At 43.2% G+C, this 107,488-nt stretch overlaps 1 protein-coding gene across 2 annotated transcripts; it reads right to left on the bottom strand.

Annotated features, from left to right (window-relative positions):
* Positions 1-17,603: 17,603 nt before the first annotated feature.
* CSPG4B (chondroitin sulfate proteoglycan family member 4B) lies at positions 17,604-90,533 on the bottom strand. 2 transcript variants are annotated; one of them, XM_002696335.7, is made up of 10 exons: positions 90,406-90,533; positions 79,353-79,516; positions 75,456-79,025; positions 73,375-73,845; positions 68,484-68,660; positions 55,027-55,225; positions 51,307-51,438; positions 38,910-39,082; positions 22,492-22,675; positions 17,604-21,853 (listed from the first exon to the last, which is right to left on the bottom strand). In XM_002696335.7, the coding sequence occupies exons 1-10, from the start codon at positions 90,482-90,484 to the stop codon at positions 19,806-19,808; spliced, it is 7,197 nt and encodes a 2,398-aa protein (XP_002696381.3). In that variant the 5' UTR covers positions 90,485-90,533; the 3' UTR covers positions 17,604-19,805. The 2 variants fall into 2 exon arrangements, with proteins under 2 accessions (XP_002696381.3, XP_024837232.1); XM_024981464.2 differs by having other exon boundaries at positions 75,456-76,844.
* Between the last annotated feature and the right edge of the window lie 16,955 nt (positions 90,534-107,488).

Below are 107,488 nucleotides of genomic sequence, written 5' to 3'. Positions count from 1 at the left end.
GGTCATGTATGGATGTGAGAGTTGGACTGTGAAGAAGGCTGAGTGCCAAAGAATTGATGCTTTTGAACTGCGGTTTTGGAGAAGCCTCTTGGGAGTCCCTTGGACTGCAAGGAGATCCAATCAGTCCATTCTGAAGGAGATCAGTCCTGGGATTTCTTTGGAAGGAATGATGCTAAAACTGAAACTCCAGTACTTTGGCCACCTCATGTGAAGAGTTGACTCATTGGAAAAGACTCTGATGCTGGGAGCGAATGAGGGCAGGATGAAAAGGGGAGGACAGAAGATGAGATGGCTGGATGGCATCACTGACTCGATGGACGTGAGTCTCAGTGAACTCCAGGAGTTGGTGATGGACAGGGAGACCTGGCGTGCTGCGATTCATGGGGTCACAAAGAGTCGGACACGACCTAGCGACTGAACTGAACTGAGTCCTATCAATGGAGAGTTAAGTATGTCATTGTCCACCCACATTTATACACTGCAATTTTTTTTTTAATGATGTAGATCCCACTGACATGGAAAAATGTCCCAATACCTTAAAATGAAATAAAAATTAAAGTTACAGAGTAATATATATGTATAGTATGATCCCATTTGGGCTTCCCAGATGGCACTAGTTGTAAAGAACCCTCCTGCCAATGCAGGAGACATAAGAGACAAAGGTTTGATCCCTGGGTCAGGAAGATCCCCTAGAGGGGGGCATGGCAACCCACTCCAGTATTCTTGCCAGAATTCCATGGACAGAGGAGCCCTGCAGGTGGGCTACAGTGCATAGGGTTGCAAAGAATCAGACACAACTGAAGCAACTTAGCATGTGTGCATGCATGATCCCATTTACATTTTCTTAAATATGTGGATTTGTGTGCATGCATGCATGCTAAGTCATTTCAGTCCTGTATCTGATTCTCTGTGATCCTATGAACTGCAGCCCGCCAGGCTCCTCAGTCCATGGGTTTCTCTAGGCAAGAATATTGGAATGGATTGCCATGCCCTGTGGATATGTTAGCATAAAAACATGGAAGAATATATGTCAAATTGTTCACTTACCTGTTAGAGATTTAGGACTAGAAAATGACCATTTCTTTCTGTTGTATTACTTTAATCTTTACAGTTGAAACAGATTTTTCAAAAAGATAAACGTCAGGAAAATAAAGTATTTGTGACAATAACTCCTTGGTTTTATGCATAAAATGTTGGGCATTTGCTGGATCTTCTAATTCTTTATTTGCTAATTATTATATCTACTAGAACCTAGTGAAGACTGTCATTATTAATGAAAATGGAAGAGGTCAACCCAGTTACAGGGATTTCTCACTTAATCTGTATGATCAACAACCACACAATCACCGTCCAGCTGTATCACATCCTGTTCTCTGAGAAGAGTCTGCATGCAATGAAACCACTAACTGTGACTTTAAATAGTAAATCTTATCAAAAGCTACATGAGGTGAGGATATGAAAGTCTGGTCTTGCACCTGCTGACACTGGAATGTGTGACTGTGATCATCTATGGGGGAGTCACTCTGAAATAAAATGCCATCTCTGGAGGGAGAAAGGCACAGGCAACGCAGCTCTCCATCAGTGAACTTCACCACCGTGGGTGTACGGGCTCAGTGGCAGGACACCCAAAACCACCAAGGCCAGCTGGCCAGAATTCAACACTGGGGCCAGCAATCCATGTTTCAATTTGAGGTCCTAGAGCCAATGGCCACCCAGTTATTGCTGCAGAACCAACTGCCTGGCAGAGAGGGGTTTGTTTGGAATCACAGTTGTGCCCACCAAGGGAAAGGGATGTGAATTCTCAGTTCAGAGCTGGGTCCTGAGAGGCCCACTGCAGGTGGGGCATGAACTGGGGTCTGAAGAAGAGGTTTCATAGGGAAGTCTCATTGGCTCAGTTCCTCCTCCTAGTTCCGAGGTCACTTGTGAGAGGGGATGCAGCTGGGCTCAGGCTTGAAAAGGCAATGTGGCCACAACCCCACCCTGGTTGTAGAAAGAGAATCAAGAAAGAACACACCAGAGCTACCTAACAGCCTTCGCTATATCCTTGGAAACTTGATTTCCTAGAGTAGGAAGGTACACTCAAGTAGCAACTGGTCTTCTTTCCTCAACTTTGAAATTCCTGCCTTCTCTCAAGCCTCTGCCTCTGAGTTAAGAAAGAGGTGTCCAAGTGATGAGTATCGCATTCCTATTGACTTCTCCCACATGGAGGCCTGCTGTTTCCAAATCTTGCTCCTTATGTCTTGTTCCAGCAAGCTGGTCCAGAAATAGAAGCCTGTTGAGTTGGTAGTGGATACTTGCATCTCAAAGGCAAACTTTTGAAATCTCAGTGGCTTCAGAGAGCTGTGGCTTATTTCATGCTCAGATGAAGTCTCATGTAAGTTGGAAGGCCGTCCTCTGCCTTGCAGCTTTGCCATATGTTCCAGCTGATCTCTGAGTTCTCCTTTGTGAGCACATGAAGAATGGAAAAGGGACACTGACCTGAACTCACTAGCTTGGATGAGGCTCCTCCTCCACTTCTACTCACAGTTCAAGCCAAATGGTCTCGTGATTCCAACCTAACTACAGAGGAAGCTGGAAAGTGTTAGAGGGACACAGGGAATACGCACTGTGCATCAACTGTCTCTGCCACATTCATCATGTTGGAAATGCTTTACGAAATCTCAAAGTGGAAGAGCAGAGCGGTAGAAAGAGCCCTTGAGTGACACTCCAGGCGCAGTGTTCCAGAGCCATTTCTGCCACTGGTTAGCGGAGGGAACCCTCTGCTCTTCTACACTTCAGCATCCTCATCTATAGAAGATGAAGTGGGGTTGCATGTCCAGAGCTATGCCTACATCCAAAGACACAATTCCACAAAGCTTGTGAGGATGGTACATGGATGATCACTGAGATTTTCACCAAAGATTCCACACAGAGAAAGCCCTGAGGGAGAAAGCTGTGGTGGCTTCTAACCTTCTTCCAGGGCCTGCCCTGCTTGCTGTCATTTACAAGGCTCAGTTCTCAAGGGCCCAAGAGTCATTGAACTCAAACTTTTAGAAGCTCATTGAAAAACAGTAGAGGCCCTTATTTCTAACAAGGTGGGCAACAGATCTCTATTCATATCATTAAAACATGTGCAGGGATGGGGGAATGCATTAGCTAAGAACATGGCCAATGGAGCTAGATGGCCCAAGTTCAAATTGTGGCTCTCATACTGTCATGGTGTGGGTTCTCCAGGAAGCAGACTCTGAGTCAAGGGTTTTAGAATGCTAGAGAGTTATTAGGGAGTGTTCCTGGAATCAACCACTATGGAAGGAAAAGGAAATAAGTAGGACTGGGTTAAGGGAGAAGTTAAGCTGCAGTGTAATCTCAGTGAAGGCCTGAGTCAACCTTTCAGGCTTCTGAAACTGAGATGGACCTTCAGCATTATCCTGAGATGAACTGGGGGTGGGGATTACCTTTGTCTTCCTCTGTTAATCAATCACTGGATACAGGCTGCCCGAAGAAGCAAGTATGGCCCCAGGCTTGATGGTTCTCTTCAGCAAAGGCCTTTCCCAAAAAGGGCTGACAGCTAAGGGCTGTCTGCAGCCACACTCTCAGCAGCTGGAGGTGCGAGTCCTTCACCTCTGAAGAGGGAGCTGAGCAGTACATCTCAACATCCTTATAAGTACTCATTAGTTACATGACCTTGAGCAAATTAGTCTCTTTATACTTTACAAAGGAGAAAAATGAGATACTATTGGAATATGTAGTCCATTATGCTAGTGCTCGGTCATGTCTGACTGTTTGTGACTCTATGGACCGTAGCCTGCCAGGCTCCTCTGTTCACGGGATTTTCCAGGCAAGAATACTAGAGTGGGTTGCCAATTCCTTCTCCAGGGGACCTTCCTGATCTGGGGATCGAACCCATGTCTCCTGAGTCTCCTGCATTGGCAGGCAGATTCTTTACCACTGAGCCTCCTGGGAAGCACAAACTTCATAGAGTATGATAATTAAACAAGTTAAGACATGTAAGACATTCATGAAGTACTTGCTATGTGCCCAGCACTGTTGCAAATGTTAGTTATCACATGCCTGTCATAAAACTGCACAATAACAAGAATGTTAACATTTGGGGATTAATTGGAACTGTGGAATCTTATGGGAGATGAGAAAAAGGGGAGACGTCCCCACAAAAATCTATCTGTGACCCAGCCCATTGTTGATTCCTCAGAGGCCCAGACTCTCAGCCAAAATGGTTAGCATGAAAGACTTCAGATCAGTTCTCATTCATTCCTAGGCTTACAAACATCAAAGCTCAAGGAAGTAACTTCACCTCAAAGGTCCTTTTTAATGCTTCTGAATGTGAACAACTCTCACCTCACTCAGTACCACAGAGAAAATGTTCTCTCTCTCCTAAGGAAGGCATGTAAGAGCTCTGCCTTTTGAGCTTAGCCCCCAGATTCTCTGGATTCTTCAAGTAATGGAAGAATGTGTCAGATCTCCTGAAGGAATCCCAGCCTCCACTCTTTCAGGGCTGGAGGAGACACTGCTCAGGGAGGAACTGTCCATGTGGGGACCTAGCCGGCAAAGATTCCGCCCTCATCTGCATTTGGTATGGGCCATTTGTTTAGGAATAAAATTCTGACTTGTGGGGAAAAAAAAGCTAAGGCCAGAGAATATGGAGTCTGCAGGAAACAAAAGGCAAAGGGCATGATGGGATGAGTGTTCAACCTTCCTCGTTGAAGTCAGACAGATACCTGGAAAGGTAATGGGAATTTTCCTTCTAAGGCTGGGAGGGTCTCTCCTTATCTTCTATAAACTATTAATATCCCCATGGCAGTGTGAACTAGCCTCCACTTCTCTTTTTTTAAAATGTGGATGGAAATAAAGAAAGGAAGGTTTCTGTGCTGGATTCGCTTTCTTACTGCCTGCCTCTGAGACTGTTAGTCTAAAAAGTTCAACCAGCTTCTCTCATCCATAGCCTACTTTGCCATCAGGGCGGGTCAGACGGAAATTTGTTCTACATGGAAACCTCCAATTATTTTCCCTTCTTTTCACCAATAAAAAAAATTTTTTTTTCCCTACCCCAACCCAACCACTATTTTCCCTTCCCCTCCTCCAAACCATTCTTCCCCCACCCACTCCTGGACTAGCTGCCAGTGTTGGTTCCAACTCCCTACACATTTCAGTAGAAACAGAACAGTTGTTTTCAATTACATTCCAAAGCACAGGCGAAGGTTTCTGCAAGCAGCTTCCTAGTTCTCAATTGACCGTGGCAATAGCAGCCTCAGAGAAGAAAACTCTTTCCAGGAAGAATGCAGACCTCACTTACTCAGAAAGCAATTTGAGGCTTGTTTTTCCATTGCGCACACACACACACACACACACACAATTATTGGGGGCTTTCCGGTGTTCTCATAAGGAAGGGTTTCTCAGCAAAGCACTTCATCTAGAAGCAAGTCCATCAGAGAACAGGATGGAGGGGCCATAAGATAGTTTTCTGGCCTCTGGAGCTGGAGGAAATGCAAGAAAAGCAGGCATGAAGGCCAAGGTCTTTCATGACTGGACTGTAAAATGCAGGCCAAAGTGGGGCCCTCACAGTTTGCAAAGCTAAGCTGCTCCTTCATCTGTAACATGAAACAAACCTTGGAGCAGCCAACCTAGGGTAACAGGAGAAAATGAGAAATCAGAGTGTTTTAAGAGCTTGATGATACAAGTCTGGTACTGGGGTTCTAGGCCTGGTTGGGCTACATGCCATCTGTCTTGTACCTTCCTTGTGTTTCTGTAGAGCCATTTCCCCACCCTCTCCACCCTGCTGTCTGTCCGGGAAGGTTGCTGTCTATGGACTAAATCAAAGGCAACCTGGCCCTCTGGTTTCCCATTGGGTTCAGTGGATGGCAGTCAACTGGCAGGAGGTCAGAAGGGAGGAGGCAGGGATAAGTGTGTGTCCGCACCGCCCCCTCCACCACCCCCCAGGTTTCTCCCTTCCATTCTCTGAGGTTGGCTGCTTCTCACAGCCAGGGAACCTCTCTCTCCAACTCTAGGAACCACTCTTTCCTTTGTCCTTCCGGCCTGAGGGGTTGCGATGGCTACCTGTGGTGGCAGGTCCTGGGCGTACGGAGCCATACTTCTTTTTTCAGAACCCTGTCCACATCTCTGTAGAGTCCGTTGTTAACTGCTTCTCAGTGACCCAGTTTGGGTGTGCCTTCTGGGACCTTGAAGGTTTTATTACTAAATTCATCGTTATGATGTTTTTCAAGGCAGGAACTCTGAATTTCCCAGGGCCCCTCAGTATAGTTTCATAGAGGAGAATGATATATGAAAGCAGTGACTTTTCATTCTTCAACATGAAAACTGAGTCCCAGAGAAGTAAGTCATTTATCTGGTCTACATCCCTTAAGCCATATTCTGAAGGGGATCTTGGCAGCTACTGGGGAGAGGATGGAGAGGCTGAGAAGGTGACATGAAAGCCCCCACCAAGGCTTCCAGAGCAGCTAAATGTTATCTGTTCAAGAAAATTTTAGGTGGATATTCCAAAATATTCGAGAATAAATATTATCATTGAAGAGCACTGTTTGGTAAGCAGAAGAGCCCACATGTAGACTTTGAAATGAATGCAACTCTGGATGTTATTTTAGTTGTTGTTGTTCAGTCACTAAGTCGTGCCTGACTCTTTGCTACACCACGGACTGCAGCACGCCAGGCTTCCCTGTCCTTTACTATCTCCTGGAGTTTGCTCAAAACTCATGTCCATTGAGTTGATGATGCCATCCAACCATCTCTTCCTCTATCACCCCCTCCTTCTTTTGTCTTCAGTCTTTCCCAGCATCAGGGTCTTTTCCATTGAAAAGACCTTCAGCTCTTCACATCATGTGGCCAAAGTACTGGAGCTTCAGCTTCAGCATCAGTCCTTCCAATGAATATTCAGGGTTGAATTCTGTTAGGATTGATTGGTTTGATCTCCTTGCTGTCCAAGAGGCTCTCAAACGTCTTCTTCAGCACTACAATTTGAAAGCATCAATTCTTCAGTGCTCAGCCTTCTTTATGATCCAACTCTCGCATCCATACATGACTATTGGAAAAACCATAACTTTGTCTATACGGACCTTTGTTGGCAAAGTAATGTCTCTGCTTTTTAATATGTTATTTTAGTAGTAGAATGCTTACTCCAATAAGAGCCAAAGAAAGTGCAGTAGGAGTATTTTGCAATGCCAGCTCATCATACTGGCATTTTTTTTTTGCCAAGTAATTCTCAGTTCAGTTCAGTTCAGTCACTCAGTCGTGTCTGACTCTTTGCAAGTAATTCTACCCTACTGCTAGTCACAGCTAACTGAATTCTAGTGGATACCTGACTTAGGAAGAATGACTGTATAAGTTAGACTGAGAAAGCTCCTTTCTCTTGAGAATTTGAGCCAGGTGGCCCTGGATTGTAGTCAGATGACATTATGACCTGATGCAACAGTCATGTAGTCTGGGGATACAGGAGAGGCTCAGGCTATATGGAGGCTCTGGCTAGTTGAAGCCATGAGGAAATGAAAACTAAGACCCTTGTAGCAGGCACCAGTCCACTGCCAAGGAAATAGAGCAGGTTCATAGAGATCATCTCTCTTGTTTCCTCCATGTGGTCTCTTGTCTCAGTTTATATTTCTCTAGACCTTTGATGCTGGTTATTTTTCCTGCCATTGGGTTCTAAACTTTCTCTCTGAATTTTTACTAACAAATGCCCTTTTCTTGTGCTAGAATGAGAATTGGATAGATAGATAAATGTCTATAGGCATATATACATACATACATAGAGGAGAAAGGACAAACCTTTCTTACAGAAGAATTGCAAATAATATATGAACACGAGCCTTCTCTAGCAGATGGAACTCAACTTCCCTATCTCTAAGTGTGAGCTGGACTTAGGGACTCCCTTCTAAAAAAAAGTATGAAAAAGGAAAAATAGTAGCTTCACAGTGGAGAAATCTATCAGCACTTTAACTAGCTGATCAAAGTTAATATACCAGTGGTAAGTCATGTGGATATCAAGTACGCCCTAATATTCAACACTTGAAGGGAAGAGACACTTTACCTCCATGCAGTTCTTCCCCCAAATCCATAATTCCAATCAAATAGCGAGAAAACATCAGATAAATTCAACTTGAGAAACATTTTACAAAACAACTGACAGGTTCTCTTAGAAAACAAGGAAAGACTATTAAGAAATTGTCACAGATGAAAGGAGACCCAGGAGACATGACAACCAAAAGGAAAGTGGTCTCCTGAACTGGATCCTGTAAGAAAAAAGGAACCTTAGTGGGAAAGCTGGTGAAATAAAGTCTGTCATTTGGATAATAGTGTTATACCAATGGTAGTTCCTTAGTTTTGACAGAAGTATCGTAGTTATATAAAGATATTAACCTTAGGAGAAGCTGGGTGAGAGTACCTGAGGACACTCTCTACTATGTCTGGAGCTTTTTGTAAATCTATAATTACTTCCAAAAAAATAGAAAAGAAAAAAGATGACTGAGAAGCTCAGTGGATGTCCAGGAGCACCAGAGAACCAGGCATAGCTACAGAGCCAGGATCTGCTGCCAAGCCCACATAGCAGAACTGGCCAACAGACTGCACGGCCCCCTCAGGGCACAGGCTCTGCAGGCTCTACCACCCACACTATAACACCAGGCCCTTTCCTCGCTCACTGCCGCCTCTAGAAACAGATGTGGCTTCCGCTACCACCATCTGTCACCACAATGAAGTCCAGGCAACCCAACTCCTCCCATTGCTGGGCTACACTTGCACAACCACCACAGGGGGGGACTTCAGCACCTGACATTTTGGCTTCTATCCCTCGGTGGGGTTCTACTTCCTAACATCAGAGGTTTCCCAGACATAGGAAGGAGGTTCCAATGCCCAGTGGCCAGAAAGAAGGACATAGGTCCACTGTGGTGACTGAGTCCATAAAAATGGAGTGGTCAGACAAGGCCCCTGGGAAGAAATAGTATATAGATAGGGCATTATTAGAGTGAAACTGAATTTGAAATAAAACTCAGCAGCTTCTGGCACTCAGCCCTGTGGTCAAGGCGTGATTCTAACAAATAAAAATGCATGCTTCTCAGGCAAACACTGTATTGAACAAGCAGTACACAGAGTGTCAGCAGAAAACAATTTCATTTTTGTCTTTCACTGTCCCCTTCAATCAGCTCTGTGGGGCCATGTCTGCTGATTTTTATGCCAGAGCATGGAAAGTCCTTAAGAATTCTCTGGTCACTCTTGAGTAATACACACAATTCTAGGGTCACTTCAAGTCATAAATCATAATTTCAGATTTGCTTCCAAATGTGTCTAGTCTTACATAATAGTTGAAATTTCAAATTTGCCTTTAAATTGTGGCTTCTCCCCCTCTGATGCTGTGGGTCTGAAGTCAAGGAAGTAAAGGGTCTGTCTGCTCTCTTATCTGTGCTTCCTCTGGCTTTTATGGTTTCAATCCCTGCAGAGCTGAAGTACACTCAGAGTGAATAGGTCAGGGGAGAAGAAAAGTTTCTACTTACCTGGTACTGTCAAATTTATCTACAGATTCAATGAGACATGTATCAAAATCTTTTCTGCCTTCTTTGAAGAAATTAAAAAACTGATTTTAAAGTTCATATGAAAATTAAGGAGCTCAAAATAGGCAAACCAGTCTTGAAAAAGAATAAAGTTTGAGACCTCACTTCCTAATTTCAAAACTTACTATAAAGCTATAGTAATCAAGACAGGGTGGAACTGGCATAATGGTAGATATAAAAATCAATAGAATAGTATTGAAAAGACAGAAATAATCTCTTACAATCAACTCACTTTTGAAAATGGAGTATAGACAATTAAATGGGGAGCTAAAAGTCTCTTCAACACGTGGTGCTAAGTATACATTCAGTGTAGAATGAAGTTGGACCTACACTTCACACCATATATACTATGTATAAAAACGAACTCAAAATGAGTCAAAGATCTAATTTTAAGACCTAAAACTATAAAACTCTTACAAGAAAGCACAAGCATAAATCCTCATGACTTTGAACTAGGAAATGTCTACTTAGATTCTGCACCATAAGTACAAGCAACAGAAGAAATAATAAATTTTTTAGATATCATCAAAATTAAAACATTTTGTTTCATAGGACACCACCAAAAAAGTGAAAAGACAGTCCACAGAAAGGGAGAAAAATTTTGTATATCACATGTCTGATAAGGATTACTACCATAATATATAAATATCTCTTACAACACAAGAATAAAAATAAAATGCCATTAACAAAGGATCTGAGTAGATATTTCTCTAAAGAAGACAGACAAATGGCCAATGAGTAAATGAAAAGATGTTCAGTATCATTAGTCATTAGGGAAATGCAAATCAAAACGACAATGAGATAACCACTTCGCACCCAGTGTGATGGCTAAAATCATAAAGGGAAATAATAAGTATTGGTGAGGATGTAGAAAAATTTGAACTCTCACACATTGCTAGCAGGAATGTAAAATGTAGTAGCCACTTTGGAAAAGTATAGCAGTTTCTCAGAAGATTAAACATCGAATTACCATGTTACCTAGCAATTCTACTTTCATTTCAAGAGAAATGAAAACATATCAACACAAACAGATTCATAAATATTCAAAGCATTATTTTTTACAATAGCCAAAAAAGAGGTGGGAACAACCCAAATGTCCATTAACTGATGCATGGATAAATAGCTCAAATGGTGAAGAATTTGCCTGCAATACAGACCAGGGTTTGATCCCTGGGTGGGGAAGATCCTCTGGAGAAGGGAAACAGCAAACCACTCCAGTATTCTTGCTGGAGAATCCCATGAACAGAGAAGCCTGGCAGGCTACAGTCAGTAGAGTCAGACACGACTGAGCAACTACCACACACACACATTCATACACTGAAACATAGACAGCCATAGAAAGGAACTGATACGTGCTACAACATGATGCACCTTGAAAATATTATGCTAAGTGAAAGATGCCAATCTCAAAGGCTCAAATACTGTATGATTCTATTTAAATGAAATGTCTAGAACAGGCAAATCTATATAGACAGAAAATATATTAGGGCTGGGGGATTTGGGGATAAGTGAAAAGTGATTGCTAATGGGCACAGGGTTTCTTTTTCAAGTGATGAAAATATTCTAAAGTTGATTGTACTAATGGCTGCATAGCTCTGTGAATATACTAGGAACTACTGAATTGTATAATTTGAGTGAATTGTATGGTATGTAAATAATATCTCAATAAAGCTGTAATTTTTAAAAAAGTGCCAGTGTAGTCTGTGCTATGTGAAGACCTGCAATACTGAAATGAAATGCAGAGGAGTTTTTTTCAAATATTAAAAAATGCACTAAATCTTGGTCTTGCTACAAGTTGTGGTGGATAATTTATTGTTTCTGAGATCTAATACAACCAGCAGAGAAACTGTAGTCTAGAGTGAGGGGATTTTCAACTAGAAGGTGGTTTGGGGAAAGCCTAGCTTCTCAGCATGAGGCCAAAACAGCCAAGTCTCCCAACAGCACAAGGCCTCCTGGCTCCCGCTTGCAGGCACACAGCAGTGTCCCAGCAGACCCGGGTCCTTTGGGAAACAGATCCTGGAGGCAAGTAACCCAGAGCATAACTGTGTGCCTAAGGGTTGTGCAAGAGCCAAGACCCTGAGAGTCCATGGTCCTGGGGCACACAATACAAGGACAATGTGAACTATCATCTTAGCCTAGGATTCCTCCAAAGCAAAGGGTCCTCTGTGAGACGGACAGGGCTAATAAACAGGACCAGAAGTATCCATGTCAGTGTAAAACCTTCAGGACATTCTGAGAAGCCTCACAATGCATTTTATAGCTGTTTACCCCTGAGATGAATGCAGGAAGTGCTTTTTTGTCAGCTCCACTTGGCCAATGGCCAAGGGCCATTCTGTGGAGAAGTAACTCTCCCTCCTTCTGGGTTGTGCAAGCCTAAGTTCCCACAGGCATGCTGTGGAGACCGAGGGTAGAAGGTACCAGGCACACCATACACTCATTTTTAGCTGTAAACAAGTTGAGAACAGTGCTTACGAGATGTCTGATGCAACCATCAACTAAGTTCTGTGACGTCTCAGAATCAGCTACAGAACTTTTAAGGTCCAGTGAAACATGAAAATGTGGAGTCTTTATTCAAAAATTATTAGAATTTCCAGATGGTGACAGCAGAGCATTAAGCCAAACCCAGGGTTCTTCTGAGAGTGGACCTTGTGTGACTGCACTGGCTGCCCATGGCCAGGAAGCTGGCCTTGTCTGGACTCTAAAGTAGCAAACTACCCTCACCCCAACTCCCACCCTGGCAATACACACACACACACAGACACACACACACACACACACACACAACCAGGTACTCCTGACATCCCCATAATAAACACCGACATCAAGGAACTGAATTTCCCTGTCCCTGCCTCTCCCTCAGCTCTGACCACACACCCATAAGCAAGGCCTCTGCAAGGGGGTTCCTGACCCTGGTGTATGCTAAGATGTTTCCAGGCCCAGGTCAAATCTGGACAAAGGAGAGAATTTTTCATGAAGCTGTTTATTTTTTTTCCATAAGATTCTTTAATATAAGATTTCTTCCTTACTTGAGAAATGAAATTATGGTGATAGTAAACAGCACTTTTTTTTTTTGGCTATAAAAGGATATTAGTTTTTTTGAGTGTCAGTCCTTTGCAGTTTTGGACTTAAGAAAATTACTGGCTCATGAATACCTGGAAATACTGGGTTGGGAGGAAGAAGAGAAGATAGGTGTTCAAAATCAAGAGGTTGGTTGATGTAAGGATTTGATGCTACTTGGATAGACAGAGAACAGTGCAGGGTATTTTATCAGCAACCCAGCATCCCTTACAAGAGAGGGAAACATCAATACCTCCAAACTCAAGTCTTCCCCTTGTGAGTGTTCTTGATGTGCTTTTCCTTCATCCATTTTTCTTGCCAAGGCTCTGTGTAAGGATGAAGGAAAAAGCCCTGTCTGTCAGTCCCTTGGACTGCAAGGAGATCCACCCAGTCCATCCTAAAGGAAATCAATCCTGAATATTCATTGGAAGGACTGATGCTGAAACTGAAAGTCCAATACTTTGGCCACCTGATGCAAAGAACTGACTCATTTGAAAAGACCCTGATGCTGGGAAAGATTGAAGGTTGAGAGGAGAAGGGGATGACAGAGGATGAGATGGTTGGATGACATCACCGACTCAATGGACATGAGTTTGAGTAAACTCCAGGAGTTAGTGATGGACAGGGAGGCCTGGCGTGCTGCAGTCCATGGAGTCGCAAAGAGTTGGACATGACTGAACCACTGAACTGAACTGAACTGTCAGGTAGAGTATGAGCATTTGGAAGCTCTTAAAAACACCTCATCTATCCTTAGATCACCCACTTGGAATTCCACTGCCAGTACTGCACTGCTTTGAGTAGAATATGAGCCTCTGGTTTACTCAAGTGGCTTAATGTGTTAATTCTTTAAATATGCATTAAAACCCTAGGCAAGAAGATTCAGTAGCACTTAGTATAGTGCCTGATGCATTGAAGATACTGCTCACATATGATGATGAGGATATTAACATCAGGTGATTATATCATTAAATCCTAACAAAACCCAGAGAAATAGGTGCTAATATCATCCCCATTTTTTGGCTGAGGAAACTGAAGTTCAGAGAGACTGAATAAGTTACTCAAAGCCACACTGCTTGGGAGCAGAGGGCCAGGATCCAAAACAAATCCAAAGTCTATTGTTAAACCCCCTTGCTATGTCACTAGTCCTGTGAGAACATGAGTGGGGCACCCTGAGGGGCAGTGATGCAAGGTTGGAGGCTGATGCCAACCACACTGAGAAGTGTGGAGGTTGGTGCCAGCAAGCTCCATAATTCTTGCTGCCCCACTGGGTGTGCAGCACTTACCTAGTTCAGTTCAGTTCAGCTGCTCAGTCATGTCCGAGTCTTTGCAACCCCATGAATTGCCTAAGAGGGCTTCAAATGAAAGCATAAGGTCCTGTCCTCACCTCTTGTTTCTCTTTGCCCTTCTTTTCTGTACCCTTTTTTCTCCTAGCATTCCTTGTGTGATTCTGGCAGAGCCAATACAGGAAACAGACCAAAAATTTCCTTTTAGGACAAAATCTTTTCATCTTCAATATCTAGAAGCAGTATCTAGCATTTAGCATCTCACATACAGTAGGTGCCTAATAAATGTTTGCAGATCACTCTGAGAAGGCAGCCTCTTCCAGGTCCCCATGAAATATCCAGTGGTGTTCTTGAGCAGCCTGGCAAAGTCCCTGTCATCCAACATGCCACACAGTGGGCTCCATGCCCACTTTTATTCCCACAAGTCTCCAAAATGAAAGGTTGTTGCTGAACCACAAAGACACCGGGATTCTTGGCCTCCAGAGAACAATTCAACACAGGGCCAGTGACAAGGCTTGATGGCTCAGAGCTTTTGTGTAATAAAGTTTTATTAAAGTATTAAAGAGATAAAGAAAGCTTCTGACATAGACATCAGAAGAGGGCAGAAAGAGTGTCCTCCGCCCCCGCTAGTTTTTAGCCGGATGTTATATAGCTACTAGCAGTCTGCAAATTAGAGAAAGGAAATGTCTCAAAACTCAGAGAATGGCACCAGGCCCTTCACCCACAACATGCATTTTGAGATAACATTGGCACCAGGTGAGTCATCCTGGCCATAAAACGATTGACATGAATCTTGAAGAAAGGCAGATTTCCAAGCAAATATATAGTTTCATTAACATAGATTAGAACAATGCATGAGTTAAACATACTGGTTTGTCAAGCCAGTTCTGAGTTTTAGGCAGAACTGATTTGAAGACCAAGTCTAGGGTAAATGCATAGTACATTAACATAGCTTAAGACTAACTTTTCCATAAGAAAAATGCCTTGGTTAGCTCCTCAAGGCTTGAGAAAAGTTAAGTTCAGGTGGAGCCAGGTGTCATCATGGCAAACACAGAATTTTAAGAGAAACCTCTTTTTAAATTTGTATAGAGAAGGGGAAAAAATCTAACACTTGTTTGTTTCCTCCTGCTGCGTAAGAGAGAGATTAAAAAAAAAATGTCTGACACTTGCAGCCTATTTCCTCTGCTTGGAGACCCCTGGCCTTCCTGCTTGTTACCCTCTCAAAAGCAAACCTCATTATTAATTACAATGCCTCTGAAAGATGCAGGAGGTATGTAGTGCATGCCCCATTCCCAAATTCAGGGCATGTCATCTGATATGGTCCATTTCCTCCCATTACCTACCATCCACCCTCCAAATGTGTCTACTTCAGCTTCAGAAATCTAAACAAACAGTGTCATCTCCACTTAATTAATGCATGACTCTAAGGAAGTACTCCCAAGTGTTTGAACAGCATCTCTTGATGCTGTTTGAGCACGACTGGCTTCCCTGGTGACTCAGATGGTAACGAATCTGCCTACTATGCAGGAGATGTGGGTTCAATCCCTGGGTCAGGAAGACTCCCTGGAAGAAGAAATGGAACCCATTTCAGTACTTTTGCCTGGAAGATTCCATGGACAGAGGAGCCTGGTGGGCTACAGACAATGGGGTTGCAAAAAGTTGGACGCGGTTGAGTGACTAACACTTTCACTTTTCTGAAAGGTTAGAATCTGCCAAAGCCTCCAGATAAGGAAAAATATTAGACCCTCCACTCCCAGTCCACCTCAGAGAAAATATACCTTCTCTTAAGCAAAATTAGCCACTCTTCTGATACTAACCCTTAGTATCCACTTATTAAATCACCAGTCACTTGTTAAAATGAAAGTGAAAGTTGCTCAGTCGCTTCCAACTCTTTGCAATCCCAAGGACTGTAGCCTGCCAGGCTCCTTTGCCCATGGAATTATCCAGGCCAGAACACTGGAGTGGGTAGCCATTCCTTTCTCCAGGGGATCTCCCAACCCAGGGATCAAACTTAGGTCTCCTGCATTGCAGGCGGATTATTTACCATCTGAGCCACCAGGGAAGCCCAGTCACTTGTTAAGAAGCATTGAATTCATCATGACAGAATTGAGACTATGCAGTTATAGTACTGCATATGCGAGAAACCTTTTCGGACTGATTTAATACTAAACAAGGCTTTGCCAAAATGTTTCATTTCATGTTTTATTTGAGCCAGCACCAAATGATAGGCATTGTTTCCTTTTAATTGAACCCATATGCAAATCGGTAGAATACTCCAGATCCTCTGGAAGAAATCTTTCCAAGCTCTATTTGAATTACTTGATTTATGACTGAGTCTTGACATCTGGATCTCACACGGATGTTCTTATTCTAGCAGGCACACTCACAAACAATATGAATTATCATTTTAAAGCAGTTGTGTGTGTCTTATTCCAAAATGGACACCAAGTTTGTTTGGAGTTGCAGAGTTAACAGGAAAAAGAGGAGGGAAATCAGGCTTTTTTGTTTGGTTTGGCTGGTAGTCCTAGCTCCAGAGACTTTATGGCTGAAGCAAGGAAGAGGCCAACATAGTCATAGAGCCAAGTATGTCCAGCTCTTCCACAAAGAACAGGTATTCTCCTTCCCAGTCAAAGGAGAGCAAAGGCTCACTTACTGTATGCAAAGATACTCCTTGGCCTTTTCTTTCTATGTACAAACTCAAGCACACATTGCCATTCTGCTTCTGCTGAGTGTCTGACTACTTAGAACAGACCTAAGAACAATCCTATGTTGTACAGTGATCAAACCAACCTTGGATTATGACTCTCATTCCTCCTTTTTTCTAAAGGGATCAAGTACAAAAAACACTTGGGAGGTCTATATAAAATTCAGGAATCCAGAAACTGCAGGAGAGAATCACTTTTGGGAGAAGAGCAGAGAAATCTAGTAGAGGATGAAATGATTAGATAGCATCTCTGACTCAGTGGACATGAATATGAACAAACTCTGGGAGACAGTGGAGGAGAGAGGAGCCTGGTGTGCTGCAGTACATGGGGTCACAAAGAGGTGGACATGACTTAGTGTCTGAACAACAACGACAAAGAGAAGCCTAGTTCAGCAGCAGTTGTCCATGGCCAGGGATGGTGGCAAAAGCTGTCTGTGGCATACATCTAAGGATCTAAGACAGGGTAGTTGTCTCTAGGCCTACATATGCTATGGTGGTGGTGGTTTAGTTGCTAAGTTGTGTCCAACTCTTGAGACCCCATGGACCATAGCCAGCCAGGCTCCTCTGTCCATGGGATTCTCCAGGCAAGAATATGGGAGTGGGTTGCCATTTCCTTCTCCAGGGAATCTTCCCAACCCAGGAATCGAACCCAGGTCTCCTGCATTGCAGGCAGATTCTTCACCAACTGAGCTACAAGGGAAGCCCCTACATATGCTATACTTCCATTTATTCTGTAGTTTGTGAAATCTGCTTCCACAAGAACAGTTAAAATTGGGTTGGGAGAGAAAAGCAACCTAGAAGAGCAGAAAAGGGAGAAGGTAAGGAAAAAGCCTTTTCTATACGGAACATTTTAGGGGCATCAGACTTTTGGGGACACTCTGACCTCATCTTTACCTTTGTAAATATCCTCCCCCCTCCCCCCTTTTCTCTCTTTTTCTCCTGATGTGTTCCACCTGTTATTACAAGGAAGCTTTTTTCCTTAGACAAAAGATTATAAAGAAATGAGTCTGGTCAAGTTTTGTTTGGTTTTTAATATTCTCTTTAAAAATGTTCATGTTTGCCTTTAGCCTATCACAATTTCAAACACACTATGGAATTTTTACCCTTCCATTCCATTTTTAGAATACAGTTTTTGCCTAGACTTGGTAATGGATCTATTAATCCTTCACTGGATATAAAGGAAAACTCCACATTTATGACTTTAACCAGGGTTCTCAACTTGGCATTACTGACTTTTGAGGCCAGAAAATTCTTGTACAACGTTGGATATTTAGCAGCATCCTTGGCCTATGCTCGCTAGATGCCATCAGTACCAGCTGTAAAATCCAAAAATGTTTCCTGATATTGCCAAATGTCTCTTAGGAAGAAATTCCTCCCCCCACCCTAGAAACACTGGCTTTAAGAAAATCATTAAAATATGAAAAGGAGATATTAGATACCAATTTGAAAACTCAAAATCTTCATTTCCCAAGTATTTCAATATTTCAATACTTGAAAACTTTTTTAGTAGATTTTATTCATTGCCTGTCTTATGGCCATTTCCCAGCCCTCTGTAATTACATGGTGGGCTGATTCATTGATCTTTTCTTAAAATTTTTTCGGCCCTGCTGAATGGCTTGTGGAATCTCAGTTACCCCAACCAGGGACTGAACTAGGGCCATTGCAGTGAACGCACTGAATCCTTACCACTAGACTACCAGAGAACTCCTGGATTCACTGATCTCTGAGCTGGCAGAATCCTGTCCCAGCTCCGGAAGAGACACCAATCATGCAAATCCCCTTTCCCTTTGCCAGTGGTTGGTCAAGGGATGGGAAACATGTAGCTCAGTTCTAGACAATAAGAGATAAAAGTGGGGGAAATGCTTGGGAAGGCCTCAAGATTTTAAAAAATATCAATAAATAACAATAAATAAGATCCTCTCTAGAAAAAGTCTTTCGGCCATCTCTCCTTTTCACCCACTAGGATTTTTGCCTTTGAGTGGGGCTATATTACTTGGAGCTTCAGCAGCTATCTCACAGCCACAAGGAACTAAATAAAAGGCTGAAATGCCAATAGCTTGAGGAAGGTAAAGTAGAAAGAACAAAAGAGCTTCAGTCCTCGATGTTGTCTTTGAACTGCTGAACTGGCCTTGGAATATCCACCTTAGGCTGCCTGTTAGTTGAAATAATTCAAAATTTTTATTGCTTAGCTAAACCAACAATCGGCACACTACAGTCTGTGGGTCACATCCAGGAACTAAGAATTGTTCTTACAGTTTTAAAAGGTTGTTAAAAAATAAAAATAAACACCCATATGTGATCCACAAAACCAAAATATTTTTACAATATGGCCCTGCACAGAACAAGTTCGCCAGTCCCCAACCTAAATCCCACTCATAGCAGATGTCTGATGATTTGCTACCCAAAGCATTTCTAACTAATAGAAGTATTGATGTATCCATTTTATAGCTGTGGAAACTGAAGCTGGGTTGGCCAATTGTAGGCTCAACTAGGCAAGTCAAATACAAATTTGCCATTATTTCAATTCATTGTAAAGTTAAGCCAAATTGAGGCATCACAAAAGCATTAAACCTATTCCTTAGGGCTTCAAATAATGTTTGTACAACAGGTTTGATGTTACAAATCAGAATAGACAAGGCCTCTTGATTAAACATAATGTGTTCAATGAATACCTTCAAAAGGGGCCAGACTGTCCCACTATCTAGAGCACCAAGGCATTTCCTGCATTAGGAAATCAAAGCTGGAGACTCCAAGGAGGAAAAGTCATTACAGAAAAACACCAGAAACAAACTCACAGATACGATCAATTCCCTCTTCTACTTGCTGACACAGTTCCTTCACTTCCTCACTGACTCACTCAGAGAGTGAATCTTCAAGGAAAAACATTCAAAGCCTTCCTCCACTAACTATAGCTCCTGTGTTAATCTGCAGTCAGGTCAGCACGTTCTGTCATGTAAACAGTGACAAAATCTTAAGCACACTCAGAGCACTGGGTCTAGAAGAAGGCACACAAAACTTGTGGACACCCCCTAAGGTGAGTGTTGCACAAAAGTTACAGTGAGCACCTGCCAGCATCTAACCATGGAGCTGAAACTGAGCACCAAGGGGTGCAGAGCCAGGCTTTTCTCGGTTGATCCAACCAGCATTTCTCTGCCTTGGTATCCCAGGACCTGGCACACAGCAGGCGGTCAGTGAGGAACGAGCGCCCTGAGTCTACACCCAGTACTGCTTGTGCTTTAGTGCTGGGTTGGTTTGTCTGCAGAGCTTGACCATGTCAGGATCCAAATTCATCCATGTCTCCCATGGAGCACATCTTTCTGCTGGCTCGGAAGCTGGAGACTTCTCCATGCGTTCACATGGTGGGGCCCTGAAAAGACTGACTGGAGCACTGCCAGAGCTTCTTGGGAGAGGCGTCACTGTGACGGTGGGAACCGTTGGGCTCCTCTCTGGCCTAGGACCTGCGGTTGTGGGTTCTAGGTTGATCTGGGGCTTAATAAGAGGTGTTGCCTTCTCTGCCTTCCGGCCCAGCAGCCAGACACATGAGGCCACCACGGTTACTATTAGCAGGAAGAGCACCACTGACAGTGGCATGATGACCATCAGAGGGTGACTGCTCTCCCTGGTCTGGGTGGGGGCCCCAGGGCTGGCTCTGGTGGCATCTGGTGACCAAGTGACTCTGGTGGGAGAAGCCATGACATCCAGAGTGGGCTCTTCACCACTGTGTCGTCCCCAGGGAGCTGCTTCCGGCCATCTGGTCTGGGTCAGCTTCCCCAGAGTTCCTGTCTGTGTTGTGGGTTCTGAGGAAACCACAGGCTTTTCCTGAGAGACACCGATAGTCACAAGGTTATCAGTGACTAAGAAGGAAACATTGGGGGTAAAAGTCTGCGAAAAAAAGGGGTCAGGTGGCACTATGGTGAAGGGGAGACACCCTGTTGCTGGTTGGACGTGGTCTGCCCTGAGCAGAAACGTGAAAGAGTCACTGAGGCTGTTGGGGCCCGTTAGATTGGCATGCGGCTCAAGAATCAGCAGTCCTTGGTCAATATCCCTCTGAGTGAACAGAGTAGCATCTTCCAAGGCAGTGTCCCAGCCTGCTCTTCGTACAAGTCTGCTGTGGACAGGGGGTTCTGTCACTTCAAATGTGGGATCACTGTTAGTCCTGTTAGCAAGCTCAGTAGCATCAAGGTCCTTTCTTGACAGCTGATGGGCCACTCTGTTGGCAACTGTCAGGCCTGACGACACCCGCAGTAATGGCTGCACTCTGATGCCCAGTGTTTGTCCTGTCAGGTTGCTTTCTGAGGTAAACAGTGAGAACTGTAGCTGGTCCTCTGAGGCAGTGAGGTTTGTCATGTGGTAAGAGAGCTTTCCTAAATTCAGATCTTCCTGTCCAAAACTGACGACCTCCTGGTCTTCAATGAGCAGATGACCATGCTGGAGGGGCCGCATAACCTTGTAAGTGACGTGGGGGCTCCTCCCATTGGTCACTGCTGACAGGTGAGCGCCAGTGATGGTGACACTTGTCTGGCCTTGTGAAAGAAGAAGGTCAGTGAGGTTCACAAGGGTGATGGAGACGGGGATGACATCCAGGTGGAAGAGCTTATAGAGTGGGCGGTGTTGGCCATCGCTGACACTGAAGTAAAACGCCCCAGAGGATGGGCTTCCATCGTGTATGAACCACACCTGAGAGTTATCAATGTCGGCTTGTGTGAAGTGGTGAACGGGTATATGCGGATGGTGCGCCATTGCCAAAAAGCCATTATTAGGATCACGGATGACCACATACCTGATCTCTTCTGGAGGACTATCTAGATCTTCCACTTTTAGGTTTTCAGGTCCTAAAACGAACCTATTGCCCTGCAGAACTTGCAGTCGAAGCCCTTTTGTCTTTAATTCCGGTGCTTGGTCATTTATAGGAGTGATGGTGATGTTAAACATCTCTTCATGAAAGTCGGCCTCTGGCTTCATGGTGGACTTGCTCTTTTCATTGGGCCAAACAGCAAAGGTAAAGTTATCAGCCAGTGATTCAGAGTCATCGTGAAGGTATGTGACTCCAAATGTATTAATTATATATTGAGAGAAATTGGGTTTTCTCTTGGTAATATTTCTCTCTCCAACCATAAGAGTTCCATGGTGAGGAAGAGATGTAACTTGGAACCAAATTTCGTATAAAGAACGCTGAGATTTGGGCAATTTAAGTAAGAGATTGGACGCATCTAACTTAGATTGGTCAATGAGAACTTTGTCTCCCTCCTTGACAACAGCTCCTGTTAAAAACACATGTAAAGAACAAAGTGGCATTTCATTAGAACTTTCAAATGATCTCACATTTGCCTGTCCCAGTGGATGATCCAAAACACCTTAGTATCTGAATTAGCATTGCTACCCAAGGCATACTAAAAAAATTAATTTTAAATACACACGCCCACACTATGAAGTCAGTATTTCAAGTAAGAGAGTTTTAAACCTTGAGATTCGTTTATAACAAGTCCATCTCCTAACTTTCCCACTACTGGACTTTCTCTTACCATAGAAACAGGTATAGCTTTCAGTATCTCTTTCTTTTCAAGAATTTACCCTTTTTGTTATGTTCATTTTCCATCAACAGTTTTCAGTCGTGGGCATGGTGAAGTCCCCATTTGGAAGTACAAATAGGAATTCTTGAAAGCTAATTTTCCATTCTTTCCCCACTGAAACTATTAAGGCTCAGGAGAGGAAAAAGCAGAGGCCCAGAGAAAAAGCATACATAAAGAAATAACACATTTCATATACATAAAAGTTTTATTTCAAAGATTGATATCATGGCATTGATGATTAAAAAGGGAAAGATTTATTCCCCAAATGTCCCTGTTCTAATAAGTGGAGATAAGGTATTGACTTTATCAGTAGGATAAGGTGGAATTACCTGTATTTGCAAGCAGACGACTCTGCCGACCAGGTTCGTTAATTTCATACGAAATAGTTATATGAAACTCCTCAGGGCCTAGAGCTGCTGGCGGGGAGGACACTGTGAACGTGAAAGAGTCTTCCGCGGTCCAGCCCATGTTTTCCCAGTCCATATGCTGGTATAATATCAGCTGTTCACTCACCTGGCCAGATATTAAGAAAAATCAGCCCCTGATTTCAGGGATCATATGAGAATAAACATATATCCCAATTGGAAGAGATATATGTTTTTTCAGGGTTTATTCATCCTCAGAGTATTACACATTTCCATGCAAATTTAGGAACGTTAAAAGTGTGGTAACGTATTTGTCAAACCTAGGTGATTCTATTACCAAAAGAGAAAGAAAAGCACATTGATTTTGAGATGACTGATGCCTGCGGTATCTATATTATAGCAAGTTTATAATGAACCTTTACTTCCATGTCAGCATCATAACTACCAACTCCCAACCAATCTTGCTTCATATGTATTCCTACTTTTCTGCCCAACAGATTATTTTGAAGCAAAACATAGACAGCAAGTAATTTCATCTGTAAATGCTCTAGTAAGTATTAGTAAAAGATTTTTTTTTTCAAATATTCAGTTACCACCCATATGGCATCATTTAATATGGTCCCCTGGTACCTATAGTTCTTATGTATTTGCAGTTATATCTAGAGCTTTAATAAGAATCAGGTTCAATTTTGCAGTAAGAATGTTTTACATGTATATTTCCTCTTGCATTGCATCACAAGGCAAAATAATGTCGGGCTTCTTCTCTTTTGGATATGTTAAGATTGATAGGTGGCTTCAAGTGTTGCCAGACTGATCCAACTATCTTTAAGCTCCCCATAAGTCTATCAACTAACAGTTTTACGTGCTCATTGATGCACCTGCCTAAACTCATTATTTTCATGGGTTTCCCCAGTGGCTCAGACTGTAAAGAATCCACCCGCAATGCAGGAGACTCAGGTTCGATCCCTAGGTCAGGAAGAACCTCAGGCGAAGGGAATGGCTACCCACTCCAGTATTCTTGTATGGGGAATCCCATGGACAGAGGAGCCTGGCAGGCTACACAATCCATGGGGTCAAAAAGAGTCAGACACAACTGAGAAACTAAGCACATTATTTTCACAGTGACAAAACACTGATATTATTCATCATTCCTTCTTCATTCTTATTTGGAATTCTTCTATAAAAAACTTTCTCTTATCAGCTAGTTGGCTGCACTGATATACAGTACAGGCAAGACAAACAGGATAAGTGTTTTATTCTTTTCCTTGTAATATCATTTTCAGAAGAATGAGTCCCTTGGCTCCACTCTCCAAACACTGACCACTGGTTTTGTTTTATTTGCTTGAGAATCATCATTAATTCATGAATTTTAATATATGGTGTATATCATTCTCTTGCAAGTATAACTCCTACTGATTTTTAAGTTTTCCCATCTTGCTTGAGATAGTTTTCAAGATTTAACTGAAGTCCTTAATGTCTGTGACCTATCACTGTCCTTTTTTTGAAAAGCTTTTTATTTTATATTGGAGTATAGCCAATTATCAATGTTGTGATAGTTTCCGGTGGACAGCAAACTCAATCATACATATACACGTATCCATTCTCTTCCAAACTCCCCTCCCATCCAGGCTGTCACATAACACTATCAAGGTCCTTTTTATATCAATTGATGGAGATGGTCCCAACCCAGTATCTTGTTGATACAACTGCATAAACTCATTATTTTCATGGGTTTACCATGAAAATACCATGCGAGCAGCCCTTCCTCCAACAACAGTGACTATAACCAAGAAGGGAAGGCTAGAGATAAAATATTCAACCCTGAATTCCTAGAGGTCACATCTTTTTCTGACCTGCTATCTATTACAATATCTGAACTTACAGGTAGGTTCTGCCAAAGTACTTGACTGTCCATGTCAAAAGTTCTGAGGATAAACTATCATATAATTTACAGAGAAATTTTCAACAGTCAGTATTTGGAAATATGGTCTTCCATATCCGTGGGTTCCACACCCAAAGATTCAACCAACCATGGATCAAAAACATTTGGAAAAAAAATTCCATAGAGTTCCAAAAGTCAAAATTGTTATGTGTTACATACTGGCCATGATTTATAAGGCATTTATATTGTATTAAGTATTGTAAGTAATCTAGAAATGATTTAAAGTATATAGAAGAATATGTGCAGGTTATATGCAAATACAATTCCATTTTATATATGGGACTTGAGCATTCTTAGATTTTAGTATCTGCAGTGGTGGGGGATCGGAGAAGGCAATGGCACCCCACTCCAGTACTCTTGCCTGGAAAATCCCATGGGTGGAGGAGCCTGGGAGGCTGCAGTCCATGGGGTCACTAAGAGTTGCATACAACTGAGCAACTTCACTTTGACTTTTCACTTTCCTGCATTGGAGAAGGAAATGGCAACCCACTCCAGTTCTTGCCTGGAGAATCCCAGGGATGGGGGAGCCTGGTAGGCTGCCATTTATGGGGTCGCACAGAGTCGGATACGACTGAAGTGACTTAGCAGCAGTGGTGGGGGATATAGGGAGGGATGGTCCTGGAACTAAAATCCTACAGATGTGTAAGAATGACTGTAATGTATTAATTAACAGAGGTGTGGTAATGCATTGCTTTGACTCTCTGCTCATGACAGTGGGTGTATCTAGAACCAGAAAGGCTTTTGGCTAGTGAATTTCATGGAATAAAAGATCTGTGTTCCCAGAGTGGCCAAAACTGCTGATGAGGATTTTTTTGTTTCTCGTCCTATTCAAGGATAAAGCAAGTAAGTGCTGTCACTTGGGGATAAGTAGGGAGAAGAAAATATCATCTCTCAACATTTCCTAATTAAAAAAACAAGGTGACTCATGAGAAATTGGACTTTCTCCAAAGATAGTAATTTCTGCTACTAACTAGTAACTGAATACCCTATTAGTTCCTGGGGAATAAGTCAGTTTTATTTAGTAGATCTACCATTTCTATTCCTAGTTTAAGATTTATGACAAAAGGTTAGTTATCAATATATTCCTCCTCCTAGAAGTAGGTGACTGTGCCATGGATTTTAGACCAGAGGATGGTTTCTGAAATGTTTCCATTCTGCTTGAGAAGTATAATATTATAAGGCAAACAAGATCCAGTTTCTTAATATGAAAATTAACAGACTATTAACCAGGAGGAAGGTTTTTGTGGATGTGGGTCATTCATGGCCACTGTTTCTTTGGTATGAGTGAAAGTCAGCTCCCCTAAAAAACATATAACAAATTGTTAGAATAATCTAAGATCTTTTGATGTCTATTGTAAGGAAAATGATTTTCCCAATGAAAGAATGGTTTTCATAAATGGGAAGAATAGACATGAAGGTCAGAAATCTTCTGAAAGAAGTAACTGGCAAAGAGTCTTAAACATAGTTCCGTATTTCAGGTGCCTAATGTAGGAGAGGTCTGTTCTGAGTTCTGTTTTTGAAAGGCATTTTAAGAGTAAGAAATTGTAGATAACAAAGTGACATTTTACACTGGAGAGAGAGAGAGAATGGAATTAGATTCATCTTGAGTGTGTGAGCTTCCAAGACCCGAGAACAGGTAACTGAAAGGGCTGAGCTAGAAGTCAAAGGAAGTGAGGGCACCTGTGGAATGTCAACTTGCCAGTCATGCCTTGAAAGAGGATAAGAGGGTTGAGGTGATGTTTAGAAAACAACTTTGGCTTCACCAGCTTTAAAAGTCAGGTTCTAAGGGGTGTGTGTGTGTGAGTTGGTGTATTTGTGAGAGTGCCTGTGTGTGTGTGCATGCTGAGAGAGGGCCAGGAAAGGAAGAATAAGATCAAGACCTTATGAGAAAAAGTGCAGGGTCAACCTGAGGAGAGAAGGTTCTCAGAGAAGATTAGGAATTACTTGTTATCTCAAATAGAAAGCAGCCTTAGGAACAACTTCCAACAGCTCTGCATATTTCCACTGTGTTAAATATAGACAGATAAGCCACTTAGCAAAGTACCTGGGCTCTGGGATTAAGGGGAGGGGAAAGGGGTGTTTTTGGTTCCTATGGATTTAGATTAGCCCAGATATTTTCTCTTTTACAATCTTTCTGGTATGTCATTAGAAACTGAATGGTGTATAATTTCAATATAGAAAGAAAAATAGAAAATCAGAAAAGTCAGGGTTTCCCTGGTGGCTCAGTAGTAAAGAATCCGCCTGCCAATGCAGGAGACACAGGTTCCATCCCTGATCCCGGAACATTCCACATGCTACGGAACAACTAAGCCCGTGCGCCACAACTACTGAGCCTGTGCTCTAGAGCCCTTGAGCCCAACTATGAAGCCCAAGCGTCCCAGCTACTGAAGCCTGCGCACCTTAGAGCCCATGCGCTGCAGCAAGGGAAGCCACCGCAGTGAGAAGTCCGTGCTCCACAACTGGAGAGTAGCCCCGCCTGCCGCAACTAGAGAAAGCCCACACAGCAATGAAGCCCCAACACAGCCAAAAATAAATTACAGGCACCATTGTTTTAAAAGAGAAAAGAAAACTCACCATCTGGCAACCAACTAGTAATAAACGCTTCAGGTAAGAATCCTAAAATGACTGCTGAAACTAGTGAGCTAAATTATGATGAGAAACAGGATATTTAGATGGTTCCAAAGCATCTCCTCATAGACACTTACTAATTTTCCCTTCACAGTTGAGAAACCTGAAAAACAGCACCTGACCAAGTGATGAAAGAAAATATCGTCAGGGACAGGGCAAAGCGGGCGCCGGGCAGGACACTCTGGGAAGAACCCGGCTTCTCTTGTGGTGCTCTTGCCCCAGACAAGAGGAAACATCAGATAAAACCAAACTGAGGGACTTCCTACAAATAACTGGCCTGTTGGCCACAGAAAACAGCAAGGTCACAAAAGTCAGCATGACTGTGGAATGGATCCAGATTAAAGGCGACTAAAGGCTCCTGACACCTATTTGCTATGTTTTGTGCTGTGGGTTTTCCCCTCTGCCATAGAGCACATTCACTGAAACAACTTGTCAAATCTGAGTAAGGTCTATAGATTATAAAACAGCATTACTGTTCATTTCATGTTGTTGAAAATTAAACTGTGGTTATATAAGAGAATGGCCTCTTGTTTTTAGGAACTATACAGAGCTAAAAATAAATGTACTAAATATAGAGGTAAATAAATACAAATATGTTACTAAATATAGTGGTAAGGGGGGCATCATGTCTGTAACTGGTTCTCAAAACTCTCAAAATATCAAAAGTGTGTGTGTGTGTGTGTGTGTGTGTGTGTGTGTGTGTGTGTGTATAGGGAGAATGATAAAGGCAGTTAAAAGGCAGTTAAATGCTAACATTTGGTGAATGTGGATGAACAGTATAAGAGAATTCTGTATTCTATTGTGATTTTTTTCTGAGTCTGAAATTATTTCAAAATAAAAAGCTAATATAACAATTTAAAAAAGTAAATCCTGGGGTGTTTTACTATATCAGCTTCAAGAAGGGATCAACAGTGCCTTTTCTCTGATGACTCCGTTTATGTAGAATGGGGCATGTGCCTTGGCACTCTGAAATCAACAAGAGGTTGTAGACTATCCCAGCATGCACCCCACCTCCAAACTGGTCCATTTCTCTAGGACTTTACTGAGGTTGTATTCCTCTCCGAATGGGTGGATATGTGGCTCCAAATCCTAGACCTTCTCAGAGTAGTGCTTTTACTAGAAGGGACACTAGGATAATACCCTTTGGATCTCTGAAATCTAAACATTCTGGATCTCATAGCCTTGATTCCTACAGAACCACAAAGAAAAACATTTATCAGAGACCAAAGAGACAGATTTGGCTGTAAGAAGGCTAGGGATTCTATTGGTTTTTGTGTGATGAGTTAAAGTTTGCAGCTGAGAGGCTCCTGAGATGCTCAAAGAAGTTGGAATTTCAGTAACTCCTCTCCCTCCCCGCAGTGACAGGGCTAGCTGGGAGCAGAGCGGGGGCCAGAACCCAGATGTCCAGGCTTATAGATAAGAGCTCTTTCTTTAGAGCCATATTACTGGCAACTTTTTGCCCCCAACTACTTGAACCATCAACTCTCTTCCTCCAAGAAGGAAAAGGATGTTCACTAATATAAAAATGGAACCACAGGAATGTAGTAAAATATGAACCCTGGATTGATCAGCCGCTGTGAGGTGCTTAGTTACTCAGTTGTGTCTGACTCTGCAACCCCATGGAGTATAGCCCACCAGGCTCCTCTGTCCATGGGATTTCCCAGGTAAGAATATTGGAGTGGGTTGCCATTCCCTTCTCCAGGGGATCTTCCTGACCCAGGAATCTCCTGTGTCTCCTGCATTGGCAGGAAGATTCTTTACACTGAGCCACCGGGGAAGCCAGATTGATCAGACCCAAAGTCAAATATAAATATTACCAACTGCCAGCTCTGTGTCTTTTATGCAAGTCATTTAATCTCACTGAGCATCCATTTATGCATTAAAATACAGAATCATATCTGACTTGCAGATATGCATTTGACCTAATTGGTCTTTTGCCATATCAATGTTCAAAATGGTGGGCTTTGGGCATTTCTAGGGCTTTCAAGAAAGGATCTAAGCCCTAACTAAACAATTCCTTACAGATGGAAGGCTATATTCATTTTTTATAGTGAATCATGGCATGAGAATATTAAGCAATCAGAAAGTTCTAAAATATGCCTAAATAAATAAATATTTTCTCATAAAACAAAGGAAATTGTAGGCTGGAATTCTGGCACATATTTTGGAAGCTTACTTTCCGTTGCTTTGTAAATAAACATTAGCTCACCATTCTATGGGCTTCCCAGGTGGTGGTAGTGGTAAAGATTGAACCTGCTGATGCAGAAAACATAGGAGACATGGGTTCAGCCCTTGAGTCGGGAAGATCCCCTGGAGGAAGAAATGGCAAGCCACTCCAGTATTCTTGCCTGGAGAATCCCCTGGACAGAGGATCTTGGTGGGCTACAGTCCGTGGAGTTGCTAAGAGTCGGACACAACTGAAGAGACTTGGCACGCAAGCATGCACCATTCTACACTTGGTGATTCAATAAATATTTGTTTAACAAACAGATACACTACTTACAAAGTGTTTTACAAATTTTAATTATAAAGTGTACATTTATATCATGAAGCAGTAGAAATAAGGCAATCCAAGACATCTTACCCATTTATTTAATAAAAACACATTGACAGTACCTAACTTTAATTGTGCCCTAAATATATGCCAGGCATTCTGTTTGGCTCATATGTAACTCATTTTATTTTTGTTTTAGGAGGGATTGTTATATTCATTTGACAGATTAAAAAAACAACTGAGGCTCAGAAAATTTAAATAATTCACTAGCCAACAGGTATAAGAACTCAGTTTTTAATTCAGTCTTGTGTGACTCCAGAGTTCATTGTACCTATGTGTGGAAAGCTCAGTGTGTGCTAAGTCACTTCGGTCATGTCTGACTCTGAGATCCCATGGACTGAAGCCCGGCAGGCTCCTCTGTACACAGGAGTCTCCAGGCAAGAATACTGGAGTGGGGGTTGCCATTTCCCCCTCCAGGGGATTTCCTGATTCAGGGATCAAACTCCATCTCTTTCCTCTCCTGCATTGTCAGGTGGGTTCTTTACCACTAGTACCACTCGGGAAGCCCAGAAAGCTCAGTGGCACTATAGTAAGCCAGAAATTCACAAGTTAGGCTCTCTAACCCTAAGGAATTCAGGAATGTTGAAAGTGAATTGGTAGGTATGATTAGGGCAGACAAGTGCCATTTTGGTCTGGCCTGTCTAGGACACAGTCAGTAATCTCACCAAAAAATCTCTATCTTGGGCAGATATTTGTAAGGAAAGGAGACTACAGGAATCCAAACAGTTCAAAAAGATTAAATCTCCAAGGTTCCATGTAGGTTAATAAAAAGTCCTAAAGGCTAAGACTGGGAAAACAACAAGCTCCTGTGCTCCTGAAGGATGATCTCAGAGAAATGACTCCTTTTTGTGAGCCCTTTCTTGTTGCCACCAGGACTGGGACCAACATGCCTGCAGTGAACAGCTAGTTGGGCATAGCTGTTCAAAGATTCCCAGAAGAGGTCAGAAGTCTGGGGCAGCTCAGGATGAACCAGCTTAGAGGGTGCCCAGGTATCAGGCATGTGTAAGTCCCAGGCATGACTCTCCTTACTGGAAATGGATAGAAGAGGCATTTTAGGAAACTTAAGTTCCTAAATGGTGATATCTGGAAATCTCCAGCTAGAAATGGGCAACTGAAAACCAGGCCCAAACAATTATCCATGCTCCTCTATACTCTACATAAAAATATTACAACAAAAAGCTCTTCATGGGAGCCTAGCAATATATCCATCTACAGCCCTACCTGACAGAGAGGTCCAAATCCACATTTATATGGAAGCAGACTTGCTTCTTTTAAAAAAAAGCAGACTCTTTTTCTCTGGAGAAGGAATGGCTACCCACTCCAGTATTCTTGCCTGGAGAATTCTTTGGACAGAGGAGCCTGATGGGCTACAGTCCATGGAGTCGCAAATAGTTGGACACAACTGAGCGACTAACACTTTCAGACACAGATTTGGGCTTCCCAGATGGCACTTGTGGTAAAGAACCCACCTACCAATGCAGGAGATGTAAGAGACTTGGGTTTGATCCCTGGGTTGGGAAGATCCTCTGGAGAAGGGCATGGCAACCCACTCCAGCCTGGGAAATTCCATGGACAGAGGAGCCTGGTGGGCTACGGTCCATGGGGCTGCAGAGCCAGACACGGCTGAAGTGACTCAGCACACACGCACAGACGTAGATTTTCATGGGCCTTATACCATTACAAGCATGGAGTCCTTTAATAAAACTACCAAGTGAGATCGTATGGGACACCTCGCTTTTATTCTATATGAACATACTAGGCTAAAAACACCCACCAAAAATATCAGGGCCAAAGCTCTTGAACCTGTGAGTGTTACCTTCTATGGCAAAGACTTTGCAGATGTGACTAAGTCAATCTTCCTAAGACGGGAAGGGTATCCTGGATTATTCAGGTGGGCTCGAACTGCAATCACATGAATAAGAGGGATGCAGAGGGCTAAAAGATACAGACAGAAGAGGAGAAGGCAATGTGACCACGAAGACAGAAATTAGAGAGATGCGGCCACATACCAGGAAAGGCTGGCAGCCACCAGGAGCAGGAAGACAGGAGTGGAAGAAGTTCTCCCCTAGTGCCTCCAGAGAGAGCATAGCCCTGCCATTGCCTTGACTTCAGTCCAGTGAAATGGAGTTCCAACTTCTGGCCTCCAGAACTATGAGACAGTAAATTTCTGCTGTTTTAAGCCACCAAGTCTGAGGTCATTTATTACAGCAGCTTTAGGAAGTTAATAAAAGGAGAAAAGCTCAACCATGCTCACTGAAATGGGAATTAGTTCTCTCTGCTTTTTTGATTATTCAAAGCCAGCTTCAAGTTTGAACAATGAATAGGTGGCTAAATGACAATGCAATACAATAATTTCCATGCATGCAAAAATATGCTAGCACATAATTCAGTGAACTGCAAGGGCCAAATCAAAATTGCTAAAACAAGAAACTGGAAAATGTTCAAAATGTCTACTGAGTCTAGTTGCCATTAAGCTTGTCACTGAAGAGACCCCAAGAAAGCAGGGGTCAGGGTGGGGCAAGAGTGATCACTAACACAAAGAAGCTTATCCTTCCCTGCACAGAAAATAAAAGAGCCAAAGTTTAACCATCCCATTACACTCTCCATTAAGTTATAATAAATTAGCTTCTCTCCTATGGGAAATGCGTTCACAATGTCTTAAAATGTACACGCTGATTTCAGAGTCTAGAAGGGGTTATTAGACAAAACTCATAACCCAGAATCGATTGTATCATTTTCTAAATGTGGACCTGGAATCCTGTATCTGTGCTGAAGCAGCAGGCAGAGATGAAGATGGATGATCTACCCATAACAGCATAATGGCTGAAACGCAATTACTGGGCTTTATGGAAAAGAAAAAAGGCCAGGCATCATAAACCTCAAAACCAGAACACTTTGCTTTTTAATGATTTCAAATTATCTAAACAAGCACTGGAATGAAAATCACTCAATTAGCCTTGTGCTCTACTAGTAAGAGAATTCTTTAGAGAATTCAATTCTTACTTTGTACATTCTTTGAAATGAACAATAATTTCTCTACGTTTGTAGAAAGGTTTTATTTCATTTTAAAATTTGATGATTCACCTTCTCTGTGTATTTGTATGTTTAATTCTTCAGGATGTAAGATTTTCAGCACAAATTTTTGTGGTTTAGCTATTTGCTCTTGGGCAGTTGTAAAATTACGCAAAAACAAGAATGTTACTGTTTATCTTGGTAGGTTGATATGGTATGGTTTGAAAATCATTAATTTATTCCAGGATAAGAAAGTATTTTGAGCTATTAACTAACAAATGTTTTCCCCACAATTACTCTTCCAAAGGGTGATATTAAGCAAGAAATGTCTTGATTTCTTTCATTAGCTGTAACCATCCAGAGCCATTAATTTAAATGGTCATTTTTGTTTATCTATCAAAAGCCAGACAGGGTATAGGTTTTACATGCAAATGATACAGTGTTTCTGCCTCCCCTAGCTGAGTGGTAGAGAGCTGGAAAGAATTTATCCTTTAAGGTAAAGGTGTGAAAAAAGACTCAGCCACCACCTGTCTGAAGCCCTCTCCGCATTGGACCCTTAGCAGGTTATGGGCTAGAACTAACTCTTGAAATTAGAAAAAACTAATCTAAAAAGTCAAAAGGCAACTGAAGCCATTATATTACATGAACATGGCTGAACAGCTCTGAGCTCCTTTTATAATGAAAATTGTTTCCTCTGTAACATCTCTTCTCACCAACCAGATTGAAGAGGACTAATCAAAGCACACAATAAGTGTTCAGTTAAGGTCCTTGTTCAATAATTTCAGGGAAAAGGTTTTAACCATAGTCGCTACCTCCAAAACCTATCCCACCCTCTTTTTTACTTTTTCTGGAGCTGCTGGGGAGGAAACTGAACCATCATAAAATGGCTGAGAATTTGACCAAGGTCCTGTATGACAGAGCCCATAAAACTATTGATTTTTTTTTTTTTATCGTTACCATCTTTCTAAATTCCATATATATGCGTTAGTATACTGTATTGGTGTTTTTCCTTCTGGCTTACTTCACTCTGTATAATAGGCTCCAGTTTCATCCACCTCATTAGAACTGATTCAAATGTATTCTTTTTAATGGCTGAGTAATACTCCATTGTGTATATGTACCACAGCTTTCTTATCCATTCATCTGCTGATGGACATCTAGGTTGCTTCCATGTCCTGGCTATTATAAACAGTGCTGCGATGAACATTGGGGTACACGTGTCTCTTTCCCTTCTGGTTTCCTCAGTGTGTATGCCCAGCAGTGGGATTGCTGGATCATAAAACTATTGATTTTATAAAGGGATTCATAATCTATTTGCATGTGAAGAAGAAGACAGGATCTGAAAAGAAGAAAGTCAGGGAGGTAAACAGTAAGTTTCTTTCTCTTCCCAAGTCACAAATCAAAATGTGCATTTTTGAACACATAAGCTAAACAGAATTGGAACGCCTTCACCTAAACACCAATTGCAGTGGATTTTTTGATGATGCTCTACTCTTTTTCAGTACTAACTTTCTTTGTTTTGATGTCAGGACCTTTTTTATTTTTATATTTTTTTAGCTTTTTATTTTATATTGGAGTATAACTGGTTAACAATGTTGTGATAGCTTCAGGGGGACAGCAAAGGGACTCCGCCATACATATCTCAATATTAATGTTCTGCTCTAATGTTTCCTAATTTTATTTTTACAATAAGCACGTGTTATATAAAAACTCAAAAAACCCACACACACTGAAAGAGCCAGAGTTAGCATTTGGGTTTATATTCTTGCAGAGTTTCCTTTGCACATTCTCCTCTCCTCCATAAGTACTGATGCTCTTTGTGACTAAAGAAGCGGAAGGGGAGTCAGGGTATTTTGATGAAATTTATTCACAGAAGCTTAGAAACTTAGCCAAACACATCCTGCAAAAGACACCAGGTTTGTTCAGCTGCTCCCAGCTTCTCTGGTGAGGCCTTCCACCGGGTCCTCCTTGCCCTGACCCTCTGGGGTGGGATCCTTGGCGCTGCCCCACCCTCAGGCCTCAGTCTGCCTCCAGCCTGTGCTCTGCCCAAGGATGCAGTGCTGCTGGATCCAGACAGGAAGCCCCTGACATGGTCCCCAGCCTCCTCTTCTTGTCATCGCTCAGGGAAATGTGTTCCAGAACACCAGGGACTCTTCCACAAAGGGAATCAGTGAGTGGGTGACAGGATGAAGCAAACGCCACGTTCCTCTCACGGCCTCATTTCCATTCATGGAATCACCACAGCCCATTAGGGGAGATGTAGCAGCCAACTCCAGTGTCCCAGAAAATGGCCTGCCCCATGAAATTAGTCCTTTGGCTACCAGAGGAAAGAACTTCTCGCATTTTCAAGGACAAAAAGATAATCACAACAGCCTTAGCTACTATTTATTTAGCATCTGCTACATGTGGGGCAGTGTGCTAAACATTTTGTATTTACTTTCTTGTGTTAATTCATTATAAACTCTAAGAGGAAAGTATGGACTAGCAGATAGGAGCATGACCTATAATCGAGACCCTGAGTTCCAATCCTGACTCTGACACTTGTGAACTGTGTAGCCGCGGGCAAGTGGCTTAACTTCCCTGTGCTTTAGGATCCCAGCCTGCAAAGCAATATAATTAGTAATATAAAAAAAATCTGTGAAACTGCGGCACTCAATATGTCAGCAAATTTGGAAAACTCAGCAGTGGCCACAGGACTAGAAAAGTTCAGCTTTCATTCCAATCCCAAAGAAGGACAATGCCAAATAATGTTCAAACTACCACACAGTTGTGCTCATTTCACATGCTAGGAAGTAATGCTCAAAATCCTTCAAGCTAGGCTTCAGCAGTATGTGAACCAAGAATATCCAGATATACAAGCTGGGTTTAGAAAAGGCACAAGAACCACAGATCAATTTGCCAACACTTGTGGGATCATGGAGAAAGCAAGGGAATTCCAGAAAAATATCAATTTCTTCATTGACTATGCTAAAGCCTTTAACTGTGAGGATCACAACAGACTATGGAAAACTCTTAAAGAGATGAGAGTACCAGACCACCTTACCTGCCTCCTGAGAAACCTGTATGTGGGTCAAGAAGCAACAATTAGAACTGGATATGAAACAACGGATTGGTTCAAAATTGGAAAAGGAGTATGTCAAGGCTTTATGTTATCACCCTGATTATTTAACTTCTATGCAGAGTACATCATACAAAATGCCAGGCTGGATAAATCATAAGCTGGAATCAAGATTGCCAGGAGAAATATCAACAACCTCAGATATGCAGGTGATACCACCCTTATGGCAGAACGTGAAGAGGAACTAAAGAGCTCCTTGATGAGGGTGAAAGAGGAAAGTGAAAAAGCTGGCTTGAAACTCAACATTTAAAAGACCTAAGTCAAGGCAGACAGTCCCATTACTTCATGGCAAATAGAAGGGGGAAAAGGGGAAGCATTGACAGATTTTATTTTCTTGAGCTCCAAAATTACTGCAGACAGCAACTGCAGTCTCGAAATTAAAAGACGCTTGTTCCTCTGAAGAATAGCTATGACAAACCAAGATAGCATATTAAAAAGCAGAGACTTCACTTTGCAGACAAAGGTCCATCTAGTCAAAGCTATGGTTTTTCCAGTAGTTACATACAGATGTGAGAGTTCGACCATAAAGAAAGCTGAGTGCCAAAGAATTGATGCTTTCAAATTGTGGTGCTGGAGAAGACTCTTGAGAGTCCCTTGGACAGCAAGGAGACCAAACCAGTCAATCCTAAAGGAAATCAACCCTGAATATTCATTGGAAGGATTGTTGCTGAAGCTGAAGCTCCAATTCTTTGTTTGGGCACCTGATGCAAAGAGCCGACTCACTGGAAAAGACTCTGATGCTGGGAAAGATTGAAGGCAAAAGGAGAAGGGAGCGACAGAGAATGAGATGGTTAGATAGCATCATTGACTCAATGGACATGAATTTAAGCACACTCTGGGAGATAGTAAAGGTTAGGGAGGCCTGGTGTGCTGCAGCCGCAAAGAGGGGTTGCAGAGTCAGACAAGACTGAGCAACTGAACAATAACACAACTCAGCAGAAAGCTGAGAAAGTTGCCATTCTAATGGCATCCTGGGACATAGGTAATTTTCAAAATGGTTTCAACTGTCATTACTACTATTTCCCCCCATTTTACAGATGAAGAAACTAAGGATTAAAAGATACATTATAACTCACAGAGTTAATCCAGGTCTTCCCACTTCAGAGGCCAAGGCTGTGTCCTCAGTCATAAGTGGTCAGTAGTGGCTCAAGGAGCAGCAAGAAGGCACCCGATTCCTACATGATATGCTCTGTCCACACTCTTATACCGAAGACAGGGAGTATGGGCTGCTGTGCTGAATTCCCACAGACTCTAAAAGTATCTTAGATGCTGTTTTGGGGAAATAGGAATCATCCCAACCGGGAGTTACCTGCATAAAGGCCTGATGCCTGGTACACAACAGAAGGGTCTCCCCATTGTCCTCTGATTCAAAGCACTGGGCAAAGGCCACACTGGCATGTTGGGTGCATGCTCTGGAGAGGAAATGGCTGTGTGGAGAAGAGGGATGTTCTCCTGGTCCATTCAAGGAGAACACACCTTTCTCTCTGACCACACCTGACTTGTGATGTTGCCCAGGCTGTGCGTCCACACTGCAGCCTGGCCCTGCCTCCACGAGGACCACCAGCTGGGTCTAACACCCCTCATCCCAACACCACTGTGCAGGTGCTTTCCAGCCCTGAGCCCCACGGTAACACACCACCCACAGACAAATACCTGTCACTGATGATACAAACAGCTGCCACTGATGATACCAATCAATCAAGACTTTTTCTGCCCTACTAAGTTGGCCTTCTGGGCTTCCCTGGTGGCTCAGACGGTAAAGAATCTCCTCAATGCAGGAGATCTGGGTTTGATCCCTGGGAAGATCCCCAGGAAAAGGGAATGGCAACCCACTCCAGTATTCTTGCCTGGAAAATTCCATGGACAGAGGAGCCAGGTGGGCTACAGTCCATGCGGTTGCAAAAAAGTTGGACATGACTGAGCATGCACGCACTCCAATCTAAATTATTATATATTTGCAATGAAAGCAGTGGAAATTAAAGCTTGAAATGATCACCATCAAAAAATAATTTTTTAAAGAACTAGGGCTAGAGTCAAGGCATCTTAATAGGACTGTCATCATTCTTGCTAGTATTCAAAATACTAGCAAAAAAAAAAAAAAAACTAGGCAAGTTTTGATGCCTTTGGGCGCATTAAAAGTTCCCCCTCACAATGTAGTTTTCATCCTTAATTTCTTTTTTCCTTCCTCCAGAGTACAACTGTGAACTAGAGAATTTATACCTCCTCTTTTCAATGTCCCTTTCAGAACTTCTGCTAACCTTATGATCTGTTCCCTTCAATGCATCCCAGACAAAAGTAATTGCAAAGCAAAAGCTAAATTCAATTCTGCTACATCACACTGGAGAAAAATGGCTCAACAGTTAAAGGCAGATTTGTGGTTCACTCTGGCTATTTCCTCTAAACTTGACAAGACTTTTTTATTCCTTAGTCATGTAAAGCTACAGCCAGATCAGCTACCATATCCCTGTTCCCATTGTTTAAGAATGGAAAAAGAAAGTTGAATGACGTGCAACAGTTATATTCAAGAAGACAATTTGGAAACAAAGATTTTTAGAAAATGAAATCACACATAAGCAGTCAGATTCCTAGGGTGCAAAAGTAAAAAAAAAAAAAATCAAATGACTTGAAGGCTTATACATTTAAATAAAAAGGCACCTACATAGATGCTGGTGGTAAGAAGTTGGAAACAAATGGCTCTGGGTGCAGATTAAATACACACACACATTTTATACACATACATATTTACATGCATACATACAACTGTAATATATGAAATTATGTATATCAGTTCATATATTAAGCATAAATGTACACAGACATATCCTGCAGGATTTACTCTTGTAACTCTGCTTTGGGTTCCCTTTAAATTCATCTTTAGTGATAAAAGGATTCCCTCTTATTTATTAGACACGAGGTTTGAATTTGCTTGGTGTTTTCCGCCAGTTGTGTTTTATCCTGTGTTCACCACAAAGTGTCCAGTTTTAAGACCAGCACAGCTGGAATGAGTACCTGCCTGGGCAAAGGGGCACCTCTGCTTGACTTTAACAGGATGAGGACCAGCAGCGAGGGGCCCGCTTTGCACAGACACCGAGCCCAGTCCAGCTGCCCATAAGTACATCAGGACTCACCAGATTCTGCGTAAACACGGAAACGTCCTCCGTGCTGTTGTCAGAATTGACACGTAGCAGCCTCCCGAGTCTAGGGGAACGTATGACGGTAAAGGTTATGGTTCTGTTTCCTGCACTGTCCACATCGTTGGTCACAGCTCGCAGGTCACGAGATGAAAGGGGCTTCACGGAACCTAAGTGAAGATGAAAACATGCATGTAGAGCATATGAAGGCTATGGTTAATGACTTTTAAAGACCCCTGGGAACTGGAAAACGCGTAGTTATGTACAGGAGACTAGCTAACTTTAACTTGAAATTGGGCTATGAGGAGCTAGTGATCCATGAGGCATCTGTTTGTGGATGTGCTTTGCTACTAGGGCTGGAGATGAAAGGAAAATCCCACAAAAAGACCCCCTCAGCCCCCACAGTCCTGTGTGTCTAACTGATCTCAAGAGAAAGAAGGCATGGCCAGGTAAGTGGCACCCAGCTCAGCTCTGGGCACAGGAAGGGGGAGTCGACGTTGTGCATGGACAGAACAGGAGACAGCCCCCTCCCCGGGAGGACAGGCCCATCCTGGCCTGATGGCGGCTGTAGGTGCTCCATGGAGTGTCCATCTGTGGACACCTGAGGGAGAGGCTGGCTCTGGAACAAATGTGAGAGGTCCCAGAGGACCCCCAGACATGCACGCTGCATGCATAACATGGGGAGGGAAAAGCCTGTGTGGATATCATGGGAAGAAGAACCAGTGTGAGAGGTCAGTGTGCCAATGTGACCTCATTGATAATCAATGGCCAGAGAGACTGGGGGACATGCAGGTTAGAGCAGTGCTTCTCACATGCTCCGTACTGAAGGATCAGTATTTCCCCCTAAATCCACTGTGGGCCAATAATTTTATAAAACACAATAAAACATTGCAACAATGTCAAATTGCTATAAAATTTTCTAAACACCTCCTTTCACTTTCCATTCTTATCACTTTACAGACCAGAAGGACCACAGCTTGAGGATTACAGGGCTGAAGTACATATCCCTTCACTTTGCACGGGATTAGGGAGTAATCCCAACCTGATAGGATGGCAGATCTGAGAGAGATTTATGCAGTCCACCTGGCCCAGAATTTCACCTTCTCTCTTCTGTTTTAGCCCTCGCTAAAGGGCCTTAGCATCAGGTCTTGCACAGGGGCCTTGCACTAGCTCTTGGAGTAGGCACTCGATAAATTGTTTAACTAAGCCTCCTAAGTGACATCCACTGTGCTTTCATTACTCAGCCATTATAGCCCTGGAGAGTGAGGGCCACCAACTGCAGTATTTAAACCATGTTAGGCGCTTAAAGGCAAGACCTTGACTATAGCTAATACATGGGGAAAGCCAGCTTTCAGTAAGATTTTCAAACATGCAAGGAATGTTCTAAGGCTTTAATTAACTAAGGTTCCCTTTAAAATAGCAGACAACAAAACAAAAAATAAACAAAATTTCCTCCACTCAGCAAAGGAAACCATCAACAAGATGAAAAGGCAACCTGTGGAATGGGAAAAAATACTTGCAAACCACATCTCTGATAAAGGGTTAATATCCAAAATATACAAGGATCTATACAACTTAGTAGGAAAATCCCCAAATAACCCAATTTTAAAATGGGCAAATGACTTAAATAGACATTTTTCCCAAGAAGACTTACAAATAGGCAACAGGTACACGGAAAGGTGTTCATCAATGCTAACCATCAGGGAAATGCAAGTCAAAACCACAATAAGATATCACCTCATACCTGTCAGGATGCCCATTAACAAAAAGACATGAAGTAACAAATGCTAGTGAGGGATGTGCAGAAAAGAGAACAGAACCCTTGTGCACAGCTGATGGGAATGTAAATTGATGCAGTCACCATGGAAAACAGTACAGAGTTTCCTTAAGAAATTAAAAGTAGAACTACCATATGATCCAGAAATCCCACCTCTGGGTATGCATTCAAAGGAAACAAATTCATTATCTCAAAGGAAAATCTGTACTCCCATGTTTGTTGCAGCATCATTCAAAATAGTCAAGGTATAGAGACAACTTAAATGTCAATCAGTGGATTAATAGATCAAAAAAATGTTGTAAAATGTGATATATATACACATACATACATATATACACACATACATATATATACACATATATGTATATATACACACACACACACATACACATACACTGTGCTGTTCTTAGTTGCTCAGTCATGTCTGACTCTGCGACCTTATGGACTGTAGCCTACCAGGCTCCTCTGTCCATGGGGATTCTCCAGGCAAGAATGCTGGAGTAGGTTGCCACGCTTTCCTCCAAGGGATCTTCCCAACCCAAGGATTCAACTCAAGTCTCCCATATTGCAAATGGATTCTTTATTATCTGAGTCACCAGGGAAGCCCAGTTATAATTTGTATGCCCTGCCTAATTTGAAAAGTCAATCTTTAACTCAATCATTTTATTTATTTATTTATTTATTTTATTTTTAAACTTTATAATATTGTATTAGTTTTGCCAAATATGGAAATGAATCTCCACAGGTATACCTGTGTTCCCCATCCTGAACCCTCCTCCCTCCTCCCCACCCCATACCCTCCCTCTGGGTCGTCCCAGTGCACCAGCCCCAAGCATCCAGTATCGTGCATCGAACCTGGACTGGCGACTCATTTCATACATGATATTATACATGTTTCAATGCCATTCTCCCAAATCTCCCCACCCTCTTCCTCTCCCACAGAGTCCATAAGACTGATCTATACATCAGTGTCTCTTTTGCTGTCTTGTACACAAGGTTATTGTTACCATCTTTCTAAATGCCATATATATGCGTTAGTATACTGTATTGGTGTTTTTCTTTCTGGCTTACTTCACTCTGTATAATAGGCTCCAGTTTCATCCACCTCATTAGAACTGATTAAAATGTATTCTTTTTAATGGCTGAGTAATACTCCATTGTGTATATGTACCACAGCTTTCTTATCTATTCATCTGCTGATGGGCATCTAGGTTGATTCCATGTCCTGGCTATTATAAACAGTGCTGCGATGAACATTGGGGTACACGTGTCTCTTTCCCTTCTGGTTTCCTCAGTGTGTATGCCCAGCAGTGGGATTGCTGGATTATAAGGCAGTTCTATTTCCAGTTTTTTAAGGAATCTCCACACTGTTCTCCATAGTGGCTGTATTAGTTTGCATTCCCACCAACAGTGTAAGAGGGTTCCCTTTTCTCCACACCCTCTCCAGCATTTATTGCTTGTAGACTTTTGGATCGCAGCCATTCTGACTGGGGTGAAATGGTACCTCATAGTGGTTTTGATTTGCATTTCTCTGATAATGAGTGATGTTGAGCATCTTTTCATGTGTTTGTTAGCCATCTGTATGTCTTCTTTGGAGAAATGTCTATTTAGTTCTTTGGCCCATTTTTTGATTGGGTCATTTATTTTTCTGGAGTTGAGCTGCAGGAGTTGCTTGTATATTTTTGAGATTAGTTGTTTGTCGGTTGCTTCATTTGCTATTATTTTCTCCCATTCTGAAGGCTGCCTTTTCACCTTGCTAATAGTTTCCTTTGTTGTGCAGAAGCTTTTAAGTTTAATTAGGTCCCATTTGTTTATTTTTGCTTTTATTTCCAATATTCTGGGAGGTGGGTCATAGAGGATCCTGCTGTGATGTATGTCGGAGAGTGTTTTGCCTATGTTCTCCTCTAGGAGTTTTATGGTTTCTGGTCTTACGTTTAGATCTTTAATCCATTTTGAGTTTATTTTTGTGTATGGTGTTAGAAAGTGTTCTAGTTTCATTCTTTTACAAGTGGTTGACCAGTTTTCCCAGCACCACTTGTTAAAGAGATTGTTTTTAATCCATTGTATATTCTTGCCTCCTTTGTCAAAGATAAGGTGTCCATATGTGCGTGGACTTAAATAGGAGGACCTATCTGAGTCACCAAGGAAGCCCAAGAACACTGGAGTGGGTAGCCTATCCCTTCTCCAGGGGATCTTCCCGACCCAGGAATCAAACCCGGGTCTCTTACGTTGCAGGAGGATTCTTTACCAACTGAGCTACACAGTGAACACACACACACACACACACACTCTGGAATAGTATTTAGCCTTAAAAAAGAAGGAAATCCTGTCATTATGGATGAAGCCAGAGGGCATTAGGCTAATGTGAAACAAGCCAGACAAAGACAAATACTGAATGGTATCACTTATATGTGGAATTTTTTTTAAGTCAAACTCAGAAACAGAGATTGGAAAGTGGTTGCCAGGGGCTGGGGGTGAAGGAAATGGGGGAGAGTTTGGTAAAAGGGTACAAACTTTCAGTTATAAGATAAATAAGGTCTGAAGATCTACTGTACAGCATGGTGATTATAGTAAATAACACTTCATTGTACAATCGATACTTGCTAAGGGAGTAAAAGTGAAAAGAAAAAAGTAAACATAGGAAGAGATGAATGTATTCATTAGCTTGATTTGGGAAGGATCTTTTCACAGTGTACACATATACCAAGTCATCATTATATATTTCAGATATCTTACAATTTTTGTCAATTATACCTTTATAAAGCTACCAAACAAAAGACTAAAATAAGATACAATAAAACAAGACAAGATAGACATAATAAAGTAAAATAAAATATCTGAGTTTTCTGGGGATAGGCACTAGGCCCTGGGGTCCCTGAGAGGAGGCAGAAGTACCTGGAAATATAAGCCTCCGGAACACAGTTCTGCCCCAGAGTCAGGACTGCCTTGGTACACACACACACAAGTATGCTTTAATTGCCTCCTGTATTGCTATAGTTCTTGCTGCTGAAAGTCACTGCTACCTTTTAGCTTCTGGAACTGGGGACCCAGGCAATGAGGTCATCCTGGGGAGGCCAAGAAGAATTATTCTGTACATTCAGTCAATGTTACATGAAGTCATAATTGAGGCCAATTCTCTATTACCTGTCAAGCGGGGGTCCCCCCTCTTGTCAGGTGGATTATATCTCTTTTGTGTGCAGTCTCTGGCACCCCAACATCCAACTTCTTCTCATCTTCAATTTTTCTTTGGAACTTTTAACACTGTGCTTTCTTAATTATTTCCTTAATGAAATCAGACTCTTATCTTTTCATTTATCCCTTCACCTCAAGGATTATCTTTGGCAGGTGAAGGGGGTGTTGGTGGGAGGGCTCTTTAAAAAAAAAAAAAAAAAACGTTTTATTTATCTTTAGTTGAAGCATGTGGGATCTAGTTCCCTGACCAGGGACTGAACCTGAGCCTCCTGCACTGGAAGGGCAGAGTCTTAGCCTCTGGATCACCAGACAGGTCAATTTCAAAAAGTCTTTTTGGGTAGAGGGCCCACCAGAGATGTCCCAGGTCAAGAGTACTTCTTGCCCAGCCAGAGTATATTAATCCCTCATTCCCTCGTCCAGCTTCCTAACCCAGGAGGGTGTCCAGTTCCTAGTCAGCAGTCACCCAGAGCATGCTCAGCCAGCAAGACTAGCTGGCTCCCTGCTGCAAATGCCTGATGAGCATCTCTGACCACGCAGCCCAATTCACCAAGAGCCAAACATCACTTTCCCCCAATCCCACCTTCTTTCATCCAAGCATTGATATTTTCATCAGTTAGCTTCAAGCACTTAATTTGGGCAAGATTTCACTAAAGTCCCACCTAAATTTATATTCTATAGAAGAACTGCCCTACCAGGAGTGTGGTAATAAAAGGGCACTGTAACCATATCTGTTTGGCAAGCTCCCACTCTACATGTACCTCATGGCGATTTCAAAAGCAAGTTGGCATGTTGAAGACTCTAAGTCTTGGAGTAAAGATTTCTTTTTGCCCTTCTTTTAAGTATAGCAGTTCTCAAACATACTCATATCCTATGTTTGCTTCATGAAAAACAACCACCACCATAACAGCAAGAGTTTCATGGCCCCTTGGGCTAGGAGGTCTTGTGCATTCCTTCAACGGACATTATCAAATGCTGTGTATGCGACAAGCCCTCTAATAAGGAACGGAGATATACCAGGAAACAGCACAGACCCAGTCCTGCCTTTTCATGTAGATGTCATGATAACTCCTAAGATGTATGTATTTTTTTCCTCATCGCTAAGAAGGGATGATAAGGTTAAGCACCTTGCCTAATGGTTAAATGTAGATCTCACTGACTCTGAAGTCAGTATTATTAGAAAGTTGGCACTCACCATATTGCCTATATCATACTATTGAGTTGGCAAAAATGTTCATTTCGGTTTTTCTGTAAGATGCTACAACCGAAATGAACTTTTTGGCCAATCCAATACTTTGAGCTCAGTTAAAATGATCCCTGAGTTAGGAAATGTGATGAATGATTCAGGAAATCTGATAGATGCAGCTCTCCACCTTCCAGACACAGCCTGCCTCCTCCCTGGGCTTTGCCTCTGCATCATGCTGTCCTCACTGGTAACCTCTCCCCTCTCTGTTCCCACCATCACAATGCTGCTCACTCTGCAGAGGCAGCTTAAGACCCATCTGGCCAACAAGACCTCCCTCCCCATTGTTGCCTATGGGAAATTTTCCTCCTCCAAACTCAAGGAGTTCACCAGGCTGCACCCTCACTGGACACTTAGGATAATATATTTTGCATGATTACTATACTCCTGAGTGTAAATCTCTTATTTCCCCAATGAGTTAAGTCTTTAATTTTTGCCTTGAGGACTGACAGTCTTTTCTTAAAGCTCTTGGTTATCTCCCACTAAGTCTTACAATATTCAATTCAGTGTTTCAAGACCATCTGACTAAAAGATTTTATAAATCTCTGCTCCAAACCCTTTAGCAACATGCTGTGACTTCCTTCTGCTTTCTTCTCTCCCTCAATTCCCATCATGCAGGACAGATGGTCCATTGGTGAGACATGATTCCCTCCATAGCATAACCAAACCCCAAGGGGACTGAGGTCACACAGTTTGCTATGAATATCCTTCACTGCTCAGTTACTTAACTCTAGGTCTGTGCAAGCTTATATTCCAAACCAGTTTGACAAAACTCTCAAGGTCAACACCCGCCTCTACACTCTTTGTAAAAGAGCCAGGTTTAACTTAGATACACAGAAAGACTAGAACCTAAGGCCACAGTATGTTCCAACATGCTATAACTAAATATAAACACATTCAATGGTGGCATTCAAGGTGAAAAACTGGTTACAAAATTCCTTTCTGGGGAACAATTTTTTCTGAAAGAAATAGAATACATGTATAAGTATACACACACCTATATATGTATGTGTATTTGGCGTGCTGAGATTCATGGGGTCACAGAGAGTCGGACATGACTGAGCAACTGAACTGAACTGATACTTATATACAAAATAATAAAGAAAATATACATTAAGTTTACTTTCTTAGTTGACAACCAAAAAGTCTGTTTAGAACTACAGCTCTTCCTATTTTAAAATAATTGAGTTAAAGATTGACTTTTCAAATTTGGCAGGGCATACAAATTATAACTGGGCTTCCCAGGTGACTCAGTGGTAAAAAATCTGCCTGCAATGCAGGAGATGCCAGTTTGATCCCTGGGTCAGGAAGATCCTTGGAGAAGGAAATGGCAACCCACTCCAGTATTCTTGCCTGGAGAATCTCATGGACAGAGGAGCCTGGCAGGCTACAGTCCATGGGGTCACAAAATAGTCGGATACGACTTAACAACTAAACAGTAACAACAACACAAATTATAACTAACCTTCAAACATTCACTCAGTAAGTATTTTTATAACTATTTTGGCTTACCCTACAAATTCTCACAAGTCTCAAGCCAGGGCCGCTTTTTAAGGCAGTATACAAAGGAGGCAGAACAGCATGGCCCAAGTCTGCTGGGGTGATGATGAAAAGCCAATTGGTATGAGCTCAGTGGGAGTGATTGAAAAAAAAAATTGACTAATGCTGGGCTATAATATTTTAATAATCCAAGAGAGTAAAACATACAACATTTCCACATAAGCACTGCTGCTTATTAAATTGCTCTGCACCTTTTCCTGGTTGTGTGTATCAATCCATCAATAACATTAAGAAGGGGACAAACGAAGCAGCCACCATGATGGTCTTATTCTCAGGGAGCTGATATTCTAATATAGAGGCAGTCCTGGAACACAGGCACACACAGAAAGAACAGATACTGTGATCCGAGCACAAGGTTTGGGGGTCATGTCAGCGCTTCGTCTCGAGGCTTACGATTCCTATCAGTTACCTGACTTTGAACCTGCCCACGTCTCAGTTACTTATGTGCCAAATAAAGATGATCAAAATTTGCTTTTAAACACATTATTTTGTTTAAATCTTTATAACAACCCAGTTCAGTAGATTAAAAAGATACAAAACACTATAAAAACACAGGTATCAATAGTATCTATTGATACTGTCCTATAATAGAAATAGATTTTCTCCTATTACAGTTCTATGAAGTCCATAGCTCTATAAAAAGGAATAAACCGTCTCCAATATTTCAGAACATATAGGTCAACTTGAGTCTGACAAGAGCTACAGTAGCTGACAGCTGACACCTGGAGCCACACCAGAGGTGGGACACAGAGAGTCCCCCAACTCCTTCCCCCGCCAAAGGGCTGGCTAATAGATGGAGGAGGCAGAGGTCACTCAAGGCCTGCTTTCAGCATCAGGCATCTGTCATCATCACCCCTGCAGCTTTACACAGCATCAGGGACCAATATCCTCAGGAGGCTGCAGCAGAGCCAGGCTGAGCAAGACTCAACTATGCCTCTGGAGAGAGGATGAGGCCGTGTGGTCTTCAGAACCACAGCCCACATCCAGGAATTCTGATGCAGAACAGAGGGGCCACTGCTACTTGGGGACATTAGGGTAGGAAGAATGCCAAGAACAACTGGACCAAGGGACCCATAATGTCCATCCCATCTCTAAAATCTATGACTCCCTCATTCTCATTCCACACCCACCCAAGCTCAGATCAAATGTTAAGAATCAACTGATGGAAACGTACACGAAAATTCATCTTCCTTCCTACTGACCAGGGGCTGGAGTTGGATATAAGTCATGGTCTGGGGATAGAGAACGACAGAGAACCAAGAATAACAGATCTAACAGGCTAGGGGGAGCTGGAAAAGGAAACAACTCACTTTGGCATCTGAGGATAATGTAAAGTTCTGGCGGAGGGTTCTTAGATACAGGATGCAGGGAGGCCAGAGTAGGGCAGATGCAGTGCATGTCGGAAAGGGAAAGGGGATGGTTACTCAGGGCTGTGTCCACGGTTACTCTATGTTTTGCAGAGTTCCACAAGGGTGACAAGAGATATTTTAACATGTTTTTTTTTTGCTAAATTAATATTCAGTAAAACAGGTGCCAGAAACTTGAAACTTTCTAAGCTACAGTGGCTATAACTCCCCTTGAATCTAATAAAACTGTCTTCAGTCACAAACCAGGGTTTAGCGAGAATAGATGAAAGGTATTTAATCTTTTGCAGCAACCAGATTTACTCTAAGTTTAGACCCTCTCTTTAATAGATGGCTGTATTTTTTTTCCAAAATATTAGGGTGTAGCAGTTTGCTTATTTTTTAAAACACCAAATGACACTCTAATTGCCTTGAAAAAGGATAGAAGCATTGCACTTTTCAGAGAAAAATTACGGAATATGAAAAGGTTTTAGAAGAGAAGAATCCAGGTTAACATATCTTCAGTTAGATTTTGATAAAGATTCTTTTTGTGAGCTCAAATGCTTAAGGCACCTAAAAATTTCAAAAAAAAAATTTTTTTTGAAAGTTATGAACAGTGATTTTTCTCTAGGTTTATTTAGAGGTATGTAAGCTTTATCTTGGAGAAGGCAATGGCAACCCACTCCAGTACTCTTGCCTGAAAAATCCCATGGACAGAGGAGCCTGGTAGGCTGCAGTCCATGGGGTCGAGAAGAGCTGGACACGACTGAGTGACTTCACTTTCACTTCTCACTTTCATACATTGGAGAAGGAAATGGCAACCCACTCCAGTGTTCTTGCCTGGAGAATCCCAGGGTTGGGGGAGCCTGGTGGGCTGCCGTCTATGGGGTCGCACAGAGGTGGACAGGACTGAAGCGACTTACCAGCAGCAGCAAGCTTTATCTATTTCCTGGTTGCACAATCAAGGTATATCATCTCTTTAAGCCACAAATTCTGCCAACTTGCTGTGAATACATCACCTATCTCACACAGATATAACGATTAAAAGACTAGTACACCACTAGCCCCATGATTGCAGTCCTGGTTGTACTTCAGGACCACCTGAAACTTAAAACAAAATGGTGGCCAGGACCTAGTCCAAAGATTCCCATTCAATTGGTGAGGCTGAGACACTGGTATTTTTTAAAGCTTCACAATGGTTGAGAACAACTGGCTAGAGTAACCATGGAGTGACCATATTATTAAAATGATCAATGTTTATATTTTACTGATAACACTGCTGCTGTTGTTCAGTCGCCAATTCACGTCTGACTCTTTGCAATCCAATGGACTGCAGCATTACTGATAATGTATATCAGTTAAACAAGTTATAATACACAGGGTTTTTTAAAATTGTAATGTAAAATGTTATTATTTCCTGTGCCATCTACCTCAGCGCTTTTGGAGGGAAATAACAAGCTTTAAATTTTTTTCCTCCTCTTTTATTACCCTCGCCATTGGGTAAAACCTTGTTCTATCCTTGCAGTGAGGGTTTTGAGTCAGAGATGCTCACTTACATCTCTCCATCTCAGCCAAGCTGAAATTTTTGGCAAAAACCAGTTCAAAGGCTGCAGGGCCTCAAAGAAAGAACCGCTGGTCCCCTGATACACAAGGTTTTTATATTAAAAAAAAAAAAAAAGAAAACCTCAAGATCTAGATACTCATTACAGAAGCTCTCCTGCTTCTTTAAGGATCCTATATGTGAACCATGAACTTCCAGATGTTCAAGCTGGTTTTAGAAAAGGCAGAGGAACAGAGACCAAATTGCCAACATACGCTGGATCATGGAAAAAGCAAGAGAGTTCCAGAAAAACATCTCTTTCTGCTTTATTGACTATGCCAAAGCCTTTGACTGTGTGGATCACAATAAACTGTGGAAAATTCTGAAAGAGATGGGAATACCAGACCACCTGACCTGCCTCTTGAGAAATTTGTATGCAGATCAGGAAGCAACAGTTAGAACTGGACATGGAACAACAGACTGGTTCCAAATAGGAAAAGGAGTATGTCAAGGCTGTATATTGTCACCCTGCTTATTTAACTTCTATGCAAAGTACATCATGAGAAACGCTGGGCTGGAAGAAGCACAAGCTGGAATCAAGATTGCTGGGAGAAATATCAATAACCTCAGATATGCAGATGACACCACCCTTATGGCAGAAAGTGAAAAGGAATTAAAAAGCCTCTTGATGAAAGTGAAAGAGGAGAGTGAAAAAGTTGGCTTAAAACTCAACATTCAGAAAACGAAGATCATGGCATCTGGTCCCATCACTTCATGGCAAATAGATGGGGAAACAGTGGAAACAGTGTCAGACTGTATTTTTTTAGGCTCCAAAATCACTACAGATGGTGATTGCAGCCATAAATTTAAAAGACGCTTACTCCTTGGAAGGAAAGTTATGACCAACCTAGATAGCATATTCAAAAGCAGAGACATTACTTTGCCAGCAAAGGTCCGTCTAGTCAAGACTATGGTTTTTCCAGTGGTCATGTATGGATGTGAGAGTTGGACTGCGAAGAAGGCTGAGCACTGAAGAATTGATGCTTTTGAACTGTGGTGTTGGAGAAGCCTCTTGAGAGTCCCTTGGACTGCAAGGAGATCCAACCAGTCCATTCTGAAGGAGATCAGCCCTGGGATTTCTTTGGAAGGAATGATGCTAAAGCTGAAACTCCAGGACTTTGGCCACCTCATGCGAAGAGTTGACTCATTGGAAAAGACCCTGATGCTGGGAGGGATTGGGGGCAGGAGGAGAAGGGGACGACAGAGAATGAGATGGCTGGATGGCATCACTGACTCGATGGACGTGAGTCTCAGTGAACTCCGGGAGTTGGTGATGGACAGGGAGGCCTGGCGTGCTGTGATTCATGGGGTCACAAAGAGTTGGACATGACTGAGCAACTGAACTGAACTGAACTTAAGGCTAGTACAGGAAAAAAGTGTACATGGACCATAAAAACTGCTTCCCCCATTGCCCTTCACCAGCATGCCCTCTTCTGAGGAACAGGAAAGAGGAGGGACAGGGGTGGGGGATACCCAGCCTTACTTCTGTTAAATTCCTGCAAAGAGACAATCCTTTTTGGGACTTTATAACTGTTGTTAAAGTCATTCTATAGTAAAAGATAATACTTTATACCATGCAGGTAGAACTTTCTATATTTATAAAGATATTATATTAAATGATATTTCAATTTATTAATTGAAAAACACTTAAACCCAAACACTCAATGAAGTTAAAATCTTACCTGGGAAGATGCTCAGTCCTCTGTTTACTTCCAAGCTAATGATCAGAGCTCGAGCTGTGATGCTAAAAATTTGTCGTGGTGCAAAGTTCAAACCATCAGTAACCTGAAAATTAAAACCTCCTGACATTGCTCCTTCAAAAGAAGAAATTACACTCTGGTCAGTCTGGTCATTTTGCAAAAGCCACCCACTTTCACCTTCTCTCCCACCTAATCTCCCTCCAAAGCTACTCCTATCAATTTGAGAGTTAGTTACTACGGTCACCAAGATCAAATCAAATACTGCCAAAACACAAAATGAAAAGAATACCAATAAAGGTCTAAAATGCATATTCCCACCTCATCCTCTCCTGAAAGTAATAAAAGAAAGCAAAGGTGTCACCTCCAAGAAATTAAAAAAAAAAATTTCAGACATGTTGATTACCTGTATTTTATTATCTTGGAGTCAATTTATACCAGTAAAAGTAATACAAGGATGCCACACACACATGCATCCCTTAGCAGTTTCTGAACTATTGATAACACTTGATGATAATGAAAATCAAAACTAGAGGGAATTAAATAACACAGCCCCTCCCCCCAAATACTTTCCCATTATTCATCTATCTCTGTTTCCTGCTAAGAGGGGAAAGAGAAAAAATGGAGAAAGACTCAGCCCCAGTTTTGTTAAATTCCTGCAAGAAGACAATTGTACTCTCATACTTCTGTTAAGAGATCAGTGACATCAACAAAGTTATAAATTAACTTATGTGTGAAATAGAAGTTGGGCCGGGCCCCCTATTGATCCTGTTCCCCCGAGTGCTTTACGGGTCTGATTCCCAAAACACCAGGCAAGATCATCACGCAGATAGCATGACAATCACAGTCCCCTTGCCTTTTGAAATAGTTCATCCAGGAGTAAATGTGCAGCCCACAGGTCTCTGCATCATGTAATGGGTAGAAATGCCCTCCTCGTTGCCCTCAGGGACATGTGGCAAGGAACAAAGGAGGCATGATCAGGATCTGCAATTACCTACAAGTACTCCCTTAATAACATGATTTAATAAAAGGCCGGTTGATGACTTAACCTTCTCTTAAGTCTCTGTTATTTAAGCAAACCCAGAGAGTTCTGACTCCTCAAAATAAAAGGTTACAGCCTTTAAACATTTTTTCCAATACACTGGAGTCACCATATTTAAAAAAAAAACAGAGGAAAAGAATTCTGGGTCTGCTTAATTTAGAACAGAGGCGCACAGCCAAATATTATTTTTGTTTGTTTGCTCCTTTTTACTAGAAATAGCACTTTGAAAGCTGTATTTAATTAAATGTGAAACTATGGAGAAAATGTTTTCTGCTATTAGGCAGTTTGAACATTTCATGAATTCGGTAACAAAATGTAAATGGAATCCAAAGGAATTATAGCAAAACGAATACTAGAATAGTGTACTAGGTACACTGACTAGCATACAAATTATGACCAAAGAGACAGAGGGAGGGAAACATGAAAGTGACCTGTGGATTTTATTGTATAACCTTAGATTCTCCTGACCTAACAGTACTTTCAGAAGGGCAACCTCAAATCATTTATCCCCCCACTTCTTGGCTGTATCGACCTACTTAGGTTGTTATGTGGAATAATGAATTAGATTAATGGCGGAGCACTTTGCAGATATAAATGCTGAGACTAACTAAACCTAAGCCTTTGTTTGGGGCTGCTGAGGGACAGATGTAGCAGGGAGAACCAACTGGTTTCAGCAAGTGGCTCATCTGCAGCTGGGCTCCTGCCACTTTGAAGGCTATTACTGCCTCCAGGTCCATTTAGAAAATGTGATGGATTGACTCTCCAAAGAGCTTGACTTTAACTCTCCTTTCTGCTTTTTTAGGAGAAATTATTTTCTCTATTTGCCAAAAGCAAATATTGACCTGGTAGTTGACAAACAAATCAATCCAAAGAGCTAATTTATATTTCAATCCTTCACTGCAAAGAGTAACTTCAGCTCTTCAAACTACTCTGCCCTTCTATGGGTGGCAGCTACTAGAGAAAGCCCAGCTTTAGAGTCGGACCAGTTATATCTTTCTGGGCCTCAGTTTCTTCATCTCTATAACGAGATCGTTTACTCCCAATCACTCAGAAAACGTTTGCTGATTAAATGAAATGGGTCCTGTCATTGTATCTCCTGCAGTGCCTAGCACATGCCAGACAATCAGTAACTCCTTCCCACTGCACACTGCTTAGTCTTAGAAATTCTAAACTTTCTCTGTGCAAGTCTCTAAAGCAGGTCTCACTATTTTGAACATATGACAATCCTTTCATAGAGATAAAAAACTTCTAGGCCCTTGCCTAATAATACCTGGATTTTTAGTATCTAGTAACCAAAACCACACATAATTGGCAGAAACATCCTATCAATTCAATGCCCCTTTAAATGAATTTTTTTATATTAATGAGAACAACTGCATACAATTAAAAAATAAAACACATGTGGAAAAGATCATTCAGTCTAGAAACAACGCTTTTACACATGTGGGTAGATTTACGATTTTATTGCAATAAAACTAACCCCCAACAGGTCCCCAGGCTACAGGTTTGGAACCACTAGATAAGAGCAGTCACATAGTAAATGCTTTTCAGGTTATCTGGGAATTCTTTGTACTTAACTGCAGAGATAATCAGGAAATTACTACCTTTGAGTTTAGCAGATTTTTATCTTTGTTTTCTTTATTTTCAAAGAAGGTAATTAAAAGTGGCTGGAAAGATACAGCTTTTAGCTTTACCATCATGCACCCCAGGCTCACACTCCTCCTCCCCCCACTTCCTCCTGTGGCTGAGAATGGGCAGCTTGCCCTCTCTGACCACTGTCAAGGGCAGCCAGGAAACAGAGGCCAGCTAGATCACCCCTCCTGCAGATGTACAGTGGTGATGTGGCTTATTGATTTACTGATGACCAGAGAGAAGAAAACAAAGCCTTTTAATATCAGGGTCTCTTAGATTTACAGTTATATCCATTCATTCATCCTTATATTCATTAATTTAATAAATGCATTTGTTGTGTTCACCAATGTATTCCAGCATTTGGAACATTACCCGGCACATAATAGGTATCAATAGGATTTCATTCTTACAACAAATTTTTATTAAGCACCTACTACGTTCCAGTCACTGTTATTAGGTGCTGAGAATGTAAGAGCAAACAAAAGAAAGATCCTATTCTTCTAGCCCTTATACTCTAGTGGGGAAGACAGACAGCACACAAATGAACGAATCAGTCTATACTAGAACGTAAGGTAGCCAGAATAAGTGATAGCGATAAATGGAAGAGATGTGATTTCAGCGGGCGGTCAGGAAAAAGATCTCTGAGAAGGTTACATTTATCTATTTTATATATAATGGATAAACAATAAGGACTTACTATATGGCATAGGGAACTATATTCAATAACCCATATTGCAATAACCCATAACGGAAAAGAATCTGAAATGTACATATTTCACCTCACATGAGAATGTGAGTAAGCCAAGTATGAGTTATAGGTACCCTCTGATGTTTGCTATTATTGGCCTTACTCAAATGTAAGCTTAAATGTACTGGCCTTACTAAAATGTGTCACTTTTTAAAAAAACTATACAGTCTGCAAGGTTTTTAGATGGCTTGTGGTTTTCCGTCAGCAGCTATTAGGTGTGACTACATGTTAACCTTTGACTGAAACGCACTTTAGTTTCACATTGCTTTGCTCAGTTACCTACCGTTGTGTACAAACACTAGCTGGCCCTCATTGATCTGAGCCTGGGTGAAGTTCTGAATGCTACGGCCAGGAATGGACTTGAGAGCCAAATGTCCATTGCTGGGTGGAGAGACCAAGTAGGCCAGGTCCTGTGGGGAGGAGTCCCCATCCACTGCACAGAGTTCATCACGGGTAATCTCAGCGACAGAATTCACCCACACCTTAAAAAGAATCACAGATCTTGTGAGCACAAATTCCAATCACATAACACCAGTAAACTGAATAGCTATGAGACACCGGCCCCTTGCACAAAGACTTAAAAGAAAAAAAAACTAGAGCAACTCACTCACGTTTTTAAACCATGATGAGTCTTAATTCAAAACAGACATATAATTAAACGCCAGATGAAATGCAGAGCATGTTGTAGTGTTTATTTAATTTATGAGATTTCAATAAAAAAAAACAGGATTCATTGTTATTATTCAAAACTAATTATTGAAACTGCATATGCATTTATGTAAAGTACAAAAGCAATAAAAGTTGATGGTTACTAAGTGCTGTCTGTGTGGCTGGTATATGCTAAGCATTCCATATGGAATCTCAAATAATCACAGAAACTACCCCATAGGATTGACTTAAGGATTTCTATTCATTACTTTAAGAAGCAAATGATTTCATTCACTTTTAAATATTTGAGGGCAGAACACAAACAATACCTTTTTTAAAAATTCTCCTTTATCCTATCCATCTTGCCGGGAAACAAATACCTAGTCCCCATGGCCTTGCAATGTTTACTCTGCTTGTGTGCGTGTGCCGTTGCTTGGTTGTGTCCAAGTCTACAGGACCCCATGGACTGTAGTCTGCCAGGCTCCCCTGTTCATAGGATTTTCCAGGCAAGAATACTGGAGTGGGTTGCCATTTCCTTCTCCAGGGGATCTTCCCAACCCAGGGATCAAACCCAAGTCTCCTGCCTGCATCTCCTGCATTGGCAGGCAGGTTCTTTCCCACTTGAGCCATCTGGGAAGCCCAGGTGAGTGCTTATTGCAGTTGTTTCTGAGTAACAGTCTCTATTTTTCCATTTGTATTTAAAATCTGTTTACATTATTCAACACATCATCCTTTTTTGAACATCTGCTATATCCCAGGCAATGTTCTGGTGCTTGCAATACATCAGTATACAAAAGAGTCCGGTCCTCATGGAGGATACATTCCAACAGCAGAGGATAAAGGGATACAGGGAAGAAATGCTAGGAATAATGAAGAAATAAATGACACAGTCTGTTAGAGAGTCACAGGCACTGTAAACAAATTTTAAATGAAGCAACATGAGATGCTCAGAGGTTAGATAGGAGACTTATCTGAGGAGAACTGGAAGGAGGTGAGGGAGGATCCATGGGGACACGTGGGGAAGTACAACCAGGAAGAGAGCTCAGCCCTGCTTGCGGGCAAGCCTCGGCCGGCTGCGGAGCAGCAGAGGCCAGCGCGGCGGGGCCAGAACTAGCAAGCTGAAGAGTAGGAGGCGGCACATCGACACGGCTGCCAAGGTCAATCCTGCAGGCTCTTGAAGGCCACCTGGGCTTCACTTGAGTGCAACCAGGAATTACCATGGGGCTTTCGGTAAGTCATAACCTGGGCCAGCTTAGTGGTAACAGACCCCTGTGGCCTTGTGTCAAGGACAGAGTGTGGGAGGCCAAGGATAGAAGCAGGACAACAGTTAGGAGACGCGTGCTATAATCCTGCAGAGAGAAGAGAGTGGGGGGCACTGGAGAGGAGGGAAGAAGCGGGGAAATTCTGGGTGCTGTTGACAGTTTCTAACAAGCTAGGTGTAGTAAGGTGCAGAAGAAGGAAGACGGTGAAAAGGACCTGGTTTGGGTCTCAGCAACTAGAAGGACCAAATCACCATCAACCGAAATGAGGGTAGCTGCGGCAGGCGCAGATCTGGGCAGCAAGAGAAGGCGTTCAGTTTTGAAATCCCCAAAGCCCCAAAAGTCACTTCAGTCGTGTCCGACTCTTTGCGACCCCATGGACTGTGGCCTGCCAGGCTCCTCTGTCCATGGGACTCTCCAGGCAAGAACACTGGAATGGGTTGCTATTTCCTCCTCCAGGGGATCTTCCCGACCCAGGGATTGAACCCGTGTCTCTTCTGTCTCCTGCACTGGCGGGTGGGTCCTTTACCACTGGGGCCACTGAGTTTAAAGTGCTTGCTGAGACATCACATTACATCTCATGGAATCGTGCTGCTTGGGGTTTCTCTAATCCTATGGTCATGTGACATTTCACCAACACTAAAGGCGGCGGCTTTATCACTAAATAGATTTTCACATTTCTCTCTGTATTTATAAAGTCCTCCCACAAAAATACTGTGCATATTTCTAAGCTTATGTGTCATTCTCTGCTCTCTGACAAGAACCTTATCCTCTTCTACACTTGTTACCAACTCTTTAAAAATTCAATCCTAAACTATTTAGGAGGTAATTGCTCTGGTCTAACAGGCTGTTCTCCTCAGTAGAAAATGCAGTTTGTGAAATTAACTATGACTAAACAGAATTTGAGAAAGGGAGATCAGAAACTACACGGGATTTCTACATTTTTCTACCAGAAATGATATGCCACTTTAGCTATGAAACTTTGGGCACATTTCTCAATTTCTCTGTGCCTCAATTTCCTCATTAGTGAAGTAGGCATAATAGAATTATTATGTATAATGAGTGATATAAAGCATGTAAAGTACTCAGAACAAGTTTTACCTGGCACAGAGTAACCATCCAATAAATAATAGCTTTATGTTACTCATCTTTCTTCATCAGATTTGGCTCTGAGAATGGATGTGATTTTTAAATATTACTTAAAAGTCACCTGGAGTATAATATCACTCTTGACACTATTCTTTTTTATTTTTTAACTTAAAAAAAAAATTGGAGTATAGGGACTTAACTGGTGTTCCAGTGGTTAATCACCTTCCAACACAGGGTTTGATCCCTGGTTGGAGACATGATCCCGTATGCCACGGGTCAACTAAGTCTGCATGCGACAACTACTAAGGAAAATCCCCCACCCACACACACACACACAAATTTAAAAAGAATATTGGAGTCTAGGAGATTTACAATAATGTGTTACTTCCTGGTATACAGCAATGTGATTCAGTTATATATATGTATGTATTTTTTCAGATTATTTTCCACTATAGCTTATTATAAGATATTGAACATAGTTCTGTGTGCTATGCAGTAAATCCTCGTTATCTATTATATGTATAGTAGTTTGTATCTGTTAATCCCATACTCTAATTTACCCCGCCCCACTCTTTCCCCTTTGATAACCTGAATTGGCTATTCTACAATATGCACCGCACATTCTGTTTCATCCCACAGCATTCCTCCAGAATTTGGGATCGTAGTTTGTCTGTTTAATGTTTGTGTTGCCAATGGATGCTCCTATGTCTTGGCATTTGGAATATGCCCACAGAGGATTTTTCAGCCCCAAACTCTAAGAACATCAATTTTAACAGCTACCAGAAATACTAATCAACCTAATGTCAAATTGTAAGTTTTGGCTTTCAGTTAATCCATGAAAAGGCTCCAGTTTCTATAAAATATACAAGCTGGACTGCCTAACAAAATTCTAAGCCCAATCATCCTAGTCTTGCACTTTTTACATTTTTAAATCCATATATGAATCTTATCTTCATTTCCTCAGGAACTTGATCTGGAAATATATGCCATTTCTCTTCCTGTGACTCGTAGATACTCGTTTTTTCCAGTGGTGCACACAAAAGCTGGATGAAGCATGTTTTCCACTGTAGTTACTATTCTGTGAAACACTGTTGCCCCTCTTGCCTCTAAAATATATCATCTTCCAAAACCAATGTAAAATCTGCCACTCAAAACAAGAGCTAGTAACCTCAGTTCTCCATTTCCACTCAAACAAAATTTGCTTCAGTTAAAAGTCCCATTGCTTTTGATGAGACCTGATTTAATGCCTAGTCTTCGGTAACAGAAACTTCAAATGGGCGGGGACAAGAAAACAAAGTCTCCAAACTTGATTCAGATTGCAGTGTGATCCAAAGCCCAATAAACAATGGCTTAAGGAATAAATATCTGAAAAAATTAACATTTGAACCTGGAATGATGTATTTTTTTAATTCACTTTTAAACAGGATGTTAGATTTAGAAAAATGATCTAATATATCCAAATTATGATCCAAATACTTAAAAACCCAGGCCTTTGTTTTGAGTTTCAAGAGGGATGTGAAATATTTGTGAATGGACTATCCCACTCTTTGATCCTTCCAGGCCTTCAGGCCTCCAAGTCACCGTTTTGGACTTTGCTGCCTTCATTGCTCCACTGTCCATAGCTCTCAGAGATCTTTACAGTGATGGCAAGTGCTTATCAGAAACAAGCAAATAGTTCTATTTTTGGTATCAACAACAACAACAAAACAAAATGTACAGTATCATTGAAAGCAAAAAGTGAAAAATAGAAAAACGAAGCCCCCTTGTGGACACCAATACATTTTATCAAGCATGCATGAAAATCACTGGTCATGCCTGAGTACAAAAGTACTCAGGAGAACATACGTCAGAGGGAAATGCAAAGGATTCACCCCACGCAGTCTAATCAAATTCCAGCTCCAGTTTGTCATGCTGAAATGACCTCCTGTACCACCACTGATTGGTCATGCGCTTCAAAGCAATGTTGTTTAAAGTACTTCAAGAGAAAGGAGTGTGCTTGGAATGCTGGGACTGAGTGGTGAATGCTCAGATTCCTGCCTCTGAACTCCCATCCAGAGTCTGAGATGCCCTCAGCAGTTCTACCCTGTCCGCCTGCTATCTCCTCCCACACAGACTGTAGATGACTCTCCGTGCCACCTCCTCTAAGCTCCGATGATAAGTAAGGAGAGTGAGCGGTCATGTGGGATGGTCTGAAGGTCTTGAGAAAATGCTGTTTGAAAGTCAAAGACAGCAAGAGAATCTGAAGACTCCGATGGTTAATTTTATATGTCAACTTGACTGGGCCACAGGGTACTCAGATATTTGGTCAAATGCTACTCCGCGTGTTTTTACGAGGATGTTTTTGGAGGAGGTAAACATTTAACTGAGCTGAATAACACAGATTCCCCTCTCTCAGGTGTGTGTGTGTGTGTGTGTGTGTTAATCACTCAGTCGCCTCCGACTCTGTGTCACCCCATGGACTGTAGCCTGCCAGGCTCCTCTGTCCATGGAATTCTCCAGGCAAGAATACTGGAGTGGGTAGCCATTCCCTTCTTCAGGAGATCTTCCCAACCTAGGGATTGAACCAAGGTCTCCTGCATTGCATGCAGACTCTTTACTGTCTGAGCCACCAGGGAAGCCCCATCTCAGGTGAGAGGGCCTCACCAATCAGCTGAAGGCCTGAGTGGGACAAATTGGCTGATACTTCCCTGAGTAAAGAGTATTCTTTCCTGCCTGACTGCCTTTGAACCAGGAAAGCCTTTACATGGGGCTTCCCTTGTGGCTCAGCTGGTAAGAATCCACCTGCAGTGAGAGAGACCTGGGTTTGATCCCTGGGTTGGGAAGACCCTTGGAGAAGGGAAAGGCTACCCACTCCCATATTCTGGCCCGGCGACTTTCACTTCACTTCACACTATTGGCTTTCCTGCATCTGCAGCCTGCCCCCTTGCCCGTAGATCTTGGGACTTGGAAGCCTTCATGATCACGTAAGTCAATTCCTTATAATAAACCAACAAATAAATACAGACGCACACTCACCCTATTGGTTCTCTTTCTCTGAAGAATGCTTCATAATACAGAGGCCTTATTAATTCACATTTAGGACTGTTTTTGTCCCAGACTCTGCCACTGTCTAACTTGATTATTTTGGGCAACTCACTTCATTTCTGAAGCTTTCTCTCTTTTTGAAAATGGAAATAACAGTAAAACTCACTTTATCTACTTCCTCAGGTCTTGGGCTTCTTAACTATAACCATGAAGGGAGACAGTAGAGCATCACGGTTACAAGTAAAAACTTACATCCTCACCTCTGTCACTACTGTCTACCAGGGGCTCTTCCATTTCTGATCATGTGCAAATGTCTGAGTCTCTCTGTGCCCCAGATTCCTCATCCTTAAAATAAAAACCATATCCCATAGAGTTGTTGAAGATTCGATGAGTAAATAAATACAAAATGCTTAGAACAACGTTAGAAGCAGAATAAGCACAATGTAAGCATCAGCGACTGTTGTTGTTGCTCAGTCGCTCAGTCGTGTCCGACTCTTTGCGACCCCATGGACTGCAGCACACCAGGCCTCCCTGTCCCTCACCATCTCCCAAAGTTTGCCCAAGTTCATGTCCATTGCATTGGTGATGCCATCCAGCCATCTCATCCTCTGACAGCCTCTTCTCCTTCTGCCGTCAATCTTTCCCAGCATCAGGGAATTTTCCAATGAGTCAGCTGTTCACACCAGAAGACCAAAATACTGGAGCTTCAGCTTCAGCATCAGTCCTTCCAACAAATATTCAGGGTTGATTTCCCTTAAGATTGACTGGTTTGATCTCCTTGCTGTCCACAGGACTTTCAGGAGTCTTCTCCAGCACCACAGTTTGAAGGCATCAATTCTTTGGCGCTCTGCCTTCTTTACGGTCCAGCTCTCACAACCATACATGACTACTGGGAAGACCACAGCCTTGACTGTATGGATATTTATCGGCAATGTCTCTGCTTTTCAACCCACTGTCTAGGTGTGTCATAGCTTTCCTGCCAAGAAGCAATAGTCTTCTGATTTCACGGCTGCAGTCAACATCCGCAGTGATTTTAGAGCCCAAGAAAAGGAAATCTGTCACTACTTCCACCCTTTCCCCTTCTGTTTGCCATGAATGGGGCCAGATGCCAAGATCTTAGTTTTTTTTAAGTATTTAGTTTTTAGCCAACTCTTTCACTCTCCTTCACCCTCATCAAGAGGCTCTTTAGTTCTTTGCTTTCTGCCATTAGAGTGGTATCATCCGTGTATCTGGTGGTGTTGATGTTTCTCCCGCCTATCTTGATTCCAGCTTGTAACTCATCCAGCCCAGCGTTTCTCATGATGTGCTCAGCGTATAGGCTAAACAAACAGGGTGACAGCTGACAGCCCTTGTTGTACTCCTTTCTCAATCTTGAACCAATCGGTTGCTCCATTCAGGGTCCTAACTGCTGCTTCTCGACCTGCATTCAAGTTTCTCAGAAGACAGGTAAGATGGTCTGGTATTCCCATCTCTCTAAGAGCTTTCCACAGTTTATGATCCACACAGTCATAGGCTTTAGTGTAGTTGATTAAACAGAGGTAGATGTTTTTCTGGAATATTCTTGCTTTCTCTATGATCCAGCAAATGTTGGCAATTTGATCTCTGGTTCCTCTATCTTTTCTAAACCCAGTTTGGACATCTGGAAGTTTTTGGTTTGCATAATGCTGAAGCCTAGCATGCAAGATTTTAAAAATGACCTTACTAGCACAGGAGATGAGTGCAATTGTTTAATGGTTAGAACATTCTTTAGTACTACCTTTCTTATGATTATGTAAATTATAGTTATTATTACTGCTTCCCATGCTCTGAAATCTAGGAAAAGAAAAATCACTGCCTGAAATAATTCCCTACATTTGAAATTTTCCCTAGAGAGAAGTAACTAGTAACCATAGCTCTGGGGAAATTATTATTTTGTTGGAAAAAGTACTCCCAGAGCTTTACTATTTTGATGAAATGCATACACTTTATATATTAATTTTCAGAAAGTGAACAAGCCTAACATGTGGCACCTCTTTAATTTTATTAAAAGTTGTCAATTTTGGAGAACACTTTGCAATATGTTCAACACACACAGTTTTTCCAGGAAGTTTTCTGTGTTCATTTGTCATTGCTATTACACATTGTCATGGATATGCTAGAGAGATCATACTTCAATAAAAAAAAATATTAGGGGCAAAAATAAAGGATATCTTAGATGTCATAAACTGCCAACACAGGCTCTCAAAATTAGCTGCCTCTTGGCTCTTTTTCATCAGGTCTAAATTATACTGAGATTGATAGCAGACATTATAATTATATCATAAAATTTTAGGGCTCAAGATTTCCTTCTTCTAAAATCTTTAAACTAATTTCATTCACATTATACTATATATAACAGAAAAGGAAGGTTGTCATTATATACTCTGGTCTACATCCCTTTTTTCCCTAATATTTAAAATTTTATAATTTATGATGTTCTTCCTTTTCTGTATATGCCCTCCTCACCATGACTCTGGGCTATAGAGCAGTACCTAAAGTGAATCAGCCATGTTTGCAGACAATGTACCTAGTCTGACCATTCCTGTCTCCTTTCTTGCTGGACGGTACAGGCAGATGGGCAGCAAATGGGCAGGCAGGGCTGAACCAGCAGGCAGGCCTATGATGACAGTGTTCACAGGGAGACTTTAAAGCTGACAGTGACATTTTATGCCCCCTCCCCTGAACACAGAGACTTCTTGCATGTCATACCCCTGATGAAGGGGTATCTGGCGGTGGGGTGGGGTGGGGGGTTGTTACAGGCTGAATTAACTCTGTTACATCCCTCCAGTATCCACTTCCAGGTCCCTGCTAGACAGAAGTTTCTACAAATGAACTTCTAAGACTTGACTCAACCTGTCAAAGGTCAGGTGTTCCTAGGAACAGGAAGAGTAATTTTAAAAAGTGATTTGCCTATATCAAAACATTTAGATTTGCTAGATCAGTGGCATACAATGTTCTTTAACACCCAAAGAGAGGGATACTTTTTACACAACAACCTAGAACATATATGTGTATTTGTATGTGTGTGTGTTTAAAATGAAGCAAAAGTTTCATATAACAATCCTGCCCTTGCTACACACAGTGCATTCTGATGCTACCTGTTCTATTTGATTCTATTTAATTTGTTTTTAAAATGTTGGTCCTGTTCCATTCAATTAATTTCACAGACTTTGAACAGTCTGAAACCTGGAGTTTTAAAACACTGTACCAGATCATTCACATCATGGATAGCAGAGTGGACTCTGCTCAGACCATCTGGGCTTAAAACTCACTCTCTTACTAACTGTATGACCCTGGTCAAGTAACTTAACCTTTCTGCGCCCAGATCTACTGCAATCCTCATTGTACATCAAGGACTGTGAGCACAATGAATGAGAAGTCACATGTGATACGTCTATAATGTAGCCTGGCAGGGGCTCAATAAATGCTGGCCCACTTCCCCATCTCCTCTGAAGCCTAGTGGAATTAAATGGTCTAGTACAGGGGGTCCTTATGCCCAGCACTCAGCTCTTACCATGGAACCTAATGGCTGACCACTCTCCTCCCTCCATCTGCTCCAGTCACTCTGAGCTTCTCATGTTCTCAAACACTCCAGACCTGCTACAGACTCACAACTTTTGCTCTAGCTGAATCCTTTGCTTGTGCTCCTAACATTCATATGGTTTCTCTCTCCCCTACCTGAGCCCACTCACTCTGGCTTTTATTCAGAAAAAGTAGGCTTAAGACTGCCTTTCCTTAGGAAGTCCTGTGTGCAAATCGGTACTTCACTGGCATCTGGGAACTCCGTTATTAAACAGTTTCCTGTACTGATACAAACCTTTTCCTAAAATAATAAGAGTGTGTATCTAAACAGCACAAACAATGTAATTTGCGCTGGACCCCTGCTTTCCTCCTGGGAATCTGGGACTTGGTACATACTAGGTAGAGGGCGCCTGCTTTTATTGAGCTCCAGCCCCCAGTAAACATCTTGGGTACTCAGGATCTAATCATCTTCCCTGGCAGACAGCACTTCCTGCACATCATCACAATTTGCTGCTAGAAGAACTGAGTGCATCCCGTGTGACTTCACTGGGAGAGGACTCTTACAGCCTGACCTCCTTTCCTCTGGTCTACACCCCATGTGCCTTTTCCCTGAGCAGATTTTGCTTCATATATCTCACTGAAATAAATCTTAGCCATGATCTGACTCTATGCTGAGTTCTATGAGTCCTTGCTAACCGCTAACCAACAAACCTGTAGAGGGCTTGGGAACCCCTGACACAGAGGGCTCCGCTCAAATGTCCCTTCCTTGGTAAGACCTTCCCTCACCATGCTCTCTGCAAGCTCATCATTCTCTGACCCCACGGCGCCCTGTCCCCTTAAGTGCTCTGTGAAAACATACCACAGTTCATCACTCTGTTTATCACATACTGTCAAGGTCTTCTCCAATCAACAGAAGCTCCATGGAGCACTTAGATAGTCAAAATTTATTGCCCTTATTACTTGTCAGGGACTGTGCCAGACACTGAGGCCACCACAGGAAAGGGCCAGCAAATTCCCTTCCCAATGGAGCTTACGTTTACGGGAGGAGACAAACAATATTTGTTTACTACAAAGGAGAATACAGCAGGGTCAAGAGACAGAGGACGGCACACTGCTCCTTCGGCTGGGTCGTCAGGGAAGCATCTATGAGAGGAACATGTCTAGAAGGTTGGGTGACCAGGGTCCAGCTAGGCTTCCAGAGCAGGCAGTACACCCATGCTTAAGGAGTCCTGGCACTATTAATATGTTTTGCACCAGATGACTGGTAATCAGTGAAATCTAGAAAGCCTCTAATTCACAATCATCACAATTTAAACAACAACAAAAAAAATCATTTTTTGGCAAATAAGCCTAAACACCTTGATATGGAAAGATGTTCATTGATAGAGCACCATGACCACCATTTACAACTGCAGAAAAAAATTCTTGAAATTTCTTCCATTTTAAAATAATCAAGCAAATCCTACCAAAATGATTTCTACATGTGTACATGACTAGTTAATATGTCTTACAGTCATACCTAGTCACCTCCAGATTTTAGACACACTGACTTTAAAACCAAAACTATTCATATGTTTCCCAGAGAAAAGGTTCCCCCAGTCTAGCCTGGAATGATTCCATCCAACAGAAAATGGAAGCTCAATAGCCCCTTCATCCATCCAAGTGCAGCTTCACCCGGAGAGCGTCAAACAATGTTTACAGTCATAAAAACCACAAGATGTTAGAGCTGGGTGGGACTGCGAGATGATCAAGCAAAACATACACATGCATAAACACTCACACACCCCACCCTGAAACATGCTTATGGTTTTGCTATTGAGGAAGGTGAAGCCCAGAGATGGTTCAGTCGCTAAGTTGTGTCCAACTCTCTGCAACACCATGGACTATAGCACACCAGGCTCCTCTGTCCTTCCCTATTTCCCAGAGTTTGCTTAAATTCATGTCCACTGAGTTGGTGATGCTATCTAACCATCTCATTCTCTGCTGACCCCTTCTCCTTTTGCCTTCTATCTTTCCCAGAATCAGGGTCTTTTCCAATGTGTCGGCTCTTCACATCAGGTGGCCAAAGTATTGCAATTTCAGCATCAGTCCTTCCAATGAATATTCAGGGTTGATTTCCTTTAGGATTGACTGGTTTGATCTCCTTGCTGTCCAAGGGACTTTCAAGAGTCTTCTCCAGCACCACACTTTGAAAGCATCAATTCTTTGAAAGCTCAGCTGAGGCCCGGGGAAATTTTGCTTAAATTGGGCAGTTTACAAGCTTTCAACTCTGGTCTCCTAACTTTAATCCAGAACTTTCATGGCAGAAATGAGTTTCTTACTAAATAAATAAAAAATAAGTTCAGAAAGAGCCAGTGTCAAATGACTACACAACTCAAAACTGGGAAGTTGCATCTTTCCTGGCCTGGATCCAGGCTATCAAGGGGGACAGGCAGGAATAAAGGCAATGGCCCCCTGCTCCCAGCTATTATTATTATTTTTTTGAGAAAAACACTGGAATCAGGGATGGGGCAAGAGGTTTGAGCAAACCACTTGAGCAAGCAAGGTTCCCAGCAGACTATATTTTCCTAATTTTAAGAGAAGACAAAGTCTAGGGTACACTTTTTTCTCCTCACAATTTAATGTTCTGAACATCTTAAATTGACAAGTACATTTAAATATACTAAAGCTATTATTAAGTTGATAGTGCCTCTTACAATTGATGGTACCTCAGAACTGAATGCCAAGCCCACAGCGGGGCTTCAGTTCCTTTCCATAAGGAAGCCTGAGAGTTCACTACCTAATTCCTTGGTCCTCCTCTCTCCCAGGCAACTCTAGCTCTTCTCTTTCTAGAGCCTCGGTCCCTCCCCTGGATCTTTCTCACCCCGCAGTTCAGCATCACTCAGCAAAGTGCTCAGATCCTCTGCCGAGGCTCCTGAGCACACGGAGGTGTCAATACGCCTGCTTCAGACTTATTCCTGTAAGTCCACTTTAGTAGGAACAAGGGGAAGAAAAGCTCTGGAGATTTTTCTTCACTAATAAGACAGCCCTTGATCACAAAGACACACTGGGAGAGCTTGAGTCAGTCATGGGTAAGAGGGGAAGTGGCAGAGCACAGTGGTGAGACAGTCAGGCTTGGGCATGCTCGGCTTCAAGTCCACACCTTCCCTTGAGACTGCTCAGAGCCTCAGCACTCCCATCTATAACAAGGGTATTAATCACAGCAGTTCCTTTGTAGGGCTGTGAAAATGACACCAGCATGGAAGATGAATAGTACTCTACTCAGTAATAAATGCAAACTTTTACAACTGTGTTTAATAACGATTGACTCCTACAGTTCATCACACTAGCCCACAGCCTACTTCTCAAATCATTTTGCTGAGAGTGGGTCAACAGGTACTAAAATAAGTCTGGAGAGAGGGAGAAAGGAAGCTGAAAACAGAGGGGGAGGCCCACACAGTTGACCGGTTGGAACACATTATCCCCAGGTACCTGGGCAATGACTGGGAAGTTAACTAGAAGATAAAGGAATGGGTTCCAAAGGTCTAAAAACGCCATCATCAATTTTTCACTTAAAATGTAGAGGCTGCATAACGAACAAGCTGTAATAGAATTAAAAGCACTAAAAAAAAAAAAAAAAAAAGCACTAAAAAGCCTATTCCCAGATCCAATTATTGTGAGCAAATAAAAACAAAAACTCCAGCGATTTTTAACAATGCAAAATTTTCTATTTCGATTAGCCCCTGGTGGGTTCCTGGGTATGCCGGCATAATCATCCAGCTGGTGCTGGAGTATCTTATAAATCAAGGTCAAAGGCTTCTTGTTCCTTATTTCTTTGTTGTTCTCTTTGCTTTCTTCCTGTCCCTCTCTGTCACCTGCCAGGACACCACTCTCCAAAGATCCTTTTTCTCTTTGTGTCAACTACCAGCTAGATATTATGGGTATGTTGCACCAAGTTGTAGCTTGGTGGACTAGATCCTTTGTCACTTAGAAAATAACATTTTAGATGACTGGTTTAGAACAGCACAAGCCAAAATCAACATAATGTCCTGGTATGACTAACCTTTATTTAAAACCAGCTGGAATATGTCAACTATACATACATAGTCATATATCTTATTAACATCATAAATAATACAAAAGAAAATCAAGCAGGTAGCCCTGTATTATTATGGTAAATCCAAAAGCATGGAGCACTTACCTGGAGGATTTTATTGGCTGTTATTACTGGAGCCTCATCATTTACTGATTCAACAGTCACAAAAAGAGTTTGGGGCAAACTCTGTTTTCCAAGCTCTGAGCTATTTGCAAAGATGATGAAACTGTCAAGAAGTGCTTCGCTACCATCATGCACATAGGAAATCAATTCATTTTCTACCTGTAACCAACAAAAAAATTCACCACACTACTGGATATGTAATTTAAAACTATGACAAAAATGCTCTAAGAGAAATCCTGATATTTTATATCTCTTTAAAACACAGAAGCATGTGTTCATCCCATAAAATGTGATTCTGACAATCAGAGCGCAAATTCTGATGCATGGCATAATTTTGATGAAGCACTGCAGCATCCCAAAAGTAAGTTTAAGGATGAACAGAGTGATTGAGCAACATGGGGTAATAAAGAAAATGCTGGACTGGTTCTCACAAGGCCTGAGTTCAAAGGCTATTTCAAACCCTAAAATGTGTTGTAGGTGACACAGTCTTCCCTTTCTTCCAACAGATCACCCATTAAAATTCAGACTCTGCTTGTGTATTTAGACAGACTAATTTTTGAAGTTGTAGACAATTCAGAATGTTGGACAATTCAGATTATTGGGCTTGGGCTCTTAGTTTGCACCCACTGGTTGGATTTCTGCTCTTTGGGGACACGTGGACCAGTGCAACTATTGCGTGCATCATGCCTGCTCAGACTCTTTAAGTTTCCCCAAACTGCTCTTTTCTGAGCTAAGTATGCATTATTCTCTTAACTGCTCTTTGTATGTGAGGTTACACCTGCTACCTCCTCCTCCTGCAGAATACAATCATTTTTTGGTGCATCTCTTAACAGCTACTAAAAAGCTCCTGAGGACAAAGTATAATGAAATACATTGTAAATAAATTATTTTATCAAGCCAGATTTCTCTCACTGTAATAACCAAAATGCAAATGTTTACTTTTATCCCTGGTTGATTTCATCTTTCTAATTTTCATTCTGAAATGGTTGTCCAATGAATCAGTTATTCCTCTTGGATTTGTGATAGCCACAGATTTACTCAGAATGCCTTTCATGTCTTTAAGATTCTGATGGAAGTATGGATCAAAACCAGACACCAGGAGAATTTTAAAGCTAGACGGGAACTTGGCTTCAGTGAACCTGTGACCCCAAAATACAACAGCAGAGAACTTCCAAAGCCCAACAGGAGTAGCTGAACTTCCAAAAAGTCTCTGGGGTTGTGTTTGTTTTGATAAAATACAGCCAACATTCTTAACAGTTCAACTTTGTCCAGTTCTATGGCGCACTTCCTTTGAGCAAAGACTTTTGATCTCTCAGAGGTGTCTCTGACAAGAGTTGAAAAGTTCACGAACCGTCTCAAGGGAAAGTTGTAGTCACTTGAACACAGGTGCATGAAAGTTTCTTTGGAGTTCCATGGGAAGAGAATTCCAGACCGTAGGCCTGACCACATATTCCTGGAACATACTGTTTTAAGCTATTAAAAAAAAAAAATGTGGAAGATGGCACTGATCAGAAGGCAGGAGAAATTCTAACCTAACATGCTGTAGGAAGATAGCATTTAAATAGACATCACCTTCTCTGTATCCTTCCTGCAGAAATACATCATTTCCTCAATGGAGTGGTACTCTCTCAAATTACCACGTAAAATGCCAGTGTGCACGTGCACGTGCTGTCACCTCAGTCGTGTCCACCTCTTTGCGACCCCTTGGACTGTAGCCTGAAGGTTCCTCTGTCCATGGGGATTCTCCAGGCAAGAATACTGCAGTGGGTTGTCATGCTCTCCTCCAGGGGATCTTCCCAATCCAGAGATCAAACTCGCAGCTCTTACATTTCCTGCATTGGCAGGTGGGTTCTTTACCAGCTGAGCCAGCTGGGAAGCCCAAAATGCCAGTTAGTAGGTATTAATCTAAAGGCAAGGAGGGTTTGATGGGAATGTATCTATTCCTAGTTCTAATGCTAGAAAAACTTCTGCTGACTTTCAGGTACTTAATAAACTCGTAGAAAATGTTAAAAGATCAAAAAGCATTTGGTCCCCTGTCACCAGTCATGTTCAGGTAATATTAAGTTCCGCCCTTCACAGCAGGCTTTCCAGGTAGCTCAGTGATAAATAATCCACCTGCCATTGCAGGAGATGTAAGAGACGCGACCCCTGTTTTGACCCCTGGGTTGGGAAGATCCTCTGGAGTAGGAAATGGTAACCCACTCTAGTATTCTTGCCTGGAAAGTTCTGTGGACAGAGGAGCCTGGCGAGCTACAGTCCATGGGGTCACAAAGAGTTGGACATGACTGAGCATACAGAAAAATAACAACGGTTCACGTTCTCCCTCCCGCATTGTTCTGAACCTCACTAGGGGTCAAAGATAAAGTCAAAAGCCCTCCCATACTGGACCTCCCTAAATCTCACCTACGGCCCCCCACCCTTGTGTGAAGCTCCACACACTGAGCTCCTCCTGCTCCCCTCACAGAGCTGTTCACTTGCTCTTCCCTCTGCCTGAATGCTCTTCCTCCATATCCACCAAGCTCACTATCCATCACGTCCTCCAGGTGTCTGCTCAAGGCTGCCTCAGGCCCCCAACCACTGTATTTGAAGCTGAGCATCAGCACACACAGACACACAAACACCACTGATGTTCCCAGCACTTCCTATCTCTCTTTCCTGTTCTATTTTTCTCCATAGCACTAATTTCATTCAATTATTGTATTTATATAAAGTCACTTATTTATTTTATTTATTCTCTCTGCCTCTTTCTTTCCCCACCAGGAAAAAAGATCCACAAGGGCAGGGCTTGTTGCTGGGTTAATTCACTGCTTTACACTCAATGCTTATAACCAGCATACCTGACACATAATGGACACTCAAAAATTATTCACTGAATGAATGAAGGGCAGAAATGGCCAAGACCGCTCCTTCTCTGTCACTGAAGGTGATAGCCACGAGTTGTTAGGTGTCACCATAAGTTAAAATGACCATGTCGCAAACCCTGGAGATCTCAGAAGGCATAAAAGAAGGGAAAATGTAAAGGTCTTGAGAAATGGAGGATTTCCTGTCACATCAGTAAACAAAGGATGTCACAGTGATGTTCTGGCTCTCCAAATGTGAATTCCTGAGCCTTATGGGCACTCAGGAAGGAGAAGAATACCCACAACCTGGCAGCCATTAGGCTGTAGCCACTCCCCACAGTGAGCTCTGAGCAGCTCAGGATATGAAAGCAGGATACTGGCTCCAGATAGCTGAGGTGTATGTGAAAGGAATGATTCGAGTGAGCCCAGGCTCTTTCATCATCCCATAAATAGAAAAGTGCTAAATTCTTTAGCTTGGTTAATCTGGTTTTACTTCATTAACAATAACCTTTTGATGTTCAGACTACCTGCTCTTTGTCGCAAACGTCTATATAACCTGATTCCTACCCCCACCTCCTTGGAGCGGTTCTCTCAGGGTCACTTGAGATGCTGTCTCCTGGGCTTGAAGTCCCAAAAACTTCCACCAAATAAAACACAACTCTCAACTTTTAGATTGTGACTATTTTTTAAGTCAACAGGGTCACCTGAAGATCAGGAACATATAATCTTGACTGTGACCAAGGCTACGCAGCAACATGGATGCTGTAGGGAACACACACGTGATGCATACGTCAACCAACCACGCTTAAATATACACTTCTCTTAATACAAGGCACAGACGGTAAGGAACTGGTTAAGACAGAACCAAAATTTAGTGCTCAGTCTCTCACCCGGAGTACATGGGGTGAAGAGAATTAAAATTCCATTCACATGAGAGCAGGTGGTTATCTTAGGTGGTTTGTCCAGCCTTTGGGAGGGAAGCTATGATTAAGACATGGTTGCACGGAGTCAGTGAAGAATCACCTCCCCTGGGTCCCCAGTTGAGAGGCACCGAGTTTTTCCACCCTCAGCACTCTCCACTTCTCCCCATGGCTCTGAATACCACCTGATTGAGTCTAACCCTCTTGACGTGTGCCTCAGGGCTCTCCAAAGTTGGCCCCTAAGCACCCTCCAGCACACTCTGTCCATCTGGGAGCCTCGTGAACTATTCCTTGGCCCCTAGAACACCATTCACTTCAATGCCTTCACGTCATTGCCATATAGTCCCCTTTTGCTCGCATTTCTTTGCTTTCTCTCTCCATCTCTATTATCTCCCAGCTCCTTCTCTCTATCCTAAAAGTCTAGCTTAAACTTTATTCCCTCTGAGAAGCCTTCAATTAGAGTCAAATGTGACCATTCTGCACACCCACAGTATCATTGTTAAAGTGCTACATGAAAGACAAGAAGAGTACAGCTTATATTAAAGTTCATGTGCCTAACTCCCCCACAGCAGTTCTTGAAGGCAAAAAAATATGTCTACTTATCATGGAAACCTTACACAGTAACTTGAACAGAGTAAGTTTTTAGTAAATGGATTCAAGTCACTTGATGAGGTGAAATCCTTAGAAGCAAAATGAAGCAGCAATATGCATTCTTAGCTAACTGGACAAAGGTATCCAAAGATGCTAGATAACTGCTCATGGTTTCCATCCTGAAGACAGTGTGTTCCTAGGAGCTTATAAAGGAAATAATGGGGATCTGAAAGATACTTCGAGATTTTTTTTTAAATATGGAAATTATTCTTTTATTCATGGTAAGGAAGCAAACTATCACAGTAATAACACTCTAATAACTCACTGAGGATATTTAAGCAATGACTAGATGACCTCTCTATGGAGGTATCATGGAAGGGCTTCCCCATCTGCTGGGAGGTTGGACCAGATATCTTCTAAGGCCCCATCACTTCCCAAAGTCTGTGAATCCAAGTGATAAATAGCCAATTTTTTTCTTATCCAACATATCCAAATCCAAATATATTAATTGAGAGTTATTACCTGTTTCCTGGTAAATTTCATCAGCTTTACTCTTGGAAAATGAGAATTTTCAACATAACCATGTTTCGGTGGTTTGAGTAGAACAAATTCACAGTCAAGTCCCTCAAAATGCTTGCTTGGAATTCTGAAATAGTCTTCTGGAAGTGCCTTGGAGCCACCTTCCTGGACTGTGAAATTTTGTACTGCCAGAGGAATACGTTTAGGGACAATATCCACCAGGATTTCAAGTCTGCTCACAGCTTGGAAGCCACTCATAACATCCAGTATAAAACGGTCCTGTTGTTGGTCAGGCATTGTCTGTACATAATGGATGTAACCATCATCAACATCCTGCTGCGTAAACATCAAAGGGAACTTCTCCTCTGTACCCACGCTACCCTCCTCCGGTAAAGACCTTCGAAGGTATCCATGCACTGGCGGAGTTCTAACAATGAACACTGCCTCTGAAGGAACAGGGTGTTCGTGCACAGCCTTGAGTGCACATTAACAACACAGAAATACAAAAAGAAAAACATTAATCTATGGAAGAGTCAAGACCCTTGATGAACCAAATTTTTTTCTATTAATGTTCACAAATGGCTTAAGTTATAATCCAGGTTAAGACACAGTTTAAGCCTGGGTCTGTTCTGGTAACCATGCTAATATTTCGAATTTCAGTCCTGATCACAAAGACAAAGCAACATTTGAACAGTTACTAATGTATTATCAAGACATTGTCCACAGTGGCAAGAAACCTAGGACTCAGAAAATAGAGCTGAAAGAAATAAAATGGTATCTAGACAAGGTAGTAGAAGAAGTAGCAGTTAAAGCACTAAAATTGCAAGCCTTTAAAGGAAAGTCTATTTTTAAACTAGCTCAGCATTTTAAATATACATTTAATTTACTGATTCAGCAAAATTCATCTCAAAACTTTCTGACAGATTTATAGTCCATGAACTATGTACACCCCCTTGTGGTGAAACTTAAATTCTCTAAGATCCTGAAAAATAATTGAGAAAAAAGGTGGTGGGCTCCATATTCTCTTGGTCAAAACTCATTATTCAGTAAATTGCTCTAATTTGAATTCATTTCTGCTGCTGCCACTGTTCAGTCGCTCAGTCGTGTCCGACTCTTTGCAACCCCATGGACTGTAACCATCAGGCTCCTCTGTCCACGGTATTCTCCAGGCAAAAATATTGGAGTGGGTTGCCATGCCCTCCTTCAGGGGATCTTCCCGACCCAGGGATTGAACCCAGGTCTCCTATACTTCAGGCAGATTCTTTACCACTCACCCACCAGAAAAGTCCAAATTCATTTCTACTTGATGTTATTGGCTGTATTTAGCAAGCAGGAAAACTCATTTGCAGTCCTGAGGGTAGATTCAGAGTAGCTTGCCTTTGTGGCCAACTGTCATAAATCAGTTTACATACCCTGCACAGATTACTCATTCTCCCCTAACTGATCAGCAGGGCTGTGCTGCTAAAGGCTCTCCAGTCGGAGTCTCAGGAAACCAGGCGGCTTCTGGTGTGAAGTCTCACCCCTGGCATTCCCCGGGTCTGGGCCAACTTATCCATCAATTTCAAGAAACTACATAAGGCCACATTCAGAGCTAAAGAAATAAACTGTGTAATATAGTATCCTCATCTGTTTTAGGAATCCTTTTTATGTCAGTTAAATTACACTTTTATGCCCTGCTTCACCACATTACAAATGTAACTCAGATCAAATCAAATATTGGCAGTGTTGCCACGAAAAATGAAAAAAGTAATGACCTCTTCATTGACTATAATATATACATTCCCTCCTCCTCAGGTTATTCTACATTATAAACATATATGCATACTCATGTGATCATGTGCACACAGCTTTAAAATGAAGGGATTTTAGGATTCGTTATATTCCATTTCCAATAGAACAATTAGCAGTATCAAAATCATGGAACCGTCTGGCTTTTCTTCTCAATGGCATCTGCATTTTTAAAAAGTCATCCAAATACCAGGAGAGAAATCATCATAAAAATAGCTCTCAGAAGCAAACAAAGAGATCATTTGTCCCTGTGGTTCCAGAGGGGGAGAATGCTAGGAGCTAGGACCACCACCTACCTGAAGCCTTCCTCTGCTCAGTTTTACCGGTTTTCCTTCTTCAACCACAAGAGTCTTGCTGTGCAGAATTCGCGTGTGATGTTGGTGGCTTTCTGAGTCCACCTGCACGTAGACTCCCACATATAAATGTGTATCTTTAACTCGCACCGTTAGGTTGAACATATCGAAGCTTCCACTACCGTCATGCCTGTAAATCACACACCCTTGCTTCAAGTCATGCATGGAAAATGAGCCAGGCGCTGAGCTGCTGACCAGCACCCTGCCGTGCTTTGGGAGCTGCACAATACGGAATTCGACCTCGTGGTCTGTTCTGACATCTTGGTTTGTGGTGACACTGAGGTTGGCTGTCGTCAGGCTGCTGTCTTTGCCTCTCTGTACGAGCAGCCCCGTGTTGTTGACTACACGGATGTAGGGGTCTGACACGCTGACCTCAAGGAGGGATGATGTGTAGTGGACACCATCCGTCACGAACAACACAAAGCGGGCTGAGTCTGCACCCCGGTGCCTGAAGAGCACACGTCCTTCCCGCAGGTCCTCTTGCCTGAACTGGTAGAGTTTCTGAGTTGGGTCACTGGCTTGCACCAAGTCCCCATTTGGGATGCCCCGCCGGATGTAGAGCAACTGCCCATCGTCAAAATCTGAGTCAGGGTCATGGTAGCAGATATCTGAGAGGGTCAACAAGCGCTGGCCGTTCCGCACAACGTGAAAGACCTTATCCACCATGCGCACTGGTTTCTCGTCATTCTTTAACTCCACAGAAATGGTGACTTTGATATCCATAGACAGATGCTCCATGTCAAGATCCCTGAACGCTCCCTCTTGGACTGGTCCTGCGGTGGAGGCCACAAGGAAGAATTCATCACTCTGGGTCTCAGAGTCATCGTGCTCATATATCAGCCGCTCACCCAGGATGTCTTGATCCATGAAGGCAGTAATGTTGTCCTGATTCCCAGGAGAATCTGAAGAGCGAATCAGTTTCAGCTTCCCGTGTTGCGGACTCTTGGTGACTGTATATTGGAAAGTCCGATTGTCCAAGGTTTGAGCAAATAATTCTGACTTTGTGATTAATTTCCCTTCTCCTTCTTTTACAAGCAATCCTCTGTTTGTTACAATAATGTGCCTCCTCTCTGCTTTAAAGTTGATTCTGAAAGTATAACCTTTTGATTCTGTGTGTTTTGCAACCATCAAGAACCTGAAACTATCTTGTGAATGTTCCCTGGGCCTCTCCTGTGGTTCATAACTTATCTTACCATCTGTAATATTTTGTTGGCTGAAGACTGAGTTTGTCTGTAGAACTTCTGTGCCAAGTAGCAATTTTCCTTTCTTAGGTGGGGTCAGTAACTTAAAATGCAGTTCCCGCTCAGGTACTTCCACTCCCTCTGTCACGGCCTGTAAGTGATCAGAATTCAATACGTGCCTCTTTATTTTACTGATCTCAAGGGCAACATTTTTCAGAAGGGTAAACTTTAGCCACTGTATCGTAATAGGAAACACCAGCTCTTCACTGCTTTTTCCTTCTATGTCAACTTTAAATTTAAAGTGATCCATAACATTTTCTAGTTGCAAATCTTTGAATGTAGTACAGTACCGGATCTGACTCCAATCAACAGAACGCTGAGAAAAGGTACTGATTTGTTTCCACTCGCCACCTGGCCCTTGCTGCTGAATTTGGCCAAAGCGAGGCGGATAAGTGATAACATAACGGGTGTCCACCTCAGGGCGTTCACCATTAACCTCCACCGACAAGTTGCTCTGAGTAATCAGAACTGAACCACCCTGCTGTACGGCCACACCGGTCCGATTGGCCACTGCCAAGTCCCAAGGAATAGCCATGACCCGCAACACCACCGTACTGCTAACCAGCTCTCCATCATTTGCTCTCAGAAGGATCCGGGAGTTTGGATGGCCTCTGTGCACACAGAAAATGTTGCCATCTCTTAAATCCCCATATGAGAAACCATTAATGGCTCTCCCAGGATCATTGATGTTTTCTAAAAACCCAGCATCCGAATTGAAGTTGCCAAGCACTGAGACACTAAGACTCGAGGAATCTGTGTCTGGGTCTGAAACATGTATGATATTTGGAGTCAGTCGTTTCTTAGAATTCTCAAACACGAGAAGCAAGTTTCCTTCAGGGAGCTTAAGGTTTGGGGGATCATTTACTGGAATGACAACAATGTTAAACACATAAGAAACATGTCCTTGCAGATACAGTGGCACTTCCCTCTTGCTGTTGGAAGAGACTGAAAATGTGAAATAATCCCTAGGTTCTTCTGAACCGTCATGGACATACCAAACGTTCCCTTGCTCCAAATCCAACAGAGTGAAAACTTTCTCCGGTCCTTGCTCGGGGGAAACATCTAATCGAAGGAACCCATAAACAGGCATCTCCTTTATTTTAAAGAGTATCTGAGACTGATGGATACCCAAATCCTTCAGCTCCATATCCACCTTCATATGCCTTTGTTCCAGTAAGGCTTGCCCACCTTCTTGGACCTCCAAGTTATTCAGGACCAAGAAATAGCTACGCACATCTTGAAGACTAGGCTTGCCCGCCTCAGAGTCAGCAGTGGAAAGGGGAACTTCTGCCAGCAGCAGTTTCTCCATGGTTGTTGCAGAAGGGTTTTCATTATCACTGCCCTTCATTTTACACCCAGCAGATATATCTTTGGAAACAAAGGCATCCTTTAATGCTCTCTTTTCTGAGTTGGCTTCCAAGCCTCTCAAGCACCCTTTAAAAGAGATTCCTCCAGCAGATTTCCCAGGCACAGAGGCAAGTCCTAACCTCTTAACTTCTTCTCCCTTGTGTCTATCAAGACCTCCCACGAAGAGAGGGCCTGCAGATACAAACAGTTTGCTCTGCAATGGCAGGTTTGCCCTTACTCTTTGTTCATCCACCATCAGGCCCAGGTATCTTTCAGTGAATCTGAGTTGAATATCGTGCCACTGGTTGTCACTAACCAAGCTAAAAGAAGAGAGCTGAGTATCACTCCTATCCCTTCCTACATGAGCCTTCAAAAAACCTTCAACTATTTCCAAAGCAACAAAATCTCCTTCCCTACCTGACTGAAATAAAAGCAAGGCTTGTTGAGTTCCAGTCTGCAAAGCAAATTCCAACAGCCCGTCCCGCTGGACCTTCCACTCTGGGAAGGTGACATAGGATCTGGAGCTAAAGAAATTGATGGCTTCATCCTCCCCTGCAAAAAATTCATCACTGCATCCTAGTGACACCTCATAAACTTTCTTAAAACCAGGGTAAGATCTAAGAGAGGAAAGGATTTCCCTCTGGTTAAACACCACATCCTCCATACAGCCACGGAAATTGGGGAGCTGTCCATCGAGATATGAGACTTCAAGTCCACCGTGGCCCGCTATGTAGATTCCATGCTGAAAGTGCAAATTGTGCATCCCACCAGTGATCCGGCCAGTCATCTCATAATGTTTGTCAATAACCAGAGAGACATGATCCTTAACATAGTACAGTTCCACTAAATGCCAAGCCAAGTCATCCACACGAAGTCTTTGCTCAGAAAGACGCACTAGTTCACCTGTCCCCAAATTCACTCTCACCTGAAAGACAAACAATCATAATTAAGCAATCTCATCTCATAGTGTTTTATTCAGAAAATATGGCCATTCACAAAGATAAAGAAAGAGAAACCTGGACATGCAAAGCCCTTCCCACACTTACAGACTACATATTGAAATTAAAATGTTTTGAGTTGGAATATTTACGACATACTTGTAAAATTGGGGAAGATCTCAACCCTTACATGTGGCATCTGATTTTATTCTAGTGAAATAACAATAATCAAGTGTTTTGTTCTCTTTCTCTCACTGTTCTTCCCTCCAGTAATTGAATCATTGTACATTTTTAAAGATTAAAAAAAATCTTACCTGTAAGTTTCCTGATAGAATTTCTACTATACAGTAGTCATTTTCCCCAGCTGCAAGAAAAAGTAATCCCTGTGGTTTGCTGGTTTGAAATTTTAATTGAAGAGATAGCTCAGAGGAAACTTCTATGATATTGAGCCCCACGTAGCTTTCACCATAAAAAGATGCTGTAGGAAAAAAAGAAGTCAGTAAACTTATTACACAATGACTGTTACACTTATATTGCCATCTCCCTGCAGGAGAGACCCTGCCGAAGACAGCTGCCGTACCCAAGGCCACACCTGCTTCCTGGGGTAGCCCACAGATCTATCGTGAGGGTATAAACGCTGTGTTCTCTTATTCCAACTCAGGACACTTCTGACAGATCAGTCCCTCTTCAGAACTCTCAAGAGGGCAGAGTCTTCTACTGAAACTGAATTGCAAATCTGCTCCTCTATCTACCCAATTCTGCTTCTTTCCCTTCTAAAGGGGTTAATCCCAAGTCACTGATGGTGAACTGGTGTTATAGTGAAAGGGAACACACTAGCCAGCTCTGAAATATCAACCTATGAGAAATATAGGGCAAGCAGTAGCAATGAGACGGAGAAGGCGATGGCACCCCACTCCAGTACTCTTGCCTGGAAAATCCCATGGACCGAGGAGCCTGGTAGGCTGCAGTCCATGGGGTTGCTACAAGTCGGACACGACTGAGCAACTTCACTTTCACTTTGCTCTTTCATGCATTGGAGAAGGAAATGGCAACCCACTCCAGTGTTCTTGCCTGGAGAATCCCAGGGACGGGGGAGCCTGGTGGGCTGCCTTCTATGGGGTCACACAGAGTCAGACACGAGTGAAGAGACTTAGCAGACTTAGCAGTAGCAATGAGAACAATGGAGTTGGATGTCTATTGATAAGTTTGAATGAAGCTTTGGAAAAAATAAGGAAAAACTAGGAGAGATTAGCTGACAATTACAAGGCAGGTGTGAAGGCCAAAGGGCTTCCCTTGTAGCATATAAAGTCTTTCTCATCTCCTACAGCAGGTGGGCAGGGGAAGTTGAGACTCTCACCCAGAAAATGGCATTGTCAGCTTCAAACAAAGTTCAAGTTCCAATCATATCAGGCTGCCTCTGACAAGTCCAAGGCTTTGTTTGGGAAAGAATGGAAACTTGACTTATGGGATGGGGACATCTGGATTGATGCTGAAATACTCTGTGTCCCTAGATCCCTCTCAACACTCTGATCCTGAAGAAAAGACCCATTCCCCGATTAAAGTGATCCTCCCTTTGCTGAAAGAGGATGCAGAGACCTCTCCCCACAAATAACATGTAACCCCTGAAGACACACCCCCATCTCTCATCCTGACCACTAGACCCAAAACAAAGCCTAAGTCACAACATAACTCTAGTATGAAGACATGACTAGACCCTACAGGAGCTGCAGGACCTATCCAGAAGGTTAGTGCCAGCAGCCAGGAAACGCACGTGGGACCAAGGATACCTAATCAAGGGGGCAGGAATATAAAGTTAAATAGGCAGAGTTTATAGCAGTTTTGGGGGCACATCCCCAGGGATGCAGGATGTAACCTGCTGGCACAGACGGCTGTAAATGATGTGGACTCACAGCTAAGGTAGATCCTAGAAGCACAGAAAGTGCGATGACCCAGCCTGAGACGCACATGACAGAACTGCCATGATGGATGGATGGTGGAAGCGGAGATTTAAGGGACAGAAGTGGTACATCCAGAATTGAGCATGGACAGGACCAGAAGTCCTGAGCAAGCTGCACGACATGGTGGCCTGGAACTTGATGTCATCACCTTTCTTGCATCAGCACCTTTTCCTCAGCTTGTGAGTCTGGTTGCCCAAGAAGGGAGAAACCCCTTACTGCCAGCTGATGGAAGGACCAAACACCGAAGCTTGGTTCACGGCTGAGTCAGCATCATCATGGGCACGCAGACCGGAAACGGATCCCCACTGCACTACAGCTGCTCTTAGGCGTGGCCATGAAACCACCAGTGCGGGAAAATTCTCCCCAAGGTAAAACTATGGGCAGTACATCTAATCATTTGGTTTATATGGAGCCAGAACAGCATGAGGTTGGAATAAAGACTGATAGGTAGCAGCAAACAGCCTGGCCAGGTGGGCTTCCTAGGTAACCCAGCCTGCTTCTCCTCTTTGCTCCTACAACACTGTGCATTTGTTTATCCTAGTGTTTGCCTGGATAGATATTCATCTATCTCCTGCACCAGTCCATGAGTTTCCTATGATGAGGGACTACATCTCTTTTGCCTTCTTCTCTCCAATACCTAGCACAGTACCTGGCACCCAGGTGGTATAACAGAATTTTGGTACCCCATTTAGATCTCTTTTAACAGGTTGGTACATCCATCCCCCAGCTGATGAACTCTGTTATCCAGAAATTTAAGTAAAATCATACCCTCTGTCCTGGAGGGCAACCTCTAGCCAGTGACTGACTGAAAGAGGTGTTTTGCTCTTCATATTCCAGAGCTGAGATGAGACCACATCTTTGCTTGGTTTCTTTTCCTGCCCTCTCTGCTTCCATCACTTCCTTAAAGTTCTCTCCTGGTAGCACCCACTCAATTCTTCATTCCCACAAGAATCCTCTCCTAAGCCTCTCTCTCTAGGGAATCCAATCCAAGCTAGGTAGGTATCAGGCAATCATTTATTGAACCAAACTGAACTTAAACAATAAACCTTCATTTTATAGTTGAGTCAAGTCAGGCCTAAAGAAGCTTATGGACTTAGGTAAAGTCAAAGTTAATTTGAAGCAGAGCTAAGACAAAACCTAAGCATAACCAACCACCAAGCCAGCATTTTCTGTTTGTTTTTTTTTTCACCAAGGTACAAAGTTGATACAGAGATGAACAGAATCTCTTTCAGACTTTCTCAGATATGCAGAAGCATCTTTTTTCCTCATTAAAAACAGCCATTAATAATTAAATTCAATAAAACTAGAATATAGGGACATAGTCATAAAGTTGAAAGAAGCAATTACAAATCCACAAGCTTATCCTTCTGGCTCTCCCGTTACTGAAACCCCCCACTCCAATTTTCGACAGACTTAGAGGGTGTATTGTTAAGTTTTCAAAACCAGGAAATGTTTTCTAAATCATAAAATCTACTGCTGAGAATGACTAAGTAACCTTAATAAACAACATCCCTATATTTTCCCATGTTTCACCTCTGGCACTGAATCAATCCCAGTCTCAGCTGGTGGCTAGAAATTTCCATTGCCTCAAGGGAAAAATAAGGAAGCAGGTTTCAAACTTCTGGCCTGACAGCCTGAAGCCACATACTTCCAAGTCAACCCTAACTTTTGTGGTCCCTAGTAAGTGCCTCAAAATCAGAATAAAAAGCAAGTAAAGCACAAGTAAAACTGGTTTTACTTGTGAGAAAAGTAAAGGCAATCTCTACTTGCAGTGAAGGGAAAGGTGTGTGTGGGTATTTTACAGGAGGGTAGCGAATCAAGTTGAACCAACAAGTCAGAGCATCTTCCTGATTTTGTGTCCTTAAATAAATGGTAAAATGTTTTGAATAGAAAGTAAAGTTTCGCCGTGAGGTAAAATACTTTGTGTGGAAGGTTTCTGTAATTTCTCCCAGGTAGGTGACTATATGATTCATTTTACCTACTTTAGAATTGGTTTCCATTCCTTCTTTCAAACTATATCTTCCTGGATTTTTGTTTGATTTTGGTTTTACGTTCAAGTTTTTTGGCGTTTCCTGTGCGCCAGGTACTATGAGGGGTTGGTTGGAGAATTAATAAGACAAAGGAACTCCCAATCTATCACAGGAGAAAACTGTTTAGAAAAAAGAGGGTATCCAAGTGATAGTAGAAAGTACTAGAACAGAAGCTTGGCTTGAGCCCAGTGGGATATGAGAGAAGGAACAATCCATTAAGGTCTCTCCCTGGCAGATGTAAATATCCCATCCCATGTGCATATTCTGTCCACACAGACCGTTTGGTCCTGCGAATTCAATGGCGATTGAGAAAGACTGTATATCAAGCAATTTACAGTTGCCTGATTATTAAGCAGGAAATTCAGACCACAACAGAAGCACTGGGGCTTGTCAAGGAGGGTAGACGGAGGAAAGGTGTTTCAGGCAAGGCACTGGCTTCTAGGAAGAGCCGGTGAGGGGTGGAGGAAAGGAAGAGGAAAGAAGAAAAGTGGGGAGAGAGAGAAGAGAGGAGACTGCAAGGAACCAGAAGCCCAGTGTGGCTGAGCCAGTATAAGGAGTGGGCATCCAGGATAGAAGCTGCAGAGGCACAAGGGGTTAGGGGGCAAATACCACTGCATCCATCTGAGGCCTTCCCTGAACTTTCAGTTCAAAGTCCATGTGCACAGCCCCCCCGACACACACACACATACACGCACACACACATGCATGCTTACAAAAGGAGACACCCAGTCCCAGTACCTGACTACTCCCTTCAAGACTCCTACTTGAATCTCTGATTATCTTCTCTATTTGTTTTCTGGGTTATTATTTGGTCCCAACACCACACCACTCCAAACAGAAGGTAAGACTCTGAGGCCAGGAGCCTTTGTTGATCTTGATCACAGCTCCACCGTGTACACAGCAGTGCAGGGCACATTAGGCACTCTGTAAATGATGGCTTAGAAGCCAAGCTGAAGAGTTTAGACTATCCGAAGAGGGCCATAAAGGAGTTACACAGGGACACGACATAACCAGATTGCAATTTAGAAGAGGACTCTGGCTGAAATGCAGAGAATGGACTCAAGGGGACGGTAGGGTGGGGGGAAGCAAACAGAGGGGAGAGGTAGGCAAGTTAAAGAGATATTTAAAAAGTAGGACTGTCAGGAGAGGAAAAGGGAGAGGCCAAGGGGGCAATCCAGATTTCTGGCTGAGTAGCCAGTTATTAAGTGAGGGAACCTGAGACAGGAGCTTTAGTTTTCCTTTGTTTTGTTGTGTATACATGACGGGAAATTCTCAATACACGTTTAGGGAGCAAATAACTGACTGATCACCTGGCTCCCGACTTACAGGGGTAGGTGACTTACAAGCCATAATAAGAAGGTTGAACCTTATTCTGCAGGTAGTAAGGAAGCATTATGGTTTTCAGTTGGAAAAAGACATATCAGTTCTGTGTTTTAGAAAGATCAGTCTGGTGACTCTGCAAGGGCAAAACAAGAATAGGACGGAAATTAACCAGGAAAGTATTTTAAAGAAAGATTTCAGAACTGTTTGCTTTCACTGAAATTAGAATTGTCTTTTCATAATACAGTATTTTTGGTAACTTTATATCATAACTTTTTATGTACTGTGTTTCTTCTAAAATGTTCTATAGATGATACGGCATAAGTGTAAAAACTTATTTTTTAAATTAAAATAAAAAACCACCAAAGCAAACTTCTCTGCTAGAATATTTGCATTATACAGATTCCTAAGATGAAGTCCTAAGAGAAGGGCTGAAGTTATAAAACAGCTCTTATTCATGCTGTATCATTCGAGTGGAATAACTTCACTTGGAAAGGAAAGCCACATTTTACCCCACAAATGCATCCGTAAGAGCCTTGACAGTGTTTCACCATGGTATTGACGGCCCATACTTTATCAAACTGATGTCGAGTATTTATTCAAGAGATCACTAACTTTATGCACTAGCTCCCCAGGTGGCGCTAGTGATAAAGAACCCGCCTGCCAATGCAGGAGATGCAAGAGACGCTGATTCGATCAGTCAGGAAGATCCCCTAGAGGAGGGCATGGCAACCCACTTCAGTATTCTTGCCTGAAGAATCCCATGGACAGAGGAGTCTGGCAGACTACAGTCCATAGAGTCACACAGTCTAATACGACTGAAGCAATTTAGCTCACATGCGCACAACTTAATCCACAGCACTCTAAGAAAGAAGAAAGCTTACAAATGTGAAAAAAATTAGCACAAATATCTAACATGCCCTAGAAGGCCCAACCTCCTTTATTCACTGAAAGCAAATCCCAATAGGGAAAGTTCCAACAGTCTCTCCCACAAGGGTCAGGTCCACTAACATTTAAGTTAAGAAAGAAAATCAATGAGTGAATAGATATTTGCTCCACGGCTGCAGGCAGGGCAGCTGACCGGGTGTTCACTAGGCTGGGAGGGTGGGACGGGCCCCTGGCTCCATATCTGTATACCAAATGTGTTGCTGACACAGTTGGGAGGGTGGCGGAGAAGCAAGTAGTAGGCCCAAGGCCACTGTGAGGATGGAAATCTTAGGTTTCCAGGAAGAGCTGGAGCAATCCACAGTCCTGGAATCCTGGCTATTGCAGAACATGTCGCACCAGCCTCTCAACTTTCATTCATTCCCCAAACATCGGTCCCCATGCCCACTGTTCAGGTTGCAAGAGAAAACCAGCACTTGCCCTGCCCATACCCCCTCTCAATGGGGCGTTCTCTAGGCCTGCTAAAAATGGTCATAAAGATTGTGTCCCCCACAACTGCAGGGGGAGCTAATCCTGTAGATGTTGTAGATTCCTACAGAAACCCCTAGAATTGAGGTAGTGGTCATCCTGGGCCCCAGCCACCTCGGGCTGAGCTGACAGCTCCCTCCTTAGTGACCGCTGAGCTTATGTCCTATCCTGAGTGACACTGAAGACATTTCTGTGTCTGCTCCCCCGCTGTCTAGGAGCTCTCTAGGCCCAGCCACAGGCTCTACAGTGAGTGCTGGAGCCAGGCTCGCTCTGCTCATGGACAGAACCTTCTCTAAAGCTCCCAGCTCCCTTGCTCTCTGATGGCACGTGCCTTCTCCTGACAATCAGAATCAAATGGCCCTCGGAACTCTGCTCAATGATATATGGCAGGCTGTATGGGAGGGGAGTTTGGGGGAGAATGGATACATACATATATATGGCTGAGTTCTTTTACTGTCCATCTGAAACTATCACAACACTGTTAATCAGCTACACTCTAACATAAAGGGCTTCCCAGGTGAGGCTAGTGGTAAGAACCTGCCTGCCAATGCAGGAGACATAAGAGACATGGGTTTGATCCCTGGGTGGGAAGATCTCCTGGAGGAGGGCATGGCAACTCACTCCAGTATTCTTGCCTGGAGAATCCCATGAACAGAGGAGCCTGGAGGGCTAGTCCATGGGGTCACAGAGCTGGACATGACTGAAATGACTTAGCACTCATGCATACTCTACTATAAAAAGTTTAAAAACAAACAGAATTAAATAGCCCTTTATATGATCTCTTACTAGTTCAGACACTACCTCTATAAACTTCCTATTGCTGCTGTTAGGGCTTCCCTGGTGGCTCAGCTGGTAAAGACTCTGCCTGCAATTCGGGAGACCTGGGTTTGATCCCTGGGTTGGGAAGATCCCCTGGAGAAGGAAAAGGCTACCCACTCCAGTATTCTGGCCTGGAGAATTCCATGGACTGTTTAGTCCATGGGGTCACAAAGAGTCAGACACAACTGAACTGCTAACAAACTGCCACTAATTTAACGGCTTAAAATGACACACATTGATTGTCTTAAAGAGTTCTGGAGTTCACTGAGCTAAGTCAAAGTGTTTGAATGCCTGCATTCTTTCTGGAAGCTCTGGGGGAGACTCTGTCTCATTGCCTTTTCCAACTTCTAGAGACCATCACATGTCTTGGCTTGTGGCCCCAACCAGATATCATACCACTCTGACCTCTGCTTCCATCACACCATCGCCTTCTTTGATTTTGACCCTCCTGCCCTCCTCTTATGGCACCCCTATGATCACCTTTAGGGCCCGTTGAGATAATTCAAGATAATCTCTCCACCCTCAAAATCCCTAATTTGATAACATCTGCAAAATCCCTCTCACTATGTAAAATAATATAATCCATGTTGAATGAATTAAGACGTGACTACCTCAGCAGGAGTATCTGTAGTATCCCCAATCTGCTTACCAGACAAAAGTGACTTCCTACTGTGATGAGACTCCATGAGGACATAACACCCTGTGTCATATAAACACTGAGAGCAGCATTTATCTAAGCCTTTGTCAGCCATAAATTGACACTTGCCATCTACCTCTACAAGGACTAAATCAGTTGCTACTGCAGCTGCTGATTTTCAACAAAACACCCTCTGCAAGGAGTTCAGGGTAGAGAGTAGAATTGAGGCATTCTGTGCTCTGAGAAAAAGGTCCTCAGATAGTTAGATATTTTCAGGAGACGATTTTATAAGCCCATTTCTTGAGTCTCCTCACATCTAGAAAAGCACTAAAATGCTTCATGGTGACGACTGCTCCTTGTGACTAGCAAAAATCTTCTGTAGAAAATAGGTGCTTGAACACATGCACTCCACCTTCACCAAAATCACGTATATACTGACCTTCCCCACTACCTCTTTGGAGCAGTTTCTCAGAGCTATCTGAAATGCCGTCTCCATGCTGTCTCCTCATTTTGCCCCAAATATAAAACTTAACTTGCAATTCTCACGTTGTGCATTTTTCAGTTGGCATCTTCAATTAGATTCTTCAAAACAACAGCCTGAATCACCCAAGGAAGAAAGATAAACTCACATTACACATCTGGCTAAGCAAGAATATATTCTTCAAAGTGCCTGAAAGCAGCTTTTGGTGAGACCTCAGTATCCGATATTCGTCACACAACTACAGTAGAGGGTGAAGAACAGTATATATGTTAAATTATATGCTATAGAATTCTTCACTCAATGTATGCTCAGTCACTCAGTCATGTCCAGCTCTTTGTGACCCCGTGGACTGTAGCCTGCCAGGCTCCTCTGTCCATGGAATTTTCCAGGCAAGAAAACTGGGGTGGGTTGCCATTTCCTTCTCCAGGGCTTCATTCAGTAAATCTCCTCTATCCATATTCTGTACCTCTCAATGGATATCTAACCTATTGGGTCTTTCTCATGCCCAAGCTAATCGCACAGATGAAGAGACAGGAGAGTCATTACTAGGAGAGAAGGGAAATGAGCATTTATCCAGTAGTTTCCAGGCTGCCATGTCTTGCCTGTGTGGTGGTCTTGCCTGTGTGCGTGACCAGTCACTTCAGTCATGTCCAACTCTTTGTGACCCTATGGGCCGTAGCCCACCAAGCTCCTCAGTCTGTTAGGGGAAGCACACTGGCTGAAACCGCCCACCCTGGCCAGGCACTATAGTAACCGTTTGCATGAGTTGTTTTAGGACAGGAGGTCCTGGTAAGGAACACAGAACTAATAAGCCACCACCAATGGGGAGAGTTCAGGAAAGGTCAAAAGGAGACACCACATGTCTGATCACCTCCCAGAATCCTCCTCTCTGGCATCCATCTTGGCTGAACAAAGCATGCACCACCAGGAAGGACTCTGAGTCAGATGATTGGCTAAAGACGACCTGAAAATTAATTCCATCACCATAAAACCCAAGACTGCAAGCCACAGAACAGTCTTGCTGACTGGCAGAGCAGTTCTCCTGGGTTCCCTTGCCCTACTGCTCTCCACCCACGTGTCCTTTCCCAATAAAATCTCTTGCTTTGTCAGCAGATGTGTCTCCTCAGACAATTCATTTCCGAGTGTTAGACAAGAGCCCACTTTCCGGCCCTGGAAGGAGTCCCCCTTCCTGCAACAGGTTCATGGGATTCTCCAGGCTAGAATACTGGAGTGAGTTGCCCTGCCTTCCTCCAGGTGATCTTTCCAACCCAGGGATTAAAACCCTGCCCCCACCCCTGTGTCTCCTGCATTACAAATGGATTCTTTGTAAAGAATTCTGAAGAAGCATTTATCATCCCAGTTTTACAAAAGCAACATCAAGACCAAGACAAGTAATTTTCCCCAAGTCACTCTGAGAATAGGTGATGACACCCAGATTAAAGCTCAAATCCACCTAATTCCAAAGCCATAGGCTTCTCATCACCCCACAGGGACCACTCAGATCCCTGGCCGTGACCATCACCACCTCACCTATCCCACAACACCATTCACTGCCCACTCAGATCCCCCTGGCCTGCAGCCAGCACCTTCCCTCTCAACCATACACCAAAGCCATAGCCACAGTGGCCTCACACTTGGACTCCTGTACCCTCCGGTTGCTCCCTGCCCACCAGGCAGGAAGAGGCCGGGAAGCAGTCAGAAAAAAGAATCTGGAAGAAGGAAGATGAAGAGGAAGGAGCTCGCAAGTGCCCCAAACAGCAGAAGTGACTGCGCAGTGTCAGAGGAACTTTGAAGCAGGTCCGCACAGGGGTGAGAGCCAGGCGTGCGCCAGTACAGGGCCGGGTGCTGTACATCACTCCAGAGCTCCTTGCGAAATCGCCTAAAGTGAAGTAAAGAACCATTCCGAACTTAATCCGAAGACTACAAAGACTGGTAAGGCCTTTGATTGAGAATGCGTTCTCAAGTCTTGAAGAATGTCTTTTGTTATAAACTGAATTAAATTTCAAGGAGCTAGAGAGGGCGGGAAGGCCCCAGTGGAAGGCCCCAGTGTCCAGCTCAATGATGTCAAAAGTCACTGTGCTTTTACTAGTCATCTTTGACTTCTGAAAGCCGCCAAGGAAATGTAAAGCACCTCCAGCGAACGGGGTCCAGAAAATGTCTGCGGACGTGTGCGGGAACTTAGGGAACGAGAGGGCAGCCACCCACAAAAGAAACTCGGCGAGCAGTTCAAGGCCTCTTGAGGGTCACGAGCAGTCAAGGAAGGGCCTGGGTAGGGGAGGGCTGGAAAGCCTGAGAAGACAGGACAGCAGGAAGCCTTCCGTCTACTCCTCCGAGTGCCGCCGAGAGTCCGGCCCCAAAGCCCAGACCCGAGGCGCAGGGCCCGCCCCCGGGGCTCGCGAACTCGCCGGGACCGGAGGGGCCGGGCCGCGCGGGGCGGGAAGTCGGAAGTTTTCCGCGGAGACGACGCAGCCACTGCGCAGGGCCGAGCGGTCTCCTCCCGGGGCTGCCCGGCTCCCAAGGCCCCGCCTGAGAGTCCAAGTCGCGCTCGCTGCGGGACTGGCCGGGCCGCGGGGTCTCCCGGGGCCCTCGGATCACAGGGGGCTCCCGCCCGCACCCTCCGCCCCGCTCCCCACCGCCTCTAGCGGGCTCCGCGCGCGGCCGGCCGGGGAAGGGACGGGGAGGGGAAGTGGCGAAGTTGGGGGCGCCTACCTCCAAGCGCCCTGTGCGCCCCGCAGAGCCCCAGGAAGGCGGCGAGCAGGACGAGGCGGCGGGCCCCGAGGCTCCCCATCCCGCTGCAACACCCCGGTAGCGTCTGAGCTACCTGCTTCGGCCCCTCCCCGCCCCCGGCCGGGACCCGGAGCCGGACCGGGGGGCGCCGCCCCCAACCAGCGCGGGGGCTGGGCTGGGGCGGGGAGAGCCGCAGGCAGCCCGCAGCTGTTGCGCCCCATCACGCTCCGCCTGGCGCCGGGGTGCACGGCGCAGACACGCGGCGGGGCCAGAGCGCCCCGGCAGACTCGGTACGGAGAGAGCACGAGTCGCCCGCCCTGCTCGGCGAGTTCTGCGCTGGAGTTGACTGCGTGCGGGCGCTGATGAGAAATGGAGAATGGAGGGGGAAGCATTCCTGGTGGAGGTAGGACCTTACCGAACACGACTTTAAGGTGCCAGAGTGAGCGCCAGCTTATTGCTGAATCCCCAGTGCTGACCTGGTGCATAGACACCGGCAGATGAATAAGAATTAAACACAAACTGAGCGTGTTACTTCCTTCTGGAAATGGAGATTGCACCAAATCTCTAAGGCCCTTCCAGCTTTACCATTCTCACTTTCGAATTCTAAACAAATGGAAATGCTATCCACGAGGAATGTGAGTGTTAGCACAGAGAAGGGTCCCGCCCCGGCCTGGCTGTGTCCTAGGAAGAGCTGGAGGTGTAGCTGTGCCTGGGGTTGGAAGGCCAGGCTGAGCCAGGCATGCAGACTTTCTCCTGGCAGGCTCAGGTAACCACAGAAATGTAAATGCACAAGCAGTGCAGAGCGAGATTGCCCAGGGACCCAGAGACTGTCACCAGTGTCCCCAGGGAGCCTCTACTCAAATGCCATCCCTGGTTAAGGACAGAAGCTTGGTTCCTTAAGAGACCTGAGGGCAAATCACGGTTCAGATATTATTAGGTGACCTTGGTCCGTGACCTTGAACAAATATCTTAATTGTCTCAACTTCTGTCTCCACTCCTGTTCAGTTCAGTTCAGTCGCTCAGTCGTGTCCGACTCTTTGCGACCCCATGAATCGCAGCACGCTAGGCCTCCCTATCCATCACCATCTCCCGGAGTTCACTCAAACTCACGTCCATCCAGTCGGTGATGCCATCCAGCCACCTCATCCTCTGTCGTCCCCTTTTCCTCCTGCCCCCAGTCCCTCCCAGCATCAGAGTCTTTGGTAATGATGCCGATCCCATAGGTGGGTTGTGTGGTTATTCCAGCCCCTGAGGACTGAGTGTTGAGCATGGTGTCTGGCTTGTGGTAAGAACTCACTGGGCAGTCTTGTTATACCCAGGACCCCAGCCAGGCCCAGGGGCTTCTCTGACCAGTTTGGAACAACTCTGGCTAGACACACACTCCTGAGAGTGAGCCATCTTTTCTCTTTCCTTCAGGATGGAGGGCCGTCTCATTTTCCTTCCATGGGCTTAGCCATATGTACTATTGAAGACAAAAACAAGACCAGGAGCTGACTTGTGGCTCAGATCATGAACTCCTTATTGCAAAATGCAGACTTAAATTGAAGAAAATGGGGGGGGGGTGGAAATCAGGTAAATCAAATCCCTTATGATTATACAGTGGAAGTGACAGATTCAAGGGATTAGATATGATAGAGTGCCTGAAGAACTATGGATGGAGGTTTGTACAGGGGGCAGTGATCAAGACCATCCCCAAGAAAAAAAATGCAAAAAGGCAAAATGGTTGTCTGAGGAAGCTTTACAAATAGCTGAGAAAAGAAGTGAAAGACAAAGGAGATAAGGAAAAATATACCCATTTGAATGCAGAGTTCCAAAGAAGAGCAAGGAGAGATAAGAAAGCCTTCCTCAGTGATCAGTGCAAAGAAATAGAGGTAAACAACAGAATGGGCAAGACTAGAGATCTCTTCAAGAAAATTAGAGATACCAAAGGAATATTTCATGCAAAGATGGGAACAATAAAGGACAGAAACAGTATGGACCTAACAGAAGCAGAAGATATTAAGAAAAGTGGCAAGACTACACAGAAGAACTGTACAAAAAAGATCTTAATGACCTAGATAACCATGATGGCGTGATCACTCACCTAGAGCCAGACATCCTGGAATGCAAAGTCAAATGGGCTTTAGGAAGCATCACTATGAATGAAGCTAGTGGAGGTAATGGAATTCCAGTTGGGCTATTTCAAATTGAAAAAGATGATGCTGTGAAAGTGCTGCACTCAACATGCCAGCAAATTTGGAAAACTCAGCAGTGGCCACAGAACTGGGAAATGTCAGTTTTCACTTCAATCTCAAAGAAAGGCAATGTCAAAGAATGTTCAGCTACCACACAATTGGACTCATCTCACACACTAGTAAAGTAATGCTCAAAATACTCCAAATGAGCCTTCAGTAGCACATGAACTGAGAACTTCCAGATGTTCAAGTTGGATTTAGAAAAGGCAGAGGAACCAGAGATCAAATTGCCAACATCTGTTGGATCATAGACAAAGAAAGAGAGTTCTGGAAAAATATCTACTTCTGCTTTGTTGATTATGCCAAAGCCTTTGACTTTGTGGATCACAACAAACTGTGGAAAATTATTCAAGAGATGGGAATACCAGACTACCTCACTTGCCTCCTGAGAAATCTGTATGCAGATCAAGAAGCAGCAGTTATAACCAGATATGAAACAACGGACTGGTTCCAAATAGGGAAAGGAGTATGTCAGGCTATATATTGTCACCCTGCTTACTTAACTTCTATGCAGAGTGTGAAAAATGCTGGGCTGGATGAAGCACAAGCTGGAATCAAGATTGCCGGGAGAAATATCAATAACCTCAGACATGCAGATGACACCACCCTTATGGCAGAAAGCGAAGAGGAACTAAAGAGCCTCTTGATGATAGTGAAAGAGAGTGAAAAAGTTGGCTTAAAACTCAACATTCAAAAAACTAAATTCATGGTATCCAATCCCATCACTTCATGGAAAATAGATGGGGAAACAATGGAAACAGCGACAGACTTTATTTTCTTGGGCTCCAGAACCACTGCAGATGGTGACTGCAGCCATGAAATTAAAAGACGCTTGCTCCTTGGAAGGAAAGCTATGACCAACCTATGCAACATATTAAAAAGCAGAGACATTACTTTGCCGACAAAGGTCCATTTAGTCAAAGCTATGGTTTTCCCAGTAGTCATGTATGGATGTGAGATTTGGACCACAAAGAAAGCTGAAAGAAAGTGAAAGTGTCAGTCGCTCAGTCATGTTTGACTCTGCGACCACATGGACTGTAGTCTGGCAGGCTCCTCTGTCCACAGGATCTCCAGGCAAGAATACTGGAGTGGGTAGCCATTCCCTTCTCTAGGAGATCTTCCCAACCCAGGGATTGAACCCAGGTCTCCTGCATTGTAGGCAAATTCTTTACCATCTGAGCCACCAGGGAAGCTTTGATGCTTTTGAACTGTGGTGTTGGAGAAGACTCTTGAGAGTCTCTTGGACTTCAAGGAGTTCAAACCAGTCAATCCTAAGGGAAATCAGTCCTAAATGTTCATTGGAAGGAGTGATGCTGAAGCTGAAGCCCCAGAACTTTGGCCACTTGATGCAAAGAACTGACTCATTGGAAAAGACCCGGATGCTGGGAAAGATTGAAGGCAGGAGGAGAAGGGGATGACAGAGGATGAGATGGTTGGTTGGCACCACTGACTCGATGGACATGAGTTTGAGAAAATTCTGGGAAATGGTGAAGGACACGGGGAAGCTGATGTTCTGCAATCCATTGGGTCACGAAGAGTCAGACACGACTGAGCAACTAAACTAAACTGATCTGAACTACTGAAGACGCCGTATGTCATCCATGTTCATAATCTCCAGCATCCCCCACTTCTCCATAGTCAAGCTGATTTTCCTGGGGCTGCAGACCTTGGGCCAGGTTGGTGGGAGTGGTAGTTCTACCTCTAGATGTCTCACGGCTTCCATTTTCTCTCCTATAAAATGCAAAGATTGGTTAAATGATCTGTAAATTCCCTCCAGGTTCAAAATTTTGATTCTGATTTGTCATCTTTGGCATCAGGATAGCTCTGCCATTTAAATAGAGCCCTTTTAATTAGTGCACAAAGAATCACGAAATGTTTGAATTTCTTTACTTCAAGCTGCTGCTGCTACTGCTGCTAAGTCGCTTCAGTCATGTCCGACTCTGTTCGACCCCATAAACGGCACCCCACCAGGCCTCGCCGTCCCTGGGATTCTCCAGGCAAGAACACTGGAGTGGGTTGCCATTTCCTCCTCCAATGCATGAAAGTGAAAAGTGAAAGTGAAGTCGCTGAGTCTTGTCCAACTCTTAGCGACCCCATGGACTGCAGCCTACCAGGCTACTCCGTCCATGGGATTTTCCAGGCAAGAGTACTGGAGTGGGGTGCCATTGATTGCCAGTAAACTTCGAGCATTTAATTTAGAAAAATCATGCAAAGTGTCAAAAAGAGACTAGGAATTATCTCCCTATAGATCACCACTTGCTCCTCTTCTTTAAATTAGTTCTAATCTATCACATAAGTTCTTCAAAGATTGAATGAAGTCTCCAGCCAATTTCTGTAGCGGTGAAGTTGGCTCTAGAATGATGAGAAATTATCATGCTCACTTGTTACGGAAAGCCCCATGATAAATATCGTGACTCTAAGGATGTTTATAGTGTCTGATCAGGAAACCCACCTATGTAATCCACCTATAATCACTCAGATCTAACTATCTAGTCATTTTGACTGGCATTCACCTGCTATGCCCCGGCAACATCTGAATTATTCTGTTCAGATGTTAACCTGAACACTGTTCTCTGAGGAATGAAGATGTGGAGAACAGAAAATGAATTTAGAGATGGACATTCACTCAACAAATATTCATTGAACTCTTCCAAATGGAAAAGGCGCAGAAAAGATGTCATTCACAGAAATGAATTAGAGCCCCTGCGTCCAAGGAAGTTACAATAGAGAGGAGTTGGGACTTCCCTGGTGGTTCAGTGGTTGACTCTGCACTTCCATTGCAGGGGGCATGGGTTCAATCCCTGTTCAGGGAACTAAGATCCCATTTGGCAAAGCCAAAAACTGAAATAAAATATAAAAATATTGAGAGGAGTATAAGACAAGTATAGCAGTAATTTTAATAAGGGTGCATTAGAAACTGGGCTTCTCTGGAACTGTCCAAGCCAAACATCTTTGATGATGTGACCGGCTTGAGCAGCCATGTCTCATTTACATGACCACCTTCCCTTTGACCCCCACCCCACCATGACTGGGGCAGGGTGGGTTTCTCGTCTAAGGAGTGTGGACCCCAGAGAAAAGAGTGTCAAAGCTGATTCCTTCTCAAAACTTTCATCCTAGAAGCATTAAGAATGAAATGATTGGTGGTGATCTCAGACCAGTAAGTCATGTGGAGATGGCACCTTAGTGAGCTCCAGCCATGTCCTCAAAGGTTTGGAGGGACCATGAGTCAGGAGAGGAAGCTGTTTGCCTCTTTCTAGGTCTTTGCAGAGAGAGGATCGGCACCGGGTCCCAGAGAAAAGCTGATTATGAGGGACAGTCAGAAAGACAGACTGTAAGTTGCTGCCCATTGGCTTTCTTAGTCCCATGAAACCCAGATGTACTTCCTAAGTTTTGTTTCCATGAGATTCTTCTGAGTTCTTTTGATAAATCCACATTTTACTGAGTTAGTATATAACTCTAACTTCACAAATTCACGTGTACATAAATGATAATTTTCTACATTTTTTTAGAACTCAACTTGATTTCTGTTTTGACCTCTCAATTTGCTGTGGACGAAAAACTATTTCTCAGTGAATTGAAGTTTTCTCTCCTGCGTTGCCTTGGGTTGTGTTACACGGTGTTGTGTTGTGTTGAAGTGCCATAGACCTTATGTAGTGGCCAAAACAGGAATGACTGAGAGAAGGGGTGTGGCAGCTCTCTGTTTTTGGATGCCTGCACAAGGACACCCATGATGTTTTGCCATTTGCAACAACATGGAGGGACCTGGAGGGCATTTGCTTAATAAAATAATTCAGACAAAGACAAATGCCATACACTATCATATATGTGGACTCCAAACAATAAAGCAAATGAATGAGTATAACAAAACAGAGACAAACACAGATACAGGGAACAAACTAATGGTTACCAGTGGGGAGACAGAAGGCAGAAAGGACAAGAGAAGGCTAAGGGGTTAAGAGGTGTAAACTACAATGTATAACGTAGATAAGCTACAAGGATATATGGCAGGATATAGCTGATATTTTATAATAACTATAAATGAAGTATGGGGCTTCCCTGGTGGCTCGGTGGTAAAGAATCTGCCCATAATGCAGGAGCTGCAGGAGACCTGGGTTGGATCCCTGGGTCGGGAAGATCCCCTGGAGAAGGATTTGGCAACCTGTGCTAGTATTCTTGCCTGGAGAATCCCATGGAGAGAGGAACCTGACGGGCTACAATCCATAGGGACACAAAGAGTCAGACATGACTTAGCAACTAAACAACAACAATAAATGAAGGATAACCTTTAAAAATTATGAATCACTGTTTTTGTACACCTGTAACTTACATGATATTCTACCTCAGTTAAGAAAAAGAAAGACCTCCTCCAAATAAATAATAAAGAAGTTTACTCTGCCACACTAGTTTGTCAGCAAGGAACAGCATCCCATTAGAAGGGCCTTGGGTAGAACAAAAGGCCATATATGATGAATATGAGGGGACCAAGAACCATTTTGGGCACTGGAGCTTGACTTTGAAGCATGGGTCACTGGAGATGGCCTAAGAGCCCAGGAAGAAAGAGGACATGAAGGCCTCAAGATCTGTCTCTGGAGAGGGTGAGGACTGAAGACAGTGGCAGCAAGTTAGTAAAAGGGGTGGGGGATGCTGGTGGTATAACGAATTTATCTTTACAAGACCTTCATGTTTCTCTTGGTTCTCATTTCATGTTTTGCTGTCAGCAATGAAGAGCTTAACATTGAAGGAATGTAAAACATTTTGAAATAACAGGACTTGATACAATGATGGAGGTCAGGCTCTTTCAAAATTTAAAAAGACTGAGCACCCTGGGCTGGTGGATCTCTGAGGCCCCTGTCAGCTCTTGCAGTCCATGATGCCTTGAACAAATGAACTTTTCTGGAGGCCTTTCAGTAACACAGACCACACAAAGATGACTCTGGTCTGTAGCCATAATGGGAATTCTTGCAACCTTCCCACAACTGATGAATCCTCTGCTTCCAATGGCCAGATTTTCTTACAAATTATATAAGCAGAGTGGCAACATACAACCTTGATGAACTCCTTTCTCAATTTTGAACCAGTCCATTGTTCCATGTCAGGTGAGGACAGAATACAGCAGCAACAAGTTCATAAAAAGAGTGGGAGATGCTGGTGCTATAAAGAATTTAGCTTCACTCAGAATCAAGGCTCCATCAGGCCACCGACCAAGAGACAGGGGGTTCATACAGCCAGCTCTGAGTGGTAAGCTGCTCCCCACAAGGCTCCGTGTAGAGTCAAGCCCCACATGGAAGCTCTACACTGAGTCCCAGGGTGGGGGGTATGGCCATTTAATATGTCCGCAAGATGCCTATGGGCTTCGCAACAACTGGAAAATCACCCACTGAACAGCCCCAGGGACTCAGACATAATACCGACAGGCACCAGGCCTCATTAGGGGAAGATGTTTCTGCTAAACTTGCATTTCTAACACAAAGCTGAGTTCTGGTAACCCTAGTGAAAGAAATAAAAGAAGCCACAGGAAACTATTTTTGGCTATCTGAGAACAAAAGTTGATTTTAAATTGTTGAACTCTGCTTCCCCAAGAACAATTGAGTGCTGCGTTTGGCCTCCCTCTTGCACAAGTTACACACGTGGCCGACTCCTTCCCACCTTCACCCCACAGTTGGGTGAGACTTGAAAAAAACTAAGTGCTAAAAAGATCCCTCAGCCACTTGACTCCTCCAGATCCAGAGCACTGAGGGTTTTCAAGTCAGGAATAAAGAGCATCACCAGCTTTTCTGAGCCCCTTCTCTGTCCACCTGCCCTTGACCCCGTGTGTCTGGTGCCATCGCAGGAAGTAGAAACAGCCAGATGTTCTGTATCTTCATATGGTGTTAGTCCAGGTAATGGGCTAGTGACAGCTGACTGTGGAGGAGACTGCAAGTGAGCAGTCTCACAGAGTCACCAAGAGAACCAGGACATCTTGCTTCATGGAGAATGAGGGAGTCGTCAGTGTTCATCAGGAGGGCTCAACAGTGCTAAAGGCATCTAGAGCAGTGAAGGATAAAGGTCATGCAGTGGTTTTGACCACTGGGATAAAGCTAATGTTTTTTTCTTTTGGCCATGCTGCACATGTTGCAGGATCTTAGTTCCCCAACCAGGGATTGAACCTGGGGCTCCAGCAGTGAAAGCGTCAAGTGCTAACCACTGGACCACTAGGGAATTCTCCATAAAACTGACCTTGATGAGACTAGCTCAGAGGGAGACAGAAATTGTTCAAGCCTGTATGGATGGGACACAAAGAAGAGGAGACATCACATGCAGATAGCACTTCAAAGGGTTTGATTAGAAGAGTAGGAATGAAATTAGATTACAGGATGAGGCGGTCATAATATCAAGAAAGAGATTTTTAGGATTAGAGTTTGCTTTTAGGTGATGAAAAACAGAAGAAGAGATTGAAGATTACAGGAAAGAGAGGGGAAGCTGGCAGTAGGTCCTGGAAGGAATGGGGTTCACATGTGAGTGGAGGTTTGTCCTGAACGAGAGGAGAGGAGGGGATGGTGAACTTGGGTACATGGCAAGTTTATATGGGTCAGAGCACAGGGAAGTGAGCTTGGTAGCCTTGATTTCCTCTATGAAATGGGATAAAAGATGCCTACTAAGTATAGATTGGTTCAACACAGGTCTGGAAGGTTTGGAATTATCCTTTTTAAAAAAAAAATTATCTTCCACCTGGTATCCCCTTTGGGAATCATAAGTTTGTTTTCTTTGCCCATGAGTCTACTTCTGTTTTGTAAATAAATTCATCTGTGGCATTTTTAGATTCCGCATGAAGCGACGTCACACAATATTTGGAATCATTCTTGATCTGCTCCTCCTTCCCTTTCCTTTGGTTGTGCAAACTTGTTTATAAGTAGGTTGACCACTGCCCACTCTGTGTTCAAGAGAGTCCTGGTTTACACCTGTTGTCCGGATGTGATTTCTCACAGTATCCATTCACTCTCGACAATGTCCTAGTTGGAATAATAGTTTAGACAGATTGAGATTCGTGTTTTTTTCAATCTGCACAACTGTGTCATTTCCTCCTGTGGTACAGAGCCCTACATCTGGACACAAAGCAAAATGTAGAATTGACTATACTATGTTTTAGTATAGGGTTGGGATGTTTCTCTGTTGGTGAAATGGAAGGCTGGGCATTCAAGAGATTCGAAAGTTCTGGGAATTGGACAGCATGGAGATAACGAAAGCCATCTGTGCTGTTTCTGTGAGACACAGGTAAGAAGACGGAAAAGTTTGCAATTTTAAGCATCTCCCAGAAGAGAAACTGCCTTACAGGGTGCTTTTGACCTGTGCCCGCTTCCAACCCTCTACTACTTCCCTCTCATTTACTCATTCTGGGAAATAAGACAACAGCCTTGGAGTTTACAGTGAAGACTGCACTGTAGGAAGGAGGGGAGGGAAGTGCCTGGAACTTGCATGAACACCACAGCCCACGTCCTTAATACGTTAGCATCAGAGACTTTCTTTTATTGTTGTTGCTGAGTCACTAAGTTATATCCAACTCTTTGGTGATATCGTGGACTATAGCCCGCCAGCCTCCTCTGTTCATGGGATTCCCCAGGCAAGAATACTGGAGTGGGTTGCTATTTCCTTCTCCAGGGGATATTCCCAGGGATCGAACCTGCATCTCCTGCATTAGAAGGTGGATTTTTTTACCACTGAGCTGCCAGGGAAGCTCAGACTTTCTTTTACGTACTGATATAACCGAAGGCCTGCCCGCCGCCACCTGAGAATTGCCTTATGCATCAGGAGGGGTGTGGGAATTTCATGATGCACAAATGGGACTGGAGGAACTTGTGATAGGATGGGAAGAGGAAATCTGGAGGTTACCAGGGAAGGGGAAATATTGTCGTCCTGAATGGCAAACTCCAAAGGGCCAAATATGGAAGGAATGGCAATTGTGTAGTCAACCATTAGCAACCTTCACTTTACCAGACTTCGCTTTCTTTTTCTAAAGAGCAGTTTATGAAATTTGAAACTCAGAGGGACAATAAAACATCAAGGATGTCTGGAGTGGATTCCTAAGGAAAAGTCAACCCCATAGCAGACAACACCCTGGGTACATTCCGTGCTCTGGACCTTGACACTCCCTGTGTCCTCTGCCAGCGATGCTCCTGTGTCCTCCTGGTCCATCCCTCTCTGTCTGCAGGTCTCTGCTTAAATGCCCTCCAACTAGGGGGGCCTTCTATAGCCACCTGTGGAAAATAGCTCCTCAATCTCACTTCCCCTGCTTTTTCCCCATAGCATTTATCACTGTCTAGTATGTATGTGGACTTATTTCTTGTCTGCCTTCACACACTATAATGTGAACCCTGTGTGGCAGAGACTTGGTTTGGTCCCCTGCAGTAAGCCCACTGTTTGGGCCATCATAGGTTTTTAATTACTGTGTGTTGACTAAATGAAAAAAAAAAAAAAAAGTGAATGAGTGGTTACTTTGAGTTTTAATGCAATGTCTGTTTTAATGGATTTTGATAAGTCTTCATGATCAAATGGGAGAGACATTCTATGAGAGTGACTCAATCTTGATTCTTACAATATGAGTAGATGAGTGGCCTCTATCTCCCTTCAGGTAAATCTGTTGGCTAGGTGAGCTATGCTCAGTTTCTTGGGATCAAGGGCAAAAGGCCCTTTAAATATTAATATTTAATCTTTAAAGACCAAGAGCAAAACAAAACTCCATGGAGCAGGCAGTATTGTCAAACCCACATTGCCAATGAAGAAACTGACACTGAGACGTGGAACGGTATTTGTTCAAGATCATCCAGCTGATGAGTCTCAGCCCTAGGATTCAAGTCTTCTGACTTCAAATTCCATCCTGTTCCTGTAGCCCAACATGCCTCTCCTCCTGTAACACAGAAAAGACTTTGCGGGGAGGAGTTATCTCCTTTCACTGCCTCCACTTTCTCACCTCCCAGACTCCTTTTAGCCAACCCCAATCTGGCTTCCTCATCTCTGCTCCCCTGCACCTGGTCCTATCCTGATCACTGGTCACCTCATCCAGGGGCATGTCTCCGTTCTCATCTTACCTGATTTTCAGAAGTGTTCAAGGTAAGTACTCCCTCCTTGAAACCCTCCCCTTTCTTGGCCTCCATAAAGCACAGACTGCTGGTCAGCCTCCTACTTCAGTAACCATACCTCCACAGTCTCCTTTACCAGCTCCAAGCCATCTCTACAGGCTGCAAAACCTTAGAGTTCAACCCTGCCTCTTCTTTCTTCTCTAGCTACAATCCCATGGTATTAAGAATCGAACTGGGGTCTCCTGCATTGCAAGCAGATTCTTTACCAGCTGAGCTACCAGGGAAGCCCACTACATGGAAATGACTCACAAATTCACATCCTTGGTTATGAACTTCACCCTGGATTTCAGCCTTACTTTCATTCCAAAAACCTTATTATGGGTTAAATCTGTCTGCCCTTGCCTTCCAAATCCATATGTTGAAATTCTAACCCCAGTGTGATAGTATTTGGAGGTGGAACCTCTAGGAGGTGATTAGGCCAAGAAGCTACAGCTCTCATTTATGTAATTAGTGCACTTACAAGATGAGACATAAGGGCTTTTCCTCTTCTCTGCCATGTGAGGATACAATGAGAAGACAGCTAAGTGCAAACCACAAGGTAAAGCTCTCACCAGACATTGGATCTGCCAGCACTTTCTTCTTAGACTCCTCAGCTTTTGTAACCATGAGAAATAAATGTTTGGTACTTCACTCATCCAGTTTATGCTATTATAGCAGCCCGAGCTAAGACAAGCCTGCTTGCCATCTTCTCTTGAATGTCTAACAGACATCTCAAAATTAACAGGACAAAACTAGAACTCTTTATTTTACCACCACTGCAATCCTATCCCTCATCTCTGTAAATAACACTACCATCTATTCAGTGGTTCAAATCCAAACCTTAAGCATCAGTCTTCATTCATCTCTTTCCTTCATATCCAGGGTTCTTCATTTCTACCTCTGAACGTGACCTAAATTAACCTGCTTCTCTCCATCTCTCAGTTCAGTTCAGTCGCTCAGTCATGTCCGACTCTTCGCGACCCCATGAATCGCAGCACACCAGGCCTCCCTGTCCATCACCAACTCCCGGAGATCACTCAGACTCACGTCCATCGAGTCAGTGATGCCATCCAGCCATCTCATCCTCTGTTGTCCCCTTCTCCTCCTGCCCCCAATCCCTCCCAGCATCAGAGTCTTTTCCAATGAGTCAACTCTTCACATGAGGTGGCCAAAGTACTGGAGTTTCAGCTTCAGCATCATTCCCTCCAAAGAAATCCCAGGGCTGATCTCCTTCAGAATGGACTGGTTGGATCTCCTTGCAGTCCAAGGGACTCTCAAGAGGCTTCTCCAGCACCACAGTTCAAAAGCATCAATTCTTTGGTGCTCAGCCTTCTTCACAGTCCAACTCTCACATCCATACATGACCACAGGAAAAACCATAGCCTTGACTAGACGGACCTTTGTTGGCAAAGTAATGTCTCTGCTTTTGAATATGCTATCTAGGTTGGTCATAACTTTCCTTCCAAGGAGTAAGCGTCTTTTAATTTCATGGCTGCAGTCACCATCTGCAGTGATTTTGGAGCCCCCAAAAATAAAGTCTGCCACTGTTTCCACTGTTTCCCCATCTATTTCCCATGAAGTGGTGGGACCGGATGCCATGATCTTCGTTTTCTGAATGTTGAGCTTTAAGCCAAATTTTTCACTCTCCTCTTTCACTTTCATCAAGAGGCTTTTTAGTTCCTCTTCACTGTCTGCCATAAGGGTGGTGTCATCTGCATATCTGAGGTTATTCATATTTCTCCCGGCAATCTTGATTCCAGCTTGTGTTTCTTCCAGTCCAGTGTTTCTCATGATGTACTCTGCATATAAGTTAAATAAGCAGGGTGATAATATACAGCCTTGACGTACTCCTTTTCCTATCTGCTGCCCTAATCCATGTCACCATTGTCTCTGTCTTATACCCCTAGAGTCTGGAGCAGTGCTTTGTTGACTGGTCCAGACATAGCTGATAGTAAATATAGGGTGAAAAAATGAATATGAACTTTGTTTTTCAATTTAGAGTTTATTGGAGAATACTCGCCATCCAGGAGTCATTTCACAGCAGAATTCAGAGACACCCAGGAAAATTTAGAAGTCAGTACGCTCTAATACCCCCAATGTCAATCCTGCCCTTACTCCCATGCGACCCTTCTACTCCTTAGCTGTCTTCATGATGTCTCATAGACAAAACCTACTCAGAAGAAAGTAGATGAAATTTACCCATACAAAAGTGCAGATCGGTGATAATCACTTAAGGACTCATCTCCCAGAGTATTTGGAAGTTCAGTTCAGTTCAGCTGCTCAGTCGTGTTCAACTCTTTGCGACCTCATGGACTGCAGCACACCAGACCTCCCTGTCCATCACCAACTCCCAGAGTCCACCCAAACCCATGTCCATTGAGTCGGTGATGCCATTCAACGATCTCGTCCTCTGTCATCCCCTTTTCCTCCCACCTTCAACCTTACCCAGCATCAAGGTCTTTTCAAATGAGTCAGTTCTTTGCATCAGGTGGCCAAAGTACTGGAGTTTCAGCTTCAACATCAGTCCTTCCAATGAACACTCAGGACTGATCTCCTTTAGGATGGACTGGTTGGATCTCCTTGCAGTCCAGGGGACTCTCAAAAGTCTTCTCCAACACCACAGTTCAAAAACATCAATTCTTCAGTGTTCAGCTTTCACTATAGTCCAACTCTCACATCCATACATGACCACTGGAAAAATCAGTCTTGACTAGACAGACCTTTGTTGGCAAAGTAATGTCTCTGCTTTTTAATATGTTGTCTAAGTTGGTCATAACTTTCCTTCCAAGGAGTAAGCATCTTTTAATTTCATGGCTGCAGTCACTATCTGCAGTGATTTTGGAGCCCCCCAAAATAAAGTCTGCCACTGGAAGCAAGGCCATTTAAGGAAGAAAATATTAAAGCAGACATGAGCCAGTGGGGATTTTCCTCTATTTCCTCTCAGAGACAGCTCTGGAGACTCAGGACCATGTGACACACTTCCTTTAGCCAAGATTAGACTCAGGATTAGTCCATCAGCACAAGTCACGCACAAGTCCCCTGTAGGCCACAGAGTTACAGGAAGAGTTCCTAAAACCATGGAAGATGGCATTCTGCATGACCTCATGAAAAACATCTGCTTTTCTCTTATTCCTCTAGTCCTGTAACCCCATCATCTCTCTTCTGAGTCAGCAATTGGGTGACAGCTTCTATTTTTATGTCATGGGAGAGAAGGACAGGAATCTAGAGGGAAATCAGACACGAGAACGTATAGGCTGAGGAGTGAATTTATTTTTCTATTCCCCTTCTACTAATACTTGTTAGAGTGTCTGGATTAAAAGCCACAGTCCTCAGGCCCTATGCCCTACTGCCCCCATTCCCACAGCTCTGTGTCAGGCATTTTGCTAGAGCGTCACAAGGCATCTGCATCTTAAGCTGCTCGTAAAGTGTCATCTGATGAAGCAGCAGCCTAAGACACAGCTTCAACATACCCACAGCATCTGTTCAGGGAGACCACCGCTCTGTGGCCCCTCACTGAGGCTCTCCTAGGCTTCAAGAGATCCTGCTGATGGAGGCTTACTACATCACTCACTGCACAGATATGGGGGAGCCCAGGGTCCCCCTCCTCAGGAAGCCTGTATTCCCATATGAGACTTCTTAGACAACTGCATGTCCCCAGAGCTGCCATTGAGGGCTACTTGCCCTGCTGTAAATTGGCCCTAAGACCCTTTTGTCATTCAGCAAACTTCTGGTTCTTTTTGGATGGATACCAGAAGCTGAGGGCTGCCTTGGTAGCTCAGATGGTAAAGAATCTGCTTGCAATGCAGGAGACACCGGTTCAATACCTGGGTCAGGAAGATCCCATGGAGAAAGGAATGGCTACCCACTCCAGTATTCTTGCCTGGAGAATTCCATGGACAGAGGAGCCTGGTGGGCTACAGTCCACAGGATCACAGGATCAGAGTCAGACACAAGCGACTAACACAGCATAACAGAACAACCAGAAGCTGACTCTCCAGTGGTTCTGAGTGGGTGCAGTTAGATTTTCCCTCCACCAGAACGCCACTACCAGGTAGTAGAACAATGAAAGGGACAAATTCCACTGAGAGTTACAATTCAATCCCCAATTTCTATGTGGCAGAAACCCCACGCTCTGCTCTGGCCACATTATCATGCTCACATAAAAGGCCCAATCCAAGGTGCATGAACGCCCATCTTTGTGGTCAAATCCAGTGACAAAGTCCTCCTTATAGCCAGAAGAGGCAGGGACAAAGGGGTTTAGGTCTGGAAAACAGGTGTCAAAGTCCTGGGCTTGTCAGATTCTTAAACATCATTCATTCAAGGACAGCGAGTCCTATACAATCCTCCCAGTCAAACCTCTCACACCATGAATGCCACTACTTAAAATTATCTCACATTCCTTATGCTAATTCACATACCCTCTTAGGTCTTACTTCAGTATGAATACTTTAAGAGCCAAGAGATCAACTTGAGATTTAGATTGCTATTTAGGATTCGCTATAACTAATTAATAATCCTGTGAGTTTCAAAGATGGTTAATCACTTCTTTGATGAAGGGATAAAGACTGGAGTTAACTTGTACATAAAAGTCATACTCTTTATACAAATTATTCTAAAGTAAATTAATCCAAAGACAATATTAAATTGACTCTAAAATAGAAGTAAACCCTAATGCTCTCACTCAAGGACACCCCTCATCCTCCTTCCAATATAAATCAACTAGCAATCAATAGTTCTCTCTCTCTCTCTCTCTCTCGCACACACACACACACACACACACTTCAATGCCCTTCTCTGTTTGCATTGGAAGAAACTGAGAAAACTGGGCAATAGCTGTGCCCTTTCTTGAAGGTACCTATTTTTCAGGCTCAGCAAAAGTTGGGATTTAGACCATTTACTGTCCATGAAGCATTTCTCAGAAACCATCAGGAACCTGAATACAGGGAGCATGACTGGAAGGTTCAGAAAAACTATTTGGTCTTTGTGTGAGTTTAGGGTTTCAGAGTCTGCTGATGTTGCTGTGGAAATGGCCCACGTGAAACTTGCCCTGGGTGAGCCTAGGACTCTGTGATGGAGGAGCCCCAGCTTCCAGGTAGGCTGTAACACCTGGGCCCGAAATAAAGGCTCTTGGTCCTCCTCCCAGACTCAGTTGCCAAGTGCAGTCCCCACCAGACCACTGTGTGGGGCTCACACTCCCTCCTCATCACTCCTGCACACCTTATACTTTCCTCTCATCAGTCCTGCTTGGTCCTGATGACCTGAGGGCCCTCATATTTATTAGACAGTTAGGTCTAATAGCCTAGATAGCTTCACGGCATCCTGCATAGTGTAGGGGCTTCACAAATACCTTTTTCCGTTTTCTCTATAGCTCATACATTCATTTATTCAATGATGTTTAAACTCAGGGGGGAGTATTCAAAGTGACTTCAAAGGGAAATTTCAAGGTGGATTAATTTTCATGCTAAGTCACTTCAGTTGTGTCCGACCCTGTGTGACCCTGTGGACTGTAGCCTGCCAGGCTCCTCTGTCCTTGGGCTTCTCCAGGCAAGAACACTGGAGTCGTTTGCCATGCCCTATTCCAGGGGATCGCATAGAGTCGGACACGACTGAAGTGACTTAGCAGCAGCAGCAGCATTCCGGGGGATCGTCCTGACCTAGAGATCAAACCTGCATTTCCTATATCTTCTGCATTGGCCGGCAGGTTCTTTACCATTAGCACCACCTGGGAAGCCATTAAAT

The sequence above is a fragment of the Bos taurus genome, chromosome 20, assembly GCF_002263795.3.
Source record: "Bos taurus isolate L1 Dominette 01449 registration number 42190680 breed Hereford chromosome 20, ARS-UCD2.0, whole genome shotgun sequence".
Taxonomy (NCBI): Eukaryota; Metazoa; Chordata; class Mammalia; order Artiodactyla; family Bovidae; genus Bos; species Bos taurus.
Note: the sequence above shows the minus strand (reverse complement) of the source record. Positions and strands in the feature narration are given on the sequence as shown.

What these genes read in the sequence shown, in the direction of transcription:
- CSPG4B (XM_002696335.7), bottom strand. Translation starts at nt 90,484, where the DNA reads ATGGGGAGCCTCGGGGCCCGCCGCCTCGTCCTGCTCGCCGCCTTCCTG. An exon ending in TTCTATCAGGAAACTTACAG is followed by an intron (nt 79,026 to 79,352) that starts GTAAGATTTTTT and finishes TTTGTCTTTCAG; the next exon opens with GTGAGAGTGAATTTGGGGAC. An exon ending in CCGTGTTTACGCAGAATCTG is followed by an intron (nt 22,676 to 38,909) that starts GTGAGTCCTGAT and finishes ATATCTGGCCAG; the next exon opens with GTGAGTGAACAGCTGATATT.